Source organism: Chanodichthys erythropterus, chromosome 13, assembly GCF_024489055.1.
Source record: "Chanodichthys erythropterus isolate Z2021 chromosome 13, ASM2448905v1, whole genome shotgun sequence".
Taxonomy (NCBI): Eukaryota; Metazoa; Chordata; class Actinopteri; order Cypriniformes; family Xenocyprididae; genus Chanodichthys; species Chanodichthys erythropterus.
In genome coordinates this window covers 34,917,538-35,058,541 of record NC_090233.1, presented here as the reverse complement: position 1 = coordinate 35,058,541, position 141,004 = coordinate 34,917,538, and the positions used below count along the sequence as shown (strand labels likewise).

General features: G+C 37.4%; 11 protein-coding genes across 30 annotated transcripts; 9 read left to right on the top strand and 2 right to left on the bottom strand.

The window, feature by feature from the left end:
- Nucleotides 1-7,049: 7,049 nt before the first annotated feature.
- si:dkey-237j10.2 (uncharacterized protein LOC568721 homolog) lies at nucleotides 7,050-13,051 on the bottom strand. Its single transcript, XM_067406884.1, has 3 exons — nucleotides 12,810-13,051; nucleotides 12,201-12,369; nucleotides 7,050-10,623 (listed from the first exon to the last, which is right to left on the bottom strand). Exons 2-3 carry the CDS (start codon nucleotides 12,358-12,360, stop codon nucleotides 9,980-9,982), a joined length of 804 nt encoding a protein of 267 aa, XP_067262985.1. The 5' UTR covers nucleotides 12,361-12,369; nucleotides 12,810-13,051; the 3' UTR covers nucleotides 7,050-9,979.
- Nucleotides 13,052-16,174: 3,123 nt separating this feature from the next.
- Nucleotides 16,175-19,407, top strand: hmgn7 (high mobility group nucleosomal binding domain 7). Its single transcript, XM_067407338.1, has 6 exons — nucleotides 16,175-16,340; nucleotides 17,210-17,236; nucleotides 17,600-17,629; nucleotides 17,926-17,973; nucleotides 18,110-18,217; nucleotides 18,513-19,407. The coding sequence occupies exons 1-6, from the start codon at nucleotides 16,326-16,328 to the stop codon at nucleotides 18,570-18,572; spliced, it is 288 nt and encodes a 95-aa protein (XP_067263439.1). The 5' UTR covers nucleotides 16,175-16,325; the 3' UTR covers nucleotides 18,573-19,407.
- Nucleotides 19,408-20,973: 1,566 nt separating this feature from the next.
- Nucleotides 20,974-40,858, top strand: brwd3 (bromodomain and WD repeat domain containing 3). Of its 5 annotated transcripts, none has more exons than XM_067406857.1 (40): nucleotides 20,974-21,108; nucleotides 21,246-21,304; nucleotides 21,388-21,417; nucleotides 21,560-21,619; nucleotides 22,253-22,403; nucleotides 22,557-22,655; nucleotides 23,133-23,293; nucleotides 23,636-23,857; nucleotides 24,868-24,968; nucleotides 25,076-25,146; nucleotides 25,279-25,379; nucleotides 25,583-25,623; nucleotides 25,737-25,841; nucleotides 26,034-26,187; nucleotides 26,291-26,425; nucleotides 27,177-27,305; nucleotides 27,424-27,649; nucleotides 29,678-29,812; nucleotides 30,034-30,217; nucleotides 31,014-31,104; nucleotides 31,309-31,479; nucleotides 31,627-31,700; nucleotides 32,059-32,263; nucleotides 32,351-32,449; nucleotides 32,564-32,671; nucleotides 32,801-32,925; nucleotides 33,179-33,261; nucleotides 34,292-34,403; nucleotides 34,494-34,555; nucleotides 34,646-34,801; nucleotides 34,978-35,098; nucleotides 35,223-35,348; nucleotides 35,455-35,530; nucleotides 35,686-35,736; nucleotides 35,847-35,990; nucleotides 36,122-36,274; nucleotides 37,034-37,173; nucleotides 37,267-37,343; nucleotides 37,707-37,868; nucleotides 38,561-40,858. In XM_067406857.1, exons 1-40 carry the CDS (start codon nucleotides 21,075-21,077, stop codon nucleotides 39,247-39,249), a joined length of 5,223 nt encoding a protein of 1,740 aa, XP_067262958.1. In that variant the 5' UTR covers nucleotides 20,974-21,074; the 3' UTR covers nucleotides 39,250-40,858. The 5 variants fall into 5 exon arrangements, with proteins under 5 accessions (XP_067262958.1, XP_067262959.1, XP_067262960.1 ...); XM_067406858.1 differs by having other exon boundaries at nucleotides 31,624-31,700; nucleotides 37,707-37,853; XM_067406859.1 differs by having other exon boundaries at nucleotides 30,037-30,217; nucleotides 31,624-31,700; nucleotides 37,707-37,853; nucleotides 38,561-40,857.
- Nucleotides 40,859-41,718: 860 nt separating this feature from the next.
- Nucleotides 41,719-46,968, top strand: chmp1b (charged multivesicular body protein 1B). The gene is made up of 8 exons (XM_067406033.1): nucleotides 41,719-41,913; nucleotides 42,523-42,620; nucleotides 43,029-43,175; nucleotides 43,266-43,334; nucleotides 44,838-44,945; nucleotides 45,039-45,082; nucleotides 46,020-46,092; nucleotides 46,182-46,968. The coding sequence occupies exons 1-8, from the start codon at nucleotides 41,898-41,900 to the stop codon at nucleotides 46,224-46,226; spliced, it is 600 nt and encodes a 199-aa protein (XP_067262134.1). The 5' UTR covers nucleotides 41,719-41,897; the 3' UTR covers nucleotides 46,227-46,968.
- Nucleotides 46,969-51,939: 4,971 nt separating this feature from the next.
- On the top strand, nucleotides 51,940-56,919 carry cnga2b (cyclic nucleotide gated channel subunit alpha 2b). The gene is made up of 6 exons (XM_067407585.1): nucleotides 51,940-52,040; nucleotides 53,029-53,139; nucleotides 53,221-53,394; nucleotides 53,516-53,623; nucleotides 53,895-54,001; nucleotides 55,499-56,919. The coding sequence occupies exons 1-6, from the start codon at nucleotides 51,940-51,942 to the stop codon at nucleotides 56,917-56,919; spliced, it is 2,022 nt and encodes a 673-aa protein (XP_067263686.1).
- A 1,199-nt stretch (nucleotides 56,920-58,118) lies between these two features.
- Nucleotides 58,119-89,358, top strand: LOC137035072 (transcriptional regulator ATRX-like). Of its 4 annotated transcripts, none has more exons than XR_010897017.1 (34): nucleotides 58,119-58,281; nucleotides 58,693-58,811; nucleotides 58,904-58,959; nucleotides 62,169-62,218; nucleotides 62,303-62,424; nucleotides 62,563-62,682; nucleotides 68,385-68,494; nucleotides 68,678-68,745; nucleotides 70,248-70,752; nucleotides 71,216-72,194; nucleotides 72,461-72,524; nucleotides 75,985-76,139; nucleotides 76,405-76,569; nucleotides 76,695-76,764; nucleotides 76,885-76,957; nucleotides 77,048-77,254; nucleotides 77,609-77,732; nucleotides 78,917-79,026; nucleotides 79,107-79,250; nucleotides 80,247-80,424; nucleotides 80,518-80,655; nucleotides 80,811-80,986; nucleotides 81,079-81,196; nucleotides 81,797-81,900; nucleotides 82,504-82,589; nucleotides 82,940-83,052; nucleotides 83,163-83,301; nucleotides 83,894-83,991; nucleotides 84,074-84,182; nucleotides 84,267-84,444; nucleotides 87,496-87,663; nucleotides 87,756-87,905; nucleotides 87,997-88,481; nucleotides 88,583-88,674. XR_010897017.1 is itself a non-coding variant. In XM_067408324.1 (34 exons), exons 1-34 carry the CDS (start codon nucleotides 58,262-58,264, stop codon nucleotides 88,694-88,696), a joined length of 5,187 nt encoding a protein of 1,728 aa, XP_067264425.1. In that variant the 5' UTR covers nucleotides 58,119-58,261; the 3' UTR covers nucleotides 88,697-89,358. The 4 variants fall into 4 exon arrangements, 1 of the variants encoding a protein (XP_067264425.1); XR_010897016.1 differs by having other exon boundaries at nucleotides 87,756-88,127; nucleotides 88,425-88,481; nucleotides 88,583-88,616; XR_010897018.1 differs by lacking the exon at nucleotides 88,583-88,674 and having other exon boundaries at nucleotides 87,997-88,127; nucleotides 88,425-88,459.
- A 6-nt stretch (nucleotides 89,359-89,364) lies between these two features.
- Nucleotides 89,365-98,978, top strand: zdhhc15a (zinc finger DHHC-type palmitoyltransferase 15a). Its single transcript, XM_067408326.1, has 12 exons — nucleotides 89,365-89,491; nucleotides 90,314-90,340; nucleotides 90,456-90,550; nucleotides 91,754-91,874; nucleotides 94,028-94,097; nucleotides 94,533-94,565; nucleotides 95,914-96,034; nucleotides 96,824-96,956; nucleotides 97,039-97,165; nucleotides 98,056-98,156; nucleotides 98,670-98,728; nucleotides 98,835-98,978. Exons 1-11 carry the CDS (start codon nucleotides 89,374-89,376, stop codon nucleotides 98,711-98,713), a joined length of 990 nt encoding a protein of 329 aa, XP_067264427.1. The 5' UTR covers nucleotides 89,365-89,373; the 3' UTR covers nucleotides 98,714-98,728; nucleotides 98,835-98,978.
- Nucleotides 98,979-99,251: 273 nt separating this feature from the next.
- uprt (uracil phosphoribosyltransferase (FUR1) homolog (S. cerevisiae)) lies at nucleotides 99,252-102,843 on the bottom strand. Of its 2 annotated transcripts, none has more exons than XM_067406767.1 (7): nucleotides 102,448-102,843; nucleotides 102,160-102,202; nucleotides 101,783-101,852; nucleotides 101,613-101,675; nucleotides 101,326-101,487; nucleotides 101,036-101,134; nucleotides 99,252-99,655 (listed from the first exon to the last, which is right to left on the bottom strand). In XM_067406767.1, the coding sequence occupies exons 1-7, from the start codon at nucleotides 102,693-102,695 to the stop codon at nucleotides 99,549-99,551; spliced, it is 792 nt and encodes a 263-aa protein (XP_067262868.1). In that variant the 5' UTR covers nucleotides 102,696-102,843; the 3' UTR covers nucleotides 99,252-99,548. The 2 variants fall into 2 exon arrangements, with proteins under 2 accessions (XP_067262868.1, XP_067262869.1); XM_067406768.1 differs by having other exon boundaries at nucleotides 102,131-102,202; nucleotides 102,448-102,502.
- An 807-nt stretch (nucleotides 102,844-103,650) lies between these two features.
- Nucleotides 103,651-114,445, top strand: nexmifa (neurite extension and migration factor a). 4 transcript variants are annotated; one of them, XR_010896893.1, is made up of 5 exons: nucleotides 103,651-104,109; nucleotides 107,333-107,454; nucleotides 107,687-111,290; nucleotides 111,681-112,471; nucleotides 112,940-114,445. XR_010896893.1 is itself a non-coding variant. In XM_067406589.1 (4 exons), the coding sequence occupies exons 2-4, from the start codon at nucleotides 107,382-107,384 to the stop codon at nucleotides 111,811-111,813; spliced, it is 3,786 nt and encodes a 1,261-aa protein (XP_067262690.1). In that variant the 5' UTR covers nucleotides 103,651-104,109; nucleotides 107,333-107,381; the 3' UTR covers nucleotides 111,814-114,445. The 4 variants fall into 4 exon arrangements, 3 of the variants coding, with proteins under 3 accessions (XP_067262690.1, XP_067262688.1, XP_067262691.1); XM_067406589.1 differs by having other exon boundaries at nucleotides 107,711-111,290; nucleotides 111,681-114,445; XM_067406587.1 differs by having other exon boundaries at nucleotides 111,681-114,445.
- Nucleotides 114,446-116,409: 1,964 nt separating this feature from the next.
- prps1a (phosphoribosyl pyrophosphate synthetase 1A) lies at nucleotides 116,410-123,143 on the top strand. Of its 2 annotated transcripts, none has more exons than XM_067406421.1 (7): nucleotides 116,410-116,707; nucleotides 117,445-117,628; nucleotides 117,907-118,005; nucleotides 118,226-118,350; nucleotides 120,625-120,798; nucleotides 120,931-121,090; nucleotides 121,709-123,143. In XM_067406421.1, the coding sequence occupies exons 1-7, from the start codon at nucleotides 116,586-116,588 to the stop codon at nucleotides 121,799-121,801; spliced, it is 957 nt and encodes a 318-aa protein (XP_067262522.1). In that variant the 5' UTR covers nucleotides 116,410-116,585; the 3' UTR covers nucleotides 121,802-123,143. The 2 variants fall into 2 exon arrangements, with proteins under 2 accessions (XP_067262522.1, XP_067262521.1); XM_067406420.1 differs by having other exon boundaries at nucleotides 117,445-117,634; nucleotides 121,709-123,142.
- Nucleotides 123,144-123,551: 408 nt separating this feature from the next.
- Nucleotides 123,552-130,576, top strand: tbx5b (T-box transcription factor 5b). 8 transcript variants are annotated; one of them, XM_067406413.1, is made up of 9 exons: nucleotides 123,552-123,881; nucleotides 124,792-124,963; nucleotides 125,634-125,728; nucleotides 126,326-126,445; nucleotides 126,932-127,079; nucleotides 127,212-127,364; nucleotides 127,454-127,545; nucleotides 128,377-128,510; nucleotides 129,861-130,576. In XM_067406413.1, exons 2-9 carry the CDS (start codon nucleotides 124,820-124,822, stop codon nucleotides 130,256-130,258), a joined length of 1,284 nt encoding a protein of 427 aa, XP_067262514.1. In that variant the 5' UTR covers nucleotides 123,552-123,881; nucleotides 124,792-124,819; the 3' UTR covers nucleotides 130,259-130,576. The 8 variants fall into 8 exon arrangements, with proteins under 8 accessions (XP_067262514.1, XP_067262516.1, XP_067262515.1 ...); XM_067406414.1 differs by lacking the exon at nucleotides 123,552-123,881 and adding an exon at nucleotides 123,888-124,347; XM_067406412.1 differs by lacking the exon at nucleotides 123,552-123,881 and adding an exon at nucleotides 123,888-124,410.
- The last annotated feature ends 10,428 nt before the right edge of the window (nucleotides 130,577-141,004 follow it).

The following is a 141,004-nucleotide window of genomic DNA, read 5'->3' as shown; positions in this document are numbered from 1 at the left end:
AACTATCAACTATTTTTAAAAGCATTATAAGCAGTATGCATTATGCTTTGATAAACATTTCAAAGAGAAGTATGCTACAACATGACCCATACATGTGTAAAAATTGTTATTTAGCATTTTTATTGATTTGTTTTATTGCAGTTGTCTTATAATATCTTCATTCTTGGCAGTCTAATTAAAAAAAAAAAACGAGTCAAGGAAAGGGTGTTAAAAATTGTGGCTGATATTACTTCTGATTTCTTTATTGCACTGAAAATTGAAGGTCAAATTGAGCACTTTCCATTATGGAATATAGTATTCAGGCCAGGGCAGTGAGCTCTGTTGTATAATGCACATTTTGGCAAATGTATTACAGCTCATCCGGGATTTTCAAGCTTACAGAACATTTGCATGCTGTATACTGCAGAAACAGTGAGAGTAGTGTGATAGTAGGTTACACTGAACAGCCAAAGTTTAAAGGGGTAATTCATAGCTGGCAAGATGGGTTTTTTTTAATGAAACTTGGCTGTCTATGCAGTAGAAGGGTTCTTTTTTTAATCGGCACTACATGACTAGAGAAAACAGAGAAAAGGGCTGTGGTGTTTCAGTTTGTAAAAAAAAAAGCGAACTGTATATGAGCGGAGATACAAAAATGCATTAGTACAATCTGTAGTTTTCACACAAGACTTGGAGCTGTCAAAAGTCTGCGAAGTAAAACGTGACTTTTGTTGATCAATAAACAAGGATAAATGGGGAAAGAGTACACAATGCTCATTTACTGCAGACATTGCAATAATACAAAGCTGGTTGAAAAGGCTGAGGCATTTGATTATTTCCACAGGACATCAGTCAATCTTAAAAAACCCTAAAAATATGCAGAGATACAAACAAGCTGAATAGGTTTGGAAATGAAATTAGGTCTCTGGAAAGATTTTATTAGATGAAGAGGTGAGCCACTAGGGCTTATGGAGTGTGCACTCATTTTGTTAACAGAGAACAGTGGAGATAAATGCTCTGATAAGTGATGGGAGAGCAACAGTAGCAATAAACACTGGGAAGAGCCACTGCAGTAAGACAAACTCCAAGTAGTACTTTGTATTGACATTGTTTTTCTGTTAAACGGCACACATTTGAAAGGATTGCAATGTCAATATCTTATCATAACTACAACTATATGGATATCCTTAACAATAACTGCTGAACCAAATGCATAGCCACAGTCCTAACTGTCATCTTGGGTAAAAGATCCTCATATGTCAACCTGCATGATGATTTTTCGAATGTAAGCTGTAAGGTCAAAACTGGGCACTCAGCAGAGTTTTATATTACAAGATGTCTGTAATGTTAGAGGAGGCCGATTATCCCTACAGACATCATCAGCACATGCCATATCTCTGCACCAATGCAAGCTTTTTCTATTGTCATTCTGCCATGGGTACAAAATGGGTGAAATACACACATAACATAACAGAAATATGGCATGGCAGCTGCTCCAAGAGAGTAAATAATAACTACAATTTAAGAAATAAACAGTAGTCAATGAACACAAAACAGCAAACCAATCATGCTGACAGGTGTTTGCTTGTGCAGAAAATTTGACGCAAATCATGAAAAGCATGAATACCATCAAAATGACCCTGGATCAGGTGCTCTGAGGTCTGACAAACTCTTTGTCAGCAGTTATTGTGAAAATTATGCACAAGCAGCTAGTTTGCAGTTGCATCTGAGACAGTGAACAGAGTTCCTGAAAATGGAAACCATCCTGCACAACTGGCCGTGAAACCTAGTTCTCTAAAATACAGAACTAATCAGTGATCCTGCACAGGGGAAAATTCAATTCAATTCACATTTATAGCGCTTTTCTCAATACACCGTTTCAAAGCAGCTTTATAGAAATGTTACAATTAAGAGTAATGTCCATATTGCACAAATGTACAGTTCTAAGACAATACAGATCATGCAATCTGTATAATCTTCAATGCCATGGCAAAGAAAATTCTATTTTATTTGTGAATGTGAGTTCGCAGTCTATAATTAATGCACAATGAAATAACGGCAAGAAGAGTCTTCTCACGTGCTTTCTCACAAAAACAAGCATACAACGTGACCAGTTTAGTTCAATCAATGAAAATAACTCTTTTGAGCTGGTTCTTTCCTATGAATCAAAAACATAAATCAGTGTAGTCTGATTCATGAACAAATGATTCTTAATCAGCCCGTTCTCTTGAATCAAAAACAAACAGCACAATCAGGGTAATCCTATTCACAAACAAATGACTGTTATCAGCAGGTTCTTTTTGGTTATTGAAAACCAAAGTCTGATTCATGAACAAATGACTCTTATCAGCTGCTTCTTTTAGTGGATTGTTAAAAAAACCCAACAAGTTAAACTGGTTTGAATTAATTTGACAAATATTTACTAAACTATATATGTAGAGTAAATATGTAAAATTCTGTAGGAAACTCTGATTCATTGATTACATGAACTTGCAAGGCAGTAATACCAATAAAAGCAATGAACGAAAAACTGATCAACTATGGGGGAATGTTTTGCCATTTTAAGTACATTAATAGATACAGAAGAGACCTGACGGACATATAATTGGCTTAAGTCTACATGCATCTACAAAAGAATTTCATTAAAGTATGGGTGTTTTGGACACAGAGATCACAACCAGTATTGATTCACCTGTGTACACTTGTCCATTATTAGATTGGTGGCAAAGGCTATCTGGCCTTTGAAATGCTCATTGGGTAGAGATTATGAGCAGCTGAATGTCATGTGCACTAATGCCCTTAAACTTCACTTCAGATTTCATCTGATCTTGCTGGTATTTTGGCCCTCTGTCTCTCCACTGCAGCTGCTCCATTGTGTTCTACTTATATCATCTGTGTATCATCCATCTTTACATGTCCTCTAAAGAAGAGCATGTGATTAATGGAAAATGATTTCCAATCAGATACCAATTGTCATGTCAGACTGTGTAGATTTTTAAAAATGTCGTCAGTTTTTCCCAAACAGGAAAGGCCAAGCCCACATGATCCCTAAGCTATAACTACATGACGAAACCTGCATGGTGTTCCTTCAACTAACTGCAAGCATCATTCAGATATTCTCTCTTGCTTTCTTTTGGATGGAGTAGGGGGTTATGCAAGCTAGTTTTCCTAAAAATAATACTATCTATTTTTATGTTCCTAGCATATCTTTTTTTATTATATTAAAATTATAGTAAAATTTTGACTAATATATTTTCAATCATTTGAGATGTTGTCTATTCTTCAGTTACCTGTAATTATTTGAATAGTATCTATTCAAGTTTTTCTACTAATCTCACAAAGATTTGTATTTGTTAGTAGTGATATTTTAAATGAACTATGAAGTAGTCATTAAGACTAATCATTGCATATGACAAGTAAAAAAGCAATTGTAACTTGTGTATCTCACAGAAATGCTACTGCACAAATGGGATAGACACTATAATCTCTCATAAAATAGGTAGAAGAAGGCATATCTAATAAATAAAATAAGTACAAGTAAAGCTGAAATTGGCACTATTATTGTAATTGGATTGTTAGAAGTAGCTACATAAGAAATAAGTAGGTCAACTAGTACATAATAGTTACTATAGTAAAACAGAAAAAGGTAGCAGTAAAAGAATTCAAGCAAAGAATATGCAATCTGTTCCCAGGAACAATGGAATAATTACTTGTCCTTATTAGGATAAGAAGAAGACTAGAAGCAAGTGAATAAGCACTAGTATACTGTGACAAAGTTAATAGATACTAGTCACTATAGGAAGCAAAATAATCTAAACAATTGCTAAAATTGAAATAGATACTGATTACTTATGGTAATGAAACCCCAAGAAGGCCTACTAGTGACATAAAAATAGATACTAGTTAGTTTAAAGGAGTAAATGTTTGTCATGGGGGGACTGTCAAGGCTCAGCTGGTTTCCACAGATACCGTCATCCCTCTTCTGGTCCCTAGATTACGCGCATCCGCAGCGCAGCACAGCGCGCGACGGCCTGGTTCTGTCCATGGTGCTAGTTATCACTGCGCGAGAGGGAGATTTATTCACTGAGGCTAGAAACAGCCTCTCTGTCTCTCTCGCACTGTCACTATCTGTGTGTGTGTGTGTGTGTGTGTGTGTGCGCACGCACGCAAGTACGTATGTGTATATTTAGGTAGGCTACTGTATGAAAACGCCACGTCGTCCTTCGTGTCATTATAACCGTTTTTGCTCATCTACTTGCAAAACACGCGACCGCGCGCACACAGACACACATACACATCACGCATCCCCGGACCACACGCACACCCCCTATTGCGCGACGCGTGTAGCGCTGTGCAGATCACACACACCATGGTGCGCCGAGCAGAGGCGCAAAATGGCACATAAGCGCGATCAATACCTCACTGCACGGCACAGGCAGAGCCGAGCACATCCCGCATACAGCACGCTCTTCCCGCTCACCCATTCCTCTCCCACTGGCTATAGGTCATGCAGAGATACTGCGGGGGTACTTTTTTTTTTTTTTACCTTTCATCCAGTCCAGCACCTGCTTTGGGGACCATTTGCTGATGGGTTCCATGACCAGCGCCATGGCTGGTGTGCGTTGATTTCCCGGTTGAATTGTGTATGGAGCGCGCGGACCATCCGAACCCAGAGAAAGAGATCAGAACCGCCGTTAGATCACAGGGGCACATGTGATTCCGTTACATTGACGGCAGCGCGCGCGCGGCAGGAGTCTAGCTGTTGGAAACATCCTCGCGGAGGACTGCGACGGTGAGAGATCCACGCGCGCGACTCTACCCCGCCCCCCCTCCAGCTCTCTCTCTCTCTCTCTCTCTCCCAAGTGTGCACCTGCTTCTCCAGTCTATCGAGTGGAGATGCAGGGGGAAAAATGTGTCTCTCGCCCCCCTCCCTTCCGCGCTCGCAACGCTGCAGTATCACATGGGTCAGCGGTTCCGTGAGCGTGGGGACTGTTCGGTGACACTACCGATAAACGCTGAACAGCTCCACTGGGTCCGATACTGAGCGCGAGATGCAACCGAGTGCCTTGCAAACGGCTACTTGGTATGCTTGATTGTATGCGTCTCTCTCGCTCTCTCTCGCTCTCGCTCTCTCTCTCGCTCTCTTTCTCTCTCTTTTTTCTCGGTTGGACCGTTTCGGGTCTACACGAGCTCGCTTCTCTGTCCGCGTCTGGAAAATTTCTGCGCGCCCGCTCGCTTACGTCACCGCAGCCCAATATCACTCGTATAGCAAAAAGTCGGAGTGTGCGCCTGCTGAACCAATAGCTGCGCAGCAGAGTGAGGTAACCGCAACCGACCGAGCCAGGGAAACCGGGTCACCCTATAAAATAGACAGAGAACACAAGTCTGTGCTGCTCATATGATCGGAAATGCACAGAAAGAGAAAACAGACTGGGGGTGCTGGGGCTCTGGTTATAGGGCAGTAACAAATGTGCGAGATGATAAAAAAGGGGAAATCCTTTGCCACGATATAAGAAATGTACTTTGAGTTCATGGTTTTATACGTTTCTGTATTTAATTTTGATTTAATGACTCATCAAGTGGTGTATCCAAATGAAAAGTACTACAATATTTTTAGTATTATAATTTGCTTGAATGACATGATTAAAAGTTCGCCTATAGTCAATAATTTAATCCCTTTTAAAACTCATCTTTGATCACCAAAATGGCATATTTAAACGTTTTTCATGTGAAAAAAATGTCATCATGCCTTAAAATAGCTTGAATGACACTCTTCACCCTTGCTTCATTCAGTAGCCTATATGCGGATCTATGAATAAGCTAATTAGGTCCGCCTCCACTCGAGCTCAGAGATCCACTTGCTCAGCTTTTTACAACGTCGGACACATAACGGTAGTTAATATGATTAACTTTTTGCTTGACTACATTATAAACAGCTAAAAATGGCTTGCTAATGTTACACGACTCACTTGCTTCAGAGCGGACATGGTTAATGACATGCTAAAGTCCGCTGGCACATTGACATAATTGGTTACAAGGTCTGTGACGTCACAAACACCAGCTATTTCAAACTGCGTTTTTGAAATTGTATTTACATCACTGCAGTTTTACAAAATACTCAGCAATAGTGTTGACTTACGACTTTGCACATGGTTTGTCTTAAAGCACATTAAAAACACCACATAGACATATAAACAGCATTTAAAACTTGATTTTCATCATAGGGGACTTTATAAGCATTGCCTTAAAAACACATTTTTCAAACACACACACACACACACTGTATATATATATATATATTAGCATGTTGTTCTTCTAACCTTAATTGATGGAGAGTGTAGGTGGAGACTTCAGTGCTTGATTCTTGCATTGTCAATACAAGTTCATGACCAAAAATTGATGTACCTCATTTATATGCACAACATTTATTTCCATCAAGAGGTGCATCATTTTTTGGTCAAGATCTTGTATTGACAATGCAAGAGGTGAGCACTCTGTAAAGTCTACTCCAGCACATTCCAAAGACTTTCAGTGAATTTAAGGTCTGGCTCAGAGGTGACAATTAATTTGTGAAAATGATTCTTCATGCTCCCTCACAACCATTCTTTCACAATTTGACCCTGATGAATCTTGGCATTGTTATCCTGGAATATGGCCATGATGTGTCTTCCTACATGGTTGTTTAAGAAATGAAAAGCTACATACTCCATCAATTAGGGTTAGAAGAACCAACAAGTAACATGTTAGAAACATAATATAATGATCCAATCATTGACATCTGCCTAGCAATTTAAATCTGAACGTTTCTTTTTTTTTTTTTTTTTTTTTTTGCCAGGCAGTTTGTGTATTTCAGAACTTAAATTATTTCAAAGTCAAAAATGTGCAGTGTTACTTGAGATTAAAGAATGCAATCAAAAAAAAAAAAAAAAAAAAAAAAAAAAAAAAAATATATATATATATATATATATATATATATATATATATATATATATATATACACATTTTGTTTTACTTTAAAATAAGTTCTGTAATTCAAAAGATGCCACAAACATCTCAAAAGGTGTTTTGCCCTATAAATTGCATTTATTTTCAATTAATTTTATTTATTTACTTTTTTTAAGATCCAGAGCACAAACATAAGCCATCATTGACCAATATGCATTTACATTCCTGTCCCACTACCACAGGACATCAAAATATGGCAAGGAACTAAATTAAATGTTATTCTGGCCTGGGTAATTTCCAGGACTAGTGAGAGAGAGAGCGGTCCATCTGGTATTATGGTTTGCCACATGGTGCCAGGCTAAAGAGCCCGTTTAGATGCCCACAGAGCAGCTACAAGAGTGTGAAGTAGCCATGTTGGCACAGATCAGATTAACACACACATACAGACACATTTACAGATCACAGTTAACAGTTAATCCTGTTGATGATGCTGTGAGTTTGGCTCCTGCTTACCGGTGCCAGGATATCAGCATGCACACAAACACACATGCACGCTCATGCACGCACACAAACACACGATATTACTCATGGCCCATTAACTGTTATGTCGGCACCTCCCTGAATGTGACGTCAGAGCGACGTCAAAACAATATGTCAGCACATTCATGGCAGTACAGGCATTTAGGTTTTATTTTCCTCCATTCATTACAATAAGATGAAATGCTTAATATAACTCATTTTTCATCGAATGCGTGCATCTTATCTTTAAAAATCGACAACATTCACAGCTCTGGGTGAAGGGCAATGCCATGGACAGTGACATAACCCTTCATGGTGACACTGGCCGCCGTTCCGAAAGCTCCCAGCAGAGGGCGCGAACACAATATCAGTGTTTGTTCTCTGCCTGGGTGTCATTTTTCAGTAAGAACAGCAGGTGGCAGTATTTAATAACACTTATTGAACAGTTTCACATTGTAGAAAAATGACCACAAACTAAAAATCGAATGAAAAAAATTAACTGATTTAACTGAATTATAGCACCATATATAGAACTGAGGACATAAGCTAATAAAGTTTCCTTTTTTCTTCAAATATTTCATTATGATTACAAGGAAAGTGAAAGCATTTAGCAGCAGGACTGAGGGAGATAAACAACATTTGATTGGCTGTTTAGTAGGAAGTGGTAACATTTATACATGTCATTGCACAGTCTACACATGACAGTATGACTTTGGTTCCTCTTCTTCTAAACATACCATGTTGATGGAAGCTTACAATGGAAGAGCAGAGGTCGGTGAGGGGAGGATTGTGGATGAGTAAAAAGAAGAGAGGATAAGAGAGCTCTGCTCTAATATTAGACTTGTTTGTGGATTTCTGTGGGATTTGCAGTTGGTCACAATTTGTCAGTCTATTAGGTTTGGAAAGGATGAATTAACATTAATGAATTGTGTAAACATTCATGTAAATTAAAGGAATGTTATGAGTTCAACAAGCTCTATCAACAGAATGTGTGTCGGAATGTTGATTAGAACAGAAAAACATTTAAGAACTGTCCCTCAGGTTCGTCATCTTTTTTTAATACAAAAGGAAAAATTGCAGTTAGTGTAATAAATATGTGGCCAATTTAGTATTTACATTGGAAGTAAAAGGTCTAAAAATAGAAATGTGAGACTCATTTGTTAAAGCACTTTAAAAAAAACTTTATATTCATAAAAGAATCCTGAAAATTTTTTATCAGTTTCTACAAAAACATTAAGAAGCACAACAGTTTTCAGAATTTATAATAATAATAAGAAATGTTTCTTGAGCACCAAATCAGCACATTAGAATGATTTCTGAAGGATCATGTGACACTGAAAACTGGAGTAATGATGCTGAAAATAATTCAGCTTCGCCATCACAGGAATAAACTACATTTTCAAATATATTCAAATAGAAAAGTTATTTTAAGTTGTAATAATATTTCACAGTATTACTGTTTTTACTGTATTTTTGATTGAATAAACCGAGCCTTCATGGTGAGCATAAGAGACTTCTTTTAAAAACATACTGACCCCAAACATTTGAACAATAGTGTAACTTTACATTGACAAGTTCACAAGTTATCACATCTCATGCTAACATGTATATTATTAAAGGGTTAGTTCACCCCAAAATGAAATTTCTGTCATTAATTACTCACACCCATAAAGACCTTCGTTCAGCTTGAGAACACAAATTAAGATATTTTTGATGAAATCCATGACTCATCCATAGACCGCAATATAATCATTATACTATCAATATACTTACGAAGGTGACGCAGTAAGTACAGTGAAGGCTTCCGTGTTTACACCCAAACACCGGCTCAGTATTGGCCGAAGCTTCAGACGTGAGCAGCAAGACGTATGCGTGTGATGCTGACGCAGGAGCCGGCCAATAATGAGTCAACGTCCTGATGTAGAACCTGGAGGCACTGGGCGTAAACAACGAATGATAATGAAACAGAAGAGAAGATATTGCTGAATAAAGTCGTTATTGAAGTAATTAAAGTATTCTTGTCGCTTCATAAAATTAAGGTTGAAGAACCACTGCAGTCACGTCGACTGTTTTAACGACGTCTTTAGTACCTTTCTGGACCATGAAAGTGTTGATTATATTGCTGTCTATGGACGAGTCATATACCTCTCGGATTTCATCAAAAATAGCGTAATTTGTGTTCCGAAGATGAACAAAGATCTTACGGGTTCGGAATAACATGAGAGTGAGTAACTAATGACAGAATTATCATTTTTGGGTGAGCTAACCCTTTATGGCTATACTTTTGAAACAGTGTGTGCGTAAATGTGCATTGCCTTGCCTTGTGTACTTCATTGAAATGATTTACTGAAATTGGTCCAAAAAACTGGCATGAGTCATTTTTCTGGTAATCAACATGCCACAAATGCTGTGGATACTGAATGCAGAACATTCCTTTAACAATACAGATAACTTCAAATATTTGTGTGTTGGTCAAAAGACAAGAGCCCAACAGAAGAAATTCTATGAGGGCAGGAGTTGTGTGTGTTTATGAGGGTGGCTACTCAGCTTCTGAAATTCGCAGCACAGGTGAGCTGAAGTGGGAGGTGGCTGGAGCTGAGCAAGTGCTCAAGTATCTCACAACATTATTGGATGAAGAATCCTCTTCTTCCTGACTGGCTGTCTGTTCTTTTGCTACAGTCAGGCTGGTGGGCACCAGTGCCGGCATGACGTCAGTGCCCAGCAATGACGATCCACAGCACGCCATGTTTTGCATATGCTGGCAAAACACCTCCAGCATTTGGACCTCCAGATAGCCGTTCAACATGGAGTTGGTGAGCCTTCTCTCCCAGCCTGGGCTCTGAGCACTCTCCATGACAAGATACCCCTCGTCCTGCTGGGTTACAGCCTCTGCTTGTTGACTCGGCTCCAAAGAAGGCTCCAGAGAGCTTAAGTCCTGAGATTGAAGCAGGGGACCGCCGTCCGATGGGTTGAGCAGGTCTGGGTTACGGGGACTCCAGTGCTCCAGCCGGTCACCTGCAAGCCGGAGATCCGGATAGTCCTTGTAGAAGCTGGGACAGCACCAGGAGCAATACAGCGTCTTACCTAAGTGATCCTCCCCGCTACAGCTGAGAATGGGCATAGCGTTGCTGGGTGCAGAGGCCCGGCACTGCCTTGGCTTTTCCGGGCCTTCGGGCCTGCCAGCTGATATGAAGACAGAATGTTTTAGGCACTGCTATAACCAGACTCATCTTAACATAGCACAAGAAAACAGTGAGGAAATAAGAAGAGTTAGCACTTGATACACTGAATGACAGTTTAAATGTCTCCATACAAATGTGCAATTCACTTGGGCACTCACCTAAATGAGGAAGTACTTGGAAAAAGTTCTTATTTCGTTTTATTTTGGGGGGTTTTTCTGCAGCGAACTTTAAATAGACTATTAATGTAGCTGTGAGCCACTCAACTGAACTAGTTTTTTTTTTTTTTTTACATTTATTTGGTTTATTCTATTGTTCAATATTAACACTTAAAGTTTGCATAAAAAATGAAATTACAATAATCTTTTCTTTTCTATTGCAATGTATACACGAGTCACAGCTTATTGAATAAGAAAAAAAATGTAGGGTGGGACTTAATTTTATCTATTTAAAATTGATTGGATCGTTATCATTTATGAGTGATAGGTTCACTCTAAAAAATGCTGGGTTAAAAACAACCTAAGCTGGGTAAAATATGGACAAACCCAGCAGGTTGGGTTAAAAGGGACCTATTATGCCCTCTTTCACATGATGTAATATAAGTATCTGGTCTGGTCAAGTTTCAGCTTAAAATACCCCACAAATTTGCCCCTATTTGGGGGTGAGCAAAAACATGCATTTTACTATATTACTGTATTGCTGGCTAAAAAAATAAATCCAAAATTGGTTGAAAAAAATGGCTGGGTGAAAACAGCCCAATCCTTGGGTTTGTCCATATTTAACCCAGCAGTTTTTAGAGTGTTTCTGGAAGGTAATTGTCCTGGCAAGAGGGAGGGAAAGTTAATGTTAATTTATTTTAAAGTTAATTTTGAATAAATAGTTTCTAATTAACACTACAATATTTCATAAAAATAAGAATGGACCCTTTTCACATTTCTAAGGTTCTCAGAAATGGAAGTCATCATAGTTGGGTAAACTTCTATAGCAGTGGATGGGAGACGACAGCAAATATATTTTTTGTATTTGCATTTGCTCTAAAAGCAAAAGAAACAGCAGTCAGAAGAGAGAATGATGTCAAATTTGCTGTCACTACCTCAGCCGTTTTATTAGAAACACCCTCGTAACAGTGTTAATTTGTTTTTTGTCATTTACTGCCAAGGTAATATAGCACAAAATATAGTGTTATAAACGTGTATTAATTTGTTTTTAAATGAAAATATGTTTATGCACTCTCATGTTTGTAATGACATGAGAGTGCATAAATGATGACTGAATTTTTGGGTGAACTATCCATTGAACTACATACATACATACATCTGCATTAATACTCTGCTCAAACTTAACACCTGCATTTATGTGGCTTTTTTTGGTTGTGGGTTAAAATTCTCAGCAACATCACACTTCCTTCCTGAATTTTATTTTTACATTATTATTGACTGCTCCCAGGACCCGGGCCACATTCATAGTCTCTAAGTGATATTGCTTCATTGTTCATCTCCCAATGCCATCAGTCACATTATGACATTAAGTTATTTTTAACACAACCTCATCCTAATAACCCAGAACTCTGTGGTCTCTCACCTCTCACACTTCGTGGTGTCAGAGGTGATCTGGCAGTGGCGTTTGTCGTGAAGGGGTTGGGACAGGTCGTGGGGTTGGATGAGACTGTGCGAGAGTGTCCATCATGATTTGTGGTGTCTTCTGTGCAGTTCAGAATGTGAAGGAAAGCTTCTCCGAGCATGATAGCCACCTACGCACACAAACACAGCTCAAGCTCCAGTGATTATACATGTTAATATTTACTTGAATCAACTACAAAAATAGAGTATTATCATACAGAAGAGGGCAAAATCACAAACATTGAAAATGCATGAATGAAATCAAACTGAAATGAGGAATTAAATAGAACTGAATGATAAGAGTTATGGAAACTTTACACACACACACACACTCATTTCACATATTGACTGCACTTCCTTCCTTAATAAATTCCTTAATAAAATCTCAAATTAACAAAGGCCTTTCAGAATATAAGACCACTCCCTTTTTATCACTGTATTCAGATCAAACAAATACCCCAAATAAACTGTTCAAAAACCTTTAGACAACTAGTTAAGAAAACAAAAACAGATAATTATGCAGTCACAACTATTTATGTATGTATTCATTTATCTCTATAAAGAAACTTACCAAAAGTTTTAGAGTGGGATGCCTTTTTTTATAGTTGCAGAAACAGAAATCTCAATAGTGACAGTAATTCCCAGTAATGTCCTTTCTGATAACTTTTCTGATCACTTTGAGTTCTGTCATCTATCTATCTATCTATCTATCTATCTATCTATCTATCTATCTATCTATCTATCTATCTATCTATCTATCTATCTATCTATCTATCTATCTATCTATCCGTGGCTGAGATGTTTTCTCTGAGCTTGCGTCTCTGGTCTGGTAGCAGCAGAGGAAGTAAGCAGTTATAGATCACACACACACACACACACACACACCCAAACACTTACACAGCACTGATTCTTGAGAGATGGGACAAAACATGTCCAGCAATTGTAACTGCTATTAGGTTTAAAAATAAAAATATTTTCTATTTTAAATGTTATGAGGGATTAATAATAGAAAGTATTTATCACAATTATCCCCTTCAATTTAATTTTATCATTATTATATCAAATGTATAACACTTATTGTCTTCTCACTACATCTAAAACAGTGTGAACACAGAGAAGGGTTCAAAAATTTGTATGCAATAAAATGGATAAAAATGTTTTTTTTTAATGATGAAAAAGCTTGTTTTATAAAAAGCAATACTTGATAATATTTCATGTCAGAGCAATATTGTTTTTCAATGACACATGCATGTTTTATAAGATTTCCAAGTTGTGTCCCCACTTTTTGTCAACACCGTCAGACATTTATTAAAATGTAATAATATCAGGGAATATCAGGGGCAGCTGTCACTCTGAGGGACCCCCTTGCCACATTCCACCTCTGCAGAGTACATCAATGTCAGACAGGCTCTAGTAAGTTTTATAATTTTAGAATATTTTAAATCTTAATGTTAATATTCCCTGTGTCACAACCATGATATGTCAACACCCTCTTCCAATTCATGAGGAAATTATTCAAAATTTTTAGATTATTTTTTTTCTCCTGAAGCAGGTTCTATTAGCATATAGCATCAACAGAGAAAACAAAATGGCTACTACATGAACTCCATTTGTTTTGTGAAAGAAATGCCAATATGTCAACACCGTCAGTGTCAACACCGTCAGATTTTCTGTCTGACGGTGGTGACAGGCCAATGACGGAGTTGACATTCAACATGAAGTCATCATATTTTTGTGGTTTTCAAGTCATTTTTAATTATATTAAATATAAAATAGTGTATAGTTTTTCTAATATTGTACTAATACTAACTATATGACCTGACAGCGTATATTGCTTTTGTGGATTAGTCATCACTTCTAGCAGAGTTAGGCTTAATTTAATTATTACCCTGCTGCTCCGATAAGCTTTATAATGGCAGTGCACAGAAACTACCTGTTTAAAACTCAAAAGTGTATCCATCCATCATAAATGTACTCCACACAGCTCCGGGGGGTTAATAAAGTCCATCTGACTTGAAGCAATGCATTTGTGTAAAAAAAAAAAAATATTCATATTCAACACATTATGAAGTAAAATATCTAGCTTCCGCCAGACCGCCTTCCATATTCAACTTAGGAAGAAAGTGTAAAACTCTAACAGTTAAAAATGCTTCTTCCTTAGTTAAATATGGATATTTTTTTAACACATCGTTTCGCTTCAGAAGGACTTTATTAATCCCCCAGAGCTGTGTGGAGTATGTTTATGATGGATGGATGCACTTTTTTGTGTTTCAAACAGGTGGTTTCTGTGCACTCCCATTATAAAGATTAGGAGCATCAGGGTGATTATTAATATTTCTCCAGTTGTATTCGTCAGAAAGCAGAAAGTCATAAACACCTAGGATGGCTTGAGGGTGAGTAAAGCTTGGGCTAATTGTCATTTTAAAGTGAACTAATCTTTTAATCCTTTACTTGCCCTCATGTCGTTCCACATAAGACCTTCAGACCACAAATTAAGATATTTTTGATGAAATCCAAGAGGTTTATGACTTGTCCATAGACAGCAATATAATCACCACTTTCAAGGTCCAGAAAGGTACTAAAGACATTGTTAAAACTCAAGTGGTTCAACTTAAGTGCTGTGGTTCTACCTCAATATTATGAAGAGACGAGAATACTTTTGTGCCCAAAAACTAAACAAAAATAACGATTTTATTCAACAGTATCCTCGCTTCTGTGTCATTCTTCTATGCTGTTTATATGTTCAGCGCTTCCAGGTTCTACAGATATTGTTGAATAAAGTCATTATTTTTGTTTTGTTAACATACTCACTGTTTGTTGTGTTTGTTTTAATAGAGTAATTGATTGATTCAAGTATTTGATAGTTAACATGACTACAAGTCAGGTTTTCGTCAACACCGTCAGATGTGTCAACTCCGTCAGATGAATATTTTGATATATCATTATGATATTTTATATTTGTTTAGGAATTGTTGGTCATAGGTAAAAATGTAATCTGTCTGCTAACATGAGAATGGGTTTTGAAATGTTAAAATCATCTTGATTTTTGTTAAAGATAAAGTTAAAGTTATATTTCACAGTCCAATTTAAAGAAACACAAATGAAAATCTTTATAATAAATATATATACACATATTGAAAGTATTTTTTTGTGGCCTCTGTCAGCCTTGGTAAAAATGAGTGTTTACTATACTTTTTATAGGTCTTGCATAATGTGAGTGAAAATTAATTTGTGTTTTTGTTGTCTGACGGTGTTGACACAATATAAGTGATGGCAAGGTAAAAAGCACATTTTGATTAAAAAGAGTAAAGTTGGGAGGTTGTATCAAAGCATTGCTCAGTAGCTTATTACATGTAAGATACATAAATGTAGTTTAATTTGCCTGAGAATAAGGTTTATTTTTTTTCAATATTGCATCCTGTTTTGTCCCACTTCTCAAGAATCAGTGACAGATTAGGCCTCTGCTTGAACAAAGCAGAAGTGAGAAAAGTCTTGTGGCTCCTCTTCTCTATTACAGATTGCCACATTTCATTATGTTTTTATAGAAAGGGCTCATAACTAAGGTAAGCTGCTCATATGCTTCAGTCAGCAATTAGTAAACTTCACAGATGCAGATATGCTGTGAGTGACAATATATCATACAGACATAGTTATGAAGAAGGGTCTGACTTTGTTGCCGGGATTAAATGTGAGCTATTACTTTTCACATCAGTGCTGTGTGGCAGAGCATTGTTTGGTGCAGAATGCGCTCACATCAAGCTATATTTTTAACATGTTGGCAGGGAAATTTTACAGGAAGGTCCGCCGTTGGATTTACACCTCAGGATTTCGCGCGTAAACGCACAGCGGAGTTAAGAATCTGCCTCTTCTGTGGAGGACCCAGACGCCCGCTGATTGGACCAGCGGAACATCAGTCACAGCATGGCCCCGCCCCCACCCTCCCATTCAACCACTGGCTCTAATGTAGCCCTGTGTTTACTACAGAATTAGTGCATAGCGGACGACAGTCTCCTGAACTGTGAACTACGAATCACAAAAGATAACCTGTTAGTTTTGCATAAAAGAAGAAAAATATCCCAAACTCAACATGCCCAAGAGAAAGGTATGTAGAAAAGCCGAGCGCGGCGCACGGCTACACTTTTGCCCTTACTAATCAGTCGTGAAATTAGGAAGCCCTCGAGACAATGTTTTTTTAATAAAAATCCAGGCGACTTCTTTAGAATCAGTGGGCAGATAAAAAATCGTTGTTAATTTTGCGATTTTTTCTAACGAATCGCGGTGTTTTTGTCGATCGTGGTGCGTTCAGTTGGAGGGTTTTAGTGGAGCAGAGCTGTACTGAAGCTCGGCTTGATCTCATGCCCGTGGAACCGCAGCCATGCTGCCCTCTCTCTCTCTCTCTCCATCTCCAACACAGCTCGACGCGAAAACCGACGATTATAAGCGCAATCGTGCCTCAGCATCTGTCGAATGGGGATTAAAAAATAGCTGGATAACTCTAATTTTCTGAATGGTGGTAATTTTGCGAAAATACGGTCGCGTTTTTAAACAATTTTAACGCATTTTCTTTGTTCGCCATGGAAGAGGAGTGTCATGACGCCTGCTTGCCGCCAGGTGGCAGCGCTGAGGCGGGATAATCGCGCCCCTCCTCCTTATTCAAATGTGTGGAGCCCGTGAAGTGAAATGCCTCCTTTAAAAATAATAAATAAAAAATCGGCGCACCATTTTGCGCTGCCGTCCGGTGACAAATAAACATATACGCAAATCCTCTGATAAAAGTCCATTGAACTTTAATAGAGCTAAACACACACGTATTTTGGCTACTCAGCATGTTGCTCACTTTTACAAACATGCAGAAGAGCAGATCCCGACGTTTCCACAAGTTGCCTTTTTGGTTTTCCCGCCATAAATGTTAATGAAATTATTGATCATGTTCTAACTTATGATATTTGTTTTGTTTTTGTTTTTTTGCAGGGAACTGATGGAGAAGTCAAGGAGGAGGTATGGAAAGAAAAATTCTAATAATATCTAAAGCAATTTTTTTTAGTCACAACCAATCAATGCATTACTGTATATCTACATTTACATTTATTTATTTAGCAGGCACTTTTCGAATTACAATTACTAAATCAAATTACAAACAAAAACACCAAGCAATTTATCATAAGAGCCAATAATATTTGTAGTCCATTGTGCCAAGTTTAAAGTATAAGCTTGGTTGGTACACAGAGGTGAAATGAAGAGGGAAAAAAGTTTTTTTTTTTTTTTTAAATAAATAAGAGTTATAGTAAGTATCTTTTCTCTCTTACCTGCCCTCAAATATATATAATATAATTAGATTTTTTTCCTTTCTCCCTTTTGTAGCCTCAGAGAAGGTCTGCTAGATTATCGGCGGTAAGTTGTTTTCTTTTTAAAGAGATTTTTAATGTTACCATTATATAATTATTTTATTTTTTAAAAATACTTGAGCTCAAATCTCTTCAGGAACGTTAAATATAGATTCGGAAATTATTAACACTGTTTTGCCAGACTTTTCCTTTTAAGATTATCTGGATACAATTCAGGATAGGGCAGAACAACAGCCATACTGTTATTTTTTAACTATTTATATATGTTCATTGTTTAGGTATGCATTTTACTTAATGAACAGTAAGTTTGTGAATGAATCATATATTTTCTTTTCCCTTCAGAAACCAACACCTCCAAAACCTGAACCCAAACCGAAAAAAACTCCCAAGGTACTTAATAGTCATTACACTTTTAATAAAAACAACTTTGTACTGATACTCTGTGTCACTTGTTTCCATCATTCGGTTTGTCTCATATTTCTCATAATAGTCATTCTTTTGCCTTGCCTCTTCCTCTCTCTGACAGAAAGAGAAGGAAGTGAACGATAAAAAGGAAGAGAAGAAAGCAAAAGCAAAGGCTGAGGAATCCAAGGAGGAGAATCAATCAGAAAATGGGGAGACTAAGACCAACGAGGTAAATATATACACACACCAGTCTACCTCAAATCATACATATAGACACACTTTATTACTATCACTATTAAACAACCTTTACTTGGCTAGTCCTACTGAAGGAAAAAAAAAAAAAATCTTGTCAGGACATAATGTTTTTGTTTCTCTCAATACACAATAAACAAACATATTTTTTTCAGGTTTTTAATTCTTTTAAATAACAATTTCACCACCTCTATTTGTAAAGAATGATTCTGATTGGTGCAAAGGCAGTACTTCTCGATTCTTATGGGTTTGTCCCTTTTATTTTTACACAGGTTGAGAAAACTCCAGAAGAGGAGGCAGAGCCTGAGAAGGAGGACCCGAAGACAGAGTAGCACCACGCCTGTCCATCCGTCTGTCCATCCGTCCATTCTTTCCCTTTACCCCCTTTCCTTTCTTTTATCTTCCTCTCTTTTTCCCAGTTTTCTCTCTCCCTCTCCAGCTCTCTCAACAACCTCCTCTCTGCCCATCACCACCAGAGGAATATTTTTATCAGCGAATTTGTAAATACTGGTTCAGGTTTTTAGCACAAAAAACAAAGCTGACTAAACAAGTCTTGTGTTCGGCCGCGGCTGTATCAGGTGTCTACAACACGAGAGGTGTGAAAAAAGGCGGCGTCTTTCTTTGGTTTTGTTGATTTTTCTGATTTTAATTTTTCTTTTCTTTCTTTTTTTTTTTTTTTTTTAAGCGGATGGTCCGTAGCTTGGTTTTGGAGCGGGAGGTGGAAGGAGGCTCTCAGTCTGTATGTCCGTTAGTGCTTGTGATGTTTCTCTGGAGTCTGTGACATTTCTGTATGGGGATTGTTTTATTTTTCTTTTAAATGTAATGGATTGTCTTTAAGAAAGAGGAACGAGTTCAACAAATGTAGAAGAAAAGAGAGAAAACAACTAAAGACTGCTTACATTCCAGGTTCAGCATTAGATGGTGACTCCTGGCTTTTTAAGAATCATACCACCTTTGCAATTTGTTGAAACCGGTAACTGGGCTTTGTTAGGAGGCCAGAAAAACCCTTCTGTTGTTATAGAGGACTTTTTTGAAATTACGGGATTCAAAGAAAAAAAAATTCAAGTGTTTTTTGGAGTTTTTTTAACACTGAAAATTCATCTGTGAAAAAGTACTTAGTGTCCCCTATAATTATCACTCAATAAAAATCCATCATTGGAGTTTTCCTCAAAATGTCTGTTGTGATCTTTTTCTCTGATTTTGTTACTATGTATGAAATACTGCCTTATATACAGGGTTTCTCTGCATATGCTGTTCTATAATCAGTTATCAAGTGTTTATAACAGTGGTTGGTGCAGTAATATAACTGTAATAACAGATTTCACCACTGGTTCACATTATACAACAGCTGAGACAAACACACCCTGAATGCAAATATGAGCCATAACTTATAAGACAAAATAGGTTTTTACTCTTAAAGTAGTCTCTATGGGGGAAAAAAACTGCTAACGGTTGAGTATTTTCTTAGGCTGAGACATTCTTTGGAATCATTTATACACTACAACTGTCATCCTGTACAAATATAAGCAGTTCCGAGAATTAATTTAAAAAAAAATGTTTGTAAATATTTTCCATAATTGAAATATTAAAAAGGCCTGCAAATTTGCTGGAATGATAAGGGACTGTTACGTTGTTGGAAGATGAATGAAAACACCCCTATTTGTACTTTTTCCCCTTCACAATTATATTGGTGTGCATTGCTTTATTTGCACTTATGAATGCCATTCTAAATGTATATTTTGTTTATAATGTTCAATAAAAAGATTCTGAGATAAACTGGACAGTGAGCAAAAAGGATTCAGTGAAAACAACAGTCATCAAGTAAACACTTTGTGGCTTTAGAAGAAAATGTGTATATATATATATATATATATATATATATATATATATATATATATATATATATATATATATATATATATATATATATATATAATTAAGGTTGTCTTTCAGACAATAAAACTGCAATACATTTAGAAAGCCTTGAAAGCTTTGAATCCGACCATTGCTTTGTGTTTTTCTAGTTGATGAATGAATGCAAGCATTCACGACCTCTTTAAGTTTGAATCATCTAAGAGGCAACGCCATGGGCAACACACTGACAACCTATAAATATTATGCTCTGCTGTTAATAGCTATGCAGAAAACATCATATCAGGACAAAAAAAAAAAAAAAAAAAAAAACTTTATTGTAATAAATCAGAGGTATTATGCACATCACATAATGAAGTGAAACATGCAATAAAGAACAAACTAAAAAAAAAAAAAAAACAACAACACAGGATGAATTATTTCTGGATATATCCAACAGGGTTATATTTTGTTAAAGAACTAAAATCTATGATGGATGTGTATTAACATTTATTCGATATATGCATATTACATAATTGTATTACGTAATATTTATAAACCATACCTTACATAACACATGTGTAGCCTATATGGTACATTGATTGTAGTATGGAACATTTCAACAGATCTTATGTTTAAGCCACACACGCTTGACTTGTGATCCTTAAAATGATGTTGAACATGAAATGCGCCCTTTTACTACAATACATCCAGGTTTTGGTTTCAATGAATCACCCAAAAGGCAACACTATGCAAAATGTCCGCCCGTGGAAATGGTGAGCTCACCTGTGTGCGCTCTCAGGGCGCCCCGGGCGGAGGCGCGCGGTACTGCACTAGCACTGGCGTGAGGCCGCCGCACGGGGGCGCTCAAACAAAGCAGCGCGAGCGGCGGCTGCAGGCCGAAACGCTGAGAGCAAATACAGCACAGGCCGCTCTTAGCAAGCAGAGCCTCACGAACCTCCACCCACGGCCCGGATCGGGCCATGGCGGCGGAACCGTGCTCGCAGATTGAAGCCGGTGGGCACCACTCAGGCGTTTTGTCTGCGTCTTTATCGTTAGAAAGACTTTAAGCACTGTTTTAGCATTAGCCTGCGAGGCTAAGCTAGGCTAAGCTAAAGCTAATGGCTGATGTTGTTGTGTTTCTCTCTCTGCAGAACTTTATTACCTGATCGCCAGATTCCTGCAGTCTGGACCATGTCAGAAATCCGCTCAGGTGAGACCAAAAATGGCTTGTGAGTGTCGGTGTGCAGCGATGATTGTGTGTTACGGTGTGTGTAACTGTGAATGTTTCTGCAGATGCTGCTGCAGGAGATGCACGAATATGAGGTGAGTTTCATGCCTCCTCTCCCAATCAAACCAGTTATTTCTCTCAAATATTCCAACATCAGCATCTCCTCCTCATCCCAGCGTGGCTGCGAGTCTAAATCCCGCGTGTGATGTGTTTTCCCCCCGCTGTGTTTGTGTGCAGATCATCCCGAAGCGCTGGAGCTGGGATGGAAAGCTGTTTAAGCGAAGCTTTGAAGACTGGGTGAGATTAAATAAACTATCGCACACATACACGCACGTGAAGTACAGCAACAGCAACTCTCACAGGTGCTTGGCTCACTTATATTACATCGCGTAAAATTATTAAAGCGCTGCTGTGAGGACGTGGTGGCGGCGGTGAGAAAAGGATGCATAATATACACGAGTCTGTATTACAGTGCGGGGAAATTTTGATTTTAGGAATTGAAATTAAAAGCATTTGTTTTGAAATGAAAGGCTTTGTGCGTGCCGGCCGGGGGCGTTACGGCAGCGCAGATATATCGAGAGGGGATTGGTGGGTTGCTGCGTCAATCAAAGGCTGCAGCCAATCAAACCTCAGTTGCTACTTAAGATGAGAAAGATAGGTGGAGAAGGCGTCTGATTGGCTGATGCAAGGCAGACGCTTGTGGAGGGAAATGGGTGGTCTTTCGGGAATGATATGGGAATATAAAGCAAAATTCACGCTGGTTTTAACACTGTAATACAATCTAATATTATAATAGAATAAAATATTTTCTTAAATAATATAATATAGTATGACTCATTGTTATTTCTGTGCAATTTTTGATTCTAATGCAAGTAAGATTTGCTTTTATCAAAGTATTTTATGTATCAATTACCTCTTTGTATGTTTTAGATGTTGTTAAATCAGCACATACCTTCGGATTACCTGTTGCGTGTGTGTGAGCAGATTGGCCCCCTGATAGATAAACACATTCCTCCTAGTGTTCCTGGAGTCCACAGTTTACTGGGCACTGGACGACAGTCATTACTACGGACGGCAAAAAGTAAGACGCACACAAGATCACTACATACAACGAACAATGAGATCCTTTTTCAATTAATTACTACAATAAAGACTTGAGAATAGCACATAAGAACGCATAAACATTTTCGTTTTCTCCTTCTAACGCAGTTCAATTTTTTGTTCTCTCTCTCAGGTTCTTCACATACAGTATGGAGTGGTTCTGCAGTAGTAGCCCTGCACAGGGGACGGCCCCCAGAACCACCTGTAAACTGTGCCAAACCACCAAATATAGGTGAGTCCTGCCTCCTAAATGATGGATACTGTCCTGGCGCTGGCTGTTTTTGCATTCAGTTTCAGGAATCACTACTTGGGTTTGTGCACAGAGTACCCTCTTTCCAATAGAAAAAGGTGCTTCATGATAGCTGATTCAAGTTGGTATGAAATGAAAATTAACTCAATCTATTTTGTGTGTTTTATTTTTTACTTTTGTTTATTCAAAATTATTATAACTCATCTAAAAATCCAATCAACGACCCATGGCTAGAACCAAGTCCTTGTCCTAAATTTATTTCTTATATTCAGTAATCCTCTAGTGTATGCAAAATGGATGAAAAGATCTGTCACAACTTCCTTTCATTGTGACTTGAATGCTGTTGTTGAATGAATTTTGCTTATTTTGCCTGTTATGTAGTGATGGAATAATGTTTTTCGGGTGTAGATCAACTTTTGTGTTCTGTTGATTGTAAACAGTCTAAATCTCTATGCTCAGTGTCAATCATGGGTGCTCGCCAAAAAACAGGAGTGGCTCGATTTGGCCACGCCTTACCCTCCTGCACCTACCAGCACATGAAAATGCATCGGAGGATTCTGGGCCATCTCTCATCAGTGTACTGTGTGGCGTTTGACCGCACCGGACGACGCATTTTCACGGTAAAGAGGGTGTATGTGTGTAACATGCAGAAGTTTAGGTTAGGCCATCTAATGGGGCAGAAACTGAGCCTGATTTGGACATAAAAATGAAGTGTGTAATATTGTTGTTGTTAAAATAACTTCTCCTGTCCTAGTTTAATATGCAGCGGCAGTTACAAGCCATGCAATGTTTTATTTGCTCAAATAGTCTAAACACTTTATGACGTTTTTATTTCATTGCTGAGTTTGCCACTAAGTAGCGTTGCATGAAACACTGGGGTCTGTCTAATAATCCAGATTTTCTTTCAATATGTTTTGTGTGTGGACTTGTAATCAAGGTTTATGCACATGTGTTTCTGTCAGGGTTCTGACGACTGTCTAGTGAAGATCTGGGCAACAGATGATGGCCGTCTGCTAGCCACTCTGCGCGGACACGCGGCAGAGATTTCAGATATGACGGTGAATTTCGAGAACACGCTCCTCGCTTCCGCCAGTTGTGACAAGATCGTACGCGTGTGGTGCTTGCGTACCTGTGCACCTGTGGCTGTATTGCAGGGGCACACAGCCTCCATCACCTCCATACAGGTACGTGTACGAACACAAGTTTTCTTTATAAAGTCACTCTCCAAAACCTTCACCCTCTCTTCTCCTCTTTGGTGGAATGAGCTGCCTACCTCCACACAAACTTCTGATAACATCGGCTTCCTAAATTAATTGTCACCAGCTGTTGTCAACGAAAAAGAAGCTTTAAGGGCTCTCTGCAGTTTTTCGTCAATGTTTGAAAATGAAGAAATTAAGACATCCAAAATTATAAATTGTAATTTTACAGTTGTTCTATAATATAAAATTACTTTAAGTGTCCCTGTTATGCTTTTTTAAGGTCTGTAGAGTTTTAAAGATTAACATGCATGACAAATAGAGTTATTGTCTCCTAAATAAAAGAATCAATTTTGAGCTGCCAAAACCCATAGGCCATCTGACCAATCATACTAGAGAAGTCTCTCGGAAAGGAGGGGTTTAAAGAGACTGAATCTTCAAACAAACCATTTGCAGACTCAAACCTTGGCATGTTCGCTACTGGCAGGTGAGGTGAGAGCACAAACATTGACGCTAAACACCTCATTCTCTAGTGGTCGTCAGTGCGCAATGGTTTATCTGCACAACTCACTAGCTGGCGACTGTTACACACACAATGCGAAAGTGGATGTCTGTTTATCACAGCTGATGTGCAACAAAATAAAGCGCAGATGATGAACTAACCGCAAGGAAGCACAAAAAAATGAATGTACAGTACACAAGAGTAAATGCAAACAAGAGTTTGTTGTTAGTCGCCAACAGCACAGCAGCTCCAGACAATCAATGACACTGAAACCCAGTGTTACTTACGTGTGAAGCGGAATCAAAGCAGCCTCCACGTCTGTCCGTTCGTCCGTCAGCCCTACAAACAAGCACAGCAATCCGTTGTTGTTGTTTTTGTTGTTGATCGCAATCATTTTTATTAGAAAAATCACTATTATTATGTTGATGATTACTTCAGCAGGTAGCATTAATTCAGATTATTTAGTGTGATTTGTGTTTTTTTTCTTTCTCTGCAGTTTTCATCATCAGCATTAGGTTCCTCTCGGTATCTGGCCACCACTGGAGCTGATGGCATGGTTTGTTTCTGGCAGTGGAACTCACTCAGCATGAAGTTTGTGTAAGTGTCAACTGTATATTTTACATGACACATTTTGTCTGATTCCAGTGATTCACTTTTATTATGTAGAGTAACTTTGCTAATAAGCTGTGTGTTTGTGCTTGCAGTGATAAACCTGTAAAGTTCATGGAACGCTCTCGTCCCGGAGTTCAGATATCCTGCAGCTCCTTCAGCTCTGGTGTGTTAACCCACACTTACACTCCAACTTGCAAACACTCAATGATCTGATTCAAACTTTTTTTTTCATGTTTCTTGATTATCATCTCATGAGTCAGACAATAATTCTGACGTTGTTTTCCTTTGACACCAGGGGGAATGTTTCTGGTCACTGGAGGCACAGATCACATGATCAGAGTTTACTACCTCGGCACAGAGACGCCTGTGAAGTTTTCTGACCTGGACTCCCACACGGTGAGAGCGAGAGACATAGGATGCCAGTAGACAGACAAGAAGGCAAGAGAGGAGGAGAATAATAGACAGAAAAGCAGAACATATAAAAAAAAATGTAGAATGAAAAATGAGGAGCATGTTAGGAATGAAAGTTTCCAGACTGTATATTATGCTGATTTAAAAGTTTAATTTCAGTGAAGTTCAGCAATGTTTTTGTTTTACAGGATAAAGTTGTTGCTATTCAGTTCTGCAATAACACCGACAGGTGAGTTTTGATATGTTATGGTTCCTATGGTGCTTGTTCATTAGGATGTGCCTTTTATCTTTATTGATTATTGGGTGTTTTTAAGTGTGTGTTTGTTGCCTCTGAATCTCCAGTCTCAGGTTTGTGAGTGGTAGTCGGGATGGTACGGCTCGGATTTGGCATTACCAACAGCAAGAATGGAAGAGTATTGTACTGGACATGACCACCAGATTACAAGGGTCAGTCTGTGTGTGTGTGTCTGTGTACATATCTGTTAATTGTGAGATCAGGCAGGTTTCTCAAGCACAGTTTGGATTGAATCTAATTGTTAACATTAAATATTGTTCTTTTGAAAAAAAATAAAGTGTTTAGTTGGTCCTTGAATTATGTGTATTTTTACGTCTGTGTGGACATATGTATTGTGTTCACAGGAGTGCTGTGATATCAGGCGATGATAAATCGACAAAGTTGGTGGTGACCATGGTCGCGTGGGATCGTTGCGACCGTTCCATCATCACAGCCGTTTCAAACTGCCTCCTCAAAGTCTGGAACTCAGCAAACGGCCAATTACTACATGTGCTGTCGGTACGTGTGAGGCAGTGTTCAGTCTGTTCCTTTTGGTCCTTATTTTGAGCTCTCTGTGACATTATTGTATGGATCATATAGGCAAATGTTTCTCTGTCCATAGGGTCACGATGATGAGGTGTTTGTTTTGGAAGCACACCCCTTTGACGCAAGGATCTTGTTATCGGCTGGTCATGACGGTAACATCTACATTTGGGACCTCAGCAAAGGCCAGAAGATCAGAAACTTTTTCAATATGGTGAGATGACATGACAGATCTGCAGTTTCAATTTAAACTTATTTTTAAAATAGTTTGGATAAGGTTAAAACATACTGGTCAAAAGTTTGGGATCAGTAAGATGCTTTTTTAGAAATTAATCATTTTAATCAGCAATGATGATGTGTTAAATTGATCAATAGTGACAGTAAAGACATTTATGTTACAAAATCTCTTATCATTTCTATTCAAAGAAAAGAAGAAATGTATCACGGTTTCCACAGAAATATTAAGCATCACAACTATTTTCAACTGTTATATTATAATGTTATAAATAAGACTGGAATAATGATGCTTAAAATTCAGCTTTGCCATTACAGGAATAAATGACATTTCAAAAAATAAATTTATTATTATAAATATATAAATATTTTTTAAAAAACATCTTACAATAAGGTTTTATTTGATAACATTAGTTAATTCATTAATTAACATGAACTAACAATGAATTAAACTAGTTAACTAATGTTAACTAATTCAGTTTTACCAATAAAATATGTTAAAATAGGAAACGGTTATTTTAAATTTCAATAATATTTAACAATGTTTTTTTACTTTTTTTTTTATCAAATAAATGCAGCCTTGGTGAACACGAGACATCTTTCAAAAACATTACATAATCTTACTGACCCCAAACGTTTGAACGGTAGTGTATACTACAGTCTAGATTTTAATAAAATTACTGCTTCTCACAGACATTGAATTATTTTCTGTCTCTCTTTTTCTGTGTTAGATTGAGGGCCAGGGACATGGTGCTGTTTTTGATTGTAAATTTTCAGTGGATGGGCAGCACTTTGCCTGCACAGACTCTCATGGTCATCTGCTCATCTTCGGCTTTGGGTGCAGTCAGCCTTATGAAAAGGTGCGTGTGTTTGTGTGTGTGTGTGTGTGTGTGTCTTACATGTGTGGTAATCTGAGCCTTTTGTGCAGTTGATCGAATCAACTCTTGTTCACATTCCAGTGCTTCACTCTGCTTTCAGATTCCAGACCAAATGTTCTTCCATACGGATTTCCGGCCATTGATCCGGGACTCCAATAATTTTGTTCTAGATGAGCAGACGCAGCAGGCACCCCATCTTATGCCTCCGCCTTTCCTGGTGGACGTGGATGGGAACCCCCACCCGCCTCGTTACCAGCGCCTGGTGCCAGGCAGAGAAAACTGCAAAGAGGAGCAGCTTGTGCCACAGCTCGGCTACATGGCTAATGGTAAATTTATCAGGTTTACATGGCAAATAACAAATGACACAAAGCTTCACGTCGTGATAAATCGTTAGCCTCATAGCATAATTGCCTAAGTCATTTTTTTGGCCAAATTGTGATATCTGCCTTTGAAATATGATCTGGGCAATTATGCTATGAGGCTAACGAAATATAAATTTTATAGCTTAAAATAGTCATATTGATTCACACAACTAATTATATCAAAGTTAATAAATAATTTCTTAAGAATATCAAAAACATCCTGCTTTGTTCGGTGTTCAATCTGTAGCTACAATTTTTGTGATGGTAACAGAGTTTCAGTTTCCTATACCAATGAAATGTCATGATTCTCGATACCTGTGGCAGTGCTACAGCAAAAATACATTCTTATTTTATTTTTAAAAAATTCCAAATTTCTAATTTAAAAAAATGTGCTAAACTCAAATCTAGGCCCTGGCCCGAGACGCTCAGGCCCTAGCCCGGCCCTTGTCCGACAGCTTATCAGAATTCTCTGCCCGAGTCTGACTGGAGCCCATGTTTTTTTAGTTTTTATCTTCCTCATTACATCCTTCCATCCTCAAAATGTTACCATTTCAGTACTGTTGCAGACATTAAAATAGTTACGTTTTGTTTTTAATGGCAAAATAGTTACATTTCTTTTTGTTTAAGTTAATTTAGAAAAATGTTTGGAGCAGGCTATGTTCACCACAGAACTTTCTTATTTCCAAGAATTTCCAACTGTTAGACTAATGAAGAAAAAAAAAAAAGTCCATTCCCAAACGAAAAACGAGACCGCCTCCTAACATGGCTATATCCAGAAGAACAGTCTCTTACAGAGCATTGTGAGAGAAAAAGCACAGCATCCACAGTGGAAGGTTTCAATCCAGTCCTTCTTTCTTTACAGGCCTTTATTACACCTGGTCACTTTATGCATCTTCTCTGATTGGATATCTATCCAGTTGTGAAAAGACCAGGTGTAAAAGCCTTCCGAGAGGGATTTACATTTGATCACTCAAACCACATCAGGAGCTGGTTGTTGAAACCACATATGTAAATTTTATTCCTTCCAAAAAAAAAAAAAACACATGACAGTGTTATAGGCTATATGACATGTTATAGCCAAACATGCCAGCCCTACTGCAACACGCATTTCTGCAAATGAGTATCTCTTCAGCAAGCCGACGTGCAAACTGCCGCAAATGAAACTCTACTATTGCGGTCTTTGATCTTGAAATTAGCTGATTATTAATAAAGAGCTGCTCATATTTGTTGCTTTCGCTGATGTGAACACCGTTAAATATACATATGGAAGATTGGATTTATATTCGTTTTGCAGAGACACATTTATGTGGCCACATGTAAATGTAACCATTTTAACAAATCAGATAGATAGCCGATCAGAGAAAAAAAAGCATGAAGTGACCAGGTGTAAAAGCTACTTTGAAGACACGTTCACTGCTACTGCTGCTGGCGGGGACACTAAACACTGTGTGAGCCAGCCTTAACAGTCGCAGTAGCATGGTCTCATGGTGTTTCCACCAGCACAGCACATTTCATATTTTCTTTTAATTGACGAATCTCTAAAATATAAAGAGAAGCCTTAAACGGCCCCAATGCCCTCCTGCATATGAGCTATGACGCGAAAAAAATTGGCCCAAAGCCCGTCCCTAGGGGCGTAAATAAGTCAGGCTCAGGCTGAAATGCAGGGCTCTAGCATGTACTATTCAACCCAAAATACATTTCATTGGTTTCTCCTCGTGCTTTATTTTTCAACAAGCCATAGCTATAGCAACATTACTGCTTGTCATGTTGCCCTGTTAAGCAGTCACACACCACTTTGGCTCAAATTTATTTCCTATTGAATGCTATAAAATTGGAATACTTCATCTGTGTTTTGTGCATATCACATGGCTTGTGTTATGCATTTTTAATGAAAACCTCCCTGTTCCTACTGTCATGTCATGTGTATTTTTATAGGACTAGTCTGGTGTTTAGTCTAAATTAGGTTTTTTGAAAGTATTTTAATGTTTTTAGGTGACGGCGAAGTGGTTGAGCAGGTGATTGGCCAGCAGACTGCAGAGGATTCTCAGGAAGAAAGCCCATTGGATGACTTGATTAGGCAGCTCCAACACCAGCAAGATGAGCATCGCAACTCAGGAAATCCTGCTGGTGAGAACAAGCCACGGTTAACCCGTAAAAATGTTTTACAACATTTTCAAAGGTCTGCTGAAATTATGGTAAAATTATTACACATTGAAGGGAGAAAATTTCAGACAGTGTAATTACTTATGTTAATTTATTTAGCCTTTTAAGGCATCTGTTGGCATAAAGGTCACTTGTGTGAAAGCTGTTAGTTTAGAGGGTGTGTGACATTTAAAGCTTTTGATCAGTAGGTGCTGAGGTGGCAGGTGGTCCTCTGTCACCCCCTAATGTCGGGCTGCGACGTAGCGGACAAGTAGAGGGTGTACGGCAGATGCACAACAATGCCCCCCGCAGTCAGATGGCCACTGAGAGAGACCTGTTGGCATGGAGCCGGCGCGTGGTGGTTAATGAAGTCCAGTCTGGAATTTTCAGGTACAAATATGACAATTGAACAGTTCACAAATCAGAGATTTGGATAGTGTGGTCAAACTGAATTAACAACTATTTGAGCAATATTGCTATCAAAAACCAGGACTGATTTGGGTCATAGAGCATATATTTGGAGAAATTTATTCCGAAGTGCCAAAATAGCTCATCATGGTCTAAAGTAGGGTTTCTCAACCTTCTTAATTTTTCTATATATTTATTTATTGACACACACACACAGACACAGACAATGGCAGTCCCTATTTGCATCCAGATATTGAACCACTCAGCTAACTATACATAGTTATAGTTAAAATAGTTATATATATATATATATATATATATATATATATATATATATATATATATATATATATATATATATATATGATATTATATAGTTGTTTTGTCTCTTGTTAAAACATTTTTTTAAACCATAAATAAATAAATAGTACACTTTAGAAAACAGTGGCCCATAAGCAGAAGCTGTAATGTATGCTGTTGAGCTGTTACACAGAGGTGCAACATAATAAAAATGCACTTTTAAATATGCCACTTTTTTATTTAGGGGATAAAATTCCCTTTTTTGTTAACATTACTCAAATATCTTTCTTCAATAAAATGGTTCTTGTTGGCTTTTCAAATTCATCTACTGTAATAATTCCCTAGTATTACCCTTTTTAAATACCCCTTGTCTCCTTTAACTACACTAAACTGTCCATGTTGGTTTCTTGTAAACAGCTTAAGTTTTAACATTCAAACACTGCCTTTCCAGTGATATGATGTGATTGTGTTTGTTTAGAGTTATGGAGGAAAGTAGACTTGCTAAAGGAGAGGTGGAACGGTTTTTCTACAACATTGAGAAGAAGAGAAAATCTGCACCTACAACAGGAGTGAGTTTAATACGTACATGCACAAAAAACAATGATGTCAGTTGTTGTTGTTGTTCACTACTGTATGTTACTGTTGTTTCTTTAAAAATACATTGTTCTTGCCACGAAAATTGCCATAGATGCTGGTATGGCAGTAAAAACACACAAACAAACAAAGATAAAGTCACTTTCTTAAAGATTAAACCTCACTTTCTCCCCCTGTAGAGTGAGCCGGTGGGTAACAGCGTTCGCATGTTACGGAGGCCTCAGCGCAGGCCTCAGCAGAGGAGACACACATATCAGACCCGCTCGACTCGAGATAGGAGACGCAGTACAAGCGTGCTCTCATACACCCGAAATGAGGAAAGTGCGAGAGAGTCTGACAGTGAAGCAGAGGTAAGGCAGCAGTTTGTGTTCGGCCTCAAGCTTTGCTCAACTTTTATAGGCCATCAGGATAAACATATAGTTCATTTTCTTTTTCAGCACTAGTTTTGAAACGCTTAATTAAATATGCAACATTTTTTGTATGTGTGCACCTAGCAGGAAGAGGACCAGAATGAGAACAGTGACGGGTCATCTGATGGTGAAGCTCAATGGGAGAATGACAGTAGCTCCAGGTTCAGTCTCTAATAAGTCACACATTTTCCACAACGTAAACCAATATCAGTAATGCAAATGAAGCCTTGTGAAGTTGGTCTAGAACTGGCTTAGGTTTAATTTAAGCTTTTATTTTTAACTGCATCTGGAATTAGACAAAGTCTAACAACATGAATTTTATTTAGGGATTCACAATATATTAGCAGATATTAGAGATTTAATTTATTGGTATTATGCTTGCTCATTTTCTTTAGCTTAAAAGTTACTTCTTAAAAACAAAATGTAATACACTGAATACAATTAACAACTCTCAAATTGAACATTTAGACAAAATAGTAACATTTTGTTGTGCCCTTTCCTGTTTAAATGTGTTCACAGTGACTCTTCCAGTGAGTATTCCGATTGGACGGCAGATGCGGGAATCAACCTTCAGCCCCCCAAGCGAACAACCAGAAGGCCAGCCCCTGTTGTTGGGAGCAGTAGCTCTGAGGAAGAGGAAGGGACAGGGCAGGGAGAAGGGGAGGCTGAGAGGAGGAGTAAACGGACTGAAAAGAAAAAGAAACCGAAACAGACTAAACAGCGGGTGAGCGAGCATTCATCATTCATTCTCCCATTCATTCAGATTTATTTCTGTTAAGTAATGTGTGTGTGTGTGTGGGTGTGTATTTAGCCTGTGCCTGCTGGAGAATTAGATGAATGGTTGCCCCCCTCTTGGATCATGGAAACTATTCCAAGACGATCACCTTTCGTACCTCAAATGGGAGATGAGGTGAGTTCCTTCATTAAATATAGACACGCATACTAAATGACCAAAAGTTAGTTCAAGAATTTGCATTATGCATCCATCTCTCTGCAGTCATTTCTCTCTCTGTCCCTCTTGTAGTTGATATATTTCCGTCAGGGTCATCAAGCATATGTCCGAGCCGTGTGTCGTGCCAAAGCCTACAGCATCAACCCTCAGAAACAGCCCTGGAACCGCTTTGATCTCAGGGTAGGATGCTTAGTGTCTCATCACCATTCCCACTTGTTATTAGGCATAATCTGGTCTGCATCACTAATGGTTGACCCATTCTGCAGGTAGACTAACAGGAACATGTTTGTTTTTTGTGTGTTCTCTTAGGATCAGGAGTCTGTAAAGGTAGTGGGTATTAAATATGAAGTCGGGCCACCCACTCTGTGCTGCCTCAAACTGGCCTTCCTGGACCCCACCTCAGGGAAAATGACCAACGAATCCTTCAGCTTGAAGTATGCATGCTTCTGTTTGCAAAAACACAGACCAGCACCTTTTGTTAGATTTTTATTTATGAATAATTTTTTAACAATACATTTGCCAGTTTGTTAGGCTTGTAACATTACTGGTATTGGAATAGCTTAAGTAATCATAAATAATAAATACTGATTAATACATTTAATTTGAATGTTAGGATAATTCTTCATGAATATGAGTTTGTTCATTAAAGCTGTCTCTCTCTCTCTCTCTCTCTCTCTCTCTCTTTAGGTATCATGATATGCCTGATGTCATTGACTTTCTTGTGCTACAACAGATTTATAATGAGGCCAAAGCACGAAACTGGCAGCCTGGTGTGTTGGTGTTTTAAATTGTGGTGCATGCAAGTGTCACTGAATCTAGTGCACAAGCTTAGGGTTTGGATTTTAACAAACCTCTACCCAAAGTATTGAACTTCAATTTGTTTGTGTTAAGGCTATAAATGATGCCTCAAATCATGTGGTTTGTTGAAGAGAGGTGTGTCATTACTTTTCCCACTTCCTAGAGGTCGACCGATAGTGGATTTTACCGATAACAACAAATAAATATAAAAAAATATGAATTATATCTTGATCATTCATGTTAGTTCATAGTGCATTAACTAATGTTTAGAGAAACAACTTAAAAATGTAAAAATGTATTGATGTAAATGTTGAAATTAACAATGAACAATACTTTTATTTACCTTAATGTTACAAATGGACGATTATTGTAAAGTGTTACCATTTCATATAAATCCAAACAGTCATGCTTAAAGATGGCCATCTTTTAAATATCTACACAAAGGCCATAGCATTGAAATTAGACAGGTGTGTATATTGTATTTTTTTTACTCTGTTTTATTTGCTTCTGTTTTAGAACACTTGATTATCTAAACAAAATAACAAAATATGTATTATAGTGAACTCAAATCGGATGCATTTCTGATTTTCTGGTTTATATTTTTCTGTCCCTTGCACAACGATACAGTTTGCTTTCTCACATTGCTAGCTTTAAATATGCAACTTCGCTCAGTAATTCAAAACTCTTCCAATGCCACACACTGCTGTGTCGGGTCCCGCGGGATTGCAGACCTTTAACCTGAGCCATACAAAAATACCATAGAGATGTGAGTGGGTTCTTTTGATTTGAGCCAGTAAACAACCGGCCAGAACACGCTATTAATTACATTGCAACAAGCTATAAAACATGCAGAATGCCTTAGTGACTGCATAGCATAGGTTATTAAACTATTAATGCTGTTGTGGTAAAGACAAATGTGTGTAGGTTTATTATATGTAATGTTTTGGTGATCATAAATTATCTTGTAAGTTGGGAATAACAGCCGTGTATATGTGTTTGCAGGTCAGCGTTTCAGGAGCATCATTGATGATGCGTGGTGGTTTGGTTCGGTGGAGTGTCAGGAGCCGTTTCAGTCTGAATATCCAGACAGCCTGTTTCAGTGCTACATTGTCAGGTACATGGGTTTGATCACTGCTTTACCAAAGTATGGAGTTTGTCTGAATATTGCTGTAAATATCAATAATTGGTGTATGTTGTTTTGCAGGTGGGATAATGGAGAGAGAGAAAAGATGAGTCCATGGGATATAGAGCCCATACCTGAAGAAGGTACTGACACGCTTTACTCCACCCTTGAGCTCTGACAGTAAATCAGCATCACATTCTGGCATGTTTAATGGTGTGATCGACTATCCACAGCTCCAGTCCCAGAGGAGGTTGGGGACAGTGTCCCGGTCACAGAGGACGAGCTTCAGTCTTTACTGTACAGCCCACAGGAAGGAGAGTGGGGGATGCACACACAAGATGAGGAGTGTGAGAGAGTCATCACGGCCATAGATGAGCTTCTTACACTCGGTATCACAAGTGCACACAAACCATCCAAAGCTACTTTTCGGATTTATTGAAAATATTGAACTTTGATCAAAAATACAGTAAAACCTTAATATTGCGAAGTATTATTGCCATTTCAAATAATCGTTTTCATAATATAGTATGTTCCCTGCTCCGTTATACTCTTGTGTGTTTTACAGATGTGGCAAAGCCGTTCTCCTGCCCTGTAGATTTGAGGGAATATCCATTGTACTGCACTGTTGTGGCCTATCTCACTGACCTCAGCACCATCAGAACAAGATTAGTGCACCGTTTCTACAGGTATACTCAGTCCTTTAGATCATTGACCCCACAGCATCATCAGACAAGAATGATTGCCTGTTCCTTCAGCTACACACACATAGACAACTGCTGGAGTTCTCACGTCCCTCTTTTGTATGTGCAGGCGAATCTCAGCTCTTATGTGGGAGGTGCGTTACATCGAACACAATGCTCGAACATTTAACGAACCACAGAGCCCCATTGTCACGGCTGCAAAAACGGTCACCGACGTCCTGCTGCGTTTCATCAGGTCAGAGAAAACGCATTTACTTACACATTTTTATCACTATCCCTCTGGTTCACCCGCTCCATGTCCATGCCGAGCATTTTCATTTTTAATGTATGTGTGTCTATAGGGATCAAAGCTGTACAGATATTTTGGATCTGTACAATAAGATGAAGACCGAATTCAGCAGCACAGGAGAGGAAGAGGTGAGACTGGCAGTATGTGTGGGTACAGAGCTTAACAATAAGTATGGGCCACTGACCCAGGACCAGTGTGCCTAAGCTTTGAGAACGCTGTAGCCTGGTGTATATATTTTGGTATGAAGAAGATGAACTCTTCAGCGTCTCTGTTTGTTCTGTAGGAGACTGTGGATGTGGACTCGGACACTCCCGGCACCTCCACCGGTCAGAGGGTGAGACAATTGAAGCGCATGCATTGTTCAGTTAAGCTTAGGAATCTATTTATTATGAAAAGAGTTATAGTACCAGGTGTGTTTACTTCAACCCCTCTCACCATTTTCAGAGGTCAAGTAATGTGCCTCAGAAGCGTGGCGTGGTCCTAGATATAAACGCATGGCACAGACAATGCAAAGAGCTTCTGAGGAGAATGATGGCAAGCCCAGATTCAGAGCCATTCCGCCAGCCTGTTGACCTCTTCACCTATCAGGTAGCTCATTCGGCCACTCGTTCTATTATTCCTGTACTTCCTGTACTTTTTGTTCTCTACCTTTAACATGATGTCTGTCACTTCTTGTTTTCCATTTTGTCTATGCATCTCTCTTTCTCTCTCTGTATCAGGATTATCGTGATATTATAGACACTCCTATGGATTTGGGCACAGTCTCCGAGACCCTGATGGGTGGGAACTATGAGAATCCCATAGAGTTTGCCAAAGATGTGCGGCTTATCTTCAGTAATTCAAAGGCCTACACGCCCAACAAGAAGTCTCGAGTAAGACCAGCACCCTTTTTCTATCTCTCTCTGTCACACTTGTCACTTTTATAATAAAGCTATAAACACATTACAATGAATTAATGAATGAGGTGTATTTATTTTCTTACTACATGAACATTAAGAAAATAAATACACCTCATTAATGAATCTTTCAAACGTTTGGTAAGACCGTATTATTTAAAATAATTATTATTATTATTTCACATAAATGCTGTTCTTGTGAACTTATTTATCAAAGAATCCTGAAAAAATGTTTCAAAGTTTCCACAAAAATATTAAGCAGTGTTACTTGAGCACCAAATTAACATACCAAAATGATTTCTGAAGAATCACGTGACACTGAAGACTGGAGTAATGATGCTGAAAATTTAGCTAAATTACATTATAAAATATATTTAAACAATTACGAAAACAATTACTTTGAATTGTAATAATATTTCCCATTATAACTGTTTTATTTTAATAAAATATTTGCAGCCTTGGTGAGTATAAATCAAAAACATAAAAAAAACTACTGCTATACTATTAATGACCCTTAACTTTGAAGAGTAGTGTATATGGTTGATAGACTTTTTTTACTAATATTGTTGTGCTGTTAACAATACCTTTTTAATATCATAACTACAACAGTATATTGATGTCTTTTTTTTAATATGGATTTTCAGTCTTCATTAAGCTGCCATTACTGTGACTACTCTAAAATGAACACAACTGCAGATGATCCACAGTGTGACCCTGATATTATTTGTTGTTTAGATCTACAGTATGACCCTGAGTCTGTCAGCGTTCTTTGAGAATCAGATCATTCCCATAATCTCAGATTACAAATCTGCTGTTCAGAATCAGCGTAGGAGTCAACAGAGACTCAAGAGATTACAGAGTTCCCTTCCCAACAGGTAAAACATGTACACTGTGTCTAATCATGGTACAGAGTGCACACAGATTTTTCATTTCTTTTGTACCAGTTTCAAACTTGTGTGTTTCGGCAGCCCCAAAGGAAAACAGAAATCAGGAAAGAAAACCTCCCAAATGTCTGCAAAGTCCCGCTCACGGAAATCCTCTCAAGGTGTGTAAGAGAGTTGGAGATGTCATAATCACCAGTGGGAACAATATTGATAGAATAGGACTGGTAATGATCAAAATAATAGCTTATTTCGTTTGTATGCATTTTGTGTGCTGTTGAAGAAGAACTGGGATAAAGCTTAATTAAATTTATATTTTTAACCAGTTTATGAGGTGACAGGTTTGGGTTAGCAACACCACACTTCCCGTAATTCTCTGTGGGTGATTATTTTAGAAAGGAAGTGTCTGTAGATTTGACACCCCTTATAAAAACTGTTGACTGTTGTAGTCAGCTAGTGAGATACCACTTTAAATCACAATTTTTTTTTCTTCATGGGAGAGTTAAAGTGTTTGCTTCTTTCACCAGATTCGAGTGTTGCACAAGTTGATGAAGACAGTCAGCCTTCTTCTTCATCCTCATCCTCTTCCTCCTCATCTTCCTCGTCTTTTTCATCAGAGCATGCAGGAGCCAACAGAGTTACACGCAGCCGAGTTACACCAAGCAAATCGTCAGGTACAAAAGTTTGGGGTCAGTAAGATTTCTTTTTTTAAAAGAAATGAATTCTTTTATTCAGCAAAAATGAATTAAAGGGATAGTTCACCCAAAAATCTTTAGAACACAAATTAAGATATTTTTGATGAAATCCAAGAGATCTCTGACTCCTCCATAGATGTCAATTTAATTACCACTTTCAAGGCCCAGTAAGGTAGTAAAGACATTGTTAAAATTGTCCATGTGACTACAGTGGTTCAACCTTAATGTTATGAAGCGACGAGAATACTTTTGTGCACAAAAACAAAACGAAATAAACAACTTTATTAAACAGCATTTCTCTTCCCTGTCGGTTTCCTACACTGTTTATTACATTGATAGACAGTGCAGAGCTTCTGTTTTGTATGGAAAAAATGTCTCCGTTTCCACAAAAATATTAGACCGCACCAAATTGGCATATTAGAATGATTTCTGAAGGATCATGCGACACTGAAGACTGGAGTAATGGCTGCTGAAAATTCAGTTTTGCATAATGAATAAATTACATTTTAAAACATTAGAATAGAAAACTTATTTCAAATTGTAATTATATTTCACAATATTATTGTTTTTACTGCATTTGATCAAATAAATGCGGCCTTGGTGTGCATAAGAGTGTATAATGTATATTGAAAAGAATTTTTTACCTCCAAGTTGACTCTGATATTGTGTCCTCTGTGCATCTATAGGTGGCAGTGACTGCCTGTCGAATGGAGGTCGGAGATCACGTAGGAGAGGAGCTGCATTAACGGAAGAGGGAGAGGTCTCTGAATGTGAGAGTACCAGCTCTTCATCATCCTCAACATCCGCTTCTGCATCGTCCTCTTCCGGAACCTCATCATCTTCGTCCGAGAGCGATGACAGCGGCACTGAGGTGGGCGGCTTTGGCGATGGCGGCGATCATGACTACAGCAAAGCCCCGCAACATAAACAGAAAGGCAAAGCGGCAGCAGTCTCTGTCGATAACGCAAAGCGAAAGCGGAAAGGAGAAGAGCAAACGACAGAACCTGAGAAACGAGCACGGCGGGAGGACGAGAAAGAAGAGGAGGAGGAGCCTGAAGAAGAAGAAGAAGAACCAGATGAAGAGGAGGAACCTGAGGAGGAGGAAGAGGAGCTGGATGAGGAAGAGGAGGAGTCTGATGAGGAAGACCTCACTTCATCATCAAAAACTGGAAGTCAGAGGTCAAATCAAAGGACTCAAAAAACAGGGCGGGTTAATACTCGTAACCAGGGACGAAGGACTGTTCTATACAACGATGACTCTGAAGAGGAGGGGCTAACGACAGACCCACTGAATCTAGGAATGTCACGTTCTGGACGGGTCCGTCGCATGACTGAACGTGCGAGGGTTAGCCATCTTATGGGCTGGACACATTGACATTTTTATGATCCTTACACAGACTCACTACAGCGATACTGCAGGGATTTTGTTTTTAGTACTGTCTTTTTGTGACTTGTTTGTTTTTTTACTATTGTTGTCTCCGAGACTTGATGTTCATGACTCTTCCTGGACTGTGGTGCTTTCTCTTCTCTGGTTTTCATGAAAACTACCTTGCCATCAACTAATCCGCCACCTCTGCCTTATTCTGGTCCAGAGCGGTAAAGAGTCAACTCTCCTTCCTTCCTTCCTTTCTCCTGTATGACTTTGATTCCCATCTTTGTTCTTTTGGTTTTCAGTTTCTTTCACTCCAAGAAATGTATTCTGTCAGAAAGATGGTGCTGCTCTCCTCTCAATTTCTCCATCTTGCATTTTTTTTTTTTTTTTTTTTAATGCTTTTTTTTTACACAGGGGGTCATTGAGAACACTTAAGTTTACCATATAATTCAGCTGACTTGACTTTACTATTAAATCAGGTTATGCATTTACCTCTGTTCAATAATATAATACATTTTTGTCCTATGATTTAGTGCAGGTGCAAACTATGAGATGCATTAACTACTTCCAGATAACTTGCGTTACTCCTCATCCATTAGAGTACAGACACGAGGAGGAGAAAATGCACTTCTCCCTTCTCCTCTTGTTCAAATACACAAAAACACTTCAGACTGTTTTTACAGAATATATTTATATTTTTCCACTCTTGTATGATACACTTTGATTCATTTTTGTCTTACAGTAAGGAGAACATTAGTATTGATGATGTTTGCACATTTTATGTTGAGTATATGTGGCAGCTGATTGGTGGAAATGAGGTGATGTCTGAATCCTGGACTGGTTCAAATATAATGTCCATTGAAGCCGGTGCCCTCAAGCTATCCGAGGAGCATCAGAATGGTTATTTTCTTTTTTTTCCCTCTGTGCCATTATCATTGAAAAATGAGAAGAATATTATGGACCAGGAAGACAACAAGAATCCCTCTCTGAAAATCATGTAATATGATCATTTAATCAATGTTAATGTGTTTCGGTGGTGTATTTTCAAGATTCTGAGTACAAAGCATTGTAAATCGAAGAGATTATAAGTTGAATCTGAGTTTGGTTTGTGGCGTTCAAAGGGTGTATACAAAAATGTGATTTTTAACACACTGGTACATATCTCTTTCTCTGGTTTGCTCTTCTCTTTTCTTATCTTCTGTTTATCCCTCTTTCTCACTTTTGTTTTTGCTGTCTTTGTTGCACTGGTATGGAAAACACCCTCTCCAATCCAGTCCCTAAACTGCTTTTCCTCACCTGTTTGAAAGACTTTTCCCAGCCAATCAGAATACAGCATTAACATCCTCAGGCTCTGTGCTTAGAAAGGAGTTGACCAGACTTGAATTTATTTTATCTATTCATTTCCTTTCCATCTTGTCTTGTCCAGGGTTTTTTTTTTTTTTTTTTTGTATCAGGGATCTGTTGTCATGGGCGACAGACAAAGCCTGGATCTGTTCAATGACACTGATGGTGAAGATGGTCATGATTTTTAGATGTTATAAGCCTATGTCTGTTTATTTCTTTTCTACACATTTTGGATTTTTTTTTATAATAAAGGTGTAAAACTGTGATTAGGCTCTACTATCTGATCTATTTGCTTCTCAATTCATTTTAAAGTGTGCTTTATTGGCATGACAATTGTACAATGTATTGCCAAAGCATTTCTGATTTTTACAGTGAATCAACATACATGTGCATATACATTAAGAAAAAGAAAAAAGTAAGAACTATCAACTTTTTAGAATTCTATGAACAATTTAGAAGTGTGTGTGTGTGTGTGTGTGTGTGTGTGTGTGTGTGTGTGTGTGTGCGCGCGAGCGCGTCACTCCCTCTTTTTGTGACAGGCATCAATGTATCTAGCTGCTAGTAGGATACAAATTCCTTTTTCATTTAATAAATGTTGAAGTGTTTTATCGTTTAATTTTATGAAGTTAGGGCAAATTTTGTATAAAATGTCTTTCTATTTTCTCCATAGTTGGGCAGTAGCTGTTGGGCAAGTGTTGCTCTGTCTCTACTTCTGCATGGTTGCAGTATAGGCAGATGGGGCTCTTTCTGGGCACTGTTCTGTCTGTATCTGACAGTTTCTATAGTCAGAGTGATTGCTCAGTCTGTACAGTTACTCAGATAATCTATCTGTCTGTCTATCATGTATCTATCTGTATGTACACATACACACATTTTTTTATATATATATATATATATATATATATATATATATATATATATATATATATATATATATATATATATATTATGTGTGTGTGTGTGTGTGTGTGTGTGTGTGTGTGTGTGTGTGTGTGTGTGTGTGTGTGTGTGTGTGTGTGTGTGTGTGTGTGTGTGTGTGTATGTGTATATTTATGTGTATATATTTATATATCGTTCGCTGTTTTGACAGAGTTGTGACATCATCGCGTTTGCTGACCTGAGCGCATGACTGTGACATCACTCCAGTTGTTTGGAGAAGCCGGAAGTGAATACAGGGAAATTACCACAAACAGAGCGGGGACAGTTACTGATTCACACGAAGAGCTTGGGGAAAAACTAGACTGAAAACTATCCCCATCAAATCGTCACACTTCCTCGAGTAGAACCAGGAGCATAACCGGATTTTTATGTCGGCCATGGAGAGTATCCTTGCGGACCGGAGGGGTCGGGCCCGGTCCTGATTCACTTTAACTTTACTGTCGCTGGGATCGTAAACACTTCACTGAGAGTTATTTATGAGTTGAACTCGGTCGTGGCAACATTTTGTTGTATACTAATAGGTCGGGTCACATTTTAGCCGTTAAATCTAATCGCACTTTCGAGATTTCTTTTCGCGTCACTGGAGGTAATTGATTTAGAGAGTGAATTTCGGGTTCTAATGTAGAAAACGATTTAAAGCGGTACGCTAAACGAGTTTGCGAACTCATCATACTGTTTATATTTTTGTTCAATTATGAAGTTTGAAGTTCGTATTTTGATAATTTTGTGCTCTAAAACATGATCAAATCGGCCAGGTACGACTGTGACGTAGAATTACGTAATGACGCCACCTATGTGTTATTTAGTTAAACTCTGAATCCAGCCTGTCAGACTAGTTTGACAAGTTTCGAGACGGTGTAGGTCTACATTGTTCATATTGTAGTCGTCATTGTTACGTTGTTTAGGCTTGTATTGGACATATTTTATAGGTATCAGATCATCAACTAACAAACGTGATTACTTTAAAATCTTTTCCTTGACTTTTGACTTCAGAGCATTTGTTTAACCTCAAGTTTGCAGCCAAAGAACTTCAGCGGAGCTCCAAAAAATGCGACAAGGAAGAGAAGGCAGAGAAGCTCAAAGTCAAGAAGGTAAACGAAGACAAAACACAAACATCTACTAAATGGCATTAGAGAATCCATCAGTTCATAGGAAGTAACCTTGACCTGTGCAATAGCATCTTCACCCAACAGCTTCACACAGAATTCTGAGCTATTTTATGAATCTTACGTGTTTCTATCAGGATATTTTCTATCTGCATAGTAAAAAGTACTGAGAAATTAGACTTAAGTGAAATAATATATACAAATTGTCAAACAATATACTAATCTATATGTCAAAATATCTAGCCAAAAACATACTTGAGTATGTTTGTATCAGTATGTTGAGTAACCGCATTTAATTACTTCAATATTTAAAAGTAAATGTTCCATAATTATAGCATATAATTAAATCACAGATGCGTCAGATGAAGCTCACTGCTTGCTTTGGTTACTTAGGCGATCCAGAAGGGCAATATGGAGGTTGCACGGATACATGCAGAAAACGCTATCCGCCAGAAGAACCAATCAGTGAACTTCCTTAGAATGAGCGCAAGAGTGGATGCGGTGGCTGCACGAGTACAGACGGCTGTCACCATGAACCAGGTAGACAAATGGTTTTCTCCCTTTAAACCAGATATACTCAATTGTATATCCAACAGATTTAATAGTTTACTTTTGACTTTTATTCTCCAGGTCACCAAGTCTATGGCTGGGGTTGTGAAGGGCATGGATGCGACCCTGAAGAGCATGAACCTTGAAAAGGTGAGAGAAAAGTGGCTTTCGCACCGAATAGTTCTAGGTACTCAGTTCTAGGAACTAGCCACTAGAATAGTTCCCCCGAGAACTAATTTCTCCCCCGGCCATGTTCCTGGTTGTATTCGCACCGGGAATAGGAACTCTGAAGCAGCCGACAATGGCGATCTTTAAGCGCGGCATTTACAAACACTAAAAACCGGTGGATGGAGGATGCTGTGGTTGGAGCTTTGTTTGTTGTGGTGTGTTGTGGGTTTCGTGATAATGGAGATGGAATGTAAACGCATAATTTACGTGACTGAAAGAGCAAAAAGTTTTGTGCAAATCCAGCATTGATTGACCCTCGTTTGTGAAGCAGTCCGGCTTAAAATGACGGCATGTTAACAACACTCTACTACAACAACTCTTCTCTAAAGCTGCCCAACATGGCCTCACCCCCTTTGTTGCCTGTTCCTGGGGAAGGGTTTATGTAAATTTTGGGGTTTGTGATGTCACCAACCTGGGAAGAAGCTGCTTGTAGTCCCCACCAGCCATTTGTTGTTGTCCTTAAAAAGCGGTTTCTGTAAAAGAAAATATCTTCCTTTGCATTGAACTTTGAGCATCATAACTTTGCAGATGTTGTTTATGCTCAAACAGCAACATTACACACTAACTAAAGTTAGTGAAATCATAATCAAGGACCCCTTTAATAAGTATAGCAACTAATAATATTACATGTTTTTTTCTTGGAAATGCATATTTGACTGTAAAGCACTGAGCTTGAGTAGAGATGCAGATAAAAATTAATATTAACGACGGTAACGTGAAAAATTTTCTATAAAAATTAGTTGTTGTTTTTTTTATTCTTGGTCATCACATTAAAAATAACATTTAAATTGGATAATAATTATAGATTTTAAGTGCTGGAAAATGTGTGAAGCACTTGAAAGTCCTTGAAAAGTGCTTGAATTTCACTCTCAAAAGGTTGTATGAACTCTGATATTAAGAATGTAAAAACATTCAACTATTTCTGCCACAAAACCATGATTATAGTTAGCTTTACAGTTAGCTACATTAAATCCATGGTGAATGTTGGTGATTTATGGACTGAAAAGCTTTCTATAACTTGTTCATTCATGGCACAATATTTCTCCTGGTTTCCACCGGAGTACTGTTTGATCTGATATCCGTGGTTTAACAGAGAATTCTGCGCTGAGTTTGAATGCTTCTCTCTAGATCTCGCAGCAATTCAAATGGCAAATTCAAATGCTTTCTCACTTGATCTCCTAACGCTGGTCCGAGCTGATAAACTGTACTCGCTGTGCAGCTCAAACCAGAAGCGCGGTTGTGTTCTGATTTCTTTACGTTTGCCATTTGATGTTTTTTATATGCAACAGAAATGGCAGCTCTTGCCAGATGGGCAACATGGTTGTCACACCAGTGCAACCTCAGTCTGGAGCCCTGACCTGTAGTGCACTGATTTGTCTTTATTTTATTGCCTCTGTATTTATTCTCTGTGTTTTGATTGGTCAGATTTCAGGTCTGATGGATAAATTTGAGCGTCAATTTGAAACTCTGGACGTACAGACGGCTCAAATGGAAGACACAATGAGCAGTACCACAACACTGACCACACCACAGGTCATACATGCACTCGCACTACAATGACTGTAACCCATATATACACTAACATAGTAGTTGTTTTGCCTTTACTGACACTGTGGTGTGTTTTAGGGTCAAGTCGATACTCTGATGATGGAAATGGCGGATGAGGCTGGGTAAGAACATTTTAAATGCTGAAATTCATTATTTTTTATTAATGAGGAAATACTCTACCATAATATACACTCTACTGTTCAAAATTTTGGGGGTGGTACAATATATATTTTTTATATATAGTCTCTTATGCTCACCAAGGCTGCATTTATTTGATTAAAGTGCAGTAATGTGAAATATTATAATTTAAAATAACTGTTTTCTATTTGAATTTATTTTAAATTGTAATGTATTCCTGTGATGGCAAAGCTGAATTTTCAGCATCATTACTTTTCAGCATCATTACTTCTACATAGTCTTCAGTGTCAAACGGTTCTTTCAGAAATCATTTTAATATGTTGATTTGCTGCTCTGGAAACATTTCTTGTTATCAATGTTGAAAATGGATATGTTGCTTTATACTTTTGTGGAAACAAACATATATTTATTCAGGATTATTTGATGAACAAAATGGAAAAGAACAGCAGTTATTTAAAATATAAATCTTTTGTACCATGATAAATGTCTTTACTGTCACTTATGATCAATTCAATGCATTCTAGCTGAATAAAAGTATTAATTTCTTAAAGTTTCTTAAAAAAATTTCTTAAAATTCTTAAAAAAACTTGTTAACAGTATTATATTTAAATAAATATATTTATTATTATTATTATATTTAATATTTAATTATTATTATTATTATTATTATATTATATTTTATTATTATAATTATTATTGTTTCTAGTACTATATATCTTATATAGATCATATATCTATGATTTAATAACCATTATTAAATGACCATTAAACAACCCTTATTGATATCTAGACCATAAAGGGTATATTTGATAACTCCTGTCAGTAAAGACAATTTACAACAAAAATTAAAACTGTCTGTAAAGTTTAAAATCTTGTTAAAAACAAGATTAAAACAAACAGTGTCTGTTCTTGTGTCTTTAGGCTGGACCTCAATATGGAGCTTCCTCAAGGTCAGACAGGATCAGTGGGAACCAGCGTAGCATCTGCAGAACAGGTATATAATACATACCCATAAATACAGACAACATACTAACAAACCTATGAAATATATGTGCTATAATGATTTTATCTTTCTCACCATAGGACGAACTCTCTCAGAGACTGGCCAAACTCAGAGACCAGGTTTAAGGAAGAATCGGGTGTGTGTAAGAGAGAGATTATGTATGTATGTGCGAGTATATGAGAAACATATCCCCCGTTTACTGACCCCAGGAAATATTGGCCTCATTGTTTATTTGTTTAGTTCTTTTTATGCAGTTGAGGGGTGTGTGCAGATGTGTGAGGGTGTGCAGCTTTCCATATCCACTATAACATGCCGAAACCAAACTGTAATGACACGCTGGAAACACAAAAATTAGAAACGCTGTATGGTAACGCTGCTGCCTCAGTCCATAATAATTGGTTTAAAGCTTATAATATTGTGTGTAACATTTCTTTGTAACATTACTCATTTTATTTAAGTTCATGTTTTAAATATCTGCTTGTCTCTCAAATACATTTTATGCCAATGTAGCTACATTAACCTACATCAGAGTTGGTATCAGACAGCTGTTGGGTAAAAATTGTGACTTCTTTTTTTTTCTTTCTTGCTACACACATTTTGGCCTCTGCTTCAATGGATACTGTGGGAATTTGTATCTTAAAATGCATGTGATCAAGATGATGATTTGAATAAAATCGTTTCATTTCTTCCAAGGCAGTAAAATCCCCAGTTTATCAGCCCTAGGTCTTTAGAGTTTCTGTAATCTTTTTCTATTTTGCATTATCCAAAATGTAAAAAAAAATAAATAAATAAACTGCCTTTTGCTCAGATAAGAATATATATATATGTTTGTTTGTGTGTATATATAAATAAACATTTTGCAAATTTCTGTGAATTGACTGTAAATAATTTATTCGCAAAATTTTTTTTTTTTATTTTTTTCTACAGAGAATCAGCATCTGTTGACATTGATTGTTTTCAGACTTGGTACAATGACTGTGATTGGGTTACAACAAGCTAGGGTTTTGATTGGTCCACTGGGCTCAAAAGATAGAAGAGTGATAGGTTTTGATTGGTCCTTTGGGTTCAGAGTTAGCAGGGCTGAAAAGCTGTTACTGGTGGACTCATGAGTCCAAGGAGAAATGTGCTGCTCAGAAACCAATTTATAGATTCATATAGTTTCCCATTGGAGTCTTACCTGATATTCTTTTATTCTGGTAGATGACAGATTGGAGTATTTTTTTGTGTGCAAAAGAAGAGAGACACATGTGCCTTAAATGTTCTTCCCTCAAAAACAAAATCTTATCACATGCTTTTATTAATTAAGAGATAAAGAAATATTTGTACTTCTATAATCTCATTTGTGACATTCCAGGAACATTTAAGAAATGGACGACTAGAAGGTGAAGGTATGTATTTACATACATACAATGGTGGTCAGAATATATGATCAAAGATAACATAGATAATATATGATCTTTTGATCTTTAATTCGTAAAATTAGCAAAAATCTATCCTTTCATTGAAGGAAAAGAATTGAAAGTGGGGGGATCACATTATGAAATAAATGTTTTTCTCAAAAAAACACGTTGGCCACAATTATTGGCACCCTTTTATTCAATATTATACAACCTCCTTTTGCCAAGATAACAGCTCTGAGTCTTCACCTATAATGCCTGAAGAGTTTGGAGAACACCTGACCAGAGATCGTTCCTTCATGCAGAATCTCTCTCGATCCTTCAGATTCCCAGCTCCATGTTGGTGCTTCTTCTCTTCAGTTCACTCCACTAATTTTCTTTACGGTTCAGGTCAGGGGACTGGGACGGCCATGGGAGAAGCTTCATTTTGTGTTCAGTGACACATTTTTGTGTTGGTTTTGATGTTTGTTTTGGATCATTGTCCTGATGGAAGATCCAACCACGATTTTTTATCTGTTGGTATTTGATAGAATCCATGATACCATGTATCTGAACAAGATGTCCAGGACCTTTAGCAGAAAAATAGGCTCACAACATTAAAGATCCAGCAGTATATTTAACCGTGGGAATGGGGTATTTTTTATACCCGTTTGCACCAAACCCATCTGGTGGGTTTGCTGCCAAAAAGCAGCAATGGACTTAGTTTCATCTGACCATAGAAGCCGGTCCCGTTTGAAGTTCTAGTCGTGTCTGACAACTGAATATGCTGGAGATTGTTTCTGGAGCAGAGGATTTTTCTTGAAACCCTCCCGAACATCTTGTGGGGATGTAGGTGCTGTTTGATCTTTTTTTTTAGGCTTTCTGAGACTCAAGACTCAACTAATCTCTGCAATTCTCCAGCTGTGATCCTTGGAGAGTCTTTGACCACTCAAACTTTCCTCCTCACCGCACATTAGGACGATTTAGACACACGTCCTCTTCCAGGCAGATTTGTGACATCTTTAGTTGATGAGAACTTCTCAATTATTGCCCTGATAGTGGAAATGGGGATTTTCAATGCTTCGGTATTTTCTTACAACCACTTTCTGTTTTGTGAAGCTCAACAATCTTTTGCTGCACATCAGAACTATATTCTTTGGTTTTTTTCTCATTTCTCATGTTTATACTCCCGTGGAACAGGAAGTCATGGCTGGACAATTTCATGCTCCTAGTCACCCTGGTGTGCTAAAAAATTTAAATATGAATGGGAATATACTTTGGAGATATTTTACTCATAAGAAATTCTAGGGGTGCCAATAATTGTGGCCAATGTGTTTTGGATAAAAAAAAAATATTTCATAATGTGATTTTCCCCCCACTTTCAATTCTTTTCCTTCAAAGAAAGGTTAGATTTTTGTTAATTTATTGAATTAAAGATCAAAAGGATAAACATTGCAGATTTATTTTTACAGTCATCTTTGTTCATATTCACCAAAGGTGCCAATAATTCTGACCACCACTGTACATACATACAGTCAAATCAAAAATTATTCAGACATTTCTGATATTTTTACCAGTGGGTGCAGGACACTGTAGTTCATTTATGTAAGTGAGGATAGCAAAATAAAGTAAACTGTGACATATTATACCCCAAAATACTTCATACAGTGGACTACCAGTAAAATTGATAAAAAATTTGGAACCAAAAATTATTCAAACATTTTGACCTGACCATGTTTTGCTTAAGTTTTATCTGACATAAATAAGATACTTTTTTTCTGACACAGTGTAACTCTGAGATCTTGTCATATTTTACTACCATTTTTTAAACTATAGTGAATAAACTGTATTAATGAATGAAATGTTCAAGGTGTCTGAATGCATTTTGGTTTGACTGTACATAACTGAAGACTTTAGATGCAGATTTCTTTTAAATGGGCATTTTTGTTTTGAATTTTACTCTTATCAGTGACATTTTTGAAAAGAAGACATTTCAATAACTGACTATAAACCTTTTCATTGCCATTAAAGTGCAATTACTGAACCTAAACATAGGAGCCTGATGTAATGCTCATTGAAAAAAAGACAGAGTTTTTTGCAATTTGAAATATTCATATATATACATTTGCACTGTTCAAAGGTTTGGGGTCAGAAGAAAATGTCACTAATTTATGTGACCAGCTCTCATTTTTCTCCTCCCATTCCCTCCTGTCCTGCCCCTACATACCCCGCCTTTCTATCTCTTCTCTCTGCCTCTTTTGCTGGAGTGTCTTCTACTCTAGAGATGAGAAAGAGAGATGGACTGACTGATCATGGTATTATTCCATTTACACAAAGCACAGAAAGAGAACTGTATGTTTCTAGACTAGCATGAAGATCAGAAACGCACTTTGTGTATTTCTTGTTGAGCATAAGGATGTAATATGGACCAATGTTCCAGAATTTTTGGGGATCCTAAAGAGGAGCAGCTGAAGGTGAGTCAGGGAATTTGTCTCACAACATGCTAGAAGGTTCATACATACATGTCTCGCACATGTTTATAAGTCAAATAGTCTATTATATACAGATTTAATGACTATGAGGTATAACTGTTGGTTTCTTTAATATTATTTTGAATGATTTATGATATTATTAAATATATTTTTGTTATTGTATTTATAAAATGTTGAATCATAATATTAATTTTCTATAACATTTTGCTATTCTTAGTTTTGTTTTGTTTTTTCCTGTTTAGCTTCACTGACACTATAGTTTTTAAAATACTTTTCAAACAAATACTTAATTTGTCAAGCCTACTTCAAAAGTGTTTCAGTTACAGGGAGAAGATTAGAAGATTACATAACTCCATCATTGTTGTGTGTGTGTGTGTGTGGTTCAGGTAAACCCACACAAAGACATCTGAAATGTTTTTTGTTTTTTTTTGGTCCCCTTGAAGAAACAGCTTAAAAAACATACAAGTGATGTTTTTAGGTGTAGGGGTAGTGGATATAATATACAGTGTTTGTACAGTATAAAAAATCATTATGTCTATGGAATATCCCCATAAAACATGAAAACCCAATGTGTGTGTGTGTGTGTGTGTCAGAAGAATGGTTGTTAGCAACCATGATTTCTCATGAGACATTAGCTCTGTGTGTTTGTCCTCTGGGAAGACAGTTGTGTGTCACTCTGTGTTCTGTGTTTCTTTAATGATGAGCCAATTACCAAAAACATTGTTAACATTCATCTAGACACGGCACCATCCTTATGTCTGTTCAACCATCCATCCATCAGTCAGTCCTTAAAGCCGTTATCTTATTAACCATGAGATCATCCTTCAGTTTGGTTCTTGGGCAGTAGTTATTAAATCTCTCCCTGTTCCATCTATATCTTACGGTAATCTGAGGTGATTGTCATAGTGACCACACTCCCAGGCGAGAAGTGTTTGCTGGTAACTCCCCTGACCTGCTGTCCCTCTGCACTTCATCCACAATGTCATGCGCTCCTTAGAAGTTTGAAGGGCCAAGTTGTACTGAAAACTGCCTAGCATCAATGGAATGTAATGGAGTGAGGATGTTTGGGGAAAAACTGTCCAAAATTGTCATTTAAAAAATTGCTAATACTGAAAAAAACTCCCTTTTGGGGACATTCATTAAAATAATTATATTAAAAGTTTTATAAATATTGTTTGTATTTTTTTGCAGTGTCTTGTTTAAGGATTAGCATATTTCCCAACTAACAGGGAAGGTTCTCAGAACTTTGGCTAACATTCTGGCAAGGTTCTCTCAAAGTTATGAACAAATGTTCTTCCAGTAACGCTAATAGAATGTTTGTTCAAAGCTCTCTTTAATAACATTATCAAAACATTAGCACAAAAATGCTGTTTATACATCATTCATGGAAATTTTAGGAGGACATTATTTTGAAACATTAGCACGTCAAACCAGTGCCATAAACAGATCCGCACAGAAAAGTGCAGCGCAAAAGAAAACCAGTATCGTGAGCGCACGCTTGACTGAAACGCAGAATAAAATGAGCGTTGCAGATGATTTAGTAGGTTTGAGCATGAAAAATATGTGGCAAAGATAAAATAGGATTACAGCTGTCATTGATTTTTGTAATTGATTATATTTTTATTTTTGCACTACATTATTTTATTTTGCAATTTATTATTTTTGTTTGCAAAACTTATTTTTTTCTGCTCAATACTTTATTTTTCCTTTGCAATTCTTTATTTTTGTTTGCAAAACATTTTTTTATTGCTCAATTCTTTTTTTTTGTTTTGCAAAACTTTATTTTTGTGCAAAACTTTAAGGCATTAATTTGACTCCATAGTTTTAAAAAACTGGACGTTTTGAACGTTCTGAGAACATTTAGAAATAACGTTTTCACAGCTTGATATACAGTATATTACTTAATATATAATTACATATGGTATGTCCTCATTTAGATAGCTAAGTAATCGTGTGTTTGTGTGTACAGTATGACGGGCCGGTCGGCTGCTGAGGGATCTCCCTGCTCTCATCGTCTCTCTGTTCAAACTCAAGAGGATGAGCAGGACCGAGCAGAGAGTGTGCTCAGCAGGTCAGTGGTTCTGTTTGTGCGTGGTCAGTTTTCCATCTATGCAAGGACCAAATGTTCTTGTAATGATAGTAAAAACCAATTTGGACCTCTACCTTGTGGTCCTCAGAAGGGAAGTGTCATAAAAGGACGAAATCTTATTTTATTTTAAAAATAAAGTTTTTATTTTCCACTTCACTATCAATATTCTATCAACAACATGCTGTCATTTACATTTGAATTGACTCATATCTGTAACTAAGTATACAGGGCTGAAAGTACAGTAGGCCAACTGCAAATAAAAGTTTGAAATATGAAATCGTCACACTGTTCTGAAAGTAGGTCAATCATAACTCTTTGCATATGTAGGACAGCCGTTTGATAGAATTACGTAAAGACAGTATAATCCAATCTTGCCACAACCATGTAAAGCCACATGCTAACTTTATGTTAGCTTCATGTTAATTTATTGCTCACAGATTATTAACACATAAAAAGTTAATCCCCCTAAAAGTAGTCATGCAGTACCTTGAATTTTCATCATCATTACTCCAGTTTTCAGTGTCACATGCTCCTTAAAAAAATCATTCTAATATGCTGATTTGGTGCTCAAGAAACATTTCTTATTATTATCAATGTTGAAAACAGTTTATTTGCTAACCATGATACATTTTTTCAGGATTCTATGAATAGAAATCTCACTAACACAGCATTTATTTGAAATAGAATTCTTTGGTTTCACTTTTGATGAATTTAAAGCATCCTTGATGACTAAAAGTATTAATTTCTTTAAAAAAAAAAAAAAAAAATCGTACTGACCAAAACTTTTGAACGGTAGTTTAATTTTGCTATATTTTTCACATGAGCTTAAGTCTTAAAGTATTTAACATAAAATACTACTTTAACAGAATTCGATTGGAGTTAACCATGATGGTATAAAACCATGATAATGTGTCTGATCTCACATTTCCTGCTCATATGTTCTGTCCTCATCCTTTCGTTACTCTCTCAGGTCTCAGTCTGCCTGTGATGACACCTCATCTGAACTGCAGCGAGTAGCTGCTCTAGAGCCCCAGGATGCACCATCAAGAAACTCCTTTAGAGGAAGAGGAGCTCTGTCCAGGTCTAGGATCCATACAAATATGCACATATACATTCTCACATGTGCAAGTCTGGATAAATGCTTTCTCTTTTGCGTTGCCAGGTTGGTGAGTCTGGTAGTGATTCTGAGAGACTGGGCACACAGGAGTCTCATAGAGGAAGAGGAGAGACCCGATTCCTTCCTAGAGAGATTCCGGGGACCCGAAGTACGAGCCCCACCCAGTCGAATTGGCAACAACCAACCAGATGCCAATGGAAATACTAAGGGAAATACAAAGTAATGTTACAGATATGACACATCTTATTTACTTTTCTTTCAAACATGGAATGACAAATGGGCATGAAAAAATAAAACAATCCGCATACAGAAAGGATAGATATCTGATCATTTTCCACAGGAAACAATGGGAGACATTTATAGTTTCTCCATCTGATGATATTTACTACTACTGGCTCTTCTTCATCGCCGCTGCTGTGCTCTATAACTGGGTACTGCTTGTTGCCAGGTGTGACTTTTCATCTAGTCTTTCTCCTTTACAAATTCTTCATTATCCTTTGTTAATGTGCTGCTGATAAACACAGTCCCCTGTGTTGGCTGTTTGTTTCTGGCGTAACTAATTGTTACAATGTTGTAAGGCTCTTTCGTTATGCCTGTCACTCTTCCACAAACAAAACAGCCCTTTGAGACAACTGCTTGACTAACTGTACAAGGTGCATCTGCCAGTAATCTAAATATTATGGTTTTCATGTTCTTTCTCTTTCTGTCTTTGTCTATAGAGCATGTTTTGATCAACTTCAGACTGAGAATCCTATTGTCTGGCTGGTGTTTGACTATATGTGTGACTTTGTCTACATACTGGATTCATGTATGCGGCTAAGGACAGGTATAGACAAACACATACACTCAAAATTCCTGACTTATACCACATATTAAAGTTAACTATTCAAATAATTAAATTCATTAAGTGACTTCACACATTACAGAACTATTACATATTATCACAAAATCTTTTACTGTCTATGCATTTATGAAGTTATCAGTTTTTCTATTCAGGCAAAGTCATGTTAAAAATTTTGCATATAGTTGGGCTAGTTCATGTTCATTTAAAGTTGACATGAAATTAAAATTCATCTGTTTTCTAATTGCATGTTATACTGATCTTATTGTAAACATTTCATACATTTCTTTCTTTTTGTTCAACTTTTGACTTCATAATTTCTGGAGAAATGACGTGTTTCAGACTTCTCCAATCATTTTGTATGCTTAAACCCCATTCCTTTCTTACACATCCATTCAAAAACTGATGGATAGAGCCAAGTTCTCATCATTTATTGCACTCAGATGTACAACACAATATGGAAGATTGATCTGTCGCCACTTAAGTTTTATCATGACTTTAAAGGATTAGTTCACTTTCAAATGAAAATTAGCCCAAGCTTTACTCACCCTCAAGCCATCCTAGGTGTATATGACTTTCTTTTTTCTGATTAATGCAATCTGAGATATTTTAATAAATATCCTGATGCATCCAAACTTTATAATGGCAGTGAGCGATACCAATGAGTATAAGCTGAAGAAAGTGCTTCCATCAACATCCATCCATTATAAGCATATTTCACACAGCTCCGGACATTTAATAAAGTCCTTCTGAAGCAAAGCGATGCGTTTGTGTAAAATAAATATAAATATAATATATATATATATTATAATATATAATATAAATATAAATAAAATAATATCCATATTTAACAAGTGATGTAGTAAAATATCTAGCTTCTGCCAGACTGCCTTCCGTATTCAACTTACGAAGAAAGTGTAAACTGGCGTCGCATCAGTTAAGCTTTTCTGTAAGTTGAATACGGAAGGCGGTCTGGCAGAAGGTAGATATTTTACTTTATAACTTGTTAAATATGGATATTATTTTTTAAACGGACGCATTGCCTTGCTTCAGAAGGACTTTATTAACCCCCCTGGAGCTTTGTGAAGTACGCTTATGTTATGATGGATGGATGTGGATGGAGCCACTTTCTTCAGCTCATACATGTTGACATCACTCACTGCCATTATAAAGCTTGGATGCGTCAGGATATTTATTAATATATCTCCAGTTGTGTTCATCAGAAAGAAGAAAGTCATATACACGTAGGATGGCTTAAGGGTGAGTAAATCTTAGGGTAATTTTCATTTTAAAGTGAACTAATCCTTTAAGTACATTCCATTTTGTTTTTGCATTGTTCAGGTTGAGAAGGACATGACACAGACAATTTACACAATGGCAACACAAAAACACTATGGGTCATTCAGGATCTTGGAAGCAGAACAATGTACCGATTATTTGTGTAATTGAATGAATTCAAAAGCATTTTCTATGCTCTCCCAGGTTACCTGGAACAAGGACTTCTGGTGAAGGACCTAGCGAAACTCAGAGACAGCTACATTCATACATTTCAGTTCAAAATGGACGTTATCTCCATCCTCCCCACGGACCTGGCATACATCATCTTGGGCATCAACACACCACAGCTCCGCTTCAACCGCCTCCTGCGCTTCCCTCGTATGTTTGAGTTCTTTAATCGGACTGAAACGAGAACCAACTACCCAAACATCTTCCGCATCTGGAACTTGGTGCTCTACATTCTGGTTATTATCCACTGGAATGCCTGCATCTTCTATGCCATCTCTAAGTCGCTAGGTTTTGGGTCAGATCAGTGGGTTTATCCCAACATCTCATCTACAGAGGAAGGAGCTCTGAGACGGAGTTACGTATACTGCTTCTACTGGTCCACACTGACGCTGACCACCATCGGAGAGATGCCACCACCTGTACGGGACGAAGAATACGTGTTCGTAGTGTTTGATTTTCTTGTCGGAGTGCTAATTTTTGCCACCATCGTAGGTAATGTGGGTTCCATGATTTCCAATATGAACGCCACACGGGCAGAGTTTCAGGCACGGATTGATGCTATTAAACATTACATGCACTTCCGCAAAGTCAGTCGCCATCTTGAGACACGTGTCATCAAGTGGTTCGACTACCTGTGGACAAATCAGAAAGCGGTGGATGAGCAGGAAGTTTTAAAGAATCTTCCTGACAAGCTACGTGCAGAAATTGCCATCAATGTTCATTTGTCTACTCTGAAGAAAGTTCGCATCTTTCAAGACTGTGAGGCCGGGCTGTTAGTAGAGCTGGTTTTAAAACTGCGCCCTCAAGTGTACAGTCCTGGTGACTACATCTGCCGAAAAGGAGACATTGGAAAAGAGATGTATATCATTAAAGAGGGAAAATTAGCAGTTGTTGCCGATGATGGAGTGACACAGTTTGCATTGCTAACAGCTGGAGGTTGTTTTGGCGAGATCAGCATTCTTAACATTCAGGGTAGTAAAATGGGAAACCGTCGGACGGCTAACATTCGCAGCATCGGCTACTCTGACCTCTTCTGCCTTTCTAAGGATGACCTAATGGAGGCCGTAACCGAATACCCAGATGCTCAAAAGGTTCTGGAGGAGCGTGGAAGGGAGATTCTGAGAAAGCAGGGGCTTCTGGATGAAAGTGCTGCACAGGGAGGTTTGCTTGTCATGGATACAGACGAGAAGGTTGAACGTCTTGAAGGCTCACTGGATGTTCTACAAGCACGTTTTGCACGGTTGCTCGGGGAGTTCACAGCGACTCAAAGCAGACTGAAGCAAAGAATCACAGCGCTTGAGAGACAGCTGTGTCATACGGGCCTTGGGCTTGTTTCAGATCAAGAGATGGACTTTGAGAGTAATGCTAACACACCACGAGCTAATTCAACTGCATAGAAATGCGCATCCTCACCATGAAGATTGTGTGCCTCTGTTTCACATGCAGGATTATATTTCTAGTTGTACATAAATTCACAGTTACAGACATTTGCTTTTTCAAACACGTTCCAACAGCCTCCAGCTTTTAGACCTTTTTTTTCAAGTGTTGTCTTTAATGGAATTTTTTCAGAGAAGACAGCATATTTAATTTTCCCTAAATGAAACTGAAGCTGTGAGAGATAGATATATCGTCAGTGTTGTTATTAACAAAAAAAAAAAAAAGCTGAAATAAAATAAAATATAAATTCATCCATTCTCCAAACCCTGTGTTCATGTAGAATATATAATATAAATATTAGATTAAAAAAAAATAAATTTAAAATCAAATGAAAATGAGAAATGTTGCACTGGCAGCTAATTAAAATAAAATATGTTTAAGTTGATGTACTAAAATGACAAACTAAAACTGAAATGTACATTAATAAATAGAAACATTTTTCAAAAACTAATAATTAAACTAATAAATACTATATTAATATTTATTGTGTTTTTTTTCTCACAAGAATTTTTAAAATTATTATTATTTTTTTTTGTGGAAAATAGTACACCCATGACCATAACATTAGAACCTACTGATTTTTTTAAATTGTCGAAATCATTTATTGTCTCCATCGAAATGTTTCTAGTTATATAGAGACTTATTTTTATGAATAAAAATTGTACCGTACACCCCTCCCCAGCCTCGTTTTCATTTGTGAAAAATGTAATATGGTGTCCACTGTGAAAAGGTCCATACCCAGGACAAATGCTGCTAAGTAAAATGTGTGTTGATAAACTACTTGTAACATGTTGGGTTCATAATACTTCATTCGCTTTTCGCATCTAATATACAGAAAAATAACAGTATGTATATTCTGTATTACTGTGATCAGAATGTAGGGGAGAGTGGGGGCGGTTGCAACACTTTTTACAATTCCTTCAGTTTCTCAGCGACTGTTTGTATTAGAAAGACAAAAAATATTTATATTAAACCCATATATGTCACCTACCTGCCCATACTGTTGCAACATGTGTACATGTGATAATATGAAAGTAATTTGTACTTAAATGGACCCTGAAAAATGTTGCAACTGTCCCCATATATGGGGACAGTTGCAACAGTACCGAGGGGCAGTTGCAACAGTCATTTAGATGTAATAAAACTCATACTTACTGGGAAGATGGCGGGTGAAATCGGCGTTTGGTTAGTTTTTGCTTTTGGTCAAATATGAGTTTTATGCCGACACCTGTGAAACGAGTCGCTGCTGTTGGTTGTGCTAAAAGCTCGGCGGTGTGTTGAAGCACCGCGCGTGAAGAAGCGATGTCTGCTGAAGTCCTCAGGTAAGGCGCCAAATTGTATTTCTTTTCCACTACTAACGTTCAAACGTTGGTGTTTATTAATATTCCTGGACAGTAAATTTAAGCCCAGTCGCTGTTTGAATTAATTCCCTGCTCTTTAATCTCATTTGTATAAAATAATGTTACGTTTTGACTCGGCAGTTTTGGTCTATCAGCACCAGCCGAACAAAGAGTCGTTGCTCTACCGAGAAATATTTATAAACTCTATTTGAGTCTTACATATTCCTGTCAGACTGAAGCCTGAGATATGCTTCATTTTATAGAGATTCTCTGTGGTTGTGTGGTTTGGTTTTGTAGGTTTTTTTAAAGGACTATTCAGTGCTTTTATTGTATCATGAGGGATTACATGTGGAGGCAGTTGCCATGGAGATGAGCTGTGTCTTGTCTTTGCAGACCCAGGCCGGTGGCTGGTGGAGGAAGTAAGTTAGGTGAACTGATTGGGAAGCTCCACGAGTACCTGGCGGCCGCTACAGAGGACAAAAATGAACCTACTTTACCTGGACACTGGAATGGTAAGTACAGTAGGGAAGATAAATTAATCAACCAAAAATTAATGCGTTAATGGGGCTGTTATAGTTAAATTTCTGTAATGTCTTGTTGACAGGAACCACGGCCAAAGAATACCTGGAGCAGCAGGCTCATGCCCAGACTGCAGAGGAGGTAGAGTGCTGCAGGGTTGATGTGTTTTTGTAATCCAACCCTGAAGTTTGCATCACTCTGATTCCCACAACAAAAACCCAATAGGCATTTAGATTATTGCAGAAAATTAACTCTGTGACCAACAAATGTTTTATGAATTCTGAAGCTTATAAGACTTAGCCTATTAGGCTATAAACAAACTTTCTCCAGTCGCATGGCTTACCACCATTAAGCCTTGGACAACTTTTTCAATCTTCATTTAAAATCTTCAAGTTGGAAAGTTTGATTTGGAATAGTTTGCAAGAGCATGAGTATAAATACAACAATGCTGTAGAAGTGGACTATTAGTGAGTAGATGAAATTCCTGTTTGTCATGATGATGTTTAATGTCCCAGACAATCTCTAGTCTCATTTAGCCACTGGTTAGCAACCACCTTTTTCAAGACGTGTAAAAATGTAAAGAAATCACAAGTGGGTTATTAGTGATGTATTGTATGTAGTAGAAAATATCTTGAGCTTATATTAACCACATACCTTTTTTGAGGCATTTAACCAAAAACCCATTGACTTTGGGATTGATGGATCCGGAAGTTTACTAATGCTAACTTGTTTCTGGGTTTTAGGGGTTTTCAAAGTCAAAGACAGCGGGCCTCCCTTCGAACACAACATACACAATGTTTGCGTTTTAACTCCACGAAACAGGAAGTTGTTGTTGTAACTCAGGCATACAATTTCCAATCTGCTCCAAACTTCACATATTTGATAATAGTCCTGGCCTGAAGACATCTACATTGCAATATTCAGTTATAGTCAAAGTGCCACCTGTTGGCAGCAGGAAGTGTGGCACTTTGAAATGACTTTGCTATAATTCTCCTGTATTTACAAGGCTCGAAATTGCGACCATTTTAGTCACATATGCAACCTTAAAATATATTTGGGAGCATTTGTGCGAGTGCAAATAATTGTTGAGATGTGACCTGATTTCATTTCTCTACAAAACGTTTGCTAATTACTGCACAGTATGTGTCTGCTTTAAAATTAAATCATTCACATTTTAGATGCAATAGTGGCAATTTTTTTTTCCTGTTTCAGCAGCAAAAATAGTTCCAAACAAAGATCACAGCAGAACAATTGTGCATTTCATGACAACACAATCGTGTTTTCATTACTGAATAATTCAGCATTTTGATGAATCGGTTGAATCAAATTCAATGACCCCTTCATCAACAACCGCCTTGTTCTTAAATGAATCATCTGTTTGAATGAATCGTTTGAATGAATGACTCAATGACTCACTCCTAAAGACAGTCACCTGCCGCCACCTACTGGCGGTTTAGTTTCATGTTTAAAAGTATCCGTCTTTCCAACATTTCTTATTTGTATATAAAACATTTTTTTAAAACAATCTCAAAATGGTATTTAATTCCTTTGTAATTTTTCAGTGTAAATTATTTAATTTGACTGGTAACAGCCCTATAGTATCTTATTATTCTAATTAAATTTACTGATCAAATTTAAGAATTTAAAATGAAAGATGAAGCATACATTTAATAAGATTAGAGGAAAAATATGCAGATTTAAATGTAAAAGCTGAGTGAACACTTTTTGCTTCAGAATAAATTATATTTACAACACAAGAATCCTGTTTTTTCCAGACAAACAACATTTTTAGTCGGACAAGTGAGTGACAAGGCTTTTTAGTTGTGGTGCTCCTAAATTTTTGCTGGTGCTCCTAACTTTTTGAAGTTGGGAGCACCAGTGCTACCAAGTAAAAAAGTTAATTTCGAGCCCTGCTTTACTCACTTGCATGCATGTTGCCCACTGTTCACTGTTTTCCTAAGGCCAATGGGTGGTGGTGAGCCGGGTGCGAGGGCCCTTTCATCGCTTCTTGCAGCTTTAATTTTCCTTTTGTTTGGTTAAAGGTGCCCTAGAATCAAAAATTGAATTTACCTTGGCATAGTTGAATAACAAGAGTTCAGTACATGGAAAAGACTTACAGTGAGTCTCAAACTCCATTGTTTCCTCCTCCTTATATAAATCTCATTTGTTTAAAAGACCTCCGAAGAACAGGCGAATCTCAACATAAAAGACTGTTACGTAACAGTCGGGATCATTAATATGTATGCCCCCAATATTTGCATATGCCAGCCATGTTCAAGGCATTACACAAGGGCAGCCAGTATTAACGTCTGGATCAGTGCACAGCTGAATCATCAGACTAGGTAAGCAAGCAAGGACAATAGAGAAAAATGGCAGATGGAGCAATAACTGACATGATTCATGATAACATGATATTTTTAGTGATATTTGTAAATTGTCTTTCTAAATGTTTCGTTAGCATGTTGCTAATGTACTGTTAAATGTGGTTAAAGTTACCATCGTTTCTTACTGTATTCACGGAGACGAGCCGTTGCTATTTTCATTTTTAAACACTTGCAGTCTGTATAATGCACAAACACAACTTCATTCTTTATAAATCTCTCCAACAGTGTGTAATGTTAGCTTTAGCCCGTTAGCCACGGAGCACTATCAAACTCATTCAGAATCAAATGTAAACATCCAAATAAATACTATACTCACATGATCTGACGCATGCATGCAGTATGCATGATGAACATCTTGTAAAGATCTATTTGAGGGTTATATTAGCTGTGTGAACTTTGTAAATACACTGTATTATAGTCTAGAGCTCGGGGCAGAAAAGCGCGCGATTTAAAGGGGCCGCAGCCTGAATCGGTGCATAGTTAATGATGCCCCAAAATAGGCAGTTAAAAAAATTAATAAAAAAAATCTATGGGGTATTTTGAGCTGAAACGTCACAGACACATTCAGGGGACACCTTAGACTTATATTACATCTTGTAAAAACCTTTAACATTAACGTTAAGACCTTTTTAATAACTCATAAAAAAAGCACGTCCCACTCTTTCTTAATCATCCATGTTTCTTTGCTGCTCTATAGTGCTTATGCAGTCCTGTGCAGCACTGATATATTTACATAAATCTCTATTGATTGATATCGACATATCGCCCAGCTCTACTCTGTGCCTCCCCTGACATGCTTTTGAGCCCCACACTTTGAAAGCCCCTAGCATATATTAACAAGAACTCCCATTGTAATTTAATATGTCTGAAATCAATTTTTTTTCTCTCTCTATTTTTAAAAATTCTAGAGATTTGTTTGTTTAAAATGTTTTATGTCTGTTTTGTTTTTTTTTGTTTTTTTTCCAGCCCAGTGGACCCTCAGAAGTGGGAATGTTGTCGTCGGCTCGTTCAAGAAGGTTTGTCAATTAAGGATGAGCTTCATCTGGAGATCCTTTGTGCTCTGACTAGGTGAACTAATTTGTAAACTTTGACTTTTACAGGAAACCGATTGTTGTCACCAAACACAGCGGGATGAATGAGTCGGATGCTTCATCTGAGAGTGGAGCAGAGGATGTGATGTCTGTCCACTCCAGCGACCATGACACTAATTTCCTACCCAAAGGTGGCACTCCTATTCTCATATTCAGTTGGCTGATTCAGATGATCATGCCGGTGTGATGCATTTTACATTATGGTTTCTGTTATAGAATACATTAGGATATTACAAGTTGTCTTTGAACCCCATTGTTATCTGATACAGGAACAGTGTTTGTCCTGCCAGAGCCAGTCTCCAATGAAGCTCGTGATGATTTCCGTGGTCCAGAATTCCGCAGTAGACGTGTTTACAAGCAGCATAGAGATGGTGGTGACAGACGCAGAGGTAAGAAATGGGCATAAAGTTATCCTTTAGATAGGACTGGGCAATATATTTTGTGGCAACAGTTTTTAGGGTTGCAAAATTCCGTGAATTTTCAAAGCTGGAAACTTTCCATGGGAATTAAAGGGAATATATGGGAATTAACAGGTATTAATGGGAATAAACAGGGAATTTGCTAAATTACAGGTTAGCCTATGACAGGGTACTTAAATGTAGTTGAAAAGACCATCTTGCAGCATAATTCTGGTTAAAACAACCATATTTAATGCAATTTTAGTTGAATTTTTACCCTGACATTCACACAGCACACTACTTACTGCGGGGCTATTGAGGCCACACGCCCTGCATGCACTGTGCATTCTCCCAGTCCATAACATGCACATTTGTTAAAAAATACAGAAAAAAGCAGTAATATTGTGAAACATAACTACAATTTTTAAAATAATGGCTTTCTATTTTGATATACATGTAAATTATTTCTGTGATGCAAGGCTGAATTTTCAGCATCATTTCTCCAGTCTTCAGTGTCACATGATCCTTCAAAAATCATTCTAATATGCTAATTTGATACTCCGTTATCAATGTTGGAAACAGTTGTGCATAAAAATTTAAAGAACAGCATTTATTTAAAATGGATATCTTTTGTAACATATACACTACCGTTCAAAATTTGGGGTCAGTAATTTTTTTTTCTTTGTTTTTTCAAAGAAATTAATACTTTTAATTAGCAAGGATGTGTGGAATTTTTTAATAAAAGTGATATTAAAGTGATATTGTTAGAAAATATTTCTATTTTGAATAAATTCTATTCTTTTTAACTTTTTATTAATAAGTGAATCCTGAAACTAGTATTATAGGTTCCAAAAAATATTCAGCAGCACAACTGTTTCCAACAATGATAATAACGGAGTATCAAATCAGTATATTAGAATGATTTCTGAAGGATCACGTGACACTGAAATAAATGACACATAACAATTGTTGCAATAAAAATATATTTATTTTACATATTTACTAAATTAGAATTAATTGAATGCGAAAAATAAATAACTGTTATTTTATGGTATGACCAAAGAAAATGTTTATATTTGTTTTATTTGATACTTTTTACGTAAATATTATACATTTATATAAATTTCCCAAAATTTCCAATTAATTGCCATAAATTCCCATAAATTCCTGTTAAGTTTCCAAATTGGAATATTTCCAAAATTCCCCAGGTAAAGTTTCCGGAAATTTACTGGAAACTTTACGGCCCTTTGCAACCTTAACGGTTTTGCACTATCATGTATGTTGCGGTACATCAAAGCCCTGTTCACACCCTGTTCTTTGCTCCTATCATTTGTTGCTCACAAAATTTGCTGCTCGCTTGACACGCCTGCTTTAGTTTGTCATTTGCATCTTAGGTCTTATTTTTAATAACAAGGATAACATAAAATGTTTATCAGTGCTTAACTTTAAAGATTTTGTTACTGGCCCAGTTGTTGTTTTTGACCCATGTAACCTTGTATTGTAATACATAAGGTTTTGACAGTAAAATTTTAGATAAAATTTCCAATTTTGATACCACAGCAATAATTACTAGCCTAACTAATATACACTATATTGCCAAAAATGTTGGGATACCCCTCCAAATCATTGAATTCAGGCGTTCCAGTCACTTCCATGGCCACAGGTGTATAAAATCAAGCACCTAGGCATGCAGACTGCTTCTACAAACATTTGTGAAAGAATGGGTCTCTCAGTGAATTCAAGCATGGTACCGTGATAGGTTGCCACCTGTGCAACAAGTCCTTTCGTGAAATTTCCTCACCACTGTTAGTGGTATCATAACAAAGTGGAAGCAGTTGAGAACAACAGCAACTCAGCCACGAAGTGGTAGGCCATGTAAATCACAGAGCTGGGTCAGCGCATGCTGAGGCATACAGTGCGCAGAAGTTGCCAACTTTCTGCAGTCAATAGCTACAGATCTCCAAACTTCTTGTGGCCTTCAGATTAGCTCAAGAACAGCGTGTAGAGAGCTTAATGGAATGGGTTTCCATGGCTGAGCAGCTGCATTCAAGCCTTACATCACCAAGTGCAATGCAAAGCGTCGGATGCAGTGGTGTAAAGCACGCCGCCACTGGACTCTAGAGCAGTGGAGACGTGTTCTCTGGAGTGATGAATCATACTTCTCTGTCTGGCAATCTGATGGATGAGTCTGGGTTTGGCGGTTGCAGGAGAACGGTACCTAAACCTGGAAAGCCTTCCCAGAAGAGTTGAGGCTGTTATAGCTTCAAAGGGTGGGACAACTCCATATTAAACCCTATGGATTAAGAATGGGATGGCATTAAAGTTCATGTGCACGTAAAGACGGGCGTCCCCAAAACTTTTGGCAATATAGTGTATAAACAGCTTCACAAACAATCTTTCCAAGGGCACAGTATCATTATTTCTGTGACACAAATATTCCAATTTATAACAGAAGTATACAAAAGTTTATTATTCAGATAGAAATGCTGATGTTACCGATCAAAATATAATAAATTACCTTCTGAAAGTAACCGGACTTCAAATAACAACTGTATCGATTGCATTGTTACGCCACTAGGTGGCAACAAATTACTGTTAAAAATGCGTCTATCACTGAATCATTCTTTATGAATCCAACTTACAAAAATATTGTTTCACCCTCACTGGATCTTACATGCGTGTTCAAGCATCTTATCTAATTTGTGGTAACACTCTACAATAAGGTTAATTTATGATCTAATCATGAGCAATGTATTTGTTAATCTTTGTTAATGTTGGTTAATAAAAATATAGCCATTCAGAGTTCATGTTACTTCACAGTGCATTAACTGTTAACTAATACAACTCTTGATTTTAATAATGTATTAGTAAACTTTGAAATTAACATTAACAAAAATTAATAAATGCTGTAGAGATGGTTCATTAGTTCACGTTAATGTAGGTTAACTAATGAAGTGTTAGCGAATGAGATTTGCAGTCTGTTAAATTCATTTTACAAGAATAATAAACACAAAAAGGACTGTTTGAGTTGAGTATTGTGCATTTTTTCCCTTACCTATTGTTTTATTAGTTGTTTAATTATTTTAATGGAACCGGAATCGTTAGGCAGAACCGGAACCAGAAAATTTCTTATGATTCCCAACCCTATTCAAGAGCAAAAAGACGTAAAAGAATTAAAGTGTGTTCGCATGGCTTTCTGTGCAAGTGCTTTGGATGTGTGCGCTCAAATTTGCACAAAAACAGTGCACCAGTAGCGTATTGAGTTCTGTCAACTGTCCCGAGCGTCTTTTACACTGGTCCTGGGCCATCAGGCAGGCCTTATTGTTGAGTCGTGTCATTTTTATTAGGGCTGTCAAGGGATTACAATTTTTAGTCTAATTGACCCTTTGCCGGGAGTTTGACAAGCGATCTAACCCGATCATAACGCCAAATACGCCATTTTGTCTGACAAAGCAGTCAGGAGTTAGAAGATTAACCTCGGTGGACTTAAACTTGAAAAATGGTGTGTACTGACGTCTTTGAAACAACATTCTGCGTTTGAAACATTCCTTCTCATGTTCAAGTTTATTTGATGCTATAAATTAACTAGTAAGAAGAGATGATCAGTTCTTGAGCCGCTTGAGCTGAGGCACTAGCGATCTGTCACGACACATTAAAGAGCCACAAAACTGTTTTTATTGTTTGAATTTCTTAAATTACACAGTTTGAAAGCTGGGATTTAATATGGTTTAACATATGTAACCTGCTCTGTCTTGTCTGTCGACGTGTTGTCAGTGTCCTCTTTGCTCCGCGATTTATTTTTCACTCTGTGGCGTGACAGCGCCATGGCTTGTCGGTCAAAGCAACACTAACTAAGGGGGGCGGGTCTTTGCAAAGGGTCAATTACATGATGTGCCTGTTACATTTACATTTATTCATTTGGCAGACGCTTTTATCCAAAGCGACTTAAAAGTGAGGAAATACAACAAGCGAGTCGTCATGACAAGGCAAATAGACAAGAAGTGCTCATAATACAAGTTATAGGCAGTGCTCAGATTATCCTAAGCTACAATAGAGGGATTAGAGGAAGTGAAAGGATAGGAATAAGTTTTTTTTTTTTTTTTTTTTTTTTTTTTTAATTCAACTGCTTAGATTAATTAGCAAATTAGCAAAAAAAAAAGTCATTATTGTGTTACATTAGAGAAGCATCAAATAGACATTGACAAAAAATGAAATTTAATGAAATGATACTCTAAATAAGAAACTAAATGTCTAAATGAGTAAGTTACAGGTGCACTAAGTGATGTCACACGTTTTTTAGGCCAAAACATTTTTTGTCGCATACAGCAAACATCTCACTATCCACTAGCTGCCTGTCCCCTGAACACATTGTAAAAAAAACTAGAGATGCACCGATTGCATTTTTTTTTGGCCATTTCCGATTTTTTTTTTTTGTTAGTGAGATCGGCCAATACCGAATTTTGCCGATTCCGATTTTCTTTCTAAGAACTATAATTGACAACATATACAAACAAAAATCTTTTTTTCTTCAATGCAAAGTTTTTTTTTCATTAAAAAAAAGTCAGTAATAAAATATAAACAGCTCAAATAAATGCAATAGAATAAAGAGAGCTATGAAACTAAGTTTTTTTTGGGGTTAACTGGGTTTCTATTCAGGTAAGAAATACTACAGAAATTAATCAAATGTAAAATGACACATTCAGAAAATGGCGACCCAAGTGGCTTTGCCATGCTGTTGGTCAAAGAAGATTAAGTAGATTCGGGAACTTGACGAATATATATAGTTGACATATATCCGTCAAGCTAACACACACATATATATATTAGTTAGTGTATGTATAATGTATTTTGATATATTGTTGCTATTAATTAAAATTACTAATTAAATAAAGGGAAATTGTTCATTAATATTTATTTATTTAACTCAAATTTTCAACATGATGGTGCTGCTTTGTTAAGAGCTCCCGGGACAGAACCACCTCAAATCCTAGATATTCTCAAGCACCCAATCTCAAAACACTGTTTTGTAGCACACATGAAACAAAGAATTCAGTGTACATGCCAGGAACAGTTAATCAGCTAACCTTGAAAGATAGATTGCCACCCATTCTTAAGCCCAGAACACACCAAGCCAACGGTCAGCTGTCAGGCAGTTTTTGTTCGTCGGCTGACTAAGTTTTCTCAGTGTGTTCTGCACCTTCAGTTGAAGTTGGTCCTCGTCAGCTTTTTTTTTTTTTTGGCTAATTCGACATGTTGAATCGGCGTCTGACCTCGTCGGTCAGTCAGGCCATCTGATAATTCAGACTGGCTATTCAGCTACTGCCACCTGCTGGTACGGAAAAGCATTTCTTCTTACGCAGGCGTAGAACGGATGTGCTATTTGGCCGTCGGGTGTCGGGCGTCGGTTTGGTGTGTCAGGGCAACTTTGGACCCAGACGCTGCCTACGTGAGCCAACCCTGCAGTCTGCTTTTGTTGCCACTAGTTCGTCTGTGTTGGCTTGGTGTGTTCCGGGCTATAGTCTTACATAGAATAACTTTTCTCACTATGGAGTATTTAGACAATTCTCTGTGGCTTTCCATTTACAACTGTGTGTAACCTTCATGTTGCAGCTGAAGTATATGAAATAACACTTTTAGCCGCGTGTGTCGGGGTATGAGAGTAAACTCTTCTGATTTGTGATTGTGTGTGTTAGGAGGATATGAAATGGAGAGGGTAAACTGCACAGCTTGCGGTCAGCAGGTGAATCATTTCCAACGTGACTCAGTCTACAGGCACCCTATGCTTAAAGTTCTCATCTGCAAGGTATGTATATGTGAGTCTCTGTGATTTAATGTGTGTTTGTGGATGTAGATGTAAAGTATATGTAACCAAACAGGAGAGTCTTAAAATAGACACTACTTTCTCATCGGCATCATTTATTACAGTAATTTGTATTTGATGACTAGTGAATCTGAGTTTTATGAGAATTTGTTTGCTTTCTTGTAGAGTTGTTTTAAGTATTATATGAGTGATGACATCAGCAAAGATTCAGAGGGGATGGATGAGCAATGCAGGTACATGAGTGATGGATGGATGGATGGATGGATGGATGGATGGATGGATGGGAATCTAGTATTTAGTGAGTTGTTTTTGGGTTTTTTTTGTGTAGGCTTGTGGTGTGTATGTATTTCAATGGAGTGAGTGTTTATGATAAACATTGGATGTATTTTGTTAGTGAGATTTTTGTCACTTTTTTTCTAGAGAGAATTTTATATAGTAGATTACAATCATATGTCATGACCAAACTAATATTTGTGGGTGAATATCTCCTATACCTATATTTACAAATTCGTTCAATTTTGTATTTAGGATATAAGAAAATGAGGCCTGTTTAGGACCTGTTAGGACCAGCAAAACATTTTTATTTATTTTTCTTATTAAAAAATCTGTATAAATTCAATTCAGTGCACTAAATACCACCATGCATTAGGGTTGGGTGACATGACCAAAATCTTATATCACGATATGACTGATTTTATATCACGATAACGATATATATCACGCTATAGTTATTTTTGCTTTAAATAGGGTAATCATATCAAAACATTTTCATACTATGAAATTTCATAATTCTCATCACCATTTTCAATATTTAAAAAATGAATACTAGCCTAAAAAAAACTCTCAAGCTTACTGAATACAAATAAACAGTGATAAAGAAAACAAGCTACAATGGAACAAAGACAGACGAAATAGACCTACCTGAAAAAACTTTATACATTTTATGTAGTATTTCTAGTGCTTAAAGTAATCAAATGTACTGTGTATGTACTGCATTAATAATGACAGCAGGTACATTTGGATGCTGTCCTTTAAGACTGACTGTACCAATCCATTATACTCATGCATTCTTTCTCAACTGTACCTTCACTTAAGACATAAAGTGAAGGTTTACACGCGCATATGCTGAAATGAGCTGTCTTTGAGGTGACCACTTGTTTTTACACTGCAATGCTTAAAAACGCATGCAAACAGTAAGCTTTCATGTCTGTGCAGCACAGCAACGTCACGTGAGCATAACCGCGATACAAACAGTATTCCTAATTCTCTATCGGTTGACAAATTTCTTCCAGTTAATCATGTCTGCCTGTATATCGCCCACTCCTGCCATGCATACTTGGTTCTTTTTCCCCTTCTTTTTTTTTTTTTTTTAAACAAATATTCTTTACAAATAAAATAATCATTAAAATGGCAATAAAATATGTTAAAATAGAATTTTCCTTTTTGCATTTTATTTTTTTGGGGTGAAATGACCCAGACATTTCTGACGTTAAGATATTATATTAATATATTAATTATATTATTATATATTATTATTATCATTATTATTATTATTATTATTATTATTATATTACATTAATTAGACAGCCTAATTAGAGTCACTGAGCATATCATACATAATGGTGAAAGTCAGAGCAGCTGAAATCATCTCACTGTTAATAGTTAGGGTTTGCAGTTGATGTATTCACTTGTATTCATTGTATTCAATAAGCGCTCTGGTCCCCCGTTCATTTAGGTGGTGTGCAGAGGGAGGCAGTCTGATTGGCTGTGATTACTGCAGTAATGCCTTTTGTAAGAAATGTGTCCTGCGAAACCTGGGGAGGAAGGAGCTGTCCACCATCCTGGAGGAGGAGAGGAAGTGGTACTGTTATGTGTGCAGTCCTGAGCCACTGGTGGAGCTGGTGTTGGCCTGCGACTCTGTTCTAGAGAGCTTAGAGCAGGCTCAAAAACGAGTCTCCCGTACTGAGCCAAACTCGGTCCGGGGGAAAGCTAACAAGGGTGGTCGTGGTGCGTCATATCTGATGGGGGCAGGAGGTGGACCAGTGCCCTCTGCAGGCCTTTACCAGCGAATGCAGCGGTTTGTAGATGTTACAACATCTTTGAGTCATTCCTTCAAGGCAGTCGTTCAAAGGGAAAGAGAGGAGGATGGAAACCAAGAAGAGAAGCGAGAGAGAATTGGGCAGCTACGGATGTTCCGCGCTGTACTGGATGATCTGCAAGCAGCTAACAGCGCGTTACAGGTAAGAGGAGAAGTTGAGTTTGATTATGGATGCACAGATAAGCCAGTAATTATTATTTCCATGTTAAGACTGATAGCAATACATGTCTGATTTTAAAATTCTATAAAAAAAATTATAAATTAAAAATAAAACGTTGATGAACGATGAACGATGAATTTGGGCATCTTAATATTAAAGTATGATGCATAACATTTGATCAAAGATACAGTAAAAACTACATTCTGAAACATTACAATTTAAATAACTATAATTTAAATGTAGTTTATTCTCCTGATAGTAATGCTGAATTTGCAGTCCAGTCTTGTGTCACTAATGTCATTCTCTTATGCATATTTGGTGCTTAAGTAACTTTTCTTATTCTCAATGTTTAAAACGGTTGTGCTGCATGATACTGCATGATTATCATTTGTTTTCAGTTTGATCATATGAATGTATTACAACAACATCTAATTTGAAATTGCAGGAAGCCCTGGACCACGAGCTGACTGGGTCCAAACGTGGCAGTAGAGTTTCTTTAGATAATAAAACAAAAGGGAGGCGTAGACCAAAGAAGGCAATGTCATCACAGAGCCCTGGACTCACAAAAGAGCTGGTGGTCAAACTTACTCCCGTACCAGTCAGCCCACAGCCCAACAACAGCACCTTTCCTTCCATTCATCCATCACCTGACAGACAAAAGATAAAGATTGGAATGACAGATGGTTCACTGGAAGAAAGTGGAGCAAAGGTGGAGATGGAGAAGGGGATGGAGATGGAGATAGAGGGAATGACTGAGAGAGGAGGAGACATAGAGAATTATTGTGGTAATAATGAAGAGGAAGAGAAAGAGGAGGAGGAGGAAGAGGAGGAGGAGGAAGAGGAGGACCAAACTGACCCAAAAAGTTTGTCTTTATCAGAGGAGAATAAACGTTCTCCACGTGTAAAAACCACACCGCGCCGTCGTCGGACGAACACAAACCCCTCTGCTGAGCATGCTGGTTTAGCTGAGGATGACTCTGATTCTGACGAGGTGCCTGAAGTGCTGCTCCAGACTGCTGCTGCCATGGCGAATAGTGAGGAAGAGGGCTTGGTAGGTAGCAGTTGGGATGGGGACGAAGTAAACCAACATGTCAGAAAGCAGCGGCTCTTTGGGCTGGTGAAAACCACACCTCCCGACAGAGGCTCTCGTAAGCGGAATCTCAAAGAGAGATCTTCATCGTCCTCGTCATCCTCTTCTGCGTCTTCAAGGAGGGGCTCCCAAGACCAGGGGTCTACAGTTAGAATGACCAGAGGAAGAGCCCACAAAGTTGCCAGGATGACGGGACAGAGTGGGAGTTCATCAAGTGAGGTGGGAGGACAGGAACTGGAGAGTGGCCCGAGCAGCGACTCCGACGATCAGAGGATCAAACCGCTGACAGAGGGCGTCACATTGCTGGGCTCTGGAAATTTCCAGCAGTCTTCCGGTGAGTGTGTGTGTGTGGGCGCAAAAACCAGACATTTTCTTTATACAATAATAACAAACTTCTGAAGGAAAAATAAAAGTAAATGTGTGTTTATTATCTAAATGTAAAAAAGATCCATCAAAATCTGACACGAAGATCTGAGCACTTTTCACAATCTGATGAATTTCATTTTTCATTTTTTTTTTCTTTTTTCTTTTTTTCTCTTTCAGAAGTTAAATGCTTTTTTTTTTTTTTGACTTTAATCATTCTTTTTCCTCTGTCTCCAGGTGATGAGATGGACATCCAGCCAGGTCCGTCTTTGCCTGTGGAGGACGATGATTTAGAAAATAGGTACGATTCTGACTACACCAGGGCCACACACACTTTCCCAGCACAGGCCTTCTCCACTGGACTTCGGCTGTCCCAAACCCACTACAGCGAGAGCTTTGATCCAAATCCCGTTTAAAAGCACGCAAGCATCCCGTCCATCCACATGCACCGCTGCTAGACAGGGCTTTTGAACATGTCTCTCACCCAAACACGCTTTTTATTTCCCCACAGTTTCTTCCACACGCTGTAGAGAGAATCTGTAGCCGTAGGCACACACTGCCCATCAGTGGGGAAGCTCTGAGCCAGCACTGTCTAATGGAAGTCAGTGAATCATCTACGGAGAAGCTCCTGTTTTTACTTCACTGACACAGACCATTGCATGTCTTTGGCAGAACTCCTGGAAGCCACACTGTCCTCTTTACTGTCTGTGCTGCTAATAAAGCTTTTAAGAGAGTAGAAAGAGTCTAAACCTCTGCTCGGATCTGATGGATCCTGTGTTCAGTAAGACAGACAACTTCTTGTGTGTGTTTGTGTTTTAGGGCTCAGCTTCCCGGTTCTCACGCTGTAATGTTTTCTGTCAGTCAGAACAAAGGCTGTGTGGTTTGCTAACGGTAGGTGTTAGTTTTATATAACACTTTTGTTATTGGCAGTGAAATGTCATTGTTGGTGGAATTCAAGTGAACACGTTTATTAGGCAGAGAGAAACGCAGTAGCACAGTATTCGCATTTGTGTTAAACGCGGTTGTGTTTGTTCTTTTTCAGGAGATTAATCCTGCGACAGACAACTGAATTTTCTACATTTAAGAGCTTAAACTGAAGATTTGTTAATGCCTTTGTCTGAACTGCCTTTATTAAATAAGTTAAAGTTTTTGTACGTAGAGTTACTTGCGTATTATTATTATTTTTTTTTTATATATATACATTTTCAAATCATTTGCATAGAATTCATGTCATCGTGAATTGGCTAGAAAGTCAAAAGTTCATCCTGTCAATGATTGTTCATTTTAGCAGAAGTTGATGGATTTCAGGGATTGGAAATTTGAGGGAACAGGAAACTTGACTCCAGCACATGTTGAAGTTTTTGAGTTGGTGGTTCTAAATGCTAGCTTAGATTGGAGCCATGGCCCTGCAGTTGGTGCATGCGCTCTAACACATTGATTAATGGTGCTCACTCACGCAATGTAAATTTTAAACCAGGCTTGTGTTATTTACTCCTCATTCACTCTTTTTTTTAAATATTCATATAAATAAAACTGGCTAAAAGGTTGAACAAACCCGGATGTGAAACGATTGCTTTGGTGGACTTGGCTTCAGTTTGTGTTCGAATGTTCACGGGGCAGCGGCAGTGATGATGCTCTTTCAGGCCCAACATGTTGTAGTCAGTCAGCATGTGTTTGAGGTTTGAGTGTAGTCGTCACTCTTACGTGAGTGGTTTGTGTGTTATTTGCATGGTTGTTATGGAGAGGCAATAAACACTTATTTATTCTTTCTCTTGTTCTCTGTTTTTTCCCCGTTTCGTCTCTTTCTGTAGCTTAACAGGGTTCCCACGCATCCTGGAAAACCTGGAAAACCTTGAATTTTGTAATGCGATTTTCCAATAATGGATAAGTCATGGGAAATGTACCTAAAATATCTTGGAAAATGTTTACTGTAACCTTTTAATCAAAATGGTTCACTGTATCACTGACAACGTTTTCATAAAATGAAGAAATCCTGGGACCAATCGGGATTTGGAACTGCGGTCAGTTCTCATTGCATTCTGGCATGAATTACATTGCAGAATCATATCGTTTTGTTTTTTCATTTGCGTTTGCCTGTGTATTGTCATGAGCAGGTATGCGTCATAGTCTCTGCACACTCGCCGTCATTTCTGTTCTCCGCACAGATATCACTCATTGATATGAACTGATATTGATACCATACATATTGCAAAACATTATTATTTACCAAAGGATAGTTACCGTATCCAGCTAATTGGAGAATCTTCTAGAGGCTTTGTCACTCAATTGAAAATCAAGTTTACTTTAGCTGTGCATTTTGAACCGTGCCAGTAACCACGATACCTCAGTGGCTATATCAGCTGTAATTTCTTATCGGATTAAAATAATATTCCAGATTAAATACAGCAGAATCAGAATCTGTGGTATGCAGACAATTACCATGGAAAATTAACTTGACTCGTCTCCATAACCATTGAACATTACATGTGTTTAGCATGAGACTGGTGCTATCGAATCAGAATATGACCAAATCCTCAATATCTTCTGTTTGTGTTTAGTGTTTGTAAACTCAGACTTGAACATTACATTCAAATGCCAAACGATTTTAATGGAGAATTCATGTAAAATCAACCTTTATTTCTGTTTTTAAAGTCTCATGCCTACTAGATTTCCATTGTAAGTGCAGTACTGTAAATATTTTTTAATTTTTGCAAACCAATGGACGAGACAACTTTATTTTCTATGGCAAACAATGGACCACAGAGGTTGATTAAATATTAGAGATGTTAATCACATAAACTGCCTTGAAGAAATGGAAAATAATATCTTGGACAGAGTGGGAACCCTGCCTAAACTTAACATGCATTAACATTAACATGCTTCTGATAATAATCCATTTTTTTCACCCATCTTTCAAAGTGTCCCTTTTTTCTGTTTGTTGTCTTTACTTTCTTGTGGAATCCTCTCACTTTCATTGGATTTCATTGGATTTCAAAACCCTAAAAGCTTGGATATTTATTGCATGCTAATGTCCTTTTTTTTTCTTTTTTTTTGAAGTATTTATTACTGTTATTGTTTTATTAAAATGTTTTACGCAGAAACTTATTCAACGTTTTCATCCAAAAGAAGCATGCATTATTTTTGCATCTGAGGAGAGGAAATGTAAATAACTGTGTAAGAACTGTATAAGAATTGGAGTTGTAATAAAAGTTTATACCCCAGCCACAACAGCCTCTGTGCATTTTGTGTATATATATATATATATTTTGTTATTGTGTATTTATTGTGGTGGTGCCATTCAGTTTGTCACATTGAGGTTTCAAGTTCAAAAAACTGCCTCTGTATAGGCTAATAATTCCTCATCTACATTTCTTGTCTGCCTTTGTTTCACTTTTATTTTACAGGGTTTTATATTCATTTGTAAAACTAACAGACCACTTTAGAGTCAATTGGATCTTTTACGTTGTCCAATAACCTATTTAACTGATGCTATATTTATGTCCTTTTTATTTACATCCTTTTATAGATTAAATGGAACTATAAAATAGAAAGTACTTCTGTTCTTCTGAATTGTTCCTATATTAAAAAACAGAAACTTTGCAATTTCGAGAAATTATAATGAAAGAGGATGGAGGAAGATGCTTTGTTAAATGAAACTGAATCCATTGGTCACCCACCTCACATTTTGTCCCTCTCTTCTCTTCATCCCCTTTCTCTCTCTATTCTCTTTACTGCTTCATCCCATCATTTGTTCTATAAAGAATTGCGAGGCAGATTCTGCTGGCTCAGATCAAAGCTAACCTCTCATCTGATTCTGAGCTGGAGGCCAGCTCTGATGAGCAATCAAAGAGCGCGAAAGGAGAGGAGGTGGAGAAGAAGAGCAAGAGCGAGTCATCTGAGACAACAGACAATGACGGTGAGTTGTGGCCGTTACCACTGGTACCATGGGGAACAGACATTGGAAACTACCTGTGCATCTCAATGTATATGCCATTTCTGATGAATAACAACAAACAGCTTCTGAAACTGAAACTACACAATATTTTTATGTAGCTCCAAGTTAATTTGTCACAACACTATAATGACATGCAGCAGATCCTTCATATAGTTACAAATGTTTTTGGACATTATAGTATTCATGTATTTTTATTGTTACATGAGCAAAAATTATTTCTCTTCAGACAATTATGGCTCAGAATCCAGTGGGTCAAAGTCAGGGTCAAGGCATCGCCACCGATTGCTGCGACATGGTCTAACTTTATCAGAGGCCGAAGCAAAAAGTCAAAAGCAAGGGGGGGAGAAGAAGAAAAGAGAAAGGGAAGTCCAAGATTTAGGATGCGTTATTGGTGAGTTAAAAGTTGTACATAATTTCACTTTTTTTTTTTTTTTTTTACTTTCTTGAAAAGAATGTAATGTTCAGATTTTTCGTCCAGATCTGGTGTTATTTTTATTTTGTCCATTTTTATCCTAGTGAGCAGTGATGCAACAAGTGACTCTGACCTATGTGAGGAACTCAGCCTTTCAGAGTCTGAGGAAATAGGGTAAAGTTCATGATATCACATTCATCAACTGGAATCCGCTCTGGACCTTTGCATATTACTACCTACCAACAAGCCTAAATGCGTGCAGAGATGATTCATTCTGCATTTATTCATTTTTAGGTCCCAGTCACCCACTCTTAATGAGAAGCTTCAGAGTCCATCATGCACACCTGACAAGACCACCGCTGCTGATGTGTGTGTTTGTTTCTTCTGTCATAGATGCTTTAAATGTGGATTCCTCGATTATTTATGTATTTTTATTTTTGGGTGGGTCTATATGTAGGATGATGTCTCTCTAACTACCGAGGACTGTTTGAGGGGCACCCCTCGAGGGAGGAGGCAGATCAGACGGCTTCTAGAGGTCGGTCAGCTGGCCCGAGAGACACAGAGCGCTCTGAAAGAAGAGGAGGAGCGCAGAAGGAGATTAGCAGAGAGAGAAAAACAAAGACTGGACAGTGAGAGGAGAGAACGGGAAGACGCAGACTCGGAGGTGATGAACTGCATGTTGTCATACAATGTTCTGTTTTGTAAATATTAAAGAAATAAAATTCTGTACTCTTCCTCATGTCATTCCAAACGTTTTACAAAAGATGTTTTGGGAATGTTTTTCCCCCATACAGTTTTGGTCACCAGCATTTTTCAATGTATATTATTTTGTTTCACAAAAAGTCATACAGGTTTTGAATGACATGAGGGTGATTAAGTAATGACAGAATTTTAACTTTTGTGTGAACCACTCCTTTTAATGTTTTTTTAATGTTCATTATTAATGACATGCTTTTAACCTAAAATAGATAAAATAGTGTATATCTGTTGTAATTTTTTTCCCTCTCACCTACTTTAGGTCATCTTAGTTTCTGAGAGACAGGCCACACCATTGGTTCTTGAGCAAGATGACGTAACGCATAAGCCTATAGTGCAAGTACACACAGGCTTTCTGAACAAACTTAAACCACATCAGCGAGAGGGTGAGAGAATTTGCGTTTGTTCACTCAAACCTGTTTATTGTGTTATGTATTAATACAGTACTTTACATGAGGCACATTAGATGCTTCACAAAAACATTTGTTTTAACATGGTTATTTATATATTTTGCTTTAGTGTGCCTGTAGAAAATATTATTATTAGATTTCTGAACATTCTTCTCGCTGATATTGTAATAATATAATGAGATTTTTGAAGGGGCAAAAATCCTGCAACAGAGATCTGATCTCACCAGCATGGTGCCATTGGTAATGGTTTTAAAAAAATATATTATTGTCATTTGCGGTTGTGGGTTGGGAATCGATATGCAGGGGTGGACTGCTTGTTCATTGTATAATTTTATTTACACCTTTTATGCTTTTCAAATGTATTAACTCACCTCTGTCTGTCATAAATATTTATATTAATTTTAAATAAGTCCATTGAAGAACTGTGGTAGACTCAAAAAGATTAAAAAGTAAAAATAGCAACATTGTGAAATGTATTAATTTAATATAATTGTTTTATAAGTTAATGTATTTAAAATGTATCTTATTCCCGTGATTGCAAAGCTGAATTCATCATCATGTCACACGATCCTTCAGAAATCATTCTAAAATGATGATTTGGTGTTAAAGAGAAATTTCTTATTGTCATCAATGTTGAAAACATTGGTGACTTAAAGGGTTCACCCAAAAATGAAAATTCTGTCATCATTTACTCACTCTTGAGTAGTTCCAAACTTGTATGAATTTCTTTGTTCTGCTGAACTCAAAGAAAGATATTTGGAAGAATGTCAGTAACCAAACAGATCTCGCCCCCCATTGACTACCCTAGTATTTATTTTTCATACTATGGTAGTCAATAGGGGGTGAGATCTGTTTGGTTACTGACATTCTTCTAAATATCTTCCTTTGCGTTCAACAGAACAAAGAAATTCATACAAGTTTGGAACTACTTGAGGGTGAGTAAATGATGATTATTTTAGGGTAAACTATCCCTTTAAGCAAGTATAAAATCAGTCAAATAGTAGAAGTGATTCAGTTCAGAGCATAATTGTTTTTCATCCATTTAATATTTGCATGCATTTATGAAGCAGCATGTATGAAATGAAAGCCAGTGATGTGACCCTGATACAGTTTGTGGTGGAGATGGTTCATGTGGTGCATATGTATTCATGTGGTGTTAGGTGTGCTGTTCATGTGGGACTGCTGTTGTGAGTCTGTTCAGAGTGTGAAGTCGTCTCCGGGCTCCGGCTGTATTCTGGCCCATTGCATGGGCCTGGGCAAGACCTTTCAGGTATGGGGCATGTGAATATTCTCCTTTTCTTTGAAAAATCAGAAAGTGGATGTTTCACAGACGGTAACTGTGTTTTTCAGGTCATCGTGTTCCTTCACACAGTGCTGTTATGTAAGGAGTTGCCAATGAAAAGGGCTCTGGTGGTGTGCCCTCTCAACACCGTACTGAACTGGAAGAGTGAGTTTGACCAGTGGCAGAGGGGCTTAAGACCACACAGACTGAGGGTCAGTTGAATTCTCTCGCTTCCTGTGTTGATCTAGGTGATGTTTGTCATATATACACTACGCTTCAAAACTTTTGGGTTAGGCAAGACTTGAAAGACTTGTTTTTTTAAAGAAGTGTCCTATGCTCAGGCTGCATTTATTTGATCAAAAATACAGTAAATAAAAACATTATTATTATCACCACAATTTAAAATACCTGTTTTCCATTTTAATACTTTAAAAAGTAATTTATTCCTGTGATGACAAAGCTGAATTTTTAGCATCGTTACTCCAGTCTTCAGTGCCACATGATCCTTGTGAAATAATTCTGTTATTTATTTTCCAGACCATATCCGTTCTGTCAAATTTTGCAAGAATCCATGGCAGCTTTTAACTTATCCATGCTGGCCAATAATCATGGCCACCCAACGTGAATTATATAAATAATTTTAGTATGGCCATTCAAAACCCAAGGGTCAACCGTGTTGCGTAGTAAAGCGATCACCAACAGAATCATTTTTGGCAAGGATTAATGTGTAAACAGATATCGGATACAAGTCGTGTCTAAAGTGAATGTAAACAAAGGGTTACATTAATCCAGGGTTAAAATGACCTTTCAGTACAATTTCGAATAGGCAAACACCAGTGTACTTTTATGGAGCTTTTTTGTCATATTTGGGGCTTGACTTAAAATCACAGACCACTTTTCCAGATAGTGCCTAGAAAATTCTGCTAAACATCATCTTTTTGTGTTGCATGAAAGAAAACAATGCAAAACATTCATACATGAGTGACATTACTTGACATTTTTAGAATTATCTGTTTAATTTGAGATTTTTGCACCAGATTAAAGTATCAGTTAGTGCATATTGTGCTTACACAAAGAATTCTGCAAATAATGCAAGCAAAGGTTCAGTTTTCTTGCCACTTTGTTGAATGTGGACTCTGCATCACTTAATCTGCATCACTTAATTTTTTTCTGCTCATCGCCTTTTTTCTTGGGTCTGCCACACACAGGTGGCAGAGCTGGCCACGGTGAAGTCTGTGGCTGTTCGCGTTGAGCTGTTGAATGACTGGTTTACCAATGGTGGCGTGATGATCATGGGTTATGAGGTTTTTCGTATTCTGACACACACGAATAGCTCAAAATACAGCAAACACAAAGAAAGCTTCCGCTCAATTCTCCTGGATCCAGGTAAATTCTTCAGAATAATCCATCTTCAAATACTGAGAACAGTTATAATGTTTTTTTATTATTATTATTATTTAAAAACTGTGTGTGTGTTAGGCCCTGATCTGGTGGTGTGTGACGAGGGTCATGTCCTTAGGAACGCAGACTCCAGCATCTCAAAAGCCATGCGAGCTATACGTACACGTAGGAGAGTCATTTTGACGGGAACACCACTTCAAAACAACCTCACTGAGTGTAATGACTTTTCATCTTTTCATTCATTTCTATAAAAAGCTGCTTGTGAAAAATGACTTCCTTATTTATTTTTTTTAAAAAATATTATACTGTTTAAATTGAAGTTGTCTTGCCTTAAAGGCGAAGTGTAATTTTTTTAATGTTTATTGTTCTAGATCACTGCATGGTAAACTTCATTAAAGAGAACCTGCTGGGTTCTCTAAAGGAGTTCCGAAACCGTTTTATTAATCCAATCCAGAACGGCCAGTGCGCAGACTCCACCCCTGCTGATGTCAGGCTGATGAAGAATAGATCGCACGTCCTCCATCAGATGATGTCAGGATTCATACAGGTGATGAAAAGAGAGAAAGAAAAAGAATAGAACTAGAGGCTGTGAAAAAAGACTAAATGTTTTGTATTTGATGATTTGTGTTTGTGTTGCAGAGGCGGGACTACTTAGTTTTGATGTCCTGTTTGCCGCCCAAGCGCGAGTATGTGCTGTCAGTCAGGATGACACCTCTGCAGTGTCGATTATACACACACTATCTGCAGACCTACACAGGTCAGGGTCTCACAAGCACACTAGTACTAGTGTATAGTACTGCAACAGTAGAAATGTGTCAACCTGTAGAGATTAAGCTAGTATTTGTTTATATGGAATGGCTCATATTGAAATTCTATTTTTTTTCTTAATACAGTAGTCAACATTTGAAGTGGATCAAAAAAGTATATCAAAGAGAAGAAAGTTGTTTTAGGACAACTTTGATGAAAGGTTTTGATCCACTTCAAATGTTGACTACTGTAAATAAAAAATAAAAGACTGAAAACCTAAAATCAGTAATTTTACATGCAACATTATAATGTACAAAATTTTTTTTGAGATTTAACTTTTATATTGTGATGCATTTTATATTAGCTTAGATGGTGTAAAATATAATCTAAATGTAAAAATAGGAGAAATTACCATGCATCAGCTGATATTTTAATCAAGTATTGCATAAAAATAGCCTTATATACTAACATGGATTTAAAATTGCTAAATGGTGATGTGATATAAAAAGCGTTTCCAACAATAATTTTTGTCCTACCATCTAATTCTACAACACACCGAGGCAACAAATTGATAGCATGCATATAATCACAAACAGTGTCTTTATTTTAGGGAAAGGAGCAGGTGTGAACAGTTTGTTTCAGGATCTTCACGTTCTGAGTTTGATTTGGACTCATCCCTGGTGTCTTAAACTTGCTCAGCTGAGCAGGAATAAGGTATACACCCACTCATCCAGATACACTACTATTGAAAAGTTTTTTATTTAATGCTTTTTTCCAGCAAGAATGCATAAAATTGCATAAAAAACTTTTACATTGTTAAAAAAAATTATTGTACTTCAAATAAATAATTGTGCTTTTGAACTTTCTATTCATCAAAGAATCCTAAAAAAACTTCAAGATACTGAAAAAATTCCTCAAGGTTATGGCAGCACAAGTGATTTCAACATTTAAAATAATACGTTTATAATAAGTTTCTTGAGCACCAAATCAGCATAATAGAATGATTTCTGAAGGATCATGTGACACTGAAGACTGGAGTAATGATGTTGAAAATTCACCTTTGCCATCACAGAAGTAAATGATATTTTAAAATATATTAAAATAGAAAACTTAAATGATCATATTTCACAGTGTTACTGTTTTACTGTCGTTTTGATCAAATAAATGTAGCCTTGGTGAGAATGAGAGATTTCCAAAAACATTTTAAAAAATCTTATCGACCTTCTGAATGGTAGTGTACATGCATCATGACTCAGTTTTTAAACTTCTTATCAATGGTCACTGATTTTTCACCTTATCCATTTCTGTGTGATGCAGGGAAAAGAGCAAGAACCTGCTTCTGTCCTCACAGGGCTGGATGCAAGTTTGGTGGGAGATTCCGTAAAGTCAAATGGCTCTGAACGGTACACTGTTTTATATCAGATTTTAGTCTTTTCTTGTGTTTAGTATATGCTTATGTAAATATCACACATTAATGCTAGAGTGACTTTGGATTGATGACTGCACACGCCACTGCTAAAATCCACCCAAATTTGGTGAGTTGGCAGGTGTTAATGTCAAGCCCTCAGAATATTTTGTTTTGGGAACAATTGGTAAATGAAAGACTGCTGCTTCAATGACAATCACAGCCAATCAGAACATATTTTATCTGTAATATACAATTATGTGGAACCAATCAGAGATTGCTAGAAGTTAAATTCTGCACAAGGCCAGGTTTGCTCTGATGTTTATGTTTCGACCATCTGTCTCGTAGGAGAGACACAAATGTCACAGGTTTGGTGGGTGATGGAGAGGGAAATACAGATCCAGTCCACTTGCTCAATAAAAAACCAGATGTCACAAACACAGCCACAACAGAAATTCCTGGTGGGGAAGCTGATACATGTACACACAGTATCTCTCTCTTTCTTTAAATCTGTCTCTCCTTGTTTTTATGTCTGTCTCACTTTTAGTGTCTCTCTTTTTCTGTTCTTCAGGATTTGTGGGTAATGGGCCATCTGCAGACTGGTATCTGCCATTTGTAACAGCAGCTGATGCCAAAGTTCTGGAGCATTCTGGGAAATTACAGTTGCTAATGGAGATTTTACACTGGGCAGAGGAACTACAAGACAAAGTGTGAGGAACACATACTTGAATCGAATAGCTCCTGTTTTATACGCGTTGTTTTGGTTCATACTCGTATTTGGTTCATATTTGGTTATACACTACTGTGTCAAGATTTTATTTTAAAGAAATCAATACTTTTAATATGCAAGAATGCTTAAAATTGACCAAAGGTGACAGTAAAGACTGTTACAAAAGATTTCTATTTCAAATAAATGTTGTTCTTTTTCTAACTCTTTATTCATCAAAGAATCCTGAAAAAAACATATCAGTTTCCATAGAAAATTAAGCTTAACAACTGTTTTCAACATTGATGATAATAAGAAATACAAAAAAAATGTTTCCTGAGCAACAAATCAGCATATTAGAATGATTTCTGAAGGATCATGTGACATTGAAGACTGGAGTAATGATGCTGAAAATTCAGCTTTGCCATTACAGGAAAAATGTATATTTTAAAATATATTCCAATAAAAAGCAGTTACATAAAATTAATATTTCAAAACATTTTTTGTTTTTACAGATTAAAAGATTGCATGTTAAATGTTCAGAGTGACTTTAAGTTTGACACATGAATGAATGAATGCTGTTTGCTTTTGTTCAGGTTGGTGTTCAGTCAATCTTTGATATCACTGGATCTTATTGAGAGTTTCCTCCTATATGCAGATGAGACCAGGGGGAAGGAATGTTGTCCATACAAAGGTAAACACAGTTTATACAAGGGATTGTTTGAACTGCCATTTGTTCATTGTATGCAATAGTGTTTTTGTGTGTGTATTGTCAGGAGAGAAATCGTGGGTAAAAAATAAAGATTACTATCGTTTGGACGGCAACACTAGTGCTTGTGCTCGCAAGAGATGGGCTCAAGAGTTTAACAACACTAAAAACATAAGGTACTGCACATGAATAGTTCATCACCATTATATTGAAGTTCTCTGGATTTCTTGTCTTGACTCTTGGGGTTTCCCCTGTGTCAGAGGGAGGTTGTTTCTGATCTCCACTCGTGCGGGGTCTCTGGGAATCAATCTGGTCGCTGCAAACCGAGTCGTGGTGTTTGACGCTTGCTGGAATCCGTCATATGACATCCAGAGTATCTTCCGAGTCTATCGCTTTGGGCAGAAAAAAACTGTAGCTGTGTACCGTTTTCTGGCCCAGGTATACACAAAATCACACATAGTTGGGAGGACTTCTCATATTTAAAATAAATAATAAAATTAAATAATAAAATACATTTACATTTTTATCCCATTTATGAAGATTTTAATACTTGTGGACTTTTATTTTTTTATTTTGTTTTTTACATGTAAAATTTGAGTATATAATATAGTTTAAATATGTATTTGTATTTTTTGTATTTATTTTATAAATTATACAGTCCCTGTCTAAAGTTTGAAAACAACAATTTTTTTGTTTCTGTAAAGTCTCATGCTCACTAAGGCTGCATTTATTTAATCAAAAATACAGTAAAAACAGTAATATTGTGAAATATTATTATAATTTAAAGTAATTGTATTCCATTTTAATAAATTAAAAAATGTAATTTATTCCAGTGATGACACAGCTGAATTTTCAGCATCATTACTCCAGTCTTCAGTGTCACATGATCCTTCAGAAACCATTATAATACACTGATTTGCTGCTCAAGAAACATTTCTTATTGTTAATTATTAATAATTAAGTATTAAAGGAACACTCCACTTTTTTTGAAAATTGGCTCATTTTCCAACTCCCCTAGAGTTAAACGGTTGAGTTTTACTTTTTTTTTTAATCCATTCAGCCGATCTCCAGGTCTGGCAGTATCACTTTTAGCATAGCTTAGCATAGTTCATTGAATCTGATGCATCTCTCACAAAAATGACCAAAGAGTTTTGATATTTTTATTTTATTTTAATTTCAATTAAAACTTGACTCTTCTGTAGTTACATCATGTACTAAGACCGACGGAAAATCAAAAGTTGCGACACATAACTATACTCTCATTCCAGCATAATAATGAAGGAACTTTGCTGCTGTACCATTGGGGTGTTGTAGGCGCAATGATATTATGCAGCGTCTCTCACAAATGTCTCCATGGTTGCAAGACACGCTCCCTGTGTAAGCAGGGGGTCACAGGCACTGCGTAATATCATTGCGCCTGCTGCACCCATGGTACGGCAGCAAAGTTCCTTGATTATTACGCCGGAATGAGAGTATAGTTCCTAGCCATATCAGCCTAGAATCGCAAATCATTTTCCGTTGGTCTTAGGACATGATGTCACATATCAAACCTCTTTGGTCATTTTTGAGTGAGATGCTAACGGTCTAATTAGATTCAATGAACTATGCTAAGCTATGCTAAAAGTGGTACCTAATGACTTCAGCCCCATTGACTCTCTGTGCCAGTGCATTGATGAAATTAAAAATTGGATGTGCCTAAACTTCCTTCAGTTAAACAAAGACAAAACTGAAGTCATTGTGTTTGGAAACAAAGATGAAGTTCTCAAAGTGAACATGTACCCCTTCACTCTAGGGGTCAAACAACTAAAAATCAAGTCAGGAATCTTGGTGTGATTTTGGAGTCAGACCTGAGTTTCAGTAGCCATGTAAAGACAATAACTAAATCAGCATATTATCATCTCAAAAATATTGCAAGAATTAGATGCTTTGTCTCCAGTCAAGGCTTAGAGAAACTTGTTCATGCTTTCATCACCAGCAGGGTGGATTACTGTAATGGGCTCCTCACTGGTCTTCCCAAAAAGACCATAAGACAGCTACAGCTCATACAGAACGCTGCTGCCAGGATTCTGAGCAGAACCCGAAAACATGAACACTTCACACCAGTCCTCAGGTCCTTGCACTGGCTTCCAGTTGCATTTAGAATTGATTTTAAAGTACTGTTACTTGTTTATAAATCACTCAATGGCCTAGGACCTCAATACATTGCAGATATGCTCATAGAATATAAACCTAACAGATTACTCAGATCATCAGGATCAAGTCACTTAGAAATATCAAGGGGTCACTCAAAGCAAGGAGAGTCTGCTTTTAGCCATTATGCCAGCCGCAGCTGGAACCAGCTTCCAGAAGAGATCATATGTGCTCCAACAGTAGCCACTTTCAAATCCAGACTCAAAACACATCTTTTTACCTATGCATTTGCTGATTGAGCACTGATCTATGTCCGAACTGTTTATACTTTATATTATACACAATATCTTTTTTTTCTTTAACTCTTTTTCTTATTTTTTATTTATTTCATCTTAAATGCATTTTATATATTTTATGTATCTCTTTTATTTTCTGACTTTTAATGCATTTTATATCTTGCTGTCTGGTTGAAAGAGCTGGGAGAATTAGGAAGTAAGTTTTTTCTTTCTTTGTTTCTTTTTTTTTGTTATCCCTGGATGCAGCTCTGTATAGAGTTAGTCCAAAAAGATTTATCTGTAAGGGTACTGTTTAAATGCACAGCTGCCTGACAAATATTATTTTTATTTTTTTTTAGTTATCCCTGGATGCGGCTCTGTATAGAGTCAGTCCAGGAAGTTTTGTCTGTAAGGGTAATGTTTAAACGCACAGCTACCCGACAAATAAAAACAGTTATCCCTCTGAGGAAGATTCATTTAGAACCTGCTCTGATGGATAGATTCGTTTAGATCCGCTCTGACGGACAACAAAAAACTCCCTGAAATTTCCTAACTCTTCAATCTAGATAGCGAAATATGTGTTCCATTATTATTATTATTATTATTATGTATTTGGTTCTTCTTTATGTAAAGCACTTTGAATTACCATTATGTATGAAATGTGCTATACAAATAAAATTGCCTTGCCTTACTGCCAGACCTGGAGATCGACTGAATGGATTCAAAAACGGTAAAACTCAACTGTTTAACTCTAGGGAAGTTGGAAAATAAGCCTATTTTCAAAAAAGGTGGAGTGTTCCTTTAATACCATCACAGGAATTAATTACATTTTAAAATATATTCAAATAGAAAACGGTTCTTTTAATTTGTAGTAATATTTAACAAGATGACTGTTTTTTCTTTATTTTGGATCAAATAAATGCAGCTTTGGTAAGCATAAGAGACTTCTTTCAAAAACATAAAAAAATTATGTTTCCAAACTTTTGACAGGTACTGTATATTTTTATATAGTTTTAATATATACTGTTTGTAACACCAATTGCTTATATTTTTAATGTGTTTTTTATTTATTTATTGTGAGTAGGGGACGATGGAACAGAACATTTATGAGCGGCAGGTTGCTAAGCAGTCTCTGTCCTCCCGTGTTCTGGACCAGCAGCAGATTCAGAGACACTTCACACACAGTCAGCTGAATGAGCTGTACCGCTTCCAGCCAGACCTACGGCCCAGTAAACACACAGAAACACCTGCGGTAAATACACATACACGGACCTGCTGTTGTACACACAGATGTGGGTACGTGAGATTATTATGACTACAAGGTTGCTTCCTTTTGTCTGTCAGGATGAGGTGTTAGTCCGGCTGCTGCAGAGCTGTGAGCAGCTCATAGTAAGTTATCATGAGCACAACTCATTGTTAGACCACCGGGAGGAAGAGGAGCTGAGCGAGGAAGAGCGCAGAGCAGCCTGGGATGAATACCGTGCAGAAAAAAAGGTACATATTACAAGTCAGTGGTTCTCAAACTGTGGTACAGAGCGCCCCCAGGTGGTACACGTCGCAACACTGGTAATTTACACTTTTACAGGGGTGTCCCAGTCCTGCTCCTGGTGGGCCGCTGCCCTGAAGAGTTCAGCTCCAACCCTAATCAAACACACATGAACCAGCTAATCAAGGTCTTACTTGGCATATTAGAAACTTCTAGGCAGGTCTGTTGAGGCAAGTTGGAACTAAACTCTGAAGGACAGTAACCTCCCTTATATTAAATATTTAATATAAATGTATATATTGTATTGTATACATGAGACTATTATGACTCATGCACTGACCACATTTTTTATATTGGCAGTGCAGGTTGTGAAAAGGTAACATTCTCTGGTGCTCACACCACAATTTCATTCCTGTGCAAAAAAGTGACCAAAAAAAAAAAAAAAAAACAGAGAAATTAAAAGCAATTATTGTGTTTTCTGTGAGCTTTATTTTCTTAAGGTGGTTTTAATGATTTGTCTATTTCAGGCCGCTGTACAGATCTCCAATGAAGCCGCCGCCAGAATCGCCAACCGGGACCTACAGGTAGAGTTTCATCTCAGACCTCTAACCTTTAAGGATTCTGCATTTGTGTGTATTACACATAAATTCCACATTGCCAAGAGTCTATCTCTTTCTCTCCTCAGCTCAGTCATACTCAGCAGGCTGTGGCGCTTCAAAATTTCGGCTATACAACCAAGAGCACTCCTCCAACTTCAACTCAACTCTGCCGCCTTGGAGCTGAAGCAAACCCAAAGTGATTGACTCAGTTTCAAAAACAAAAACATAGCCTGATCCCCCTCTCATGTCCTCCAAAAACAGTTTGTGTTGGACTTGCTGTAAATATCGGCATGTTTGGCAGTATGAATGTAGTATTAACATTGGAGCACTAAAAGGACTCACGAGACAACGCTCAGACAGACATATGATTAGAGACCTCAAAGCAGCTGTTCTGTTGTCAATAACTTGAATTATAAAGCAGCATTAATTCCTTACTGTACTAAATGGTGCGTCCAAGACATTCTGCTTTTCTAACTACCTCAAAACCAGTATGAGTATGCAGAAAAGTATCCGGTACATGTATATTCTTTTGGACAGAACGGGGTTCAGAAGCCGGTATACTGTTGCCAGTGTCTTTGCTAACACCTTTTATGTTTAAAGATTAAAAATATAGAATGATTTAGTTTTTCTTAAAAGTCCAAAGCTCAATCTGTTATGAAATGTGAGCATTGTTCTCTTTTCAAATGCCTTGTAGATGTACTTAGATAATAGAAATAAAGATACACTTGCTTGATAGAAGAAAAAAAAACACTTGCTTGCTGTGTCCTGTGGAGGCGCTGTTTCTCTTATTACTGTGCCTCATTACTATGGACTCGTTGATCCAGTCACAGATGGTTCAGAGATAGGGAGACGCGCGCTGGTCTCGACGGTCACCGTGATGCTTCTGCCAGCGTGTCTCCGCCGCTGCGCGCGGCTTCTGTACTGGATCCCTGTTACGATCATTATCGTGGTTGTGATGTGGTCATACTACGCCTATGTCGTGCACTTCTGTTGGAGTGAGTAATGTTTTTGCAAAATTATTAAATTTAGAGTTTAATGACGCAGATTTTGCCATACGTGATATTAAAATGTGTGAGAGAGACGGAACCTGATGTAACATTTTGTTTCATTGTATGTAACTAGTTTTTTGGTATGTTTCTCAACTTTTATATGATGTATCTATATTTGGCTGCTACAGATTAAAGTAGTTATGAAATCAACAAGTATTACTTGCTTGTCTGTGTAATTTAATGTCAGTTACAAACTACTCCATTGCTGAGGTGGGTTTATGAGCTTAAATCATGGACGTCATTTTAATTTTGTATATGAATTTGATCAAATGTATTTGTTCAAAGTTAAGTATTATGCCAAGGACCATCACCACCCCATTTATTTTAGTGCAAAATTTAAAAAAAAAAAAAAAAAAAAAAAAAAAAGAAAACATTTAAATTCAAAACGGCTAATAAAATTGGAAACGAGTACAGAAATACGTAACTAACAAATACAGAAATACGTAACTAACAACTCAAACATAATAGACTGTGTGTGTATTATTAGTCAGTCAACTGACAAATGAAGCCTGTGCATTGTCTTATTTTGTGCAGTCTTTGTGGGTCCAGTAGAAGTGCATTTGGTGGTCATGTATTGTAGTGATTTCAGCCCTATAGCTCATGTTATATTAGTTAAATTGAGGCTGTTATACTCCCTGGTCTCCCTCTTATTATGAACACTAGATATAAATCTAAATATTTAATAATAATAATAAAAAAAAACTGTTCATTAATGTGGATATGACATTCAGATGTTATGAATGACTCTTGTTCATATTTGTGTGCCAGTCCTGCTTACCTGTGCAACACAGAGAGGTATGAAATCTTTGTCTTGTTATAAATGTTTATTGTGTGAAAATATGCAGTTCTAAAATTGGCAATTGCTTCCTGTTATTTTGATTGATAATTGTATATATACTTATTCTCTCAGTGGTGTTCCTTTGCCTGTTCCACGTGTGTTTTGGGATGTTCTCATGGTCATTTTGGAAAGCAGTGTCTACTCCACCATCCTCTCCTTCTGAGGAGGTACAGTAACATTATAGTGATGGTTAAATTGATTAAATTGATGGTTCTTTACCAAAACACAAAACAAGTTCATTTATAGCTTTTGGACATGGTACAATCATAACTGCATGTTTATATATATATATATATATATATATATATATATATATATATATATATATATATATATATATATATATATCTCATAGAAAACGCACCTAACTTGGAGTACCATGTAAATACTGGAGTATATAAATAAAGTTCAATAGTATGTCTTATACCATTTCTGCAGGACTGTAACCATAGACATTGAGGGGGACAAGTCCCCCAATAATCAGATATGGCCAAGTTGTCCCCACCAATATTTGATATTTTTGATGTTGCACTGCTGCACTCCATTACACACAACTCTGCTTGTTATTAGGATAACAAAAAGTTTAAAAGTTACATTTTTAGGCTGGTCTACCTTAGCGGTCTAACTGCACTCATCAATGTCAAAATGATTGAGATGGCCAATCAAATCAAAGGCGGCCATTTGATAGAGTGCGAGGTAAGATGTAAGTAGCTAAATATTTGATGTTTGGCTATTGTTTTACTATAGAAATGTTAAATGGCCAACATTAATATTCAGTGACTTTTATGCCAAATTTTGCTGTTTTGAATTGAAAATACAGGATTTCACGTGATTAATGCAATTTATAATTAAATGTGACGATAAGAAACATTAACAGAGCTGTTTTGGCACATTAGACATAAGATTAAGAGGGAATGTGTATAAATAAACATTTAAATAAAAGTATTACTTGCAAAAAGTTCAAATACACAATAAATTCTACTACTTCTGCAGTTTTTTTTTTTTTATTCCCTTAAATCCCTAAACATCCTTTAATTATTTAGGGACCCAAGCCCCTTCAAAAAATGGTTTGGTCCCCCCCAATGTTCAAGACATGGTTACAGCCTTGCGTCATTGTACCATAGTACACCTGCAGTATTTTTTTGCAAGGGGAATTTAAACTCTTCACCATTTCTGCTGGCTTCACCCCACAGTTAGAAGAGATAAGTAGACTTGGGCTCTTACGGGGGTCAGTCCATCCACTTGCAAGTCAGGCATGTCATACGTGACAAATGAGCGTAAAAGGAACCCCTCTCCCTCTCAGAGCACCGCCATCTAATTTACTAATTGTATGTGTGTGTCTGTGTGTGCGCGTGGGTGTCTGTGCTCAGTTTCAGCTCTCCTCTTCAGACTCGCTGCTCTATGAGCAGGAACATGGTGGTATGGAGAAGAGTCAGATTCTTTTGGAAATCTCCCAGAAGCTTCCAGTTCATACACGTACAGCAACCGGAGGTCAGGAAACCTGTCTATAACAGATAAACTTGACAATGTAAAGTATAAATAAAATCTCAAAACTAAACTGGACCCACTCCAAATGTAACTCGATTCACACTGAACCTGTAAACATTAACCTGCTCCATCAGCACCATGTAATTGAGGGAAGACACTGAACTCTAGATTACTCCAGAGACACTGAATCTGCAATTAGTGCATTTTGAATGGCTTTCAGTGAAAAGCATCTGCACCATGTTAGAAGGTTCGCTGCATCCGTGTTTCCTGCACTGCTTTGTAACCGAGGGGAATCTTCAGCACTGTGGCAAAAGAAATTATATTCTAGATCTGTGTCTTGAGTTTGCAGTCTAATTCACAATGACTCTTATGTGTCAGTTGTTTTTAGTGAATCAAAAACTTATAACCTTATCATTGTAGCTGAGGTCCTGACACAAATCGTTTTATTGAATATTTCAGTTTTACTTAAATTAGGGTGATGCAAAAATGAGTACACCCCACAACAAAAACTAGTACTTTGTATGGCCTGCATGATTTTTAATGACAGCACCAATCTTCTAGGCATGGAATGAACAAGCTTGGCGACATTTTGCAACATCTATCTTTTTCCATTCTTCAAGAATGACCTCTTTTAGAGACTGGATGCTGGATGGGGAGTGATGCTCAACTTGTCTCTTCAGAATTCCCCATACGTGTTCGATTGGGCTACTGAATCACTTTCACCCTGTTCTTCTTCAGAAATCCAACAGTGGCCATCAATGAAATGCAGCTCCCCGACACCAGCAGCACTCATGCAGCCCCACTGTAGGCACCATGCATTTTTCTTTGTTTTCCTCACCTTTGCGACGCCATACAGTTTTGAAGCCATCAGTTCCAAAAACATTTATCTTGGTCTGATCACTCCAGAGTAATAGAGTCCCAGTAGTCTTCATCTTTGTCAGCATGGGCCCTGCAAACTCTAGGTGGGCTTTTTTATGCCTGGGCTTCAGGAGAGGCTTCTTTCGTGAAACCCATGCATGCCATTCCTCTGCAGTGTAAAGAAGTTTCTACTTCTTTAGATAACTGCAGTGAACTTGCATGCCGATTTTCTTCAACCCTTCTCATCAGAAGACGCTCCTGTCGAGGTGTTATCTTCCGTGGACGACCTGGATGTCTCTGTGAGATGGTTGCAGTTCCATCTTTTTACATTTTTGTACCACTTTTGCTACAATATTCTGACTGATAAGTAAAGCTTTGCTGACCTTCTTGTAGCCTTCACCTTTCTGGTGTAAAGAAATTATTTTATTTCTCAGGTCTTGTGACATTTCTCTTCCATGCGGTGCCGTTGCTGACAGCATGAAATGGAAGGGGTTTTTAACACCCTTTTATAGTCAACTGTCTGCTGGACACCTGTGTAATGAATAATTAGACTCACCTGTGGTTGAATTCTTGTTAAATTAGACATTTGTAGTCTAAAATTTAGCTTTGCTCAAGATTTTCAGTGGGGTGTACTCATTTTTGCATCACCCTAATTTGAGTAAAACTGAAAATTTTGTTCTCCAAGTTATATTATTAACATTACTTTTATGTTATAAGTTAAGCAGATAAAACTTAGTCTTGTCAACAATTTGTTAATTGGTCTCTTAATTTTTTCCATAGCTGTATATATATATATATATATATATATATATATATATATATATACACACACACAGTATTTGAGTTAGGTTCATTTGAGTAAATGATTAATTTCAGTACATAATACCTAACTATTTTGTGAGCAATGTAAACCTGAATGACCAGTAAACTTCCTTATTCAAGAGCAACTGGACTTTTTTTTGTTAGTCTGGGGTCTGAGCACCGAAGATGCCGGGAACCATATTTGTACTGATCATCTTATTATTTTGTGAGTGATCCATTTGTGAGCCATTTCATAAACCAAGACATAATTTGTAAGGACTTTAAATCACTTGGATTAATGTTGAAACATAATTGAGTCCATATGCTTTTGATACAAATCCTCCAAGATTTTTTGTTAACTAATCAAAAATTGATGAACAACATGAATAAAAACATACGTAACGGTCTCTTATCAAAGAGAAATTGCATTTACCTAAATGTTGGAGATAATGTTATTTATTTATTTATTTGGTTGTTTGTGTGTGTGTTCATCTCAGCTATCAGGTTCTGTCATCACTGCCAATTGATAAAACCAGATCGCTGCCATCACTGTTCCGTCTGCCAAATGTAAGAATCGTTCTCTCTCTCTCTCTCCATTTCTGTGTGCGTATCAGTGCATCTCCCACTCATCTACACACTCTTCCCTTAATGAAAGGGAGAGACGTTGAAATGTGATCTGTGTGTGTGTGTGTGTGTGTGATAATTACAGGATGTTGTTGAAGCGCTTGGTCACATTTATTTGAGTGGACACAGTGAATCTTCTCAAATGAGTTTCGCTACGTGTCAATATCAGGTTCCCCGTCTTTGATTAAAGTCCAAGTCTGAGTGTGTGACGGAGAGAGTGAGTGCAGTGGAGAAAAAGAATAACTATGTGTGTTTGTGGAGATTTTGAATGTGTGCGTGTGTCTGATTACACTAGGGTTTTTATTATTATTTAATGAGAATAGTTCCTGTGGCCTGTGCACTTACTCCTGCGGTCTGTCTCTCTTTTTGTTTTTGTAGGTGTGTACTGAAGATGGATCATCATTGCCCCTGGTTTGTAAACTAAATTAAAATTGATCCCATTTACTTTCTAAATGCATATTTCTGTTAATTATGACTTATTGACTTATGACTTATTGGTGTATTTTATTCCAAAGAAAGAATCTTTGTAATCTATGGCTTTATAATGGTTAAAGGTGCCCTAGAACGTGTTTTCAAAAGATGTAACATAAGTCTAAGGGGTCCCCTGAATGTGTCTGTAAAGTTTCAGGTCAAAATGCCCCAGAGATTTTTTTTTTTAATTCATTTTTTTAATTCTCATTAAATAATCATAATCATTAAATATGCGCCGATTCAGGCTGCGACCCCTTTACATTCTCATGTTCCCCGCCCCCGAGCTCGAGACTGCCTTAACCAGCATAAACAAAGTTCACACAGCTAATATAACACTCAAAATGGATCTTTACAAAGTGTTCGTCATGCAACGTCTGATCGCGTAAGTATGGTATTTATTTGGATGTTTACATTTGATTCTGAATGAGTTTGATTGTGCTCTGTTGCTAAAACTAACATTACACACTGTTGGAGAGATTTATAAAGAATGAAGTTGTGTTTATGAATTATACAGACTGCAAGTGTTTAAAAATGAAAATATCGACGGCTCTTGTCTCCGTGAATACAGTAAGAAACGATGGTAACTTTAACCACATTTAACAGTATATTAGCAACATGTTAACAAAACATTTAGAAAGACAATTTACAAATATCACTAAAAAAATATCATGGATCATGTCAGTTATTATTGCTCCATCTGCCATTTTTCGCTATTGTCCTTGCTTGCTTACCTAGTCTGATGATTCAGCTGTGCACATCCAGATGTCCTGCCCTTGTCTAATGCCTTGAACATGAGCTGGCATATGCAAATATTGGGGTCATACATATTAATGATCCCGACTGTTATGTAACAGTAACGGTGTTATGTTGAGATTCGCCTGTTCTTCGGAGGTCTTTTAAACAAATGAGATTTACATAAGAAGGAGGAAACAATGGAGTTTGAGACTCACTGTATGTCTTTTCCATGTACTGAACTCTTGTTATTCAACTATGCCAAGGTAAATTTAATTTTTGAATCTAGGGCACCTTTAATCAAAAGTTAGTAGCTTACTCTTCCTGTAAACATTTTTTATTTTCAGCTGTTGTTGCTTAGTCTGTGCAGGCTTTTGGATATTGAAGACAAATAGCTACTTACTGTAGATATTTATTTAACTTGCATTCAGGGAAGAAAAAAAACAAAAACTCAAAATGTTACATCTTGTTTAAATGAGTAATATAGCCATTTTAAAAAGTGACACCTATTCTCTTCTTCTGTGTGTATGTTGTGTGTTGTTGTGAGCATGTTCAGGCTGAATAACTGTATTGGATTCTCCAACTATAAGTTCTTCATGCTCTTCCTCTTCTACTCACTCCTGTACTGCCTCCTCATCATTGCAACGGTTACACCGACCTTCATCCAACTGTGGCTGGTGGGTGACCTTTGTGCCTTTGCATTGCATATTTTTTTTAGCAAGATTGACATGTACTTTGAGTGGTAGAGACTAGTCTCAGCCTCTGATGGCACATCCACAGATCACCCAGTCACTTGGCTTCAAATATTTGAAAAATAATTTTTTTTACACACATATAAACAGAATGTATTGCTTAAATGCAAAGTCACTTTGGATAAAAGTACCTGCCACATACAAATGCAATTTAAGTGATAGTGAGTGAATTTGATATAAAACATTTTATCTTTTGCAGTATAATGATTTCTTATTTATGTAATAATTTGGTAACGCTTTACAATAAGGTTTGATTTGTTACCATTAGTTTACACTACTAAACAATCGAACTATGAACAATAGTTCTACAGCATTTGCTAATCTTAGTTAATTTCAACATTTACTAATACATTTTTTAAATCAAAAGTGTATCTGTTAACATTTGTTAGTTGCTGTGAACCATGAAAATTTGTATTAACAAAGAATAATAATTGCTGTAAAAAAAAATAAATATATATATATATATATATATATATATATATATATATATATATATATATATATATATATATATATATAGCTCATTGATAGTTCATGTTAGCATCTGCATTTAATAATATTAATGGGGCCTTATTGTAGAGTGTCAACAGCAATTTTATGAATTATTATATAATTAAATTCTTGCATCAATAATTCTTATTTCTTTGTGTTTCACATTAGTATCTTAATACAGTATTCCTGAAGTACACTATGCCCTCTCTCTCTCTCTCTTAGGGAAAACTGTTTGATAGTTGTGTTAAACTGCATGTCTTGTTCCTGACACTGGTGTCGGCCATGTTTGCTGTTACCCTCTGTTTTTTGCTCCTCTTCCACATCTGGCTGCTCGCCAGCAACAAAACAACTCTTGGTAAAACCTGCATTCCACATATGCACATTATTTGTATGAGGTTTTCTAGGCACCATAACATTTCTTGCTCTCTTTCTCTCAGAGTGGCTGTCAGTCCCCTTTTTTGCGGATGGACCCGGAAGTGACGCATTTGATGTGGGTGTCTGCGCAAACTTCTTACAGGTGTTTGGAAAGAAAAAGAGACTCTGGCCATTTCCAGTATTTAGCAGGTCAGTATTATGCTGTAATCAGCATTGATGGCAACCGTAACAGCCTACAGATTATAATATAAACAGTATTTTTGCAGAATAATTGTTTATTCTAATTAATAATAAAAACTACTGTTCAAATATTGTTCAGGAAGTTTTTTTCCTTACTTTTAACATTCAGCAAGGACATTTGTAATGCAACAAAAGGTTTCCATTTTAAATAAATTGTTTTTTTAACTTTATATTCATCAAAGAATCATGAAAAAACTGCATGACAGTTTCTACAAAATAATATGCAGAACAATTGTTTTGTTAATAAGAGACTTTCTTCAGCACCAAAATTAGCTTATTAGAATGAAAAAAGGAATAAAAAAAGTGTATATAGTAAATGTACTATATACAAAACAGCTATTTTAAATAGTAACATTTCACAACATTACTTTTTATTTTTTTATTTTATTAAGATATACAGCCTTTGTGAGCATAAGAGACTTTATTTCAGAAACATGAAAAGAAAAAAAAAGTATATTAATGCTTACTGTCTTTTATTACATTATTATCACCGTTTTATAAAAGCAATAAGCCACTCAAGGCTGGTCTTCAGTGATAGTACCATAGGCAGTTTTAGGTATTCTGCTTCATGTTTTGCTTACTGCTTACTCATGGTAAAATCACTGTAAGCACAGCCTTTAGAGTGAAAAACATTTCCGGATAATAGCCTTTTCCAGTTTTCAGATTGAAATGCCAGAATTGATGAATTTCAATACTGGCATTTCGCCGTTTAGTCAGCGAACATTTAATCTAAGTCACCAGTCACAAACATTTAAGATGTGTGATTTCTTTTGATTTAATGCCACAACACAGATTCCATAGCTTATGTTTACCAACTGTTTCTTTTATGTCTATCATAGTCAAGGGGATGGACATTCATTCCCCTTGAGATGGCAGATGTCGACTCGCAGTCCTTCAGTGATGAATGGAAATGGGCATTGTGTCATGGAAGGAACTGTGGGTAAGAAATAAATTCTCTGAATCATGTTTCAAAATTGAACAAATTGGTTAAACAATCCGAGCCCAGTTTGCCGGTTTAAAGAGTCATCCAATTATGTCTCAGCACTGTAGTCAGAATGGTTTGGTAAATCTTTTATTTAGAGGGAGACTGAATTTATCCCAGTTCTCACGCTGTCTCTAAAGGTGATCTGTTCTCTGCTTTTGTCATTAACTTAAGTGTGCTATCACAAAGAGTAGGATTACGAACACACATCCTCTAAAATTCCCCCACTAACTCTAAATAGCACTCCGAATAGCCATTTTTAAAATTCGCAGAAGTAACTGGAATTTTAGGAGAGAAATGTTGGCAATCTTCTATTGTAATACAAAGCTAATCTTCTTTTTTTAATTTTGTAATTTTGGAAGTTCAGACCCCAAGTTTATATTGCCCCCTTGAGGCTAAACCAGGGCTGCACAGCCTGATCAAAAATTCTGATTTGAGCCATTTGTCTGTATCATTCTTTTCTGCCATCAGTCTCACCTGAGGGGGTCTTTGTTACCATAGCAGTGGATGACTAGCAGTAACGAAATAAGGTATGAGAAATGCTTGTTCTGCTTTTCAAGGACATCTCCAAAGCAAAAGTGTTCAAATGACACTAAATAAAATCCAAATAATAGAAACGTGTTTTTGTCTTTCTAGGTTAACGAAATGTGTTATGTGACATTGTCACAGTGAGGCGATTTTACAAAGATCTCAATCACAGGTTAAGCTTACAGGAGTGGCGGGCGGCCCTCTGGGAGACGAGGGTTGATGGTGAACACCTGCCCGCATACTCAGTTTTCACCTGGAACACTTCCTAAGGGAGCGATCAGGTCTCCGAAACCTCTCTTTTACTGATCAGGGTGTGAGAGAGCTTTATCAGGTGTCCCTGTGATAATCTTTTAAATTCAATATTTTGTGCTGAAATGTAGTTGTGTTTTTCTGTTGTGGCAATGGATTCTAGCTTCATGATGACACTATTTAATAGTGTCTTATAGGATTATTGAATAACAGATTTAATGAAGAAATAAAGACAATTCATTTAATACAAAATATTTTATTTGTAATTTTCTTTTCTTTGCATTATTCTAGAATGTTCAGGAACGCTCTATAACATGGTTTGTTTTAATCCCGGTGGTATCATGGATGAGCACATGGTTTTAAAAGATCACTTGATCCATTTGCTCACATTAAACATGGATAAATACATCACAACCAATAAAAATACAGAGGCCAGCCCTGATCAACCAATCTCACACTCACACAGACACTTGCTGTGGGCTGGTCAGGCTTTACCATATGGAGAAAATAATAATTAAAAAAATAAAACATGCATGCCAAATCCAAGTGAACTTGTGCGCAATTGGTGGTCTGTCAGTCTGTGCCGAAATACCTCTGGCCAAAATGTGTCGGAGCGACAGCGTGAACTTCAGTTGTTAGTATAGTGATGTCAGGAAACTCCTCAACAATGGACCGTGCACCTGCACACATTCACACAGCATTATGGAGGTGCAGTGTGCACTACTGAAATAATGGACTTTATATATGAAGGAAAAAATGTATACTCTTTTAGTTTAATGCACCCTTGCTAAATAAATCAAAAGTGACAGTAAAGACATTTATAATCTTACACAAGATTTTTACACAAGACTTTTAATTCATCAAAGTCCTGAAAACAAATGTTTCTGCAAATGTATTAAAACATTTTCAACATTGATGATGATAATAATGTTTCTTGAGCAACAAATCGGCATATTAGAATGATTTCCAAAGGATCATGTGACACTAAAAATTAAAGTAATGGCTGCTGAAAACTGGATTTTACCATCACAGGAATAAATTACATAGTAAAAATACATTAAAATAGAAAACAGTTATTTTAATTTGTAACAATATTTCACAATATTGCTGTTTTACTGTATTTTTGATCAAATAAATGCAGCCTTGGTGAGCATAGGAGACATCTTTCAGTCATTCTACTGATCCAAAACTTTTGAATGGTACAGTAAATCATGTAAATGTCAAGACGTTATTATAAATGACTGAGTTTATTCCAAATATACAGCCAGGTTCTAATCGTTTCATAAATGTTCCTTAGTTGTTTACCAAGGCGGCTATTAAAGGGTTAGTTCAGCAAAAAAAAAATATTTCTGTCATTAGGTACTCACCATCACCTCCCAAATGCGTAAGACCTTCGTTCATCTTTGGAACACAAATTAAGATATTTTTGATGAAATCTGAGGGTTTCTGAACCACACATAAGCAGCAACATCATTGCACCTTTTGAGGTCCAGAAAGGCAGTAAAGACGTCGTTACAATAGTTAACGTGACTACAGTGGTTTCACCTTAATGTTGTGAAGCGACGAGAATACTTTTGTGCAAACAAAAATAACCGTCATACGCAGTTTACGTAGGGAATGCAGTGCAAGCTTCTGTGTTTATGTCAGAACGCCGACTCATTATTGGTGGCTCCTGCATCAGCATCACACGCATGCCTTGTGCTGCTCGCGTGTGCAGTGTCGGCCAATACTGAGCCAGCGTTCGGCCGTAAACACAGAAGCATGCACTGCATTCACTACATCAGCTACGACAACAGACAGTCAAAAGATGTAATGACACTGCTGCCTACGTGTAGTTCAGAAACCCTCGGAATTCATCAAAAAATATCTTCATTTGTGTTCAGAAGGTCTTACGGGTGTGGAACGACATGAGGGTGAGTAATAAATGACAAATGTCATTTTTGGCTGAACTAACCCTTTAACATGTACTAAGATAGATAAAATAATAAGAGATTTATCATGTGATTGATTCGTAAATGGGAACACAAGTCTTCACTGTTCACTCTGTGTTTGTGTCTTACCGTGTGGAGTGGAGAATAGACTGAGTAGTATGATATGTTTGGCCTGCAGGCCGTGTTCATTCAGCACCCGCACCGCTTCTATCACGGTGTTGCCTGTACCTGAACACATATACACAACATTGAATTCTCTTTAAATGCCACATTTGAAGTAGTTACAGTTTGGCCCAAGTGTCTTTTTCCACAAATATGGCCATGTTTAAATCCAGATTTTGCACCAAATGGGTGCAGAAAATGCAAACATTGCACAAATTCTATGTGGGCCAGCTTAATGCCTGATGTGAATTACTCACTGAGAATAGGGTACATGAGCAGAACCTTCCTTCTGCTGATGTCAGGAGGAAACTTTGCATAGTAAACTTTGGCCTTTTGTGTCTCCTCATCACTCTGGATCAGAATCTTCCCAATACGGATTGACCTGCAGCAGTCTCTCAGGCCTTGCTCCATGGCCTCACCTGCTCACATAACACATGCGTTTTGAAGTATAAAAGGCATGCACACTAAATAGGGCTTTTTTATTTCATCATGGCTGTGTCTGTGTGTGTGTGTTTATGAATTTGTGTGAAAGAAAGAGACTCACCACTCCTCATGATACTAACTCCACAGTTTCCCTTTTCAAACTTCACACCCTCATATTTATGCCCTGCATAAGTATAAAATGAAACTCTGAATTTGAATTAATTCAACAGCTGATCATGGAAAGATTGTGTCAATATGCACAGGGGGTAATCACCATGGGAACAGGCTCACCTGTTGGTGTGGTTACAGTGCATTCACTATATGGAAGCTGATTGAGACCCTCTTCCACCACTAATCGTATCTGAGAGCAGAACAAACAACCAATTAGAATCAAATTGAAGGGTAACAAACCAAATACCGAACAGTAGACCTAGTAATTTTACAACACACAAAAAAAATAAAATCAAGTTGATTGATAAGTCAAATAAAGCAATCAAGGAATGCGAAGCGTAAATCAACGATAAATTCACTTTGTTGATGGCAAAATTATTTTGTGAGCTGCCTTTAATTACAAGCTCTTTATAAGAATGACTGATTATTATCAGTTAGTAGGATATATTGACATTAAAACAAACCCACCATTGTTTACTGTTTTTGGTGATGCTTACCAATCTATCAGCACAGAACACAAAATCACCTCTACTGGTAGTTCTGGGTGAGAAAGAAGAAAGAGACTGTTGCAATATATAATACATGTTGACTGATGTCCAACAAAATGACGTGAGGCTACATCCCAGTTTATTCCATGAACATTTTAGATTAGACACTCTGATAAGTTACAGGTTTATGTACACATGTAATGATATATAGGTACATATGATACAGATCTGGCCTATGGGGACACGTAATGTGTACTCTCAATCCAAATCCGGTTAAAAGGCGGACTGGACACTCACTTGTCCCGAATGATAGTCTGAAGTTCTCGTATTTGGTCATTTAATGGCAAGAGTTTCAACTGAGGTCCTATTTGTCCATGGATGTCGTTCATGGTTTGGTTTTCACACGGTTCCGTGTCATCTTGACGGGTCTCGGCGGCAGCGCTGCTGCGGGCGAAGCGGACGTGCTTCGCGGCGTGTTCGGGGCTTTCACTGTTATTCAGCTGCTGATTATGGCACGGCATCTTTTCGATAAGATCCGCTTCCATAGAACTAAAACCACAAAAAAAAAAACTACACGAAACCGCCTGGTTCACTTAAATAATGGCTGTTCTGTTCCACGGATGATGTTTTCAGCGAACTACTATCTCGCCATGTCAACTGAGCAGAGGAGACGCACGCTCCCGGGAACAACAACCTGACGTCATATCCCTTGTTCATATGATTGGATAGAAATCATGCCAATCTAAATCTCATTGACGTAAGGGGCGGGACACTGCGGTCCTCATTCAAGCAAAGCCGTCAGAGGCGCTGACTGGTGATGAGCGGTGAATTGTGGTGCTTTTAATACATCATGGTTTAACAAGGGCAATTACAAGGTAAAAGATAAAAAAATGCTATCATGAAAAGATGGTCTCTTACAAGACATCGTTTTAACACAACATCAGTGCAAAGATATGGGACATGTTACAGTAAATATATATGCATGTCAAACATACAAAAAAAAAAAAAGGATGTTGCAAGTTTTCTAATTTACATGGAAAAGTAAGCCCCCCCCCCATATTTAAATTAATTCACTATTTATTTATTTGCTATTTTTATTTGTTAGCCTACCACTTTCGTAAATGAAGATTATTTTCAATACTATCCATTTTGACTTTCAAATTCCCTCGCTGACATTTATCTAAAGTAGCTGCATGTGTAATACCAGTGTTATAAATAAAGGTTATTTTTATTTTTAACTTAATCTACATTTTGTCTTTCAAATTTCCTCGCGGATAATTATTTATTTCAAGTAACTGCGTATGTAATACCAGCTTGTTTATGAGAAATAAAATAAATCTGCAGAGACCCCTAGCTGATGCTTGGAGCTTGTGAAGCGTCAGTGCGCATGCCTGCGCCTCTGCACCTGTTCAGCAGTGGCGCGCGCTCCCGATTTCTCAGCGCGCCGCCGTGCAAAATATGGGGGCGCGCTCTTTATGGCAGGTCTCAAAAGAGGGGGAGCAGCAGCGCACGAGCGCGCCGTCGTTGTCAGGGACGGACGGGGTACAGCTGGGAAAAACACATACACACGCTCGCACACCCCCGTCTCCGTCACACACGCACATACGGCAAAAACAAAAGCGACTCTAAGGGAAGAGCGGAACGGGAGAGAGGGAGCATGCGGCGAGGAGTAGGGGCTGCAGCAGACCTTTGTTTGTTTCCTGGAAACCCTGGAGCGCGAGGGAATAAAATGGAGTGGTAGGGGCTCCGAGGCGCGAGAGGCGCGTCCACCTGCTGCTACCGGGGAGGCAGTCCGGGCTCGCGAGAGAGGGGAAACATGGTGAGACCACTGCATTGAAGTGGGTAACCAAAAAAACAAAACAAACAAAAAAACAACAACATATGACAACATTCCACACGCCGAGCGATCAAACGGAGTCTTAAGAGCGGGCGGGACGTGCGGCCCGGGTGTAACGGGAGGTGAGTATGTGGGCTGTGCGTGTTTATGTGCGTGATGCGGTGAGTGGGCCAGTGTGACGCGCGTCAAACGCTGCAATGGGGAGAAATGGTGGAGCGAGTGTCAGCTGTCATGATGCGTCCATATTGCACAGGTGTGTGAGTGAGGAGGAATGGCTCAGTGTCCTGCGAAAGCTATGAGGCGCAGGCCATCGTTTGAGGGGACAGAAAGCATTGGTGCTCATGACGAATACGTGAGGCAAACACACGCACACACACACACACACACACACACACACACACACTCTCTCTCTCTCTTTCACACACTCTTACACACCATCCCCCCTAAGCCAAGGCCACAGCTACATACGCACTCGTTCACATACAGCAATAACACAAACGATGTCATGTGGCGATATTCTGTTTGTGCCGTTTTACGCATTTTCATTTTCCCCGCGTTTTGCTTGCGGTCGGTCCTCGCCGCTCAGCGCCTGCGACCGATGCGGCATTTGGCGATGGGAGATGCAGAATAGCAGAGCGCGTATTATAGCGCACCAGGCCTTCAATAATTAAGGGTGGACTCAAACCTGTTACGTCTCTCTGAATAATGTAAATTCTCTTGGTTATCCGAGATGTTGAAAGCGTGCTCATCTTTCAGGCTCTTAATATAATCATGTTTAGAAGTATGGAGGACCCGTCGGTTACCGAATACCTGTCCTGGGAAGCTGTTACGGAAGTTTCTTTGATGCTTTCAAGCTGCACCGCACACGTACGGCTATAACAGAGCGGAAGGTCTCTTGCACAGCTACAGCCACCCAAATCAATAACACAATCAATCAATCAATCAATCAATCAATCAATCAAAATGGACATAGGTTTGTTTGTTTTCCACATAGATGCCAGACTTGTAGACAGTGTTTAAACCTTCTACCTTGAGTTAAGAAGTCAGTCAGTGTAGTAATGCTTTCATTGACATAAATGGATGATGGTTGATATTTTAGTTGCTTGTCTGACAGATTGACCAAGGACAGATTGCAGAAGATTTATTGATCTCTGAAAAAGATCAAACAAACTCACACCAACGTGGATTCAGTCTCTCTCTCTCTCTCTTTTTATGTGTCTATCTCTTTCTTACTAACTCTCCACCTCTCTCTGTCTTCTGTAATTCCATTGTCTGTCTCCTGGGTGGATGTTGAAGCTGAATAAATATTAATTTCATTTTTAATAAAAGCAGTTTGCAGACAGAGCCACTGCCCTGTTCTCTGTCTCTGTCTGCAAAGCTGGCAAGAATGAGCCCAACCATGCTGTTCTCAGAAAAGCCCTGGGCTTTTTCTCATACTGGCACTGGTTTGGAAGGAGCAAATCCTAGATCATTATATAGCCATTTCCAGATCCGGAAAACAGTATATGTATAACCCTGGGTGATGTTGGAAATGGGTGTTAAGGAATTTTCTCTTGCTTGGATTTATTCTGCCAACAAACCTGTTGTCTAAACACTGACGATATTCTGAAATTATCCAGAGAATGTATATATTTAAGGTGTATATTGTGTTGTGTATATATTTATATAAGACCAATGTATTTACAGTAACAGCTTATTGAAATAGTTAGGCCATAAACATTGTGGATTTCAAGGTATAGTCAATTTAAGTAAATGTTGACGTCTTTATGATCAGAAGCATGTTTTAATGATAACATGATAACTAACATGAACTAACGATGAGCAATACATATTTTCTAATCTTTGTTAATGTTAGTTAATGAAAATGCAGTTGTTTGTTCATGTTAGTTCACAGTGCATTAACTAATGTTAACAAGATTTTAATGTATTAGTAAATGTTGGAATTAACATTAACAAAGATTAATAAATGCTGTATAAGTGCAGTTCCTTATTAGTTAATGTTAACTAATGCAGTTAACTAATGTTAACTAATGTACCTTATTGTAAAGTGTTACCAATATCATAAACATGAGATTGAATAAATTCTGCACCAACAGTCGTATCCACTGCAGTTTCATATGGAATTCCAAGTGATAATGAAATTAGATTTTCTTTTTTTTTATATTATGTTTAAACAACATTTATATTTGAAGTGTATATAGATTAAATAATGCAATTGGAGCAGCAAACCATGGGCAGTGAAATACACATAATGCCCACTCAACAGTTTCAAAACTCTTGTGCAATTCATAAATCTTCAATAGGTCAGTTCTGGATTCCTATGTAAATTCACCTCGTGGGAACACTTCAAACAGTGTACTAGAGATCAACATTTCTCCCCAAGCATATGAAGTGTTGTCATGTTTATTTATTTATTTTTTAAAATAAAAAGCTGCATGTCTTTTTACTTATATATATGGCACACTATTCTGACACATGCATACACTGCCTGAGGCAAGAGAGAGCACTCTTTCTTTTCTCTTTCTCTGCTGTTATAAAGCTCTTTCATTTCTTTCACATCCTCAAGAGTTGTACTTCACAGTGAAGGGCAATCAGAGGACAGAATGATGTAAAACAATACAACTCACTGTAATAGTGGAGAGTGAGAGAGACAAAAACTGAAAACGGGACACAAGTCAAGGAAGTACTAGAGAGAGAATGCTGATTTATAACTCATAGTTAGAAAGGTGAATAAATCAATCTTCAATTAATTTTGGGAATATAAACTAAATCAAAGTTTTGAACATCAGAACACTGATGTTTTTTTTCTGGACCTTGTGTTAATATGGCTACAGTTTTCCTAAACTTTTTTTTGGTTAATAGTTCACCCAAAAATGAAATTAATCCCACCATCACTTCAATGGAAGACAAGAGGTTTATGAGAATTTCCTAGGTTTTCTTTTCTATTGATTAAGAACTGACGCTATTTTCTGACACTTTTTTAAAATATAATTTTCTCTTATTTTCTGCATTTCACTTGTGGTCTAGCTTGTGTACTAATTTTATACTTTAAATTTGCCACTGTGTACTGCAAATAATATTGGCTCCTATGGCAAGTTGTTTGGGATATTCCTCATTTATAAGTCGCTCTGAATATAGAATCTGCTAAATGAATATGTATAGATGTTAACACCTTACCAAAATACAAAAAAACACTACTGGTTTATCAGTCAAATCTAGAGTTCTGCAAAATGTGATTTGATTTTTGTTTTGTTTTTTCTTCCAGACTTAAGCTCTGACAGATTTTAAAGATGGCATGGCTTCCACTATAGCCTTTACTGAGTGTGTGTCTTTGTGTTTCTACAGGCTGGACAGTGGTAATTATGTTAGTGAGTGAGAGATTCAGTTCAGATTGATGGATGTTCTACAGAAGTCTCGATTCTCAGGGGCAGATCACAGCCCCTGCCCAAGAGATTCTAGTGAAAATGGTAGGAGCTCCCACACGCATATAAAATTCAGCATTTTTTGTAATTGTGTATTTATTAATTATTTATTCTATTTTATATATTCAATTTCAACTATTACTGTCTGCACCTAATTTAAGTTAAAAATCACATTGATTTCAGTGTAATATGTAAAATTCATCTTTATATCTGTACACATTTTTACAGATGTTTGTCAGGAAAAACTAGCATTTCACTTTAAAGATCTTTGTCTCAGCATCTTTTTGTTTTTGTTTTTTAGAACCACATGACCCACTGGCAGATGTGTCTCATGATATAAGACGCTGTGATGACATCCCTCCTGCAGTGCTGTCCCTGCCCTCCCTCTGTGGCCAGAGTCAGACCTCTGAAGGTCCTCTTAGCCCAGCTGACCTGCATGATGGGTCTGTCTCCAACACCACCTCTCTATCCTCTCTCTCTTCATTCTCCTCTCTTTCCTCCCTCTCATCTCTCTCTTCTGTGCCCTGTTCCAAACCTGTGACGCCCTGGTCTGTGCCGCAGACCTGTGACAGGTCACCCCTCTCTAACATGGACTCCAGGGGCGGAGATTGCCTTAGCTGTCTGATCCCCAAAAATCAGACAGAACCGGAATCCTGTGAGTCCGTACTCAGCTTTGCCAGCATCAATTTGCAATGCCTTGGCCCCGCCCCCAGCGCAGGTCGCTATGGTGACCAGGTTCTATCTGACCAGCTGCTCAGCGGCCCCGCCCATCCAGCTGTAACCAATGAGGGGGCTGAGGAAGGGAGGTCTATGCAGGAAAGCGAATCAGATGAGGATCCTGCATCCAGGAGCATATACGAAGGTCTTGGAGAGGAGGCACAGGACTGGAGCTGTCTAGAGACTCTCATCAGTGAAAGCCGTATGGAGCTGTTGGACTTATGCTCACGCAGTGAACTTGCAGTCAATCTGTTCTGTGAAGAAGATGTGGAGAATTACATGTTTCAAGAGGAGGAGACAGCACTCAGCACTGATGTCTGCTCACTCAAGATACGCTATGAGTCCTATCAGGATGGAGTGCAGGAGAGGAGTGAGTCTGCCCTACAGGATGAATCTCAGCTAGGTTTCTTTCCCAGTTTACCTTGCAGTAGAAAGGAGGGGCCAAAAGAGAAGCCAGACCAATCCATTGAGATTAAGGGTGATGACCATGTGACACCCAATATTAGCCCAGACAGTAACTTTCTTTTTGACCTCAGTAATTCTCCAGAAGATTCTGGTGAATTCAGTGATGACAGCTCTTGCACAGGCTCCCCAGACCATGCACTCTCCCTCCGTCATGGCCGCTTGTCCAGAGAAAACTCTAGCTCCTCCAGCCAGCTAAGCTACCGCCTCCGAGCCAAGAGGAAGGTGGCCTACCGAGAAGACTACTTGTATGATGTGGACTCTATAGAAAGTGAGAAAAACGCAGAAAAACGAGATAAACAGCCTGCTGGGCTCAAGAAAGAGCGTGATGATGACTGGTGCCCGAAGAAGAGGCGGCGGTCCAACAGGAAGGACCCACCTGTCATTATAAAATACATAATCATTAATCGGTTTAAAGGCCAGAGGCACATGAGAGTGCGGCTGGGACGAGTCGACCCATCACCTGCTGTGGTCTGTTTGAGTCCAAATGCTCTGCTACGCTATGAGAGACTTGCACCATTAAAAGCATACTGGCAGGAAAGAGAAAAGGAACAGCAGGAACAGAATAGATTGACAGCTGCAGAAACAACCAAACGTCTCAATGGCTGCAAAAGACCGCCAAGCACCACGCCCAAACGCAAGCACAGGTTGGCCAGACTCAGAATCCAACAGATCCATGCAGTACAGAATTCCCTCCCCAGCCAAACTATAGTGGTCCCCACCAACAATCAGCCAGAGGAGACTGAATCACTGAAAAGCACAGAGGAACCAAAAGAGGACATTACCTCCATTACACACACTGCCAGGGCTAAAAGCAGAACACAGGAGAGAGAAGAAAGAAGAAAGGCGGGTAAAACAGGGAAGATAAAGAAGTTCAAAAGTGAAGCAAGACTTCGGTTGAAAAAGTTAAAAGAGGCTGAGACACAGGAAGTGCCTGAAGCCTCTGAGATTGAGCAGTGCAACCCATGTTTACCAGAAAACCTTAGTAACTCTTTGGAAGGCAATGTCACAAATGAAACCTCCAGTAATGACCCTGAAAAATGCACTTTGACCCCAACAGCTCCAGGGACTGAAGGAAATGCAGAACTCCTCCCAGGGGGATACCTGCAGACTCTTCTCGAAGCCTCTGAGTCATCGAGCACAGCTAACATCACCTATTTCCATCCAGGGCTACAGAATCCCACGCTTCAGCCAGTGCAGAGCTGTGTTCTCTCTCCTCCCTCTGAATCAGAGCTGCCCCACTCTCCTCCACCTATGAACCATGGGCCCCACCACACACATTATGCTGAGCCAAACCTTACTGAACCAAACCAGCCCATTTCATGGCCATCCCAACCATCTGCTGAACAGCTGCCCTTCTCCCCGGACATCCCAACCCAGTCGCCTATGATGCCATCGGGCTTTCCCACACCATTGCCTGTGTTAGCAGGGGATGGCACAAATGTCGCAGGGTATGGGCAAGTGTCTCTATCAGGGTGCAGAGTGTCATATGAAGAGTCCCAACCTGATGCTGAGTATGGCTTGAGTCCAGGTGGGTCTCGGAGTGACAATGGTGTAGGGCGACTGGTTAGCTTTAACTCCCTGGGGTCACTTTCTGCAACCTCTAGCAACTACAGCTCGCTCAGCCTAAGAGAGGGAGAAAGAGAGAGGGAAGAAGAGATCGGTGAGATCAACGATGGCTTCTTGCCGCATTGCAGTCCACGGCTCATCCTACAGCAAAGTCTAGAGGAGGTTGCTCCACTTCGAGAGTCCACTGACCTTCTGGATATCTCCAACTTTACCCCTGACAAGTTCCGTCATTCATCGCTATCTGAGATGTCTCCACCAGACACACCTAACTCTTCCCCACAGCTGCTGGGGAATTGTGGCAAAGTTGGAGAGTTCTCAGAGGCAGCAGAAGCAAATGTACAATGGAACTGTGGAGTTGTCCCACAACTAAATGAAGATGGAAACTCACACCTCCTTCAGATACACTCTTTCAACACAGAGGAGGAAGATGTGGAGCTAAGGGATCACAAAAGTTCAACGAAAAAGGGTGGGAAAAATGGACAAGGCACCAAAAAGACCAAAACTCCAAAAACAGTAAAAGGAGAGAAAGTAAAGCTCCCACGTCAGGGTTCTCGTTCTGTGCGGAAGATTAAAGCCTTGCTAGAGGGAAAAGCAGCCAAATGTGGCGGAGGGTCAGGAAGTTGCGCTTCATCCCCCACCCCATCGCTTGGCTTGATTGGAGCTCAGGGGGAGTGGCCTATTACCGGAGGACTGTCAAATGATGACCAACGAGAATTCCAGGAACCATCAAACATCCTGTCCAATATAGTGTCCGGCATGGCTGAGGTACAGCGTTTTATGAGGGCCTCTGTGGAACCTCTTTGGGGTCCTTGCCTGTCACCAGGTCAGCATGCCCTCCAGAGCCAGACACTGAAGATTCTGGGTAGTGCCGCTGACCTTAAAAAGCGGGGCGGTGCCTCAGGCGGAGGTCGAGGGAAGAAAGGGGCTGGGCGTGGTGGTAAAGCACTGCCTAAACTTCTCCCACCAGGCTTCTTTCCTACCCTTGGATTAGACTGCCTCCCACTTCCACACCGCCCAGCCCACAAAAAAATGTACCGTCACAAAAGCAGCGCTAAGTTTGCCCGTGAGGAACTCTTAGCGGGCAAAAGGGACATAAAAGGAGTAGCATTGACCACTTTGGTAGAAAAACGGAGGTAATATTTTCTCTCTGCAATGTGCCCCTTCTCTTTCTCCGTTCCCTTCCCACGCACCCTGCCAAATCCTCCTAAAATCCTTTCCACATTTCAGAGCTGCATGGCACCGACTTTACCCACAATCCTTTGCCTAGCCCACTGGAAGGCAGGCACATCCTGCATGTCAGCCCTGCTAAACTACCTACTAGACTGACTGAAGTCTCACTGTCATGGCTGCACCCTACTCACCATTGCTGCTTTGTTGCATTTTTATCTGACAAATTTTCTGTTGTTTTTATTTGTTTTTTGTTTGTTTTTCAAGAAGAAAAATGCCTTGAAAGTCTTTGGATTCTCTTTTAGTGTGGTGTTTATCTAAATATCAATTTTTTGTCTTTTTGTTTTCCGTTGCAGCTATAACACTGTATGTGTTAAATCGGTGTCACAGCACCATGGTTTAAACCGAGCCCAGCGCCCTGCTCTGTCTCTCAGCAAATGGTTGCCTTCTGTTCAGGGGTCAAAGGTCATGTGTAGTATTCTGTGCTAAGAATTGTTTCCCCCTCGTTTCTGTGCCAACCCCTCAGAACATTGGGCTTTGACGAGCTAAAAGAAAGCATCTTCACCAAGATGTTCTCGTTTTCTGAGGTTTTGAAATTTAAAAAGAGATTTTTTCATTATTATTGTTTGTTTATAAGTTGTGAAAAGGGGGTTCATTCATCTGTTCTCCAGTGAATCTCCTCCTGCCAGTATCAAAATGCTGTTGTACACAAACATATGCACTATTTACAAAACAAGATTATATCAAACATGTTTAAATTAATGTGCCAAACTATGAACAATTAAATGTACAGACATTTTTATCTACATAAATATTTGCTGTTTTATAATGTGGCAGTGATTGAGGAGTGTGTGTGTGCTTGGGATTTGGGGGGGGAGGGGGGAGTTGTTAATCTGAGATTCACTCCTGTTGCATCACATCTGTAAAAAAACAGCAAGGAGTCATCTCAACAATCAAAAGAAAAATGTTGGTTTATTTTCTGTTTTACACTATTGGCTAGTTCCAGATTAGAGGCATGAAGTGAGAGATGCATGACAAGAATTGGTGGTAGGAAGCCGAAGTGCTCTAATGGCAGAGAAAAACATTGGTTGCCTTTTATTCAGATGTATTTCTGGATGGTAAAAGATCACTGTTTGTGTATAACAAGGTAAGAAAATGATCATTCCTTCTTATAACAAGACATATAATGCATTCTAACTTGTTTACGTCCCCAAGTTTCTAATTTAGCTTTCTCTGTACCTCTAATGAATTTTACACCCTTAAAACCAGTTAAGAACAGGACCAAATATTTTTTGAAGGTTTTTCTAATTTGTTGCTAGTGATGTGCATGCATTTAAAACATGATATGAATATGTGCTGTGAATGCTGATCCCCTGTATTACTTTCTCTGACTCGCCTGTTTTTTCTTACCTGATCTCAAAACCATTGTTTTTCTATTGCTGTTGGAATGTTATTTGTTGTGTTATAAAAAGAGGGAAAGAAGCCAACTTGGTTACCCCCATGTACTGTTTACTACATTGCTGCAGGATTGTACAACTCCCTGGATCCCCTCTTTTGTGAATATATCTATTTGAAAAGAAATATTCTCTCTCTATTTTTTTTCTTTTGCCCTTAGGTTGACAGAGTGTGAAACACGTTTAAGTTGTTCACTACATTGGATTAGTCTGTGAACTGTTCCTCCTGTTTCAGAGTTCAATGGGTATTTGTGCAAATGCTGTTCACATTGCTGTGAATGAATTGAGGTTAAACTATTGGAGAAAATGTTGAAGAACACAGGTGCAGATGATGAGTGACATTCCACAGCTGGTGGTGTGATTCAGAAGTGAGCTCCTCTGAAAACGTCTTGATTTTAGGGTTAACTAATCAGAGCTTTCCCAGCCAAATCAGCCTCACCATGCAAAAGGCCAGGAAATATTAGACCGTGAAAGTTTGTTTGTTTAAGTTTGTAGTCCAATTTTTATTCCCCCCTCCCCCCCACCCCCATGCTGAGTGAATGGAGATGTAACAGTTGGTTCAGGTCCGCTGGCTCAGGGAACCCAACTGCATTCACATCTCTCATTCCCTCAGCTGTCCATCTCGCCATACAAACTTAAGCTGTTCTCAGTGGTGCCCCCTGCTGTATTGTTTTTACATAGCACTACTGTTGCTAAACCTGCAGGACATCTGTGATGCCAGTGCAGGGTGCTCTTGTTCATATTTTGAGAACAGAGTTTTACACCAGTGAAAACTTTATAGCACACATCCCCTGCACTAACTGTTCATATTTTTAAAAGTTCTTAAACAGTGTTATTCCCCTATAAAAGCATCATGTAAAATTAAAACAGGCATATCAAAAACTTAATTGTGCCCTATTTATGAATGTATTATATTGTCAAGTTGGAAGTATTTTGTTCATGATTTATTTGACACAACATTACTTGTAACTACTTTTGCCTTTTTTCATCATCAAGGGAAAAAAAAAGAAACTGTTTCTACTGCCTGGTCCGTCTTCACCAGGTGGCTTCTCAATGAACTTGATGTAGGAAAAAAATGATGACCTGTATATTTTTCATTGTGCCAATTTGTAACATATTTTCTAAGTGTATATTTTTCTTAGAAAGTGATGTGAGGTCGTTCTTACTGTGGCTTTGTTCTTTTCCCTTTTCAGCAAGTGAAAAGGTTGCTAATTGCCATGTTTTATTTCTTTCTTTCTTTCTTTCTTTTTCTTTCTCTCTCTCTTATTTGTTTTTTGTTTGTTTGTTTTAAAACCAAAAATTGAAAATACTATAAAAAAATAAATAAAAAACTATTGTAAAGGAGAGAGAAGGAGAGCAAGCTGTGACTCTTTGTTGAGAGTTTTTGTAATTGGACCAATCTTGTTGTAAGAGTGTTGTGCTCTAGTAAAAATATATATTAATTTAAAGATTAAAAAAAGAAACAATGAAAACAGACAGTGGAACAATAACACTAATTTGTGATCTCATTGCTGTTTTATAGATTTTCATGTAAATTATTCTAGTATTTTGTTTTTGTTGTATCTGTCACAAAAGTTGAAATATTTGTGATCAAGCCTGTATGGTGACAAATGTAATATTGGTAACTTGCTGAGTTTTGTAATCATGTTTATGGAATAAATATTAATTAAAAGAGCTTTTGATCACTTGTTTCAGTACTGTCTTTCTGTTTTTGAAAATACGAACAAATCTGATTTAACAAAATTTGATTTAGCCATTCTGTTTTCCAACATTGATGCTCCGTATAGTTAGTTTGTGCTCATCTGGTACCAAATCTGAAATATTTCCAGAGGTGTAAAGTAGATTATTTGAGTATTTTTACTGAGTATCAAAGATATTAGCAACTTTTACCCTTTATTTGACTACATTTTTGAATAAGTATATACTACATTTGTAACAAGCAATGCAATTACACAATACACCTAACTTTTTCTGCAGGAGTTTATTATTATTATTAATTGCAGAAAGAAACAAGCTGTTGTGGCAAAAAAATCATCAACCCGCATAAGAGACAAACACGTCCAATTGTCTTTAAAGGTTTTATTTCTTGCAAGAAAGGTCAGACAGGTCATACAGAAACGTAAGTAGCTGCAGAGTGTAAGACAAAGAACGAAAGCTTCCCCTCACTTTTATATCTCTAACCTCCAAGGCCGAAGCCTCTGTCCTTTTACCATATTAGGAACATCTCTTAGCGGCTGTAACTTTCCACACATTGTTAGCACAGACATGTTTTTAAGATACATCTTGCATGTTCCCATACAATATCTGAATATCTTTCTATTTCTAACATCATGTTCCATAAGCATTATATTTCATAAGAATACAGGTAAAAATCATATGAAAAATGAAAAATTCCACAACACAAGCACAATTAGGCAGTACAGAATCTTAGGAAAATCCAATAGAACAGAGCAAAACGAGAGAGAAGAGAAAAACAAAATTTCCTCAATAAGCTAAGTAGTCTTTTTCCTGTTATGCATTTTAACATTTCCTTAAAGTTTTACAGAACAACAAAAATTCTTTACATTTGTGAAAACTGAATATGTATATCTTCCATTATAATACCAAAAATTATATAATTTAAAAAAAAATTGAGAATTCACATTAATATAAACTTAAACCCACTCATACTCTACTGAATATACAGTCAAAGAATAGATGTACAGTCGTTTCAATGTCCGAATCGAACGTACAATTATTGTGGTCAACAATATTAAATGTCTAAGAAATTCTGAAGACGGGTAGATATCATTCAAATTTTTAAAGTGTACTTCCTTGGCTTTCTTAATTTATGAATGGTGCTCTTGGGAAAATTTTGAGTCACGTTATTTCGACTGGCTTGATTTGATTTATCTTGGGTTAATAAAGTTCTGATTAATTTATTTGGCAAGCTACTTGTAATAAAATCTTGCCCATTTATTTTTAAAGACGGTAAATGCAGAGCTTCAGTTACATTTGGGCACTGCATCTGTACCTGTACCAAGGCCTTTGGAATGCTGTTCAACACCACATTATTCTGCAGGAGTTTATTTCTGCTATACAAAAGAAGCAATGTCGCCATCTACAGGGCACTGCAAGTACGACATCTTGTGTGTTTTGCCCTTTTACTCACCCAAACTTGTGAAAAAGGCTACTTTACGTGAATGCGAGCGCATTAGCAGGTAGTTGTGAATCGCTAGTGTTAAGAGAACAGGACATGACTGCAGTCACCCATGAGACCGAAACCGGCACGACCAGTGCAAGAAAGCTTTGACTTTTTAATTTTACTTAACATTATTTTAATTATCTGTTATATTGACCTTAATGAGCTCTGTTTAAATTTCATCTGTATGATAAACATGACAGTTTTAGTTTTACGTCATTTTTATCTGTTCGCTGGTTTCTAACTGTATATCTAATTTGTTAAGCTTTGTATAATGAACATCATGCTGAAACTGTAAACTCAAACATCATTAACGTGTGTTGTGCGTATCTCTGTTAAGCTGCCAGTCATCTAGCACCCAGCAATGTATCCAATCATATCCCAGGAATTGACGCGCGTCACAGTTTATGGGCGTGTTTTACCTTGAAGCGGGCGGGGCGGGGCTACGAAGGCACATAGTACATTTGCTGCGCAGACGAACCCGAATCAGAGATAACCGGTACCGAGGCCCTCTGCACGCACTTAACTGAGGTTAACATTGATTCAGAAGATAATTTTTACTTACAGTGTTTTGTAAAAAAAACACTGTACATCCCGACACTATAGGCACCACGGATCAACCCAGAATGCCAAATATAAAGATTTTTAGTGGCAGTTCGCATCCGGATCTGTCGCAGAAGATTGCAGACCGACTGGGACTCGAGCTGGGGAAAGTGGTTACAAAAAAATTCAGCAATCAGGAAACCTGGTGAGTTATTTACAGTCAGAATTGATACTGAAACTATGCTTTCCCTGAATGTTTTGGCTATGATAAACGAAATAGTAAACACATGGTAACCATATGTTTTTTTAGTTTGTAGTTTTCTGAATTGGAAGATGTCGTCTGGCGCAAGGTGCCTCTTACAGGCAACAGACTCACTTTCCCAGCATGCACCTGCATTAAGCATGTGACAGGGGGCAGCTAATGCTAATTTTAAACGTCCTGTCTGGCCTCCTCTGCCACGTGAGGAGTCACACTGTTATTAAATGTGCCCTCTTAAAGTGCAGCTTTATCGATGTTTTTTTAATAGTTATTTTATGATTATTGGTTGTAATACTACTATACACATTAGACGTAATTTAAAAAACGCAGGTACAGAACCACTGTCGTATCTTGACTTGAAAATATCATGTTGGCTCTGTTGTTTGTGTTTATATAATTGACATTTAAGATGAGTGGAATGCTTGTGACCCTAGAAGATAAAATGTGTGTCTCTCTCTTTATCTGCTCCTGACATGATAAATGTAGCTAGGTTCTTGACGCAACAGTTTCAGTTTGCTTTTTAATGGTTAAGTCTGATCCCCAGTGAAGACCATATTAAATATCAGCTCAAATCAGATACTCTCCTGTAATCAGGCAGGCAAATATAGATTTATATTGCACTATCTTATCTTTAGTGATTGAGACTCAGCCTTGCCTGTTTTTTTTTGTCTGTCTGTGTGTAGTGTGGAGATAGGAGAGAGTGTGCGTGGAGAAGATGTCTATATTGTCCAGAGTGGCTGTGGAGAAATAAATGACAATCTTATGGAGCTGTTAATCATGATCAATGCCTGTAAGATTGCGTCAGCATCCAGAGTCACCGCGGTCATTCCTTGTTTCCCCTACGCTCGGCAGGACAAGAAGGACAAGGTGGGGGTGAGAGGAACAGCTTGCTTATTAACACGTACACACAGTTAATCATAAATTAATCACATCACTGTTGGTGGATCCATGTGGGCTACTTTCTGTAAGTCTTTCTTATGTGGCGTCAGTGTATGTTATTTGTTTTCTTCTTTTCTGGCCTCTTGGCAACTTACAAGGCATGGATAATTATGCTTGCTCTTTTCCTGTTGATGTGTTTGTAGTTAGCGGTCATGATGATACCCGTTTACAAGTGTATGTTTACGAGTGAGAATTTTGTCTGGTAGAGTCGGGCTCCAATCTCAGCCAAGCTGGTCGCCAACATGCTGTCCGTAGCCGGAGCAGACCACATCATCACTATGGACCTTCATGCATCTCAAATTCAGGTACATGCAGTGAAACGCCTTCCCTCCAAACACTCAAAACAAACCCTTATCTCTCATGAACAGAGATCAGTGACATAACCCTACAGTCAGGCACAAGTAAAACTGGGTGGGCATTACATTTCTTCTGCATTTTACAGTTGTGAGACTTGGACACTGAATTTTTTTTTGTGTAATGTTTTTAGGTATGATTTTAAGTCGATGTGTTTTTGTGTGTTGTTAGGGATTCTTTGACATCCCTGTTGATAACTTGTATGCTGAGCCAGCAGTCCTCAAATGGATAAAAGAGAACATCAATGAATGGAAGAATTGCACCATTGTTTCTCCTGATGCCGGTGGAGCCAAGAGGTGTGTTTTCTCTTTCCTCTCCTGTCTTCTCAAAAACATTGGGCCTCATTCAGTAACCACGTGTATGCAGAAATTTATGAACTATTGAACTATAGAAGAAACTATTGACATTCCACATATAAATAAAACACACACACACACACAAAAAAATAAATAAATAAAAAAAAATTAAATAAATAAATAAATAAATATATATATATATATATATATATATATATATATATATATATATATATAAATAAATATATATATATATATATATATATTATACACATATATACATACATATTATATACATATACACGTATGTATGTATAATATGTATGTATATATATATATGTGTGTGTATATATATGTGTATATGTGTATATATATGTGTATATGTATGTATCTGTGTGTGTGTTTGTGTTTGTGTGTGTGTGTGTGTGTGTGTGTGTGTGTGTGTGTGTGTGTTTGCATATGTATATTCTAAATTTAACAAAAAAAATGTAGCATCAACTGAAACCACACACATGCAAAAATCACATACTCTCAGTGGTCTTATAAACATGTTTATATATTTTTTTATAGGTTTATAAATTTTTATATTTCATAGATAATTTAAAATAAATAAGGGTTGCATGATTTATCGCACAATATGAAAAATAATCGCTTAAACACGATTCTTGGTGCGATTATGAAATTGCAAAGACTGTGATTTATTTTTTCCATCTGAAAGCACTGCAAATTTTGAGTCGCTTATATTGTACATTTAAAAAAGCAACACACGTCAAACATCCTTCCAGACAAGAGAATTATTTATTAACATCTTGTCCAACAAAAGACCTTTATTAACATGTTTTTACTCCAAATTTACATCATAACAACAGTTGAGCATCTTTCTGTGAGATGATGTGGCTTCTTACACAGAATAAGATAGTCGTGTGTTTATTAGTCAGGTTTAAGTAATCAAAACATTTCAACTATTTGAAGCTCTCTTTTGCATATTCATCTTCAATCTATATGACTTATCTACTTCTGCGGCAGTGCATATTTGTTGTTTCTGCTCAAGAGCGCCCTCTGGCTTTTAGATGGAGAAGCATTTACTACTGATCACAGAGCTGTACAGCTCTGACAAGCTGCACGTAAAATAATCACAGCCTTTGCCAAATCTTGTGCGGTTTAATCGCGATAAATTTTGCATCTCTCTCTCTCTCTCTCTCTCTCTCTCTCTCTCTCTCTCTCTCTCTCTCTCTCTCTCTCTCTCTCTCTCTCTCTCTCTCTCTCTCTCTCTTTCTCTCAATCATATATATATATATATATATATATAGAGGTCACTTTTTTTTCTTCTTTTTGATATATATGAGGGAAAAATTACCTAATTTTTCCATGTTTGCTAAATGCCAAAAGCTGTATGGAAACCCCATAGAAATGGTTGGAAATTGCTAACCTTGGGCGAGAGGTGGCGAATTTATGATACTCCAAATTGATTAACATTACAATGAGGTTAAGACTAAATTAGTGTCTGTATGCACGTGGTCTAAATTCGGACTGCCGCTTACCAATTTGAATAATTTTAAAACAATTTTCAGTGAATGAGACCTATTCTTTTCCTCACCCATTTCTTTCCTGGTTTCACTTTTTCTTGTCAATTTAATTTTCTCTCTGTTTTTCCTTCTTACATCCAGTTTGTTTAAAAAGAATGTATTGTATCATATTTTTATATAGACTATTGGATTGCATATAATTTGATTTAAAGCAACATAACCCTTTCAGGTTGTTAAACCTGGAAATTTGTAGTTTATAATGTTGATCAGGCTCTTGAAGACGATGGACATGAGTGTGTTTTACTCTTTTAGGTGTGGAGGGTAAGGAAATGTCAGGTTTTTTTGTGTGTTTATGTGTGAGTGTGTGACTCTCTGCTAACAGTGGATGGCTTGGCCTAAACCTTTAGCTGTACGTTATAGTAGTGGGCATTTTAAAAAAAAAAATCTGTTTGAAGCCTTTTAAAGCTTGGCTAATTTAATCATGCTGATTACATCATGTGATTTGTTTCTGGAGAAATGGACTGACTACAGCGACCCCTTTTGTAACCATTTTAAGGCACTCAAGTGAGTGAGTGAGCTTACGCACACTGGAGTTTGTACTTTGTACTTGTTTTTATTGTAACATTTGCGCATGTGGTATATCTGTGATGTCTGTATGCGACACTTGCAGAGAAGCCTGAATGCATCCATCATCATTTCTCAATGTTGTACAGAATGTTACCTAAGCATTGTGTGTTCGTTTTATCAGAGTGACATCCATCGCAGACCGACTGAACGTGGACTTTGCCCTAATCCATAAGGAGCGGAAGAAGGCCAATGAGGTGGATCGTATGGTGCTGGTTGGGGACGTGAAGGACCGAGTGGCGATTTTAGTAGATGACATGGCGGACACGTGCGGGACCGTATGTCACGCTGCTGACAAGTGAGGATTCGCATGACAGACGATCACTTTCATGCTCAAACACATGCACATTCAGGATTATCTTGGTAATCTGTCATGCCTCCATACAGGCCTGTCTGTTTTAACTGCATGTGTGTCTCTGTCCTCTATCAGACTGGTGTCTGCTGGAGCCACTAAAGTCTACGCCATCTTAACTCATGGTATCTTCTCTGGGCCTGCCATTTCTCGGATCAACAATGCCAACTTTGAGGCTGTCGTGGTCACCAACACAATTCCACAGGAGGACAAAATCAAACACTGCAACAAGATTCAGGCACAGACATTTATCATATTAAAAAAAAACTGTTATGGTTTAAAGCTGTGTAACTTCCAAATTATGGTTTCACAATTTTACCATAAATGTGTAATTCATAAACATATATATATATTTTTTTTAAAGTTATCCCAGGTTAGATTTTACTTGATTGAAAATAAAGTAAAAACATAAATATTGAGAAATAATATTACAATGTTCTCTATCTGAATACATTTTAAAATGTAATTTATTCCTTTGATGCAAAGCTGAATTTTCAGCATCATTACTCCAGTCTTCAGGGTCACATGATCCTTCAGAAATCATTCTAATATGCTGATTTGGTGCTCAGGAAATGTTTCTGATTATTATCAGTATTTTTGCTATAAATTAATATTGCTGCTGCTTAATATTTTTGTGAAAACACATTTTCAGGATTTTTGATGAATAGAAAGAACAGCAATTTAATGCATTCTTGTTGAATAAAAGTATTAAATTCTTAACCCAAACATTTGAGCAGTAGTATAATCTGGTTTTAACCTCTGGAATATTATATCTGATTTAGTTGTTTTACAGATAGCATATTTTTGGTTGTTCTTTGCTCTGCACATGACTGATTTTATTTTTCTCTTTCTGCAGGTGATCGACATTTCTATGATCCTGGCTGAAGCCATTAGGCGAACGCATAATGGGGAGTCGGTTTCGTACTTGTTTAGCCATGTCCCCTTATAACACACATACATATTCACATGTCATCACAGTGTACAGACTCACATGATGGAGAACCATTGCTGGGTCTGTCACACACGCATTATTACCTGAAGACAGATCCTGGACAGTGAATGAAAAGAATGAAAGCCTTCCCCCTTTCTGCTGCATGTGCTGACCCCCCCCCCCCCCCCCCCACATTGTGATAGTAATAATTCAATGCTCCTATTATCTTGATTTCCATCTGCTCTCCACTCAGTGAATTTCACCTGTCACACTGTTATATAATAGTTATTTGCATGTTAGTCGGTCTGGTATTTCTTTAGGAACCATTTAAAACCAGTGCTTATGATGGAAAACCTGTAATACTGGATTTTCTTTTTTTTTTTTTTTTTTGTCATTTTAACTCTGAAGCTTATTGTGTAACTTAAATGTACGATGGACATTTATGAGTTTTGTAACACCTTAATTTTGTTATAGAATCTAATTACTAACATGTGGCTAAATTAGTGATGGGGTAAGCCCCTTTAGATTGCCGTTGTTATGGCAGCTGGATTTTTTTTTTCTTCCTTTGTTTCTCTTCTCAGGTTTCAGTTTTAAGTTGTTTTGTTTTGTTTTTTTTTTTCATCTTTTCAGGGTCTTTTGATAGGGTGAAAGCCAAGATCTGAGTGGACAAATTAGGTCATTTTTTAAAGTTGTGTTAAGATGTTTTCTTTTATGTTTGTTCATGTTTACAGTTAGGCAGCGTTTTTGTCTGCTTGAACAGAGCTGTGAAGTGCCCTTCAGGTTTGCCTGAACACACACACTCAAGTCCAATTAAGTGGCTACCGTGGAATTGGCCTGAACAGTCAGCCTCTGAAACATATTTTTGTTTCTTGCTTATGTCTCTGTTCGTCATTGTGTTTGGTCTTGAAGTAAGTTTATTTTTTTCCCATGCTACTTAATAGAGATAATACATTATACTACAGCTTACACTGGAGCAATATGTGAGATGACAGAGCTTGATTTGATAGATCTATGCCGTTTGCCTTAATGAAGGAGAAAAATACTGACGACTGTATCTTGTCTGAATGCAGAATAAGTAAAGCATTTCATGTATAAACTACACACCTGCTTGTTTCTCCAATTTTTTCCATTTTTACAACTTCATGAATGTCTTTTCTTATTGTGGTGCTTTATGTATCACGAATAAAAATACTTAATTGGTTATTTAAGCGTAACTTCCGTAGGCTACATGAAGCTCTGAAAGCAGTGCACACAAATGTAGACGTTAATAAACAAGTAATAGCCTACGCAAGCGCACTAGGTGGCGCATAAATGCTGTATTTCTGTCTGCTGATATTGGTAATGTTTGGAGATGTTTTCTTGATGTGAATCATGACCTATATGGATTTATTATAAATAAAATATGGAAAGTGATTTGAGGTTTGGTTTACAGATCCTGTTTAGGTCTATTCTGGCTTATAGCCCACAGCAACTGATGAGATATAAATTCAGCCATCCGTCACTCAGCCCAAACAACAATGAAAATAATAGTCATCAGTATTTAAGTAATGGTGAGGAAACCCGATTTGCCAAATTATCTTGTCATTTGTCAAAGTCACATTAAACAGAGCCTTATCCAAATACCAACGAGTCACGAGCTCAGCGTCAAACTCGCGCTCTCCGCGGTGTCCTGACTTTATCTCGCCGCAGTCGGACGATTGCGGGATTACCGTCTTATCTTAACGAGCAATGTTCCCACGGCTCAGTAGTGCAAGCTATCCTGTTATCATCCACTTGTCTTATTTATGGAAGCCTGTTTTGAAGTAATGTGGACTAGTGTATGAGTGACAGAGAGCGCGCGTCCTTTGACACACAGCTCGTTCATTATTAGATCAAATAATATTTCCAGAGTCATTATTGAGGGAATGTTGTGTTCTCTCACCAACAAACAAATACTCGCACAGAGAAAGAAAGAGAAGACAGAGCGCTCGCCTAGTTACCTCCTTTCGACCTCCTCAACTTTTAACCCCGCAGCCGTCGCGCGCAGTGATGTTGACTGACAAGCGCCGATTTTTTACCGAGCAGTTTGCAGCTTGACCATTAATTCTGCACCCTAAATGTGAGTATAGTGAATTTCTCTTCTTACGCTATTTAGGCGTGTTCCTCAGTTTTAGATTTGTATTTATGAAGCTCATAGGAACAAGCAGATTTAGATTTTTAATATGGAGTTTATTGTGAATTTTGTCGCCGTGTGCGAGTTTGGACATGGCGTGTCATGAGTGTGTGAATGAAAAATATGTGTCGACGTCGAAAGCATCACGCTATTGGGAGACAGAGAATGGATGGAGGGAGAAAAGAGAGACAGGGCAGATGAAGGGACAGAGCTTGGCAAAGGTGTCTGAGAAGAGAGGGAAATCGAAATGAAAACGTTCTAAACTCTTTTGCTAATATATTCTCATTTTATTTTCAAGGAGATTTAAAAATATATATGTCTATTGGAGAAACTGCCTATCAAATCAGTGGGATGCATTTTAAATCTATGTATCGGAATTAAGTCAGCAACGAAAAGCTCCTTTAACAATGAGGTAAGAGATGGCAAAAAAATCCGAGTATATGCGAGGATAATACAGGCTAAAGAGAACATAAACGTAAGTATTTGGACTCTGTAGGAATAAATGAAGCTTTTCAATATAGCAGCCTGCAAATCGTGATTTTCCGACACTCGGTCTATAGCCACTTATAATTTATAAACGTTTTACATTTTCAGCCAAAAAAATATTCTGTTCTAAAATTCTCTCAATCGAACGCAAGAATAACTGAAAACGCTAAACTTTTTCATCAAGGCAAAATCATTTGTAGCCTATCTAATTCATATTTCATAAGAATTTAAAGGAATCAGCTGTTTGTGCGCATTCTAAAAGCACATCATGAGTTTGTGTACATTTTTTTATTTTTATTTTTTTGGTAAATAAAAGCTAGAGATCACCTGCTGAAAACATTTTTACCATTTTCCATTGCGCATTTTTTAGTTCACTGTAGTTAAACTCAAACGGGGATATGGCGGATTTAGAGTTCGGATCTCTACAGTCGTGTTCCGGCAGCGATTCCCCAGCGATGGAATTCGAGAACGATAAAGATTCCGGACATCACGGTCGGAGCAAAACCGGGTCGCCGCCACTGCAAACTCAGCTCTCCCATCAGGTCAGCCATGACTGTGCACGTGCAGCCTACCCGAGAAGGCAAATCAAAAATTCTGCTGTCAGATTTTTTATTATTATTATTATTTTTTTTTTTTTTACATTTTGTGATATTTTTATTGTCATTTTTATTATTATTATTGGTGGTGGTATTGTTGTTTATTTTAAGTGGAAATTGTTTATTGCACGAAGGATATTCACTCCGAAGATAAAGCTTATAAAAAGGAATTAATAATGTTTACAAAACAAATAGACATTTTTGTAGCATCACATTCATTAATACATGAGTGTATCATTAGGCCTACATGTATTTAGCACGTAGTGTGTTTAGATCGTTTGTTGTTATGGCTGTCTTCAAAATGTACATGATCTCTTTTTAATTTGCTTTCAAATTCGATATTATTATTAAGTGCCGTTCTCAACTATTTTCACAATTATCATATCAATTAGCCCATGAACTAATAAAAAAAAAACTGTATGGTAAATAAATAAAAAAAAGGTAAAAGAAATGACAGGATACGCATTTTTATTTAAAAATATATATTTTTGTTATTGTTATTATGCTTGCTATATTTGTCAACATATTCAGACAGAAAAAAATAATTTCAAAATCAGCAGAAAATCAGCAGTAATTTCCATTTCACCCCTTCTTTTTCGCCGCTCCTCTCGTGCAGGGTATGGAGGGAATCAAAGTTTATTTGCACGAGAGAGATCTGTGGGCGAAATTTCATGATGTCTCTACAGAAATGATCATCACCAAAGCTGGTCGGTGAGTGAAAGAATTCTTTCTTTCTTTCTTTCTTTCTTTCTTTCTTTCTTTCTTTCTTTCTTTCTTTCTTTCTTTCTTTCTTTCTTTCTTTCTTTCTTTCTTCAAAAACATTTATTTCTCTTTATTGAATATTCATGGATCAACACAATTTGTGTGAAAAAGTTCAGGAGAATCAGGCAGGAGCAAAAGCCCTTTGGAGGACAACAGAGTACACAGAAATAAGGCCAATTTTGTCATCAAATTCAAACATTCTGGATGCCAGATAATATTTAGTTTGATTTATTTCCAAATAAATCTATTCATTTTTAACTAGAATGGGTCACTTTGAGTACATTTGAAATTGATAAACAAATCTCTAAACATATGTGATAGTTTCAGGGACTCTCATTAGATATAAATCTGCAGCTATTTAAAATGATTGTATTATTCCACACAAAAAGAAAAAAAAGTGCCTTTCTTTACATACAATGAGTTCATGGATCAGGATGTTTCAGTGCACAGTATATTGTATATATTGTATATTTGTTTAAATATTGTATGTGTGTATTATTATTATGTGCTATTGGCTCTTAATAATTCATCATTAATCTTTTACAGACGAATGTTTCCCAGCTACAAAGTAAAGGTAACAGGCCTAAATCCCAAAGCAAAATATATCTTACTGATGGACATTATTTCAGCTGATGAGCATCGGTATAAATTTGCAGATAACAAATGGTAAGAACTACAGTGAAATGAATAAATTATAATTTATATAAATTATAATAGTAATATTCATAAATGAATAGAAAGGTCAACTTTTTTTTTATAAAGATGTTTAATTCTTTTACAACAATGAATATTAAATTAGCATATTATTACAAATGTTTAGAGTGGTGAGCATTTTAATTGTATGAAAGGCTACTGAACATGACTGAATGAAAGTGAGAGATGTGGCTAAATAAATGCATGGAGGAATGCAAAGAATAAGGAATGCATAGTGTAAATATGGATTAATGGAAAATGAACTGTGTTGTTGTTGTGAAATGATGCATGAATCATGTAATTATGAGCCTCAGTAAGTGTATATTGTTCAGTACGTGGAGGATCCACACAGAGCAGAGACTCATTTTGCAACCTGAACTTTTATCTTAGAATTGTGGAGCAGACAGAAAGTTCTAATCTTCTTTATAGTTGACTAACCCGTTCCTATCTTCTCTGCAGGTCCATCAGTGGTAAAGCTGAGCCGGCGATTCCAGGCCGGCTGTATGTGCACCCAGACTCACCGGCTTCAGGAGCTCACTGGATGAGACAGCTCGTCTCTTTCCAGAAACTCAAACTCACCAACAACCACCTGGACCCTTTCGGACATGTCAGTAATGATGTCAATCAGACCAAAATGGTTATTTAATTTGCTGATGAACTTGTTTACACCTCAGTTTCATTGAACTGGACACATAGCCAGTAAGTTAACCAGGAAATCTCTTCCTGTTATTTGCTGCAGATCATTTTAAATTCCATGCATAAATACCAACCTCGCCTGCACATCGTGAAGGCAGATGAGAGGAACAGCTTTGGCTCCAGCAACACAAGTTTCTGCACACACTCCTTTCCTGAGACGACTTTCATCGCTGTAACTTCCTACCAGAACCACACAGTAAGCAGCAGGACCCCTATGATCATAAATAAATGGATAGGTTTGCCGAAAGCAGCAGAGTATTCATCTTTAATCCTCTTTTTTTTTAGATCACTCAGCTGAAGATTGAGAATAATCCATTTGCTAAAGGTTTCCGTGGAAATGACGATATCGAATTGCATCGCATGTCCCGTACACCAAGGTGGAACACATATTTTAAACATATCAATACGTACGCATGTCCACACGCAAACATATTTTACTATAGTAGATTATAAAAGCACCATGAGTTTGAGTATGTGAGTAATGATAAATCAGTAATGTACTGTATCTTTTTCAGTTTTCATTTATGTATGTTGTATGCGCCTGCATGTCATTGTGTGTTGCATCTCGTAGCCACTAATGTTGTAGTTTTAGATACACAGAGAATATGTTGTCCTTTTAACTAGCAGGGTTTGGGAACAAAAGTCAAAGCTTTCTGTTGCATGTTGACAGTATTGAATGTGACACACAAGAGAGGGATATTTATAGTGTAACAATATTAAGAGCAGAGCAGCACAACACACTGTCACACAGAGAGGTCAGTGAAGGGCTAATGTGTGTGTGTCTGAATAAATGCGTTTTTGAGAGAGAGAGAGAGAGAGAGAGAGAGAGAGAGAGGAAACAGATAGAAAGAAGAATGAGTCTGATTGGAAAGGGGGTATAGAAAAGATTTTTAGCTTCTGTAATTGTCTCTTAGCTTAGAAATTTAATTAGAAACGATCAGTACTGTGCAAATGATATCCCTTACCCTCGCCGCCCCACCGTGCCAATGCAAATCATGAGGCGGCTGCTCTCTCTCTTTTAACACCCTGATCTATCAACCCTAGTGCCAGTGTATTGTGACTCTTCCCCTAAAAGTACCATGATTTACTTGGATTCTGAAACATCCCTTTTGAGTTTTTTCCTCTAATCATCATTTTTTTCAAATTTTGTTTGGGTCTCTGCTGTAGGAATCAATGTGTCTGATGCCTATTTTGTGTTTTTTTCATAGTAAGGAGTATCCACTTGTACCACGTAGTACTGCAAGGCAGCGTGTAGCTCCGCCCTCTCCTGACTGTGTCTCTCGGTCAGAATACACTGTGACACAAAAACCCAGTCCTGGCTACACCTGCTCCGACACTTCAGGTACATAGTGCAAACCATACAGGTTGATTATTTGTGTAATAATATTTTGATTGATTTATTTACTCTATTTACTAAAGTATAAAAGTCACCTTTTATATAGCGCTTGTGCTTTATAAAATACAAAATGGTTTCAAAGCAGCTTTACAGTGGTAAACAGGAAAATAATGATTCAATGATGCAAACAAACTTCAATTCTGCTCTAAAAAGACAAAAGTAAACGGTCATTATTCAGATGTAATCAGTTCAGTGTTGATTCGGTTCAGTTCATCATCAATTATGGATCAATTCATCTATAAAGCAGTTAAACAGTGATGTTATCATCAAGCTCAGTTCTGTTCTCATCCGATAGTGTCACTGCAGTCATGTCAAAAATATTGCAGAATATTAAGTGTCCCAAACTCAGCATGCCAAAAGTAACCATTATGGAATGTTATGATTTGTGAGCTGTAAATTACTGTAATTTCTACTTTGGAGTTTGATGTGTGCGACCTGCGGAAAGGCTCAGCCTTTGAAATGAGACGGCAATTATTTTCTGCATGCAATGATGCAACAAAAAACACAGCCTGTGCCGTGATGTCTGATTCGAACTGGTTCTTTATAATGAGTCAGTTCAAAATTTGACGGCCTTGATCTTCCTTGTGTATTGAGGTTTGAATCAGGGAATCTTTTCCTAAACATACACACTTCATTTTGCAAGTGGAAAATTAGCTGATCCTTGATGCAAAGTGCTAATTTCTGCTCTAATTTGGTTTAATATTTCACATTTTTAAAATGTTATAGATTTATAGCAAATAAGAATCGATACAATTACTGAATATAAAATTAAAATAAAATTAGTTTTGTTAAATCAACAATTTTTCAATAACTAAACAATATGTAAAATATGCTATTTGGTGTGCTCCTGCTGTTGTGGCAATAATTGACATGATGATAAACTGTTTGCTGACTTCTCTATTTGTTGACATGATATATTTAGATTCAGATGGTAAATTAATATTATTTTTAAATTTGAGTGTCCACGTTAGAGATATAATTTTTAGATAAAAAATATTTGTAAACAAATGAACCACTTATTATTTATCAGTGGAATGGGGCTCCTAAATGTTTTATTTTAGGAGCCAAAATCTTCCTTGTCATTTATGTTGTCTAGACCTTTTTTTCTGTATGCAGCAGAGAGCACTCTGTAAACGTTTTGCCTTCCTGGATGCATGTTATTATTAATTCAAAAGGTCTGTGCCACTCTTCTAAGCAAGCAGCAACCAACTATTTAAACAAAGAGCAATTCTTTTAAAGCAGAAATGCTAATTTCTTTACTGGAATGATTGAAATAAGTTTTTTTTTTCTCTGCAGGTGATCACACCCTCACTGAAACCCCTCCCACGCATGACCCCACATACCACCTCTTCACCTACCAGCTCTCCCCACAGACGGCCCCTGTGCACAGTGCCCCCTGCAGTATGGACACCGCACAGCACCAGCCTTGCATGTACGGAAGCTCTCAGGTGGGCATGGAGGACCTCAGGTGGGCATCTTATACGGACAGCACAACTTACCAAAGCTTTTCTTCTGCAAAAGAAATAGGTGGGACTTTTGGTCCCACCACTGACCTCTCTCAGGAACTGTATCCACAATACACCTGTGAGGTGGGTGTCCAGTCACACTGCATGATGACTGATTTATCACTTTATGCTTGCAGTCGATCATTCAGCCAAAACCAACAACCAAACAACTGGTGTGGGGGCAGCTGAGCAAGTGTGTGTGTGTGTGTGTGTGTAAGAGGGGAAAAGAGTCTATGAATAATTGTGGTAACTTACTCATAACTTCATCCTAAAATCACAAGTTTTCATCTGTTTTTCTCCACAGTTTCTACGTTGTTGTGATTCAGATCTGGCAGAGTAAAATTAGTTCTGCTATATCATCAAAATGCATAATAATAATTAAATTTGACATCAAAATTAATATCATCTACAGTTTAGTACCAAGCCATTGTTATTTCATTTATTGATATAAATATTTGTATATATTTTATATATACTTTATTATATTTCATAATTTTCATGATTTCTGTCATTAGCTTAAATAAAAATAAAATAAATTAATTAAAAATAAAGTTTCCAATTATAACAAAACAGGGTTTTATAGACAGAAAAAAATAAATATATATTAAAAAAAAATATATATATAATATAATATATATATATATATATATATATATATATATATATATATATATATATATATATATATAATTTTTTTTTCTGTCTATAAAACCCTGTTTTGTTATAATTGGAAACTTTATTTTTAATTAATTAATTTTATTTTTATTTAAGCTAGCTTAAATAAAAAATATATATATATATATATATATATATATATATATATATATATATATATATATATATATATATAAATTTAATTTCTTCTTATCCCAAATACAGTGATGGACTCTTGCATGTCTCTTCCATCTTCAGTGATTTGTGTGAGATTTTGTGTACCTTTGCATCTCATCAAATATCTCTTTTGGTAAAGATGTGTGAATCTCTGTTACCTTTACCGCAGAAAAATGTTCATCAAGATACAACTACACCAGGAATTAAAAAAGAAAAAATGTTAAGGAGGTGGGTTGTTTCACTGTGGCCAGTTTTTGTGAAGATTTAGAGAGAATCCTCTCTTTTACTAATATTTCACTTAGGAAATGCTGATGTACAAGCACTAACAAACCCAAACGCAAATGACTCTTAAACCCTAATATCCACCTGAACACGTACATCCACTAGCTTCAGATGGGGGTCCTTTATTTTGTTTATTCTTACTCAATAATAAAGAGAAAAGGGAATGCTGGGTACTGCACGTGTCACAGTCTATTAAGGGAGCAGTGATGTTACCAATCCTGTCATAGCCCAAGGCAAGAGATACAGAGAGAGAGAGAGAGAGAGAGGAGGGGCATCAGCTGGACATTTATTCATAGACACACCATGCAATAAGAATTTCATAAGTGAAATATGGTCATTTTAAAGAAAGTTTTTAATGTTGTGAAATTCATGTTCTAATTATTTATAATGATTTATTGAACTATTTATTGATTTTGACACAATTTGTTTGCTGATATTTATTTGTAAAGTGTTTTTTAAATTTATTGAGCAGTTTGCGTTACCCTGACAAATGTAGAGTTTCTGTGTTTTGTGAAGGTGTTTTCTGAAACTTTAGAATATGAGGCTGAAATAAAAAGGTAATCCACAACCATGTATTTTGTGTTTAATCTAGAGCCAACATGTTGATTTGAAGTAGTACTTTATTCATAGATTTTGATGTTTTGTATGTGTATGTTTGCATGCATACATGTATGACAACAGCTGTGTGTGTGTGTGTGTGTGTGTGTGTGTGACATATCAGGACACAAATTTGTATAATGACATGGGTGTGATATAGATATTACAAGCAGAGGGTGACTTATGAGGAAATTTCCCCATGTCCCAAAAAAAGTAAAAGTAAAAGTGTGGTAGTTTTGGATGATAGAAAATACGGTTTGTACAGTATAAAAACCATTACGCCTATGTAATGTCCTCACAATTCACAAAAAACAAACCTGTGTGTGTGTGTGTGTGTGTGTGTGTGTGTGTGTGTGTGTGTGTGTGTGTGTGTGTGTGTGTGTGTGTGTGTGTGTGTGTTTATGCATGGTCCTGGTCCTCTTTAAGATGGCAATATCCAAAATCCATTTTCTGGTCCCCATAAGGAAATCAGCTAAGTGATGTTTTTTTGAAAAAGTAAAAATGCAGAAAGTATTTTCTGTGATGGATAGGAAATAGAATGTACAGTTTATACAGGATAAAAATTATGTATATGGAACGTACTAATAAAATATGAAAACGTGTGTGTGTGCCTTAGAGGTGTAGTTTCACACCTTGTGTAAGAGTGTGGAAATGGGGGGTGGGGTATGCTATCAGAATTTTGTCTTCACAGGAATGACTGGAAAGCTCTTTAAGGGAAAACAGTTTATCAAGGCCAGGCAAGTTCTTGTGCATTCAACAACAGTTTCTACTTGGAGGAAAATAATTCAGCCCTTTTCTTTCCCCCTTTACCAGTTTTATGTTATCACTGGGGTAAATGACTGACATTTGAAATGTCTATTATTATTCTTATTATTATTATTATTAGGTTTTGTGGACAAACAACACTGCACTGAAAGCAGTCTTTTTTCATTTATAATCAAAATCGCTGATCATCTTTTGAAATTAAGTAATGTTTAAGTTATATGAACTCTGAATAATATGCCTGCTATCATTAAATCGTCCTGTCTCAGCAGAACTGTTTTGGGTGTCTCCTACAGATGAAAATCTGAACCCAAATCAAGTCTTTAAAAAGCCTATGACCCTGACTGGATTTCCCGGCCCAGCTAAGCACTTATTTACTGCTAATTAAGTGATCTGAGCTCATTTTCTCAATCCTAATAGCATCATCCAGCTCCTCCAGGAAACACGCCGCTGCTCCCAGTACACTCTGGCACATGCACATGGTCCAATAAGGGCCCTTTTACCTCCCTGACATTAGCCTGTAATGCTATTAACCCGTTCATCGTTAAGATGCCCACTTAAGCAAAATGCGAAAGATACCCACTTAACCGGATTTATTGCAGAGTGGAAAGAGATCGAAAAGTGTACATAATGTTAATGTGGAGTTGTTAGGAGTGCAGCTCACAACTAATCTATGTATTCATAATTGTGTCTTCTTGTTCCTCATTTCCATCTTTGATCTGAAGAACCTTTATCAGTTTACTGAGACCCAATAGAGTTTTGATTTAAGCACTGGCTTAAGGTCATTTCATCTGTTTTTTGTTTTGTTTTGTTTTTGTTTGTTGTTTTAATGTATTCCCAACATTGTTAAAAACAAATGTTTAATCATGGGGGTATTATAATTAATTCAGTAAGAAAGTTTTTTTTTTTTTTTTTTTAAAGAATGCTTAGTTTTATTCAGCAAAGATGCATTAAATTGATCAAAAGTGACAGTAAAGACATTGATAATGTTTTAAAAGAGTCCTATTTCAAAAAAATGCTTTCTAATCATCATCACAGCAATAAATTACATTTTAAAATATACTGAAATAGAAAAGTTATTTTAAATTGTTATAATATTTCACAACATTACTATTTTGCTGTATTTTTCATGAAATAAATGCAGCCTTGGTGAGCATAACAGACTAATTTCTAAACATTAAAAAAATCTTACCAACCCTAAACTTTTGAATGGTAAACTGTAGAGTCATAATAAAGTTACTCATTATTAAGTTAAAAGTGGACGATATAGGCATTGTGATTTAACTGAATTTAAAGCAAGAAAGTTCTTTAATTATACAGTGAAACGTTTTACCCAAAGGTTATAAAAGTATTTTATTAAATAAAGTCTTAAATATAAAAATATTTGAACAAATATTTTTTGGTCACACTTTACATTACGGTCCAACTCTCACTACAACTTTTGCCTCAGTAAACTCTGATTATTAATAGTTAGTAAGGTAGTTGTTAAGTTTAGGAAATGGGTAAGATTGAGGGATATAGAATATGCTCATGCAGAATAAAGCATTAATATGTTCTTTATAAGTACTAATAAACAGCAAATTTCATTGTAGCATGCTAGTAAGCAACTAGTTAATAGTGAGAATTGGACCCTATCTTTTACGTTCTTCATTTAAACTGAAATATTTCTCTATATTTTTTTTTAAATACTTCAATATTTATGCCAATAAACCTCAACTGAACCTGATAGAGAGGCAGAATTCAGTCAGCAGTTGTCAATAATCAGTAAATACCAGCAGCCATAGAGATTCAGAGGGGGTCAGTGCATGATTGTGTGTGCTTGTTTGTATCTAGTGCTTAGTGGACCAGAAAACACTCATATGGAAGCCCCTCCCCCAACAGTTCATCCAAAGAAGACTGTTCCCTATGGAGACCTCATAATCCTCAAAGTCAAAGCCTGTAGCCAAACACAGACAGAAAAGGCCTGAGCAGACTCCTCAAAAACATTGCATTGTTAATGTAGATTTTCTGTAATCAAAAACTAATTCAAAAACAGTATGTACTCCTTTTATCTGCTCAAATAATATGATATCTGTATTACACTACTGATAATGTATGGAATAATTTAGATTTTTAAGAAGTTAATTAAGTATAAGTATTTAAGTTAAATATATATTTAATCCTCCAAAGAACTGTCCAATTGACCCCACTTTTTTCATTTATTGTTTTTTTATTTACTGATTACTGCGTTTTATATGTACAATGATTCGATGAACATAAATGCACAAATGGCCGCCAGACAATCAAGAGTGTGGAAAAGAGTTAGACTGAACTAATGATGCATGGTGGTGGTGGGGAGGCATGGGCCACCCCCGATTACACCCCCACCCCCCCAGCGCACCCCACCTCCAAATGTTCTGGGGCAGTGTGCTTCGGCAGCAAGGAGCCACTGTCACTCTCCATTAGCAAGATAGCCCTAATCCCTCCCATGCAAAACTGCCATAATGATATCACTAACCACGAGTGGCACCGCCGGTCATGCAGTGTCTGTGTATGTGTGTGTATGTGTGCGAGACCTAATGTCCACAGCTTGACCTTTCACAAACACTTGTTTCACTAATCTGAACCTTTTTTAAAATGCCTTCCTACATCTTTTGTGTCTACTTGAATATGGTTTGAGCAAAATGAGATGTTTAGCCTCCTACCTGACCTCAAAGAAAATATTGTTTTTGAAAGACCATTTCATAATCAGATCACAATCAGAAAACATGTTTTGTCCTCCATATATATGGCCTACAATTACAGTGCAGAATTTTTCAACACCTTATACAGGTGCTGGTCATATAATTAGAATAATATAATTAGATTATAATTAGATATTCTAGATTATAATTAGATTATAAATAGAATATTATCAAAAAGTTGATTTATTTCTAATTCCATTCAAAAAGTGAAACTTGTATATTATATTCATTCATTACACACAGACTGATATATTTCAAATGTTTATTCTTTTAATTTTGATGATTATAACTGACAACTAAGGAAAATCCCAAATTCAGTATCTAAGAAAATTAGAATATTACTTAAGACCAAAACAAAGAAAGGATTTTTAGAAATCTTGGCCAACTGAAAAGTATGAACATGAAAAGTATGAGCATGTACAGCACTCAATACTTAGTTGGGGCTCCTTTTGCCTGAATTACTGCAGCAATGCGGCGTGGCATGGAGTCGATCAGTCTGTGGCACTGCTCAGGTGTTATGAGAGCCCAGGTTGCTCTGATAGTGGCCTTCAGTTCTTCTGCATTGTTGGGTCTGGCATATCGCATCTTCCTCTTCACAACATACCATAGATTTTCTATGGGGTTAAGGTCAGCGAGTTTGCTGGCCAATTAAGAACAGGGATACCATGGTCCTTAATCCAGGTACTGGTAGCTTTGGCACTGTGTGCAGGTGCCATGTCCTGTCTGAAAATGAAATCTGCATCTCCATAAAGTTGGTCAGCAGCAGGAAGCATGAAGTGCTCTAAAACGTCCTGGTATACGGTTGCGTTGACCTTGGACTTCAGAAAACACAGTGGCCAACACCAGCAGATGACATGGCATCCCAAACCATCACTGACTGTGGAAACTTTACACTGGACCTCAAGCAACATGGATTGTGTGCCTCTCCTCTCTTCCTCCAGACTCTGGGACCCTGATTTCCAAAGGAAATGCAAAATTTACTTTCATCAGAGAACATAACTTTGGACCACTCAGCAGCAGTCCAGTCCTTTTTGTCTTTAGCCCAGGCGAGATGCTTCTGACGCTGTCTGTTGTTCAAGAGTGGCTTGACACAAGGAATGCAACAGCTGAAACCCATGTCTTGCATACGTCTGTGCGTAGTGGTTCTTGAAGCACTGACTCCAGCTGTAGTCCACTCTTTGTGAATCTCCCCCACATTTGAATGGGTTTTGTTTCACAATCCTCTCCAGGGTGCGGTTATCCCTATTGCTTGTACACTTTTTTTCTACCACATCTTTTTCTTCCCTTCGCCTCTCTATTAATGTTTAATGTAAACCTTTTGTGTCTTGCCCTCCTTGTGCAAGGTATCAATGGGCGTCTTTTGGACAACTGTCAAGTCAGCAGTCTTCCCCATGACTGTGTAGCCTACAGAACTAGACTGAGAGACCATTTAAAGGCCTTTGCAGGTGTTTTGAGTTTATTAGCTGATTAGAGTGTGGCACCAAGTGTCTTCAATATTGAACCTTTTCACAATATTCTAATTTTCTGAGATACTGAATTTGGGATTTTCCTTAGTTGTCAGTTATAATCATCAAAATTAAAAGAAATAAACATTTGAAATATATCAGTCTGTGTGTAATGAATGAATATAATATTCAAGTTTCACTTGTATAGTTGCAGATTTGTCAGCTTTACATCCATGATGTGAATCTCCCGTTTCACCACATCCCAAAGGTGCTCTAATGGATTGAGGTCTGGTGACTGTGGAGGCCATTTGAGTATAGTGAACTCATTGTCATATTCACGAAACAGTTTGAGATGATTTGAGCTTCGTGACATGGAGCGTTATCCTGCTGAAAGTACTGTGGTCATGAAGGAATAGACATGGTCAGCAGCAATGTTCAGGTGGTGTTTAAATGATGCTCAAATAGTACTAAGAGGCCCAAAGTGAAAATATGCAAAGAAAATACCCCCTACACCAATACACCACCACCAGCAGCCTGAAATTCTGAAGGCAGGATGGATCCATGCTTTTGAAGGGGGTGCATTCTGGAATCCACTGCTGCATCAGTATATAACTTTGAGTGATTATAATCAAGTTATTAATGAACATTTATCCTAAATTATTTGAATGACTAAGTTAAAGCATTTATTTTCATTTTCATTTTCAAACACTAGAAAATAATGATGAATATTGTCTGTACCTCTCACTGAGAGAAAAGTACAACTTTTTAGTATGTTTTAGGAATATTTCCTGTTACAGTTAAAGCGCTAACTTCAGCCGCGAAGAAAAGTGAATTCTGTGTATCTTATGTGCTCTGTTCTGTGTGCAGGTCCTGTATTGGTACTGATGACAACTGGCATTCTGCTCGAGACCTGCAGATGCCTTGTCATGATCTAGAAGGACATCCTGTACCTAAATCCAAGGTCTGAGCGTCAGCATCGTGATGGATGGAGATATGCTTCTGACTATCTGTCCATATGTGGGAGATTACTAATTTTGTCTAGTTTTCTGGGTGGTTGATTATGATTTCACTTTTTTAACTTTAGTTAGTGTGTAATGTTGCTCTTAAAGCTTAAACAACATCTGCAAAGTTACGATGCTCCAAGTTCAAAGCAAAGGGAGATCTCTGTTTAAGGACTACAACAAAAATTTACAAAAAACCCGGCCCACGAGAGGCGGGTTAAGGCCAAGTTATTGCGATACAGTATGTAACAGAAATGCAATAGCATGTCATGAACGCAAGATGACAACATAACTTATAACTGTAATTAAACTTAATTATACCTGTTCTATCTTCATGTTCTATCTTCATATATTCTCTGGCTCTTTAGGCATTTTACAACAGTTCCCACATGAGCGATTTATAAATTATCATGACAGAATATGCTAATAAATGACTTTAAAGTCCCCCAGAAATCAAAATGTAAGTTTTTTAGCTTTTAGTATGAATATGTTAGCCTTACGGTTATGAATATGCTGGTGTGTTCCAAAACAATGACGAAATTCGCATTTAGGAGATATAAGCATTCAAAACTTACAGTCTCTCACTTCCGCTAAAATGGATCACGGATTTTCATGACATCACATCGCACTTCAGTTTCTTGGCAAATCTTCGGTCCAATCAAATGCTCTCTAGAACAACTGTCTCATAAATTTTGATTCTAAATGCTCGAATCATGACAAAAAATAATAATTTTTCAGGCTGGATCAAGCTAATGCGCAGTCCTAAATGCGCATCTCTTGTGCCTCATTTCAGAGGCGCGCATCTGACTGTTTCTATAGAAACTGGAGCTTCTAACACGCGATGACTTTACCAGTCGCCGATTGGCTCTTATTTAGAAGGCGGGACTTATTCCGCCATATTGCCAAAGACTAAAGGGACTTTGATATTGCGCTTTGCACTTTCTCCCATTCAAAACAATACGAGTGTCGCATCTTGTGTTATTCTATAGTCTTTGTTCTGCATGAGGTAATGGGAGCTGCTAACATGAGCTCTTGAAACTCTGCCGTTTTCTTGAGAGCAGCAGCTCATTTGCATTTAAAGAGACACACACAAAAACCCTCAAAAAGTGACAAATTTAGCATGCTATAAAAAAATTATCTGTGGGGTATTTTGAGCTAAAACTTCACATACACACTCTGGGGACATCAGAGACATTTACATCTTGTAAAAGTGGCATTATATGACCCCTTTAACCTAAGTAATGACTCTGATTCTGTATTTTCTTTTCTTTTTCTTCTTTTTTTAATGCTTAACCCAAACTTTTGAATAGTAATGCATCACGGTTTCCACAATAATATTTAGCAACAAGTTTGAACATTGATAATAATAAGAAATGTATGGGTTTTTTTAGCACCAAGTGAGCAAATTAGAATGATTTCTGAAAGGATCATGTGACAATAAAGACTGGAGTAATGATGCTGAAAATTTAGCTTTGCCATCACAGGAATAAATTACTTTTTAAAATATATTAAAACAGAAAACAGTTCTTTTAAATTGTAATATTATGTTAACTGTTTTTACTTTATTTCTGACTAAATAAATGCAGCTTTGGTGAGCATAAAAGACTTTTAAAAACATTAAAAAAATTGAATCCAAAATGTTTGGAACAACATGAGGGTCAATTTTTTGGCTGAAATTTATTGCTTTAGTTCAAGCACTGAATCACCTGTAGCTGTTCAGTCTTTATTGACATTATTCTCCCCCTCTCTTTCCTCTTTCTCCCTGACTCTTTCTCTCTCTCTCCAGTGTTCTTGTTCAATATTGTTTACTCCCCATAAGCAAGCCTTCTTTTTGCAACACTAAACATTACAACTATCAAACAAACAAACAAATGCACCTTGACCCCTGCTCAGTGGGACAGCTGCGGTGTCTTATCACTTATCACAAATGCTAAGTGAGGGTTAACATCATCCTGAACATTGAGTGGTTCTCCTGCTCACTCACTCACCTCTGTTATGCTCTTGAATAATGAATTTCGCCTGCGCTTCTTCAGTGTTCGATCATGTGTGAACACAATAGAGACACACACAAAGACCTGATGCCATCTAAATTTACTAAACATCATGCTGATATGTGGGGTTGTGTGTTTTTTTCTTTTTGAGAATAGAGGTCAGGGAAAGGGTCGAATATAGGGCTAAATTTGGGATCTATGGCTTCAGTCCATAGGAGCAGATTTTGTAAAGGTCATGAGGGTGATGTCTCTACCACTGTTGGAGGACAGTTCAGTGGACTCCACTGTTTCACACATGGATGTATATTTCAATTTAAATCCTACATGAAAAGACAAATCTTTTAAGAAAGATTTATTGCTATAGTTTACTCTTAATCTTTTTATACAGAATATGTGACGTCATCCAAAAACAATTTTAGTTTAACTTGTTTTTGTTTTAAAGCTAAGAAACATAAGCCAAATACAGTGAAAAAAATTGCATGATTCTTCTCTTTTTAGCTTTGGACATTTACATGGGTGTTAAAATCATTTCCTCTAATTCCACACTAAGACAACAGAAGCCTTCATGGCCTTAATGCATTAGGAGAGAAGGTGACAGGAGACAGAATGATGTTTATGAAAGATAAATGAAGGTCTGGACACACGCACGAAAACAAAAGGAATAAAAAAACACATAAAAACACTTAACGTATTTGAATTTATCTTATCAAGTCCATTAAGCATTGTAAAAAGTCTCTTTTCATGTTCTCACATTGTTATTCCAGTGGAATTATTCATTAAATAGCAAAAAAATATATTAAATTCTAATGATGTAGACAAAAAAGTGCATTTTGACTCTCCTTGAACCAAATAAGATATTTAACAGGCTTGTGTATAGAAATGCCTCATAAATGTTTATGGCTTACATTTAATACTGCTTAGTGCTAGAACTGAAGACGATTATGTGCTGATCCATACACCAAAAACTGTTGTAGTAGATTTATAATAATAATAACAATAATAATAATGATAATAATATGATGATGTACTGTTAGTGTTACGGGTTTCCTATTAATAATGCTATAATGTTTAGCCTAATAGGCTATTCTCTTTATTAATTCTCTCTTTGAATTAATGCATTCATATATTAACCTCCATCATATATTCAAGTATTTAGTTCATCATCTAAGTTTATTTAATTCTGTTTGATTTATATTCACTTGTATTCACATATATTAATTTCTAATATTTTACAAGAATATGTTATTCATATCCTCAAATGTTGTACGCTTTAAGAGATAGAACTTTGTTACTTGTGCTTTCT

Bases quoted from the DNA above. Each gene is read 5' to 3' on its own strand.
- si:dkey-237j10.2 (XM_067406884.1), bottom strand. From the start codon at position 12,360: ATGCTCGGAGAAGCTTTCCTTCACATTCTGAACTGCACAGAAGACACC. The intron at 10,624-12,200 runs GTGAGAGACCAC...TCTTCATATCAG, and splicing joins GACACCACGAAGTGTGAGAG to CTGGCAGGCCCGAAGGCCCG.
- hmgn7 (XM_067407338.1), top strand. The intron at 17,237-17,599 runs GTATGGAAAGAA...TCCCTTTTGTAG, and splicing joins ATGGAGAAGTCAAGGAGGAG to CCTCAGAGAAGGTCTGCTAG. The intron at 17,630-17,925 runs GTAAGTTGTTTT...TTTTCCCTTCAG, and splicing joins GGTCTGCTAGATTATCGGCG to AAACCAACACCTCCAAAACC.
- brwd3 (XM_067406855.1), top strand. From the start codon at position 21,075: ATGGCGGCGGAACCGTGCTCGCAGATTGAAGCCG. The intron at 23,294-23,635 runs GTAAAGAGGGTG...TGTTTCTGTCAG, and splicing joins CCGGACGACGCATTTTCACG to GGTTCTGACGACTGTCTAGT. The intron at 25,380-25,582 runs GTGAGAGCGAGA...TTTGTTTTACAG, and splicing joins CTGACCTGGACTCCCACACG to GATAAAGTTGTTGCTATTCA.
- chmp1b (XM_067406033.1), top strand. The intron at 44,946-45,038 runs GTCATACATGCA...GGTGTGTTTTAG, and splicing joins CAACACTGACCACACCACAG to GGTCAAGTCGATACTCTGAT. The intron at 45,083-46,019 runs GTAAGAACATTT...TTGTGTCTTTAG, and splicing joins GAAATGGCGGATGAGGCTGG to GCTGGACCTCAATATGGAGC.
- cnga2b (XM_067407585.1), top strand. From the start codon at position 51,940: ATGACGGGCCGGTCGGCTGCTGAGGGATCTCCCTGCTCTCATCGTCTC. The intron at 53,140-53,220 runs GTCTAGGATCCA...TTGCGTTGCCAG, and splicing joins GGAAGAGGAGCTCTGTCCAG to GTTGGTGAGTCTGGTAGTGA. The intron at 53,624-53,894 runs GTGTGACTTTTC...CTTTGTCTATAG, and splicing joins TGGGTACTGCTTGTTGCCAG to AGCATGTTTTGATCAACTTC.
- LOC137035072 (XM_067408324.1), top strand. From the start codon at position 58,262: ATGTCTGCTGAAGTCCTCAG. The intron at 58,282-58,692 runs GTAAGGCGCCAA...TTGTCTTTGCAG, and splicing joins ATGTCTGCTGAAGTCCTCAG to ACCCAGGCCGGTGGCTGGTG. The intron at 87,906-88,424 runs GTACATATTACA...TGTCTATTTCAG, and splicing joins AATACCGTGCAGAAAAAAAG to GCCGCTGTACAGATCTCCAA.
- zdhhc15a (XM_067408326.1), top strand. From the start codon at position 89,374: ATGCTTCTGCCAGCGTGTCTCCGCCGCTGCGCGCGGCTTCTGTACTGG. The intron at 90,551-91,753 runs GTACAGTAACAT...GTCTGTGCTCAG, and splicing joins CATCCTCTCCTTCTGAGGAG to TTTCAGCTCTCCTCTTCAGA. The intron at 94,566-95,913 runs GTTTGTAAACTA...GAGCATGTTCAG, and splicing joins ATGGATCATCATTGCCCCTG to GCTGAATAACTGTATTGGAT.
- uprt (XM_067406767.1), bottom strand. From the start codon at position 102,695: ATGGAAGCGGATCTTATCGAAAAGATGCCGTGCCATAATCAGCAGCTG. The intron at 101,853-102,159 runs GTAAGCATCACC...TTCTGCTCTCAG, and splicing joins TGTTCTGTGCTGATAGATTG to ATACGATTAGTGGTGGAAGA. The intron at 101,488-101,612 runs GTGAGTCTCTTT...TTATGTGAGCAG, and splicing joins AGTTAGTATCATGAGGAGTG to GTGAGGCCATGGAGCAAGGC.
- nexmifa (XM_067406587.1), top strand. From the start codon at position 107,382: ATGGATGTTCTACAGAAGTCTCGATTCTCAGGGGCAGATCACAGCCCC. The intron at 107,455-107,686 runs GTAGGAGCTCCC...TCTTTGTCTCAG, and splicing joins AAGAGATTCTAGTGAAAATG to CATCTTTTTGTTTTTGTTTT. The intron at 111,291-111,680 runs GTAATATTTTCT...TTTCCGTTGCAG, and splicing joins ACTTTGGTAGAAAAACGGAG to CTATAACACTGTATGTGTTA.
- prps1a (XM_067406420.1), top strand. From the start codon at position 116,586: ATGCCAAATATAAAGATTTTTAGTGGCAGTTCGCATCCGGATCTGTCG. The intron at 117,635-117,906 runs GTGAGAGGAACA...TTTGTCTGGTAG, and splicing joins ACAAGAAGGACAAGGTGGGG to AGTCGGGCTCCAATCTCAGC. The intron at 121,091-121,708 runs GCACAGACATTT...CTCTTTCTGCAG, and splicing joins AACACTGCAACAAGATTCAG to GTGATCGACATTTCTATGAT.
- tbx5b (XM_067406413.1), top strand. From the start codon at position 124,820: ATGGCGGATTTAGAGTTCGGATCTCTACAGTCGTGTTCCGGCAGCGAT. The intron at 124,964-125,633 runs GTCAGCCATGAC...CCTCTCGTGCAG, and splicing joins AAACTCAGCTCTCCCATCAG to GGTATGGAGGGAATCAAAGT. The intron at 127,080-127,211 runs GTCAGTAATGAT...TATTTGCTGCAG, and splicing joins ACCTGGACCCTTTCGGACAT to ATCATTTTAAATTCCATGCA.